Source organism: Lactuca sativa, chromosome 5, assembly GCF_002870075.4.
Source record: "Lactuca sativa cultivar Salinas chromosome 5, Lsat_Salinas_v11, whole genome shotgun sequence".
NCBI classification, from domain to species: domain Eukaryota; kingdom Viridiplantae; phylum Streptophyta; class Magnoliopsida; order Asterales; family Asteraceae; genus Lactuca; species Lactuca sativa.
Genome location: NC_056627.2, coordinates 357,317,210 through 357,427,953, shown reverse-complemented (window position 1 = coordinate 357,427,953; position 110,744 = coordinate 357,317,210). Strand labels below are relative to the sequence as shown.

At 36.8% G+C, this 110,744-nt stretch overlaps 6 protein-coding genes, 1 long non-coding RNA gene and 2 other non-coding genes across 13 annotated transcripts; 6 read left to right on the top strand and 3 right to left on the bottom strand.

Annotated features, from left to right (window-relative positions):
- The first annotated feature begins 49,228 nt into the window (after positions 1–49,228).
- Positions 49,229–55,028, top strand: LOC111912550 (uncharacterized). Of its 3 annotated transcripts, none has more exons than XR_008224178.1 (10): positions 49,229–50,330; positions 50,489–50,593; positions 50,664–50,729; positions 51,653–51,748; positions 51,867–51,923; positions 52,012–52,088; positions 52,244–52,501; positions 52,619–52,694; positions 52,987–53,495; positions 53,922–55,028. It is a non-coding gene; the product is annotated as an uncharacterized LOC111912550 (long non-coding RNA). The 3 variants fall into 3 exon arrangements; XR_008224177.1 differs by having other exon boundaries at positions 49,229–50,593; positions 52,987–53,309; positions 53,390–53,495; XR_008224176.1 differs by having other exon boundaries at positions 49,229–50,593.
- A 12,793-nt stretch (positions 55,029–67,821) lies between these two features.
- On the bottom strand, positions 67,822–70,657 carry LOC111912551 (mediator of RNA polymerase II transcription subunit 6). 2 transcript variants are annotated; one of them, XM_023908284.3, is made up of 6 exons: positions 70,503–70,657; positions 69,706–69,994; positions 69,455–69,629; positions 69,296–69,365; positions 69,084–69,190; positions 67,822–68,110 (listed from the first exon to the last, which is right to left on the bottom strand). In XM_023908284.3, the coding sequence occupies exons 2-6, from the start codon at positions 69,951–69,953 to the stop codon at positions 67,946–67,948; spliced, it is 765 nt and encodes a 254-aa protein (XP_023764052.1). In that variant the 5' UTR covers positions 69,954–69,994; positions 70,503–70,657; the 3' UTR covers positions 67,822–67,945. The 2 variants fall into 2 exon arrangements, with proteins under 2 accessions (XP_023764052.1, XP_023764053.1); XM_023908285.3 differs by lacking the exon at positions 70,503–70,657 and adding an exon at positions 70,337–70,485.
- On the top strand, positions 70,657–70,736 carry TRNAL-UAG (transfer RNA leucine (anticodon UAG)). The gene has a single exon. It is a non-coding gene; the product is annotated as a tRNA-Leu (tRNA).
- A 248-nt stretch (positions 70,737–70,984) lies between these two features.
- TRNAR-ACG (transfer RNA arginine (anticodon ACG)) lies at positions 70,985–71,057 on the top strand. The gene has a single exon. It is a non-coding gene; the product is annotated as a tRNA-Arg (tRNA).
- Positions 71,058–71,413: 356 nt separating this feature from the next.
- Positions 71,414–74,735, bottom strand: LOC111912552 (phenylacetaldehyde synthase). The gene is made up of 13 exons (XM_023908286.3): positions 74,570–74,735; positions 74,336–74,462; positions 74,186–74,258; positions 73,873–74,103; positions 73,618–73,781; positions 73,384–73,524; positions 73,111–73,170; positions 72,877–73,041; positions 72,640–72,696; positions 72,464–72,528; positions 72,178–72,301; positions 71,779–71,916; positions 71,414–71,672 (listed from the first exon to the last, which is right to left on the bottom strand). Coding segments are annotated over exons 1-13 (1,467 nt in total). The 5' UTR covers positions 74,572–74,735; the 3' UTR covers positions 71,414–71,552.
- An 11,702-nt stretch (positions 74,736–86,437) lies between these two features.
- LOC128126161 (uncharacterized) lies at positions 86,438–88,027 on the top strand. Its single transcript, XM_052763930.1, has 2 exons — positions 86,438–86,975; positions 87,087–88,027. Exons 1-2 carry the CDS (start codon positions 86,438–86,440, stop codon positions 88,025–88,027), a joined length of 1,479 nt encoding a protein of 492 aa, XP_052619890.1.
- A 2,673-nt stretch (positions 88,028–90,700) lies between these two features.
- On the top strand, positions 90,701–91,180 carry LOC128126160 (uncharacterized). The gene has a single exon (XM_052763929.1). It carries the CDS (start codon positions 90,701–90,703, stop codon positions 91,178–91,180), a length of 480 nt encoding a protein of 159 aa, XP_052619889.1.
- Positions 91,181–99,403: 8,223 nt separating this feature from the next.
- Positions 99,404–102,965, top strand: LOC111912553 (uncharacterized). Its single transcript, XM_023908287.3, has 8 exons — positions 99,404–100,006; positions 100,226–100,438; positions 100,843–101,043; positions 101,138–101,245; positions 101,336–101,473; positions 101,547–101,798; positions 101,890–102,210; positions 102,414–102,965. The coding sequence occupies exons 1-8, from the start codon at positions 99,497–99,499 to the stop codon at positions 102,579–102,581; spliced, it is 1,911 nt and encodes a 636-aa protein (XP_023764055.1). The 5' UTR covers positions 99,404–99,496; the 3' UTR covers positions 102,582–102,965.
- A 1,098-nt stretch (positions 102,966–104,063) lies between these two features.
- LOC111912533 (uncharacterized) lies at positions 104,064–109,850 on the bottom strand. Of its 2 annotated transcripts, none has more exons than XM_052763793.1 (19): positions 109,676–109,850; positions 108,830–109,467; positions 108,495–108,698; positions 108,312–108,395; positions 107,858–107,917; positions 107,674–107,718; positions 107,043–107,242; positions 106,508–106,954; positions 106,331–106,424; positions 106,080–106,253; positions 105,893–105,982; positions 105,697–105,759; positions 105,509–105,583; positions 105,384–105,434; positions 105,222–105,302; positions 104,993–105,127; positions 104,790–104,897; positions 104,622–104,711; positions 104,064–104,379 (listed from the first exon to the last, which is right to left on the bottom strand). In XM_052763793.1, the coding sequence occupies exons 2-19, from the start codon at positions 109,025–109,027 to the stop codon at positions 104,314–104,316; spliced, it is 2,265 nt and encodes a 754-aa protein (XP_052619753.1). In that variant the 5' UTR covers positions 109,028–109,467; positions 109,676–109,850; the 3' UTR covers positions 104,064–104,313. The 2 variants fall into 2 exon arrangements, with proteins under 2 accessions (XP_052619753.1, XP_023764036.1); XM_023908268.3 differs by having other exon boundaries at positions 104,622–104,687.
- Positions 109,851–110,744: the final 894 nt, after the last annotated feature.

Below are 110,744 nucleotides of genomic sequence, written 5' to 3'. Positions count from 1 at the left end.
AGCATACTCCATATCTGTTATCAATTGTATGGTGGCTATGGGGTCCTTCGCCCGAATTAAATCTGGTCCCCACATCCCCTAAAGTCTTTGAAAGAAAGAGTTTGGGCTCCGTACTGACCAGTAGCTTGCTCGTCTCTAAAGGCCCATAAATGCTCCTTTATCAACTCGATGATACCCTCATTGATTAACATGAACATGACCGGGGTCACATCAAGGACGTCTCTCGTAATCTCAAATGTGATGAACTCACATAGCCCCTCATCAATTGGTTCGATGCCCGTGCCCATGCCCTAACCCGATACAGATCCGAACCTCCTGCTCCGCCACGTGTCATTACCATGCTGAAACACAATACATAAAAAATTAGTACACGCACGAAGAGGTTCACACTCATAAAATTTCTCAAAATCATCAAGACCTTCCTTGTCTCGGGTATAGATCCTGTGTTTTTAATAGTACGAGCCCAATACTACCTTCCACACCTATCTATACCTCCCTCAGGGACTGTCTCAAATCCTCCGAGTCACTTCCCTACTATTAATTACTTCACTCACACTATAGAGTGCCCTATGTGCTAAGACATATCATAGGCTTTCCTAGGATTCTCTTTTCCCATCACCCTCCGCTATCAACTGCAGAAGAGAATCCGTCCAACATCTTCTAACTACCTCACGAATACAGTTACATGTTATCGACATCAGATAATTTTCGATTGCTAGATCCCACCTTATAGTGGTTGGACTCAAACATGAGCTGCACAATAGGGTTGAACCTAACCTTCGAGAATTATCTAATCCCCACAACATGTGATTTAACGTATTCACTTAATAATTAGCCGACACCAATGGAGTCCCTAAAAGCACAAAGCAAGTAACATCCAATCATTGACTTCTAAACTAGGCACTACCTAACTAGGCCACTATATCTAATCATTTGAAACCTATACTAGCAAGCAGTTCTAAAGGTTCATATAATGGGCATACAAATGAATCTCTCCTAGTATCCTACCATGCAATTATGAGCAGATCCTTATCCCAAGTCTAGCATGCTATACCCATACACATATGTTGAAACAATAATGTATGGGTATTTTGGGAAATACTTACTTGAGCTCGGCTGATTGCACGCATCGCACCCGTTTTCTTTATAAAGGTTTATTTAGAAAACTCGTTTCATGTCAAAAGATTATCAATTCCCTAGCTTGAGTTCAGACACACCCGTAAGTGTGCCCGAATCCCTTGAACCATGCTCTGATACCAACTTGTAATGTCCCAAAAATTACTATGTAAAAAATTCATTTTTAAACAGAAACATCATTCATTCATTTCAGAATCCATCAAAATTTGATAATGTATAAAATAGTTATCAAAGTACAAATCATGTCATAAAATGTGGAATGTTGTTGGATGCGGTGCGATCATGTCGGGCCCTTCCCTTTCGAACTGGAAGTACTTGAAACCATAAACATAAGACTGTAAGCACAAAACTTATTGAGTTTCCCAAAAAAAAAACCCATACCAAACATACATAACTACTCGAAACTAAAAATGGGTCTATTTCAACCCCTTCGGTATCTTTCAACCAGTACTGGGTCTATTTCACCCCTACAACTAAGCATAAAATAATATCAGCAAGAGTCACAAAGACAACAATCACATACAAGCATATCAACAAGTGTCACAAAAACAATTATCATCCTTCTAGCATAATCCAGTGGACTGACATTAGTGCATTCGACCTACAAGTACAGTGAAGGGATTCACCTAACAAACGATGATTAACTGCTACTACTTTTACTGTCGTGAATACAGATGCTACAAACCACCTTCAACCATATAAAGTACAAACCTTAGCTTCTCTTGCAAACTAGGGGTTTAACCAAAAGTCAATGCAAGTCAAAAGTCAAAGTCAACGGTCAAGGTCGACCCTCCATGTCGTGTCCATACTTGGCCACGTCGTGGCCTTCAAACGACAAAACATACGCGTTTTCCCTAGTTGCCACGTCGTGGCAACCTAGGCCACACCATGGGCACTGGGTTCAAAGTGTCTTAATGGGTTAAGCCGAATCCTCCAATCCCAGATGTTCCAAGGTCAATATTTGATCATAATTATGGTCTAAATGGATAAAGTTTACAACTTTATTCCTTGAGACCCACCAAGAGGTCCAGATCCCAAGTCTATAGTCTATAAAGCATAATTATGGTATGGACTTAATCAAGAAGCACTTAATCCCTTAAGTCTCAAGCCTATTTGCTCCAGGAGGGCTTATGACACTAAAACCATTCTAAAGATTGGTGCTTTTTATACATGCATGTCTAATGAATGTCTTGGACTCAACTTAGGTCAAAATGGGGGTTTATGGCCAAAATCTTATGCATGGCTCAAACAACCCACCAAACTTCAGATCCAAATCATGAACTACTCCAAATGATCCAGAGATTCATAAAGTTGCAACCTTTATGAAATCTCACCATATCATCTAACAAGATCAAGAAGAAAATGGGACAAAATACAAGATCTAGCATTCTATAATATAAAATGTGGAACCTTGAACACTTACAAGGGTCCATAATTGAGCTAGGAAGGGAGATAAGGACTCTCTTGTTGATCATTGGCTTACTTCTTCGTGCTTCTTCCTTCAAGACCTCTCAAAAGCACTCAAGAAAGCTTCAACAATGGATGAAAATGAGTTAGGGTTTCTTCTGAGTTTAAGAGGGTAATGGAGGCTGAGGTGAGCAAACCCTAGCCTCCTCATTCCTTTAAATAAGTGCAAAACCCAAAAAATTAGGGTTTAAGACGTCAGCAACGGCCATGTCGTGGCCCTCCTTGCCACGTCGTTGCGAGTCAAAAAGACCCACGACTGGAAAATGCCTCACCACGTCGTGGCCATCCTTCCCACGCCATGGTGACTCCCTAAAATCAAATCTTAAATTAAAATAAAACATACCTCAAAACCAAATGTTACATTGTGTTACACTATAGATAAACATATTGTTATATAATATGCTTGATATACAATATACATCACCAAACAATTTGTAAACTAAAGATATTATTGTTCAATCACTTATTAAAAAACTATTTGTAATTTTAAGTATACATTATCTGATTGAAGACCCGGTGAAGACAATATGCTTGCTATGCCCGTTACTTGTGTAATTGAGTAATGGCTCCACTTGATGAAATATCAACCATTGATTAAGTCTAAAAGATCGTGTTGCATGTTCTGCTTCCATTTGATATTACAAGGAAAACCATCTATGTTGTAGGCTACCTTATATAAATGATTAAATCATTTGAGACACACACTTCATTTCTATACAATGTCTCATACAATCAATGGGAGCAAAATTAATTTGAAGGTGATTATTAAAACAATGAAACACACAAACCCTAAAACACAAAGGGCGTGTTTGGCAAAAGTAGCTGTTAGCTGGAAGCGGGTAGCGGTAAGCCGATAGCGGGTAGCTAGTAGCGTGTAGCAGGTAGCTGGTAGCGGGAAACTATAATTTTTATTTTTCATATGAATGTTTGACAAAAGTAGCTGGAAACTTTTGAAATATATAAAATTACATAAAAGGACAATTGATTAAAAATAAATAAATATATAAATATATTTTTAAGGGTAATTATGGAAATTGATTTCAAAAGCTCATGAGCGTTTTGTTAAACGCTACATGAAGTAGCTTTTAGAATCAGAGCGTTTTGTTAAAACTAAAAGCTAAACGCTCGTACTGCCAAACGAAACTTTTTGTTTAAACTAGAGCGTTTTGTCAAAAGTTAAAAGCTAAAAGCTAAAAGCTCTCAAACGCTTTCAAAAGCTCCATGCCAAACACGCCCAAAATATTCTTAGGGAAGCGTTTTCTTTGTGATGAATGTTTAATGTCATTTTAACTTTTATAGGATCACATTGATGAAGAATGAAGTGTGTGTTATATAATAATACTGATCTTTTTTGGACATAACCTAAGTATTGTGCTGTGTACTTATTATGTAAATGTGTTCTTATTGATATATACAAATACCATGGAAAACTTATTTTGTTATCTTTCTAATCCCGTATTGCCGTCTGTGAGCTTGGTTGGTTGGGACGCCGACTTGCCGAGGCTGGTGTATACCATTTTTTAACGTTTAAAACTTCCACTTATTAAAAAGTGATAATTGTTATCATATTTAACTCAATATTCGGTTTTAGAAAACCTTAAAAATAGACCAAAATGTTAGTTTTTCGATTTGACCATTTATCAAATCCATCGATTTTGCCTAAACGGGCATGATTATTAATGAGTTGAAATTACATGTGTAGGCCTCGAACATTTATCTATACGCAACTACATCGTACCATAATATATATATATATATATATATATATATATATATATATATATATATATATATATATATATATATATATATATATATATATATATATATATATATATATAAACTAAGTAATTTACTAGTATATTATTGTAATACGTAGATTGTAATTAAAAAAATGTGACTTTAGGTTTGATAAAATATAATTGAATAGAAACATTATATGTTTAATAAATAAACAAATAATAAACTATAAATTAGCAGCTTTTGTGACAATTTATTCCATTACTTCTGGGGACCACGTGATGGCACGTGACAGTTTAATTATTATATCGTAACTTTAATTTATTCTTTTGTATTTTTTTTAATCTTATGTCACATGTGATATGTTTAGACATCAGTCATCAGGTAGGTTGGATATTATTCGTATATAACAGGATTTGGTAAATATACTTTTTGAGTATTTAAAAAAAATTATCTCTTTCCTGATATATATATATATATATATATATATATATATATATATATATATATATATATATATATATATATATATATATATATATATATATATTATTTTTCAATAAGTTAAATCATTAAAGCTTATACTTTAATGATTTATTTTATGTTTGTAAAAAAAACTTATGTAAAAATGACAGCAATTTTAAATCAATATGCTAATAGTTTTTTTAGATGACAAAATCTATTTACTCATGATTTTAATTTAATTAAGACGAAACTTAACTTTCGACCTATAGAAAAGATACATAGAAAAGATAAAAGATCACAAATATGAAACAAAAAATACTTAATATTCAAAGAATATCAATAAAAATGTAAAATACAAAGAAAAAAATATAATCATTTCGTCTTACGTTTGCTTGTTGATGAAGAATTAATGGTTGTGTAAATCTAAATTTATAAAACTTAGATTTGCTTGCTTCTCGTATCTTATTACCGCATAATTAATATATATTGGTCGGTTTTCTATATTTGTTAATTTACAGAAAGTTTGTTATGCACCAAAAGGGTGAGTTTGTTATTTTTATTTTTTCTATGATATATATCGTACATCACAAGTAACAAACTAATACATTTTGAGAGATATTCAAAGAAAACCACGTCTTTGTCTCTTTGGTAACAAGTAACAGCCAGAGAAAAGGTCCAAAATCTCCACTTAAACTTTATTTTAAATCAACTAATTAATAATATTACCTTTGCATTCTTTTGGAATGATGTGGAAACATTGATTTGTATTTAATGCAATTTTTATCATATTATCTGTTAATGGTATATGTACACAGTGAGGGTGTGATGTGTCACTGTGAAGGTGCGGTAAACACTACATCGATCAATATGTGATGGTGCGTTGAAGTATCTCGCGGAAGGAGAATACGATAAATAATAAACTATAAAATGGTTGACGACTTTTCTTAAAAAAAAATTCTTTTACACTATAAATATTGCACATTTTACACAATATTTCATACAAACTTTTCATCAATTTCTAACACTATTCAAACCTAATATATATTTAGTAAATTGAATCCAAACAACATTCCCACCAATCTCATCCAAGTTCTGGTCAAAACAAGTTCGTGTGGAAGTGGTCCAACAACACCGAAAGAGAGAAATTGACAAAGAAAGAAAATTCATGATATGAAATTTATATCGTAAAATGTCGATCATTTTTCGGGAGACAAACTTGTCATGGTTTCAAGGACAAATGGGAAAATTGTGAAAAAATATTTATAGTAGACTTATTTTTTATTTATTTAATTATCGTTTTTAGCTATGTAATGTTTTTTGTATTGAATCAATACAATATTCTTCTTTCATTTATTTTATTAAAAAAAATAAGAGGGAGTAAGAAGTCACCATTTCTTATTATAATGAGGTGAGGGGGAAATGACAATGAGGGTGTTGTGGCAGAGAAAAAAATAAGAGATAATAAGAAGCTACACCCCTTAGGCTAAAGGGAAACAAACAACAATTTGTAAATTTTATATATATATATATATATATATATATATATATATATATATATATATATATATATATATATATATATATATATATATATATAAAGCAACATATTAAATTAAAGTGATCACGACATGATATTTGATATATACCTACCATGCGTCTTATATATAAAGGTAATCAAAACAAAAGTATAACTTTTTAAAAGAACATATATACAATTTATTAATTGTAACATGAGTTTCTAATTTGGTAAACCTAATCTTTGGTAATTACTCTCACAAATAAAGACCAAAAAATGAATGCTACCAACCCCACATACATACTGGCCATTTATGTGTCCCAATCTTATATATGATTAATTTCTTTTTCGTACAAGGGCCAAAAGTTTCTGTCAGTCGAGTCTTTTTCAACTTCTTACACTACACGAGTTTTAATAAATTGCATATGCAATCCCTCAACTATGACTGGACGGACATTTAGTAATGCAGATTGTTAGTTCTATTCTATCATGTTGGCTTGTATTTAAACGGTGACACTAAACAAAGCAATAAACCATTATGGGAGTTGAGTGTTAAATTCTAGGGATGAAATTGATACGGTACCAATTCGTTTTTTTTTAAATCGTATACCGTGTCAGTTATAATTTGTATAAAAAAAATTCTACAGATACCGAACCAATTGTACTTGGTATCAATATATTTGACCACCAACAAGTTTGGTTGATACAAATTGATAATGGTATATCCCAACATCTTTTAATTTTGAGTAAATTACACCAATGGTCCCTATGGTTTAGGGTAATTTGCACGTTTGGTCCCTAACTTATTTTTTTAACTCCGAAGGTCCCTACAGTTTGTTTTTGTTACACATTTGGTCCCTTTTTTTTCCCTAAAAAGACTATTTTGCCATTGATTTCTTAATTTATTTAAATAAACACACCTCTAACTTCATTCCCTTCACCTTAGCTTACATATCCTACTATTTTTCCCTATTTAAATAATAGTCTTTTTAGGTAAGATAGAGACCAAACGCGTAACAAAAACAAATAGTAGGGACCAAACGCGTAATAAAAACAAACAGTAGGGACTTTCCGAGTTAAAAAATTAGTTAGGAACCAAACGCGTAAATTACCCCAAACCATAGGGACCATTCATGTAATTTACTCTTTAATTTTCTATTGTAACATTTTAAAATAAGCAAATATATCTGATAATTTGACTTTTAATGAAGAAACTAGTTACATATTTCTTTTAATTTACAAAAGAATTCTATTAAATAATAATAAAATAATAATAAAATAACGTTTTAATTTTGTATGCTTTAAACGTAGTAATAATTATTGACTAATGCAATCAAATAACTTATATTTCGTTCTTAATATTGTAAACACTAAGCACAATTCACGATTGAAATATAAGATTCGTTTATATATATATATATATATATATATATATATATATATATATATATATATATATATATATATATATATATATATATATATATATATATATATATATATATATATATATATATATATATATATATATATATGAATTGGTTGGGACGGTATTATCATGATATTCAAACTTTTGTATCATTACCATTCCAAAATGGTTATATATATATATATATATATATATATATATATATATATATATATATATATATATATATATATATGAATTGGTTGGTACGGTATTATCATGGTATTTAAACTTTTGTATCATTACCGTTCCAAGATTGTTTAATTGGTACGGTCCTACCAACCAAACATGTTGGCTACTAATAATATTGGCGGCCAGCTTTCTTGGTTCGGTTGGTAGCATGTTGGTTGGTTTTCTATGATACAATTTTGATAGCCCTACTAAATTCCTAATATATTTATATAAGAACTTAATAAACTAAATGTAACTCGTGAGTGCTATATTTTTTTGTAACCGGAAAATATTTTAAAAATAAAAGACCTACACTTAGCAAGAAACTAGACGATGGAAAAATTACACACCAATCAATCCAATTAAATGTACAAAGGAAAGTACACACGCACCAATCAATCCAATTAAATGTACAATTCGATCTCCTGTGTTTAATCCAAGTGTATACCAAGACCTTGATGTTATGAGCCACCTTCGTTGGTGATATGATCAACTTCTTGAACAACATACCAGACAACACCATAACAAATACTTATTAAAGTTTTCCACTTTTTGGATAGTTACCCCAAATTTGCAGCATAATTAATTATATCCTCCACCCTGTTAAATTGAAAAACTAGAATATTGAACCAACGAAAGATCCATTCCCAAACTATTTTTTGCAAAACAACACTTGTGTGACATCCCCATTTTTCACGGCCAGAAAAGACCGATTTTGTTTATGCTTTATAAAAATCAGAGTACTTCTTTTCATAAAAATGTTGCGGAATTTGTTCCCAGAAAAACATGATAAATACGTTATTAGAACACTTTCGAAGAAACGTATTTTATTCATTTTAAAACGTTTGGGATGTCATCGTTAATACAGAAACATAAGCATAAACAGAACTTACATTTGTTTACACTAGTGATCTACATCTCTTTAAATCTCTCAGTGTAATGTGACTTCATATCAACACCTGTGATATAAATAAACTGAGTGGGTCAGGTTGGGAAACGTGGTGAGTACATAGGGTTTTCAACCCACAATAATATAATTATTATGTTTAAACAATCAACCCAATTACCCATCCCCATTATCTTCTTTATTCTTAAGGATCTACCCTAAGAATAAGCTATTTCTCATCCATTCATTCCTAAGGATCATCCTAAGGAAACAACATGAAGTCCATTGTTGCCAATGACATATTGGTTAAGCGCAGCTGCTAATCTTGTCACTTAGGCGCAACTGCCAGAATTGAGACATTTTCTATGAGGTGCATCTGCCGGTATTGACCTTTAAATGCTACTGTCATGGTCATAAGGCTCCCTATTAGGCGCAGCTGTCGATACTATCCTTAGAGCGCAGCTGCTAGGACGTTTATCGTAGATCTAAAACATCTACGGGTTGTGGCGCAGCTGCCAGTGCTCATCTATAGGGTACTAGGTCCACTGCTGCCAATGTATATACCTATAGGGCACTAGGTCCATGCTACTAATGTTCCTCTATTTCAGCTTTTATCCCCCATCATTCATCTACCCATGTTAACCCAACACATTTTGTAGATATAAAATACATATACAGTTTAAATCATTGAAAACAGGTATAAAACGTTCATCCAACATAGAGAGCAAGTATACAGATAATATACACACACATCACGTAATTTATATAAAATACTTCATATCTATGTGTAAGTTGAAAGTAACTATGCACTCACTTGAAAGGTGGTGACTCAGCACTCGGACAACGCTTCGATGCTCTCAAAACGATTTTCCTTCGATAAAACCTAGTACCAATACCACTAGGGTTTAGTCTAACGATAACCGCGACAAATTAATTAGTCTGACTATTATTAAGCGTTAATAACACTCAATATAACTTATAATAATAGCCCAAATAATTATTTTAAGGACCTAATAACATTCCTATAATTATTTGAAAGCTATATAAAAAATTGCGTAAGCGTAGCACACTTACAGCGAATTTTATCGAAAATCGGAACTTAATTGGAGCAGCGTTTCGAAATCGAAAGGCTCTTTTTCTCGGGACTCCGGGAGCCTCGGGGCTTCCCTCGGGAGCTAGGGATTTTATCTAGGGCTTAGGAGTGGTTTGGAGCACTTAGAGAGAGGAAGTAGTGAGAGAAGTATAAGAAATGGTGTGAAAATGGAGGCAACCCTCACAACTATTTATAGGCGCGAGCCTCCTCGGATTACGTCGGGCGTCGGAGGAGCTACGTTGGGTATAGTCTCGGATATGGTTGCCAGCTCGCACCAGCTGGCTCGCACTCGGACTCGGAAGGGATAAGACCGGAGGTATGCGGGGCGTAATAGCGATTCTTTGTGGCATAATCCAAAGCGAGATCTGAGACCATCATCGGACGGTTGTGGTGCTGCCACGTCATCGACTTAGCAACAGACTTCGCAATTTCATGCTTCAACTTTAAAAATTCGTAACTTTCGCGTACGAGCTCCGTTTTCGACGTTCTTTATATCCACGCGAAGGTGGGAACGTACTCTACAACTTTCTTTTAGAATCCGTCGGCTAATTTTGGCTCGATTTTAAATTTTATATTATTAACAGGCCGGGACAGGATTGGTCCATTAAATCCTCATAACTTCTTCATCCGACGTCCGTTTTCGCCCATCTTTTTCTCGTTACGCTACTCTTATCGAGAACTTCGATTCTCATTTAGGTCGTGTTGGCTAAAAATCACTCGATCTAATATTCGAATTTCGGGTTGTACACTACTAACTCGAAACTTCGAAAAATCATAACTTCTTCATACGAAGTCAGATTTGGGCGTTCTTTTTATCGATGTTCTTAGTTTAACATATTCTACGACTTTCGTTTAGATCGCTAAGGCTAAATCTCGCTATATCATAAATTCACTATTTACGCTTTCCGGTATCGTGTCGGTTCTGTCGCGAAACTTCGACGGGTCATAACTTCTTCGTTATAACTCGGATTTCGGCATTCTTTATATGTACGGAAACCTTGTGACATATTCTACAACTTGGTTAAGATTATTTATTCTAAATAATCTTTTGTCGAAAAGTCGTTTTCGACCCCTATTGCCTCTAAATTGACTAGCCCGGATCTACGGGCGTTACAACTTGGATAGAATATGACCTGAATCCTCTTCTTTAATTATGTAAAACCGACACTGGATTCATTCAATATGGATTCCATGTTTAGAAAGAGCCACTCCAGAAGGCATATACTCCGAATTTACTTTCCATACAAAGCATGAGACTTTGATGGGGATGTCTCGGTTCAATCAATTAAAGCTTCTTCATAAGCTGAGAGGGGGCTATCAAATTTTTTCCTAAGAACATCAGTTGTATATACTATATTCGAAGAAATGTTACATGTCCAAGAATCAGATCTCAACTAGGGCTGAAAATATCCAATCAAGGATGAGAGGTTATGCAACTCGAGCCTTTGGTCAACTGTGTATGGTTGAGTGCACCAGTCCCAGGAAGGTCCACCGTCCACCAATCTGAATCCTTTCTAAATTTTAGCATCTTTTTTTTTCTCTCTAAGCTATATAGACTTGAAAATAGAGTTTTTAATGGGCTGGTTCCAAACCATTTATCCAGCCAAAAGAGGGTGTTATTGCCAACCTTTACTTTCTCTTTTTTATCACAACTTCTAAGGGAATTCCAATTTTACTCAAATCGTTCCTGATCCCTGCAAATTTTTCCAAACCTAATGAATTATTTTTTTAGATAAGCAGTCAATGGGTTTATATTTGTGAACGTGAAGCCCAAATATAACTCAACTCTACAATGAAGATTGGTCAAACCGCAAACGCCACCACCACTTTACCCAAAGGGATAAATCGAGTGCTCTTAATGACTCCACACTGTCAACCCCTACCGTTGGCAGAAACATCTAGGTTGCGACGCCAACGTTGGATCATAGTTAACAACACATTTTGAATAATACAAAGTTTTACATTAATATTACATACTTTCATAATTCTAGAGCTAAGAATTACATTTTTGACAATCCAAAAGGCGACCTTTATTATAAACAAGTTATGAAGAAGGTAAGTCAAAACGAAACAAAAAAGCCGAACATATAAGTCGGCCATTTAAAACATAGAAAGGCATTATTCCTTAACATACAAGGTGTGTCTTCCAGCTCCTAAGTTCTTGAAGATACATATGTTTAAAAACACATCAACACCAATGTTAGCGAGCTTTATAGTTTTTGACTTCGTATGTTTATATAATCAAAAGCATTTAGACTAATGCATCATAAAGTGAAAAATACAACATGTTTTACTGTAACATTCGTAATTTGGTGAGATTCCTTTTAGCCCCTTAATTTAAAATCCTTTTCATTTTGGTTCCTAGCTAGTACGCGGGGCATACTCTATGATTACGCTTAGCATACTAGCTCTTTTCTGGATGCAGGCTTCACCCACGTACGCGGGCGTACGTGGTGTAGGGGCAAACCCTAATTTTTAAAGTTTACACCCTGTTTAAACATCTTAAACCACCTTTAGACATTCTATTGATCAACCTCCATCAGTGTATACCCTAAAAACAAAACCCTAAGCGCATCTTGTGAGTTTTGAGCTTGAAAGTGAGATTTGGTGGTGTTTTAGTGAACGAAGAATAATAATAACTCTTGGTGGTTGTTTGGGAGTAGTTTGGGCCTGTAGAACCATATTCATCATCATCTTTGCAGGCTATTTGAGGTATAAATCTCTCATTATGATGGTACTTTGTGCTAGATCCATTTTATGGTGTTATCTAGGCATTTTTGGGTCTTTTAAGTCATATATGAAGTTATGGTCTACTCCAGAAGATGTAGATGTTAGATCTTTACTCATTTGAGGTCCCTTATCCATAAAAATGCAAACTTTATGAAAGATATTGGTCCATGTAAGTGTTAAGAGACTTATTAAGCCTATTTTTGAGTGTTGGGTCCCATTAAGGCATGCATGGGTGTAAAGTTGCCAACTTTACATATTAAGTCACTCTTTAGGATTAGATCTGAGAGTTTGGTTAGAGGTCTCAACTGATTAAGTGATTAATGGAGAGGATTGGTAGTCTGGGGAGTACATTACCCGTACTAGTCCCGGAAGGAGTACGCTAAGCGTACGAGCTGAGTACGCCCCGCATACTTAGCAGGTGGAATTTCGGTTTGGACCTTATCTTGGGGTTTTAGGGTATGGATCTTGAGGGGCCATTGGACTTCTGACTTTGGGCCATGGATAAACTATGAAATTCCTTTGGATTACATCCATGATGATTTTTGGGCCCAATTTGGAAGTTGGGCCTTATTGGGTCGAGTGGTGCCATTTAGGAATTTGGGTTTTTTAGAGAAAATGGGTAGGGCCTTGGTTTTAGGCCAAGTGAGAAAAAGGGTAAAATGGTCTTTTAGCTTGAATATGGGTCGAGATCCGATTATTAAGTGGATATTATTTGATAATGTTAGTGTGGGGATTTTTCGGATCAGCAGACCGAGATTTATTTGGGAGATTCAATAGCTAGAGGTGAGTTTCCTCACTGTTTTTAGCGGTTCAAAGGCACCAATGTCGACCCATGGGTTGATATGTTAGGATGCTAGTTGTCTGCGTGACTCTTGCATGTGTTATGTGTTTATATGTTTACCGGGCGGGGCCCAATGACTGTCATGTATGCTATTATGTTTGTGATTATTGCATGTGTTTGTATGGTTATATGTTTATATGTTTATATGTATACTGGGCGGGGATCGATACCAGGTGGGGCGTAATGATTGGCAGATCTGTTTATTGAGCGGGGATCGATGTCGGGTGGGGCCCATTATATGTTTTATATGTATGGTATGTGGTATTTTGGATAACTCACTAAGTTTGTGCTTAAGGTTTCAGTTTATGTTTCAGGTACTTCTGGTTCGAAGGGGAAGAGCCCGGGATGATTGCAGTGCACACACCATGTCGTTCCGCATGTTTATATCACTCTGATGTACTTGGATGTTATTGATACACTTTGATTCACTATGGTTTCTATGATGTTGTTTGGATAATGGTTTTACTTATTTTAAAAGTTGTAATTTTAGTCTTAATTTTTGGGACGTTTCAAGTTGGTATCAAAGCCTTAGTTTGAGGGATTCATTCATACTCTCAGTTGTATCTGAACTCAAACTGAGGGTTTGGTAGAATTTTTCAAAAAGAAATGTTTTATAGAAACGAGTTTTCTAATAAAAGAAAAAGGGCGTGGTACATGCAATCGACCAAACTCAAGTAAGTTTTCCCAAAATACCCACTCATGTTTTATGATATGCTTTGATTTGCGAATCTGTGAATCGCATGCTAGTTAGGGATAAGGATATGCTCAAGATTTGCATGATAGAATGCTAGGATAGATGCCTTTATATTCCTACTGTATAGGCTTGTAGACTTGCATGCTACTACTGATCAGTCAATGATAGGATGACTTTTTTAAGTTATGCTTGTTTCGATTACTCAATGTTGGAATGTTGATTGCTTTGTGAGTTTTAGGAGTTCCTAGTAGCTTCATCTAACTACTAAGAGAATATACTAAGTTACATGTTGTTGAGACTAAATAATTTTAGAAGGTTAGGTTTTAAATCTATTGCACAACTCTTGTCTGAGTCCAACCGTTGTAGTGTGAGACCTGTCATTCGAAGAATTATCTAGTGTCAACAATGGCTGGGAGAGTGTGGTGATTGCCATAGGAAAGCCTAGGAAGAGATTTACTGCGGGGAGCCTTGTCTGGTTGAGGATTATATGTATGGAAAGGAAGTGACTTGGAGGATTCAAGGCGGTCCCTGAGGAAAGTACATATAGATGTGAAAGGTAGTATGGGCCCAGACTACTAGAAGTAGAGAATCCGTACTTGAGTCAAGGAGAGTTGCGATGAAAGCAGGGAGCTTGTAGAGTGTGAGACTCCTCGATATTATTTATGCATTTTCTGATGGTTTGTATGGTCTATTTTCAGTATGGTGACTCTTCATGGCAGACCGGTTAGTGGCTCTGGTGTTGGTGATGGTTCATGCTTGGGTTCTAGAGTCGGGCAGTTGGATGATCAAACACGGGAGTTTATTTTGTCTAAGATTACCCGCATCATACTCAAGCAGACTCCTGTGATCTTTGTTATGGTCAAGGAGGGCATTCTGTAGATTTTGGATGAGCATTTGAGCGCTTTTCAGTCTGAGATGGTGGCATTGATGGGAGCTCACACGTTTACCTTCCGGGAGTTCCGAGCATGTGGGGCTCCGGAGTACTTCGAGGAGAAAGACCGATCACGAGCAGACTATGGTTAGAGGATGTTGCTAACACCTTCCGCACTAGCAGTTGTCCTGATGGGGCAAAGGTCATACTTACTTCCTGTCTTCTAAAAGACAGAGCTCGAGATTGATGGGAGGAGGTTGGGCGCTCCGTTGGTGATGAGACAGTCGATTCGATGACATGTGATGATTTTGTGACTAGATTTCGAGCTTAGTTTGCACTAGTGATTGTGGTGCAACAGTTGGTGAGGGAGTTCTAGGATCTTCACCAGGCTACTGAGACGGTGGCTGAGATCACCACAATGTTACATGAGAGGGCACTGTTAGTTCTGTAGTATGTGGCGGACGAGGATATGAAGAAGGCGAGATACCATTGTTGGATAAGGTGTCTAAGCCCATAACTATTTCTGGTATGTACTTGACCCGACCCGACATGGTCCATTTGGGTTGCATGGCATCATGCAATTGAATAAACTAAATGAGAGAAATAACACTTATGGTTTATTAATATATTATAAGTTCTAATATATTAATAATATTATTTAATTAGTTTTGATCAAGAATTAATTTAGAATTAATTAAGTGATCAAAAGATAACTAATTAGATATATGGGTAGATTATGTAAATCTTCCATATTTTATATAGTGGGCTAAGAGGCTCCATGGATTGTCAAGTTGGGTTCCACCCATAGGATGCTCCATGGAGTTAACCCATGGATCAAGAAATGAAGAGTCATGTTACATTAGGGTTTACCTAATGCAACACACTATATAAGCAATGTGTTTCTCCCCAAAATCGGCTACACTACGTAGAAGAAGAGGGCTTGGCCGATTTTGCAAGTGTTAGAGTTTTCTCTCAAGTTTGTTCATTGCATTTGGTGTTGTGTGAAGCATTTGAGGCATCACACTTAAGGTGCTAGGCTCACAAGGTTTTAAGGAACACTTTCAACAACAAGGTATGTAGTTCTATCTTTCATTCAAAGAAAAATTGTTCCCCATGTATGCTAGATATGAACATAACCTTGGAAATCAACTTTGCATGATAATTAGCCAAACATAGATCCAAGCTTATTAGGGTTGCATGTACACTTAGGAAGTGTTAGAATGCTCAAAACCCATCAGTGGTATCAGAGCCTAGTCTTGTTTGTTGATTATTTGTGCAAACTGCTTAAAAAATTTGATTTTCTGCTTTCTGCTCGTATGAACTCGCCGAGTCCATGGGGGGACTCGACGAGTCCATGACCAAATGCAAGCTACTCGTCGAGTTTGTTCTTGCACTCGGCGAGTAGAGGCTGCAGTTTTCAGAATTTCGACTTGTGTTGCTGGAAATGGACTAGAAATATTACCCTAAATTGTTTTGGTACTTGAAAACATGTTTTAGATGGTGTAATGTTTATGCTAATCCATTTACAATGACAATTATCAAAATTACAAGTTTTTAAGTGTAATTTTTAATTCTTGAAAGTGTTCATATTCATGTTCTTGTTCTTATGTTGTTTAGATGATCATATGAATTGTTTGTAACCTATGTGGTAGATTAATTCATGACCATTATGTGTTTTAATGGAGTCCATAACTTGTCCTCAAGTTATGGAAAACCAAAAGTCACTTTGTTAAAAACCATTAAAAGAACACATGAGTTATAAAAAATGAAGAGTCTTAATTTTTAATACTCTATTAACTCATAAGTTACAAGAAATGAAAAGTTTTGGAAGTTTACAAAACTTGCCATCAAGTTTTGGAACAAGTAAAGTCTTGATTAAAACTTTATTTCCAACCCTTAGAATTTTAAAAGTTAAAATTCAACCCTTATGCTTTATAATATTATAAGTTAATAATATATATATATATATATATATATATATATATATATATATATATATATATATATATATATGTATGTATAAGATCAAGTCGTCTTACCGCTAGTACACCTCATTCACGAAGCCGGTCTATAAGGGGGGGGGGGGGGTATAAGGTTGTTGCCTATAAAATGGCAACTTGATGGGTGTCCACTCTTACCCACCGCTTCCTTGATCGGTGGAGGGTCGTTAGCCGAACGGGTAGGACAAGGACTTATAAATTCTCATTAAAATTATGATGAATATATTAAAGTAACTAAATGCTTTTATTAAATTCCCAATATTAGTTACTTTAGGAAAAATGTGAATAAGGTGCTAATCCATGAAATTACACTTTACACTTTGTTTAAGTCGTTAGTGGAGTGTGTGTGGTTAACCGGCACATTAACTTGAACTTAACAAGGTAGGTAAATGGTGACTTAATGTTTATCATAGTATCGATGGAGCGTGTGTGGTTAACTGGCACATCGATTGAGGGGTAATACTTTAAGGTACCAAGTGATTTGCATGGTTACTTCACACCTCGTTTTGTGATCCTTGACATCCCAGTCATAAAACTTGGAGGGCACACTCGAGATTGAAACATGCCATTGAAAAGTTCAATGAATCTCAAAGAATCTAGGAATTTCTAAGAACCAATTAAAAAAACCTAATATCAATATTTCATTTTTCATGGTGGAAATTGGTGAATCGTCATTCACCTACCTTTCAAATATGTTATTACTTAGATTACGGCATACCTCTTCTAAGTATAATGTATTGTGATTGGGTCCTAGCCTTAATATTACATTTGGGTGTTTTATTATGGACTATCTCAATATCTAAACTAAACTTTTCTTTTTTTCAGATGTCTGCAAACACTGCTGCTTCTGGCTCTAATCCTAATGGCTCCTTTTCTCTAATGAAATTGTGTGGGAAAGTCACTTTTGATGGGTCCAACTTTATTGAATGGATCAGAAACATCTGAATGATTACCCGCTACGAGGACAAAGAATATGTTCTCAATAAGGAGCTTAAGGAGATTGATGAGACAGTTGCTACTCCTCAAGAGATCGTTGACTTTAGGGAACATGAAAGGGATGCCACCAAGGTGGCATGCATCATGATGGCTACTATGACAGCCGATCTCCAAAAGTCCTACGAGGACTTCTACCCTTTTGAAATGCACCAAGATTTGATGGAAAGATACCATCAAAGTGCAAGACAAGAGATCAAAGTGCAAGACAAGAGAGGTTTGAAATCATCTCCTCCATGATAACAACCCGAATGAAGGATGGTGAACCCATCACGGGCCACATGCAGAAAATGCAAAGATTTGTGGACCGGTTGCTGAAGCTCAATGTGAACTTCCCCGAGGAGCTTGCAATAGATACCATTTTGCACTCCTTACCACCGTGCTATGATCAATTCCGCATGACATATCACATGAAAAAGGAAGAGGTCACTCTCAGCAAACTTCAAGGACTCTTAAAGACCGCGGAAAGTAGTCTTAAGGGTAAGGCGGTTGTTACTACTCCTACTCCTACTAACTCTGCCCTTGTCTTGGAAATTGGGAAAGGACGAGGGAAGAAGATAAAGAGTTCTTCGAAGGGTACCAAGGCTAGGACCCTTGATGGCTCTTCTTCAAATGGAACCATGAAAGGTTTCTTCACTCCTTCTTATGACCCAAAAGAGGCTGAATGCTTCTATTGCCATGAAAAGGCACATTGGAAGCGGAACTACCCAAAGTACCAGCAAGATGTGAAGGATGGGAAAGTTAAACCCAACCATGCAGGTATTTACACTATCTTATCTAATAACTCACCCCATTCTAACTCATGGGTCCTTGATACCGGTTGTGGTATTCATATCTGTTCTGATTTGCAGGGACTAAGAAGAAGTGAGAATGTGGAGAAAGGAAGAATAAACTTGATCATGGGAAATAGGAAAGCTTCACCTGTCACCAAGATTGGAGTTTATACTTTATCGCTAAGTAGTGGGTTTAGTCTAGATTTGAATAAATGTTGTTATTCGCCAGAAATGGCAAGAAACATTATTCCCTTTCGTGCATTGTATAAACAAGGTTTCACCTTTTCATTTGATAATGAAGTTGGTTCGATTAATGCTTTCTTTAATAATGCTCTTTATTTTAAAGCAGTACCTTGTGATGGCGTGTATGAAACTGTATATGTGGTTGATAACTTAGGAAATAATGTATTGTGTATTGATTCTGTTAATAATAATAACTTGGATAAATCATCATTATGGCATTGTCGTCTTGGACATATAAGCAAGAAATGCATAGGCCAACTCCAAAAGGATGGAGTCTTGGAGTCATTTGACTTAAAGTCAGATGATAGTTCCGAATCATGCTTACTTGGAAAAATGACAGAGTCACCCTTCACAGGTTCTTGTGAGAAGGGTGAAGGTTTGTTGGATCTTATACACACGGATGTGTGTGGGCCCTTCAAACATGCCACAAGGGATGCTAATCGTTATTATTTGACTTTTACTGATGATTACAGTAGATATGGGTATGTCTACTTAATCAAGCATAAGTCAGAGACTTTCGAAAGGTTTAAAGAATTTAAACAGGAAGTCAAGAATCAATTGGGCAGGAACATTAAGATGCTTGGATCCGATCGAGGTGGCGAGTATCTTAGTTCAGAGTTCCTCGACTATCGTAGGGAATGTGGGATTGTCTCCCAATTGACACCTCCCAAAACACCGCAGTTGAATGGTGTGGCTGAGAGGCGTAATCGAACCTTGTTAGATATGGTTCATTCCATGATGAGTCGAGCTTCGCTACCAATCTCATTCTAGGGGTATGCCTTAGAGACTGCTGCCCATATCATTAATCTAGTCCTTACAAAGAAAGTTGCCAAAACTCCTCACAAGATGTGGACTGGTAAACTACCCAAACAAGACCACATCAAGATTTGGGGTTGTAAGGCTTTCTTGAGACGTGAGACTCATGATAAGATTGAACCCCGAAGCGAGAGGTGTATTTTCATCGGCTACCCACAAAAATCCTTTGGTTACCTCTTCTACAGACCCAGTGATAATGTGGTCTTTGTAGCAAGAAGAGGAGTCTTTCATGAGAGAGAATTTATAAGCCAAGGAGATAGTGGGAGGCAAATTGACCTTGAAGAACTTCAAGAGTCAAGTGGTGAAGGAACTTCAAACCCTAGCCCTCAACTTGAGGAGGAAACTCCTCTTGAACCAATTGACGAGTTTGTACCTCTGAGGCGTTCCACGCGAGTTAGGAATGCACCTGAGCATTACTATGGGTTCCATATTACTGCGGAAGGTGATACACTTATTAGTGATGAGACACTAGTAGGTCTGGATGAACCTAACAGTTACGTAGAAGCCATGGCAGGCCCCGAGTCTGCTAAATGGAAAGAGGCAATGGACAGCGAGATACAATCCATGTATGACAATCAAGTTTGGAACTTTGTTGAGAATGAACTAGGTCGTAAGACTGTAGGGTGCAAATGGATCTTCAAGAAGAAGACCGGCATGGATGGTAATGTACACACTTATAAGGCACGATTGGTTGCAAAGGGATTCTCTCAAACTCCAGGATTGGATTATGATGATACCTTTTCTCCAGTAGCCAAGATTAAGTCTATTAGGGTTATGTTAGCCATAGCTGCATTTCATGACTATGAAATATGGAAAATGGATGTCAAAACCGCTTTCCTTAATGGAAAGTTAACTGAAGATGTTTACATGAGTCAGCCAGAAGGTTTTGTCAGCAACGAGTACCCTAATAGAGTGTGTAAGCTTGAGAAATCCATTTATGGATTAAAGCAAGCACCTCGCAGATGGAATCTTTGCTTTGATGAGAAAGTCAAGGAATTTGGCTTTTCTAGGAGTGAAGATGAATCTTGTGTGTATGTCAAGGCTAGTGGGAGTATAGTTAGCTTTTTCGTATTGTATGTGGATGACATACTACTCATAGGAAATGACATCCCAACTCTGCAGGAAGTCAAGTCTTGGCTTGGGAAGTGTTTCTCTATGAAGGACCTAGGAGAAGCTGCCTATATTCTAGGGATAAGGATTTTGAGAAACCGGAGTAAAAGACTAATTGGACTTAGTCAAAGTACCTACTTGGACAAGGTGCTGAAGAGATTCAGCATGCAGAACTCCAAGAAATGAGAGTTACCTATCCAAAGTAATGCCATATTGAGTAAAGCTCAGAGCCCAAGTACTGAGGCTGAGATAGCATAAATGATTTAAGTACCTTATGCTTCGACTGTAGGATCGATCATGTATGCTATGACGTGTACTCGACCTGATGTAACCTTTTCCTTGAGCATGGTTAGCAGGTATCAGGGGAACCTTGGCAAGGCACACTGGACTGGTAAAGAATATCCTCAAGTACCTACGGAGGACTAAGGATTGGGTCCTTACCCTCGGCGGGAGTGATGACTTGAGATTTGTAGGGTATAGTGATGATGGCTTCCAAACTGATAGGGATAATTTCCCCTCTCAGTCGGGCTGGGTCTTTACCCTAAACGGAGGAGCAATCACTTGGAAAAGTTCTAAGCAGGAGACAGGGGCTGATTCCACTTGTGAATCAGAGTATATAGCAGCGAGCGAAGCAGCAAAGGAGGCAATATGGCTGAAGAACTTTATTGGAGACCTTGGAGTTGTACCAGCTATAAAGGAGTCTATGGAAATTTTCTGTGATAGTGAAAGTGCGGTTGCCTTAGCTAAGGAACCAAGGGATCACGGGAGATCCAGACACATCGACATAAAATATCATTTTATCAGACATCGCATAGAAGAAGGAATCCTCGTTGCAAAGAGGGTATCATCAGATGAGAACCCAACAGATCCCCTCACGAAGGGACTGAGTAGGGCTAAGCATCTTCAGCATGCTCGGAGCATAGGGCTAAAGGATGATAAAAGTTTTAGTAGTTAGATAAATTATGAAATTTGTAAAGTGTAATTGACATTTGATGATAAATAATAGTTGGTTGTTTATTTATGAGTAAAATGTTACTATCTTTTGTCAATCATTTACTATAATTTCTTTTGCATGTTTTGACTTCCAGAATATAATGTTGTGTTTCTACATATTATTCAAATATCCACAGTCAGTCATATGTTGGAAGTAGATATGAATTAAGACTGTCATGAAGTTGGTTGTAGGTGTCAAGGTTAAGGACAAAACTTCATGAGTACTCATAAGTTTTGAGTACTGGAATCAACCCACGCTCACTGGAATCACTTCATGGAATTTATCTCGAGTGATCGTGAGACGGTAATATCACATAAGTCTTCAAACCTAGAGATATGATTTGTTACTTATGAGTTGGTTATGCATTGATTGTACATAAACGCATTGGTAACTCGATGTTATAAAACGTGCTTTTGTGTATAATTCAATGAGTAGTAGAACAAACATATGAGTCGAAGTTTATCTGTTCCTTCTTGGATTAGAAGCTGATATTTGGGCCCCTCGATGATTTTGTTTTGACCTATGTACCGGGCCCGGTCAGAACTAAATTGATATGTTCAATTAAGTTCTTTGTCAAACAAATCGGAAATCGGTAAACAAACTGCTGGACAATAAGTAAGACATTATTCCATGTATTTGTCCGGCTGATATCTAGAACAGAGGATTATGTGATTACTTATCTTAAATGGTGTATCAATATTTTCTCAGTTCCGAGAAACCTTGAAAGAGCTACGATTGCTGATCGGTTCCTGAAGTATTACAGTTATAGTTATTAGACTTATCAAAGTGGGAGACTGTTGGATAAGGTGTCTAAGTCCATAACTATTTCTGGTATGTACTTGACCTGACCCGGCATGGTCCATTTGGGTTGCATGTCATCATGCAATTGAATAAAATAAATGAGAGAAATAACACTTATGGTTTATTAATATATTATAAGTTCTAATATATTAATAATATTATTTAATTAGTTTTGATCAAGAGTTAATTTAGAATTAATTAACTGATCAAAAGATAACTAATTAGATATATGGGTAGATTATGTAAATCTTCCATATCTTATATAGTGGGCTAAGAGGCTCCATGGATTGTCAAGTTGGGTTCCACCCGTAGGATGCTTTGTGGAGTTAACCCATGGATCAAGAAATGAAGAGTCATGTTACATTAGGGTTTACCTAATGCAACACACTATATAAGCAATGTGTTTCTCCCCAAAATCGGCTACACTAAGTAGAAGAAGAGGGCTTGGCCGATTTTGCAAGTGTTAGAGTTTTCTCTCAAGTTTGTTCATTGCATTTGGTGTTGTGTGTAGAATTTGAGGCATCACACTTGAGGTGCTAGGCTCACAAGGTTTTAAGGAACACTTTCAACAACAAGGTATGTAGTTCTATCTTTCATTCAAAGAAAAATTGTTCCCCATGTATGCTAGATAGGAACATAACCTTGGAAATCAACTTTGCATGATAATTAGACAAACATAGATCCAAGGTTATTAGGGTTGCATGTACACTTAGGAAGTGTTAGAATGCTCAAAACCCATCAACCATGAGTTACTGAGGAGTGATATTCAATAGTTTGTGAGGTGATCCGGTTGCAAGACACTGGAGGATATGATTGCAAGTGCTATATATATATATATATATATATATATATATATATATATATATATATATATATATAGAGAGAGAGAGAGAGAGAGAGAGATTGATTTGGAAATGGAGAAGAAGAGGAAGTCAGATCATGCTTAGGGTTCAGGGAGTACGGACAAGAGTTCCAAGGTACTTGATTCAAGATTGAGAGGCCAGCAGGGCTGAAGCCGCTGTGGAAAGTGCGACAAGACGCACGATTGGGCGTGTAGGGCGGGTGGTTCTGGTTGCTTCAAGTGCGGCCGAATGGGTCATATTATCAAGGATTGCACTGCTACTACTACCATCACCACCCAAATATCTAATATGATTTACTTCCACTGCAATCAGAAGGTCCATAAGAAGGCCCATTGTCCAAGATTGGAAGGAGCAGGACCGGTGGTAGCACCCCCTCCAACGACTCTACGGATCACTGATGGCCGCCAGGGCAAGGTGGATGCGTCTGTGGTGAAGAGCAGGGCTTTTCATTTGATGGACCAGGAGGCTCGCTTAGCACCTGATGTGGTGACATGTATGTATTTTCTCCTTATCTCTTTATTTATATTTAATTGTCAGCTTATATTTGTGTGTTTTATTTTAGGATCGTTCCTGTTGAACGACATTTTTTTCCTTCATATTGTTTGATTCAGGGGCTACCCGATCTTTTGTATCTCTTGCGCTTAGCAAGTGGTTTGTTGGAGCTCCGAGGGAGCTAGATTTTACATTAGAGGTTGAGATTGCAGATAATCAATTAGTTTGGGCATCGAGGGTTCATCGAGGTTGTAGTCTAGAGATATTCAATGAGTAGTTTCCGATCGACTTGGTTCCTATTCCTCTACGCGGGAAGAAAGTGATTGTAGAGATGGATTGGTTGAGCCCTAATGGGGTGGTGATCGATTGTGAGCATCAGTTAGTATGTATTTGGACCCCAAGTTGGGGAGAGTTAGTGGTTTAAGGAGAGAGATCTCAGCATGGGCCGATTCTATGTTCAACATCTAGGGCCATATTGTAATGCCTGTAGATCAGAGCTAGTTAATTTAGAGATGATAAGCGTCAAAAATGACTATTTAATAGAATATTATTTAGGATGAATAATCTTAACTCAGTTGTAGTATATGTTACAAGGATTCCGTACATATAAAGAACGCCTAAATTCGAGTTATAACAAAGAAGTTATGACATGTTGAAGTTTCGCGACAGAACCGGCACGACGCTGAATGACGTAAAAAGTGAATTTACGTTAGAGCTATATTTAGCCTTAGTGATCTAAACGAAAGTCGTAGAGTTTGTTAAACCGAGAGCGTGCATAAAAAGAACGCCCAAATCTGACTTCGTATGAGGAAGTTATGATTTTTCTAATTTTCAGCTTAGCAGTATGCAACCCGAAGTTCGATTTAAGATCGAGTAAGTATTAGTCGAAGTAATCCAAACGAGAATCGAAGATCTCGTCAATAGTAGTGCAACGGAAGAAACACAGATGAAAACGGACGTCGGATGAAGAAGTTATGGATTTTTAACGGACTTATCCTGTCCCGGCCTGTTAAAAATAATATAATAAAAATAAAATCAAAATTAGCCAACGGAGTCTAAATGAAAGTTGTAGAGTATAGTCTCACCTACGCGTGAATATAAAGAACGTCGAAAAAAAAGTTTGTATGAGAAAGATATGAATTTCAGAAGTTTTAAAAATAATAAAAATATATTAATTTTAATATTAGTTCGGATATTATCTGAAGGAGGGGGGAGTCATCGATCTGATTCGAACTACGCCCAGCGTAGTTGAGTACGCCCAACGTACCTGGAACCGTCTTAGCTACGTCACCTGACCGAACTCGAGTGCCATACGCATGCAGTGACGTTGCGCACACCCAACGTAAGGCTTAGTACGCCCGGCGTACCTGGATTTACGCCCAACGTAATCGAGGTTTCAGCACCCTATAAATAGATGTCGAAGGCTGATGATATCTTTTGTTCAAAATTTTCTCTCTCACTCGTTTTTACCCCGTTTTACATGCAAGAAATATCCCGAAGCCCCGGTATCATTCCCGAGCCCGGAAGCAAGTCCCGAAGCCCCGAAGATCCCGAGAAGTGCAATTCCCGAGCCGAAGCTCTGCCCACGAGAAGCCAATTTTTGTGAAGATCTTCTAGATCTACTGAAGAATACTACTTCTACAAGCCGTAGTGTTGTCCGATCATCTTCTGATCAAGTGAGTGTATAGTTACTTTCTTCTAACACATAAGTATGATGTATTTGCTATGAAATACATGCTATGTGTTTATATATTGTTGTTTATTTGAGATGTTGGTGGAATGGATGAACTATATAGGTTTATTTGAAAACCCTATATGCTCACCAAACTCCCAAGCTTGACCCACTCAGTTTTCTTTGTATCACAAGTATCAATACGAAGACATATTTCACTGGGAGATTAAAGGAGATGTAAATCACTAGTGTAAATAAATGTATGTTCTGTTTATGCAATGCATCTGTACCGGAACATGACATCCAAAGATTTTGTTATATAATGAAAATATATTTCTTTAAGAAATGCTTTGATAAATTCTTATCATATTTTTTCTTGGGAATAAATTTCGCAACTGTTTTCTTTGAAAGATTACTCTGATTTTATAAAACAAAGCATAAACAAATCGGTCTTTTATGGCCGTGAAAATGGGGATGTCACAGTTGGTATCAGAGCATTAGCTTATGCGAACTAGGAATTTGTAGGAAATTTCTAGACTTAAACTTAGAATGCTAAGTAATGATCGTGAGGAGTGTGTCTAAAATATGTTAGGTAGTACACCTAAATTGACACAAGCACTAGTTTATTTTAGGAATGATGCCTAAAATGCTTTTATGTGCTAAATGTTATATGTTGCCATATATGATATTATTTGTTCGGATCTATGGTCTGTTGCTGGCTGGATCAGGAAACCTTATGTGTTTAGGATTCTAAGCGTATGGTTACGATATTAGAACTAGCATGTAAACGTTTCGGGGTGATATGGGAGATCGTAATATCTATCACGAAGGAGGATCTAACTTCACCTTATTTGGTGTATAGATCGAAATGGGAAGAACAAGAAGCGGAGTTGGAAATGCAAACAAAAACAGGAATCAATAGCCTCAACCACCTGTGATTGAGCAATCACCTATTGTAGCAGTAGCACCAGAGCCAATGACGATGGTTGGGGTGCAAGCGATGATGCAGGTGATGTTGGATCGCCAAATGGAGGAGACAAGTTGATTACTCCAACAGAATCGTGAGGAAGTGTCACTTCAATTGGAAGAGCCCAAAGTGAACGGAGGGCATTCGGAAGGAGGTAACTACAGTGGGACTGTTGGACAAGCAGAACCCCCAGTGGCAGAAAGGAATGACCTGAAAAGGGAAATAAACAAGGATGGGCGTATGTATAATAATTTCTTGTGCGCCAAACTGCCAAGTCTTTCTGGGAGCCCAAAGGCTGTAGAGATTATGGATTGGATCTCCGAAATGGAGATGGTGTTTGAAAGTTGCGACTGTAGCAACAAACAGAAAACTGTCTTTGCAGTTAGACAACTGAAGACTGGAGTCTTGAGCTAGTGGAAGTTACTGGCAGATACGATGCCTCGAGGGGAAGCACTAAGTATGTCTTGGGAATCATTCCTGGAGCAGTTAAAGATGCAGTACTGCTCAAAGATAGATCTGATTGATGTGAACAATGAATTCCAGAACCTGAAGAAAGGTAAATTGAGCATTGATAATTATGCTACTGCATTTACCGAAAAGATGAAGTTATTTGCATACCTAGTGCCAACTGAACTCTAAAAAATTGAGAGGTTCACAAATGGACTGCCTGTCGAATTTGGCCCAACGGTCAAGATGACAACTACTTTGAAGACAACAGTCCGAGCAGCTAAAAATGTGGAGACCCATATAAAGGAAAGGGGTCTGGAGAGAATTGAGGTGGGCGAGAAAAGAAAGATTGAAGGATCCTCAAGGTCCGATGAGAAGATAAAATTTTTGAATTCTGATTCGAAGAAGTAGCACAATGGTGTGACAAGTGCAAAAGGAAGCACATTGGGGAATGCTCTAAAGAAATGACCTACTTAAAATGCGGGAAGACTGGTCATTACGCCAGCAAATGCCCAACCAAAAGAGAAGCCTCGTTTAAGTGTGGCGTAGAAGGGAACTTCAAGAAAAACTGCCCAAGAAGAGAAGAGGATACAAGGCCAAATGTACCACCAAAGCCAAGGGCATCTCACATGATCCTCGATGAAGCAGAAAACACTGCGAGGATTCAAGGATGAAGACTTCATATATGTATAAAGTTTGTATCAGGAAGTGTAGCCTACTAGAGCATAGTATAGGGTGAACTTGAGCCTTTGAGTAATCGTTTCAAGAAATAATATAAACCCTAGTTTTGCTAACTGATGTGTTGAATGATTGTGTGATTTTTCTTGTATGGTGACTTGGTCGACTGTGGGACAATACTTGAGACGAGTATGAGTAGGTGTGAAAGGTAGTAGATGCATATACTACCGGAAGCACAAGACTCGCACTTGGATCAGTGAAAGTCACAAGGTTACCAAGAAGCTAGTAATTGATTCTGTTTTATTCGAGTGTGTCATTACCTTGTTTCGATAATGACTAGTAGGATGATTGTTATTCCGACCCTAGTGGTCATATTCAGATTGAGTCTGACTACGGTGAGTATGTTACGGAGTTCAGAGAACCAGGTTCGATGTAACATCTGATGTGAGTCGGAAGATTGAAATCGATGCAATCAATTGTATCGCGCTCGTTATTAATGAAGTTTGCAGCTGGAAAAGCTACATGTTAAATGTGGATATATCGCATTAGAATATGATGGAATGTATATTCCATTTTTGGAATTTAACTCTAAAGGACCTGAGTCTAAGCGTTGCATCATGCGACGAGAGGTCATTAGAGCACGACCCATCGGTCTGTTGCAATAGATAAAGGAAAGTATTTATCCTAAGATGAGGAAGGAGTCCACAATAAGGATTTATTTGGTAACTCGAAGGTTACGATTGAAAATACAACATAGTATGATAAGCAGATGCAAGATTGGGCATCGTCTATGGTCAAGAAAGCCATAGAGTTAAATACTCTTTCGAGGAAACATAGAAGTTACGGTTATTACCTAGGATGAAGAAATAACGTGTGGAATCATTATGCAAGCCCTATTTCGTTGATGATTTCGGGACGTAATCATCCTAATGGGGAGATAATTGTAACGCACGTACATCAGGGCTAGTCAATTTAGAGATGATAAGCATTAAAAATGACTTTTTGATAGAAGATTATTTAGGATGAATAATCTTAACTATGTTGTAGTATATGCTACAAGGATTCTGTACATATAAAGAACGCCTAAATTCGAGTTATAACAAAGAAGTTATGACATGTCGAAGTTTCGCGACAGAACCGGCACGACGCTGAATGACGTAAAAATTGAATTTACGTTAGGGCTATATTTAGCCTTAGTGATATAAACTAAAGTCGTAGAGTTCGTTAAACCGAGAGCGTGCATAAAAAGAACGCCCAAATCTGACTTCGTATGAGGAAGTTATGATTTTTCTAAGTTTCAGCTTAGTAGTATGCAGCCCGAAGTTCGATTTAAGATCGAGTGAGTATTAGCCGAAGTAATCTAAACGAGAATCGAAGATCTCGTCAATAGTAGTGCAACGGAAGAAAGACAGATGAAAACGGACGTCGGATGAAGAAGTTATGGATTTTTAACGGACTTATCCTGTCCTGGCCTGTTAAAAATAATATAATAAAAATAAAATCAAAATTAACCAACGGAGTCTAAATGAAAGTTGTAGAGTATAGTCTCACCTACACGTGGATATAAAGAACGTCGAAAGTAGAGTTCGTGTGAGGAAGATATGAATTTCGGAAGTTTTATAAATAATTAAAATATATTAATTTTAATATTAGTTCGGATATTATCCGAAGGAGGGGGGGGGGGGAGTCATCAATCTAATCCGAACTACGCCCAGCGTACCCAGAACCGCCTCAGCTACATCACCTGACTGAACTCGAGTGTCATACGCATGCAGTGACGTTGCGTACGCCCAACATAAGGCTTAGTACGCCCAGCGTACCTGGATTTACGCCCAACGTAATCGAGGTTTCAGCACCCTATAAATAGATGTCGAAGGCTGCCGATTTCTTTTGTTCAAACTCTTCTCTCTCACTCGGGTTTACCTCGTTTTACGTGCAAGAAATATCCCGAAGCCTCGGTATCATTCCCGAGCCCCAAAGCAAGTCCCGAAGCCCCAAAGATCCCGAGAAGTGCAATTCCCGAGCCAAAGCTCTACCCACGAGAAGCCAATTTTTGTGAAGATCTTTCAGATCTACTGAAGAATACTACTTCTACAAGCCGTAGTGTTGTCCGTTCATCTTCTAATCAAGTGAGTGTATAGTTACTTTCTTCTAACACATAAGTATGAAGTATTTTCTATGAAATATGTGCTATGTGTTTATATATTGTTTTATTTGAGATGTTGGTGGAATGGATGAACTATATAGGTTTTAATGAGTTAAATTGTATATGTATTTTGTAACTACAAATATGTTGGGTAGGACATGGGTAGATGAGATCCGTGAGTATGGATCAGATCAAGAGGCTAGTTTTAGATCTGCGAATATGGATTAGACCAAGAGGTTAGTTTTAGATCCGGGAGTATGGATCAGGTAAAGAGATAAAACTTGTTATTAGTCTGGGAGTATGGATTAAGACTAAGTTAATTGTCCCTAGTCCGGGAGTATGGATTGGGCACAGTTAGTGATACGGGAGTGTGGATCAGATTAGGATTAAGGTATAGTTAATTGTCTCTATTTCGGGAGTATGGATTGGGTACAATTATTGATCCAGGAGTATGGATCAGATCAGGAGGATAGTTTTAGATCTGTGAGTATGGATCAGGTAGTTTTAGATCCGTAAGTATGGATCAGGGGAAAATGTTAGTTTTAGATCCGTGAGTATGGATCAGGTAAAAAGGTTAGTTTTAGATTCATGGGTATGGATCGGGTAAAGAGGATAGTATTAGATCCGTGAGTAGGGATCAGGTAAAGAGGAAAATTTTAGATATGAGAGTTTAGATCATGTTGTTGTGAGGATCGATGGGGTGGGATAAGAGTTGCCTTTATATGGTGAAATTGTACAAGTTTGAATGTTCTATATATATAAATATATGATATAACATTGTGGGATGAAGACCCTATATGCTCACCAGGCTCCCAAGCCCGACCCACTCAGTTTTCTTTGTATCATAGGTATCAATACAAAGACATATTTCACTGGGAGATTAAAGGAGATGTAAATCACTAGTGTAAATAAATGTATGTTCTTTTTATGCTTATGTGTCTGTATCAGAACATGACATCCCGAGATTTTGTTATATAATGAAAATACATTTCTTTAATAAATGCTTTGATAAATTCTTATCATATTTTGTCTTGGGAATAAATTCCGCAACCGTTTTCTTTGAAAGATTACTCTGATTTTATAAAACAAAACATAAACAAATCGGTATTTTCTGGCCGTGAAAATGAGGATGTCACAGTTGGTATCAGAGCATTAGTTTAAGCGAACTAGGAATTTGTAGGAAATTTCTAGACTTAAACTTAGAATGCTAAGTAATGATCGTGAGGAGTGTGTCAGCCATTGCACCTTCACTAGTTCCACAACCTTGTTCCTCAAGGTTTTCGTCTTCTGATCTAATATTTCCATTGGTCTCTCGACATAATTCAGGCGGTCATCCACCTGAATATCCTCCAAGGGTACAACTGCGGAATCATCCATCAAACACTTTTGCAGATGAGAGACATGAAATGTGCTATGAATCTGGCTGAGATCGGTTGAAAGATCTAGACGATACGCAATCTAACCCACCCAAGCCATAACCATGAAGGGACCGATATACCTGGGGCCCAACTTGCCCCGCTTCCTGAACTGGATGACACCTTTCCTAGGTGACACCTTCAGGAGAAGCATATCTCCCAAATGGAACTCCAAGTTTGACCGAAGCTTGTCGGAAAAGCTCTTCTGTGATTATAAGCTGTTTGGAGTCTGCTCTGAACCTGCTAAATCAGCTTAGTAGTCTTGAGTACCACATCAATACTCCCCATGACTCACTGACCGACCTCGCCCCAACCAACCGGGGTCCTGCATTTCCTCCCATAGTGCATCTAGAAAGGAGGTCGATCAATGCTAGTGTGATAAGTGTTGTTATATGAAAATTCTACTATCGAAAGATACGTATCCCAACTCCAACCAAAATCCAATACGCACACACGCAACATATCCTCAAGAGTCTAAATCGTCCGCTTACTCTGCCTATCGGTTTGCGGATGAAAATTTGTACTCAAACGGAGACGAGTGCCCATCTTGTCATGAAACCGCTTCCAAAATCTAGAAGTAAAACAAACATCCCGGTCTGAAACCACCAATACCAGCACCCGATGACGTGCCACCACCTCATGAACATAAATCTCAGCAATCGTCTCTTCATAGATAATCTCCTAGATCAGGATGAAGTGCACACTCTTGGTCAATTGATCCACGATGAACCAAATAGGATCCACTCCGCACGCAGTCCTTGGAAGCTTCGTGATAAAATCCATCGTGATGTCTTCCTATTTTCATACGGGAATCTCCAACGGCTGCATCTTGCCGTGAGGTTGCTGATGCTCTGCCTTGACTTTCTTGCAAGTCAAGCACCGCTCCACAAACCATGCTATATCTCGCTTCATGTAAGGCTACCAATAATTAGGTTGGAGATCCCTATACTTTGTTGTCACCCTTGGTTGATTGGAGAATCTCGACTTGTGAGCCTCCTCCATTAGAACTTGGCGAACCCTGCCCCAATACAGAATCCAAACCCTCCGATGTAGAGTCAACAGTCCGCGGCTATCATAATCGAAGAAAGCCACATAAACCACAACCCGCTCACACTTCTGGCGCTCTTCCTTCACAGCCTTAACCTGTGCCTCCTGAATCAGTTCCAACAATGGAGTAATCATTGTCATCCTCAAGCATAGATCTTGGATCAGAGCCTCGACCGCCTTATGGCTGAGAGCATCGGCCACCACATTTGCCTTCCTCGAGTGGTATAGGATATCACAATCACAATCCTCCACCACATCCAACCAACGCCGCCGCCTCATGTTCAGGTTCGGCTGATCCATCAAATGTATCAGGCTCTTGTGGTCCGTGTAAATAATACAACGAGCCCCATAGAGGTAATGTTGCCAAATATTGAGTTCCAAAACAACAACCCCCAGCTCTAAATCCTCTGGAACACATCTGGATAATCCCGCACGACCAGCACAACATCCACTGTCGCCTTACCCTTATCCCCGGTATCCACGACATAGGCGACAAAACCCGAAGAACCCTGATGAAGATAACATCTAGCCCTCGCTACAGAACACATAATCAGCCCATGTTGCGGTCTCTCACCCTGAATCACCAGCTCTCCCCCACAAGGGGTCCTAACAAGAACCAACTACTGCTCACAATTGATCACTAACCCATTAGGGCTCAACCAATCCGTGCCCACGATAACCTTGTTCCCACACAAAGGAATGGGAACTAGATCCACCAGATACTGCTTGTTGAATAACTGAAGAGTACAATCTCTATGAAACCTCACAACCCGAATAGATATATCGTCATCAATCTCAACGTCTAGAGGACAATCCAGCTCCCCCGGAGCTCCAACAAATTTCTTGCTAAGCGCAAGCGACACAAAAGATTGGGTAGCCCCCGAATCAAACAATACAAGAGCAGAGATACTGTTCACAAGGAACGATCCTAAAATAAAACACATAACATAAGCAATAAATCAATATAAATAAAGTGAAAAAGAGAAGATACATACCCGCCACGACATCAGGAGCTGCACACGCCTCCTCGACTGTCAGTTGGAAAGCCCTGCTCTTCGCCGTAAGCGCATCTGCTCGACCTTGACGGTCGTCAGTAATCCTTAATGTTGCAGGAGTAGGTGCTGACACCGGTACTGCTGTAGCCAAACTCGGACATTGGGCCCTCTTGTGGCCCCTTTTATTGCACTAAAAGTAAATCAGATTAGATATCGGGGTGATGGTGGTGGTAGCAATACAATCCCTGCTGACATGACCGGTCTGGCCGTACTTGAAGCAACCAGAATCACCCACCCTGCATGTCCCCTCGTGTGACCTTCCGCACTTGCTGTAACGACCTAGGCCCTGTTGGCCCTTCCCTCTCAAATCCACCACCTTGGGCCTCTTGCCATAACTATCAACACTGGACACATAATCTGGTTTCCTCTTCTTTTCCATCTCCAGATCAATCTCCCCCTCTCTAGTCCTCGCTCTCAAATCTTCCAGCGTCTTGCAACTGGATTGGCTAACAAACTGTCGAATATCGCTTCTCAGCATCTCATGGTACCGGGCTTTCTTCATCTCTTCGTCTGCCACATACTGCGGAACTATAAGTACCCTCTCCCTGAACATAGAGGTGATCTCAGTCACCGTCTCAGTAGTCTGATGGAGATCCTGGAACTCTCGTGCCAGCTGCTGCACCTCAATCACCGGTGCAAACTCGACTCGAAACCTGGTCGAGAAATCACTTCAGGTCATCAAATCAATAGCAGCATCATCTCCTATAACATGCCCTACCTCCTACCACCAATCACGTGCCCTATCCTTCAGGAGGCAAGATTCTAGTCTGACCTTGTCCCCCTCGGGACAACGGATGGTACGAAAATCATTGGCACCATCTGCCAACCACCTGCTGCTCGCAATGGGTCCTTATCCCCATGATAGTCTAGCGCTACACATGCCTGAAACTACCTGAAGATCAGAGAGTGCGTCCCGATCAAAGCCATAATTTCAACATGAAAGGCGCTCAATCTTTCATCAAGAATCTCTAGAATACCCTCCTTGACCGTGAAAAAGATCACAGGAGTCTGATCAAGGATACTGCACGTAATCTCAGACGAAATGAAATGCCTCATCAGGCCATCAAGTTGTCCAGCTCTAGAACCTGAGCCTGAACCCTCCTTAACACCGGAACTGCCCACTGGCCTACCTTGCAATACCACTATACTTAAAACATACGGTAAAACCATCAAAATAAGCATCAATGCGCATATCGGGGAAATCATAACTACACAAGCTCCTTAGCTTCATTGCAGCCCTCCTTGAATCGATTATGGATCCTTTACTTCCAATAGTACATGCCCATACTACCTTCCATATCTATCCATACTTTCCTTAAGAAGTGCCTTAACTCAGCCAAATTGCTATATAACCAACAGTTTCCTCACAACTAAGGCTCCCAGCACTAAATCTCATCTTAGGTTTTTCCTAGGGAAACCTCCACACCACTATCCGTCATCATTAGTAAAAGGAACTCAGGCTAACCTCCTTTAACTAGCTCACAAATACAATTACATATTACAAAAACTAGATAATTCTTCAAATGAGAGGTCTCTCACTACAATGGTTGGACTCATACAAGAGCTGTGCAATAGAGTTAAACCGAACCTTCTGAAATTATTTAGTTTTCATGATATGTAACTTAGCATATTTGCTTACTAACTAGCTAAAATTAGCAAGAACTCCTAAAAGCACAAAGAAAGCAGTATTCGAGCATCAAGTAATCGGAATAGAGCATAACCTAATCAGGCCATCCTATTACTGACCGATCAACACTAGCATGCAAATCTATAAGTTCAAAAAGCAGGCATACAAAGGCATCTCTCCTAGATCCTTTGCCATGATCTAGCATGAAATTCATAGATTCACAATTCAAAACATATCATAAACATGTATGGATATTTTAGGATAACTTACTTGAGCTTGGATGATTGCATGCACCACATCCTTTTTCTCTTTTAGAAAACCTTTTTATAAAAAAAAGTTTTTCTTTTGAAATTTTCCATCAAGTCCTTAGTTTGAGTTCAGACATACCTGAGCGTGTGCCCGAATCCCTCAAACCAAGGCTCTGATACCAACTTGTAACATCCAAAAATATGGTCCAAAAAATTTCATTTTTATTAATAGATAAAATAGTATTTTCCCAATATCATCCAAACATTCATATAAAACCAACGTATCAACTGCCATAAAATCAGAGTAAAACATCATACGCATAATCCCAATGGTGTGTGCGATGCAGTCATCATGAGCTCTTTTGTTTACAACCGAAAATACCTGAAACACAAACTGAAAAATGTAAGCACAAAGCTTAGTGAGTTCCACCAAATTACCACATACCATATATATCATGCGATAATGAGATACGTGCCCTGCCCACACTCAGATAATAGTGAGATACGGGCCCCGCCCATACACGGATAACAGGCCCCGTCCAATGAGATACGGGCCCTGCGCACACTCGGATAATAATGAGATATGACCCCCGCCCACACTCAGATAATAATGAGATACGGGCCCCGCCCACACTCGGATATGAATGAGATACGTGTCCCGCCCACACTCATATAACGGGCCCCTCCCAATAGACATACATATACAAGAACATATAAGTATCACACAGATAACAAGTATAATAACATAACCAAATGAGGGTCGGCCTTGGTGCCTTAGACCCGCTGAACCCAATGAGGAAACTCACCTCGAATACAAAACGATAACTGAACAGGTCTCGACTCTGAATATCGGCTCTTCTCAACCCCTAAAATAAACAAGCCCTTAAATACAACTCAAAATGACCCAAAGCCCCCTATAGTTCAAACTTGGTCATAGACTAAAGTCAAAAGTCAAAGTCAACAGCCCGACTTGACCCAAAACGTCGAGTTGTCCTTCAACTCGCCATGTTTCTCTATTAACTACAAGGTCAGGAAGAAACTGATCCAACTCGCCGAGTTTATCAATAAACACACTGAGTTCTCCAGAAACCCAACATCTTAATTCATTAAGCCAACATTATCGAATCTAAGAGCTACATAACTCAGATCTCAACTAAAATGGCATCTAGAGGGGTAAAGTTTCCAACTTTATGGAAACTTTACCCCTAGGAACCACCAAAATGGGTTCAAAACCCTAAACCCTAGGGTTAGAAGGGTGAGGGCTTAATCATTAAGCATTTAACCACCAAGGACATAGCCCAAGAATATAGATCTGGTACTTAAAGTTGAATGGCCACGTAAAGTTTCCAACACTACGCTCATGCATGACTAGGAGAGGCTCAAGTGCTCAAAAGAGGCCAAAATAAGGACTTAATGAATGCATGAAGCCCTTAAGACCATAAAGTCGGAACCTTTTTGCTAATAGAGCTCATACAGATCTTAGATCTGGAAGAATAATTATTTGGGGCATCCTAATCCCCAATCATCCACCCAACCATGGCTAATAGCATACAATCTAACCCAAGAAGAGATCTAAGCAACTACTAAGCAATGTGAGAACTTTATACCTCAAAAACTTGGAAAATGAGCTAGTGATTATGGATCCAAGACTTCTTCTTCAAGCCAAGCAACTACTAATTCACTAGCTCCTTCAATATTCACCAAAAATGAACACTCAAGGCTATCCCCAAGCTCATACACTCAACAATGGAAGATAATGCTCGATTTTAGGGTTTCTGGACAGAGGGGGCGGGTAAGGAGGCCAACAAAGGGACTTAAGGCCTTTAAATAGGGTGCAACATCCTAAAAATTAGGGTTTCCTTCCTAGCTGCCAACTCGCCGAGTTGACTAATTAAACTTCGCGGCCAAAAACAACTCGACACGCCGTGTTGAGGCTTCCTACACACCTAGTCCTCCAAGAAAATATAAATAATTGGAAAAGAATAGGTTCATACTAGAAAACAGGCGTTACAATTTCCTTGGGTTAGCAGGCTACTATCAGAGGTTCATTCATGATTTCTCCAAGATAGTGGTTCCCCTTACTCGATTGATGAAGAAGACGGTCACTTTTCACTGGGGGGTTGATCAGCAGGCAACTTTTGAGACACTGAGACAGAGACTATGTGCGGTGCTCATGTTGACCATTCCTGGGGATGTTGAAGATTTTGTGGTTTATTGTGATGCTTCATCTTGAGTTTCGGTGCAGTTCTGATGTAGGGGGTCACGTTATTGCTTACGCTTTGATGCAACCGAAGCCTTATGAGGCGAATTATCCAACGCATGATTTAGAGCTGGGGGTTGTAGTTTTCGCCTTCAAGATTTGGTGACATTACCTCTATGGGGTCCGCTATACTATTTACACAGATCACAGGAGCCTGAGGCATCCGATGGATCAACCCAATATGAACATGAAGCAACGATGATGGTTGGATGTGGTGAAGTGTTATGATTATGAGATCCTTTACCATCCAGGGAAGGCCAATATGGTGGTCGATGCTCTTAGCCACAAGGCGGTCGCGGCTCCGATCATAGATATTTATTTGAGGATGACCGTGATTACTCCACTTTTAGAGCGGATTCGATAGGCTCAGGTTGAGGATATGAAAGAAGAGCACCAGAAGAGTGAGTGCATAGTGGGTCAGGTGGCTTCCTTTGATTATGATAGCCGAGTATTATTGACTCTTCATCGAAGAGTGCGGGTTTCGTATCGGGGTGGTGTAAGTCAGGTTCTGATGGAAGAGGCACACAAATCGAGATTCTGCATTCACCCTGGGGGCGATGAAGATGTATATAGATATTCGTCCTGATTATTGGTGGCCCTGTATGAAGCAGGATATAGCTTGGTACATGGAAAGGTGATTGACTTACAGGAAACTCAAGGTCGAGTATTAGCGGCCTCACGAAAAGTTGTAGCCGTTAGATAACCCCGTTTGAAAATTAGGGGAGATTAACATGGATTTCATTAAGAAGTTTCCTCGGACTGCGCGCGGAGTGGATTCAATTTGGGTCATCGTGGATCGATTGACCAAGAGCACATATTTTATTTCGATTCAGGAGAGTATCTCTACGAAGAAGTTGGATGAGGTATACATCAGGGAAGTCGTGACACAACATGGGGTGTCGTTTCTGTGGTTTCGGAAAGGGATGAACGATTTACTTCTAGATTTTAGAAGTGGTTCCACGATGAGTTGGGTACTAGCCTTCATTTCAGTACGGCTTTCCACCCGCAGACTGACAGTCAGAGTGAGCAGACTATTCAAACCTTAGAGGATATGCTTCGGGCATATGTTTTGGATTTCGGTGGGAGTCAGGATATGTATCTCCCTTTGGCAGAGTTTTCGTATAACAACAGTTATCACGCCAACATTGGTCGAACTCCTTTTGAGATGCTCTATGGGAGGAATATAGGACCTCGATATGTTGGGGTGAGTTCGGTCAATGAGTCATGGGGAGTACCGAATTAGTACTCAAGATTGCCCAGTTCATTAATGAGGTTCGGAGTAGACTTCACACAGCTCAGAGTTGGTAGAAGAGCAGTGTCGACAAGCGCCAATCAAATCTAGAGTTCTAGGTTGGGGAAGCCCTAATTTTTAGGGTTTTCACCATATTTAAACGTCTTAAACCACCTTTGGACATTTTATTGATCAACCTCCATCACCCTATACCCTAAAAACGAAACCCTAAGTGCCTCTTGTGAGTTTTGAGCTTGAAAGTGAGATTTGGTGGTGTTTTAGTGAAAGAAGAAGAAGAATAAGAACTCTTGGTGGTTTCTTGGAAGTAGATTGGGCTTGTAGATCCAGATTCATTATCATATTTGCAAGCAACTTGAGGTACAAAGCTCTCATCTTGATGGTCCTTTGTGCTATATCCATTTTATGGTGTTATTTAGGCATTTTTGGGTCTTTTAAGTCATATATGAAGTTATGGTCCACTCTAGAAGTTATGGATGTTAGATATTTACTCATTTGAGGTCCTTTATCCATAAAAATGTAAATTTTATGAAAGATATTGGTCCATGCAAGTGTTAAGATCCTTTTAAGCTTATTTTTTAGTGTTGGGTTCCATTAAGTCATGCATGGGTGTAAAGTTGCCAACTTTACATATTAAGTCACCCTTTATGATCATATCTGAGAGTTTGGCTGGAGGTCTCAACCGATCAAGTGCTTAATGGAGTGGATTGGTAGTGTGGGGAGTACGTTGGGCGTACCCAGCTGGTACGTTATGCATACTAGCCCCGAAAGGAGTACGCTAAACGTACGAGCTGAGTATGCCTTGCGTACTCAGCAAGCGGACTTTTAGTTTGGGCCTTGAGGGGCAATTGGACTTCTGACTTTGGGCCATGGATAGAGTATGAAATTCCTTGGGATTAGGTCCATGATGATTTTTGTGCCCAAGTTGGAAGTTGGGCCTTATCGGGTCAAGTGGTTCCATTTAGGAATTTGGGCTTTTTAGAGCTAATGGGTAGGGCCTTGGTTTTAGGCCAAGTAAGAAAAAGGGTAAAATGGTCTTTTGTCCTGGATATCATACAAGTAGCTTAGACGCTTGAATATGGGTCGAGATCCGATTAGTAATTGGATATTATTTGATAATGTTAGTGTGGGTATTTTTCGGTCAGCAGGCCGAGATTTATTTGGGAGATTCAACAGCTATAGGTGAGTTTCCTCACTGTGTTTAGCGGGTTGAAGGCACCAATGCCGACCCATGGGTTGATATGTGAGGATTCTAGATGTTTGCGTGACTCTTGCATGTGTTATCTGTTTATATGTTTATCGTGCGGGGCCCGATGTTGGGTCCGACCCGATGACTATCCTGTATGCTATTATCTTTGTAATTATTGCATGTGTTTATATGATTATATGTTTATATGTTTATATGTATACTGGGCGGGTCCCGATGCCAGGGTGGCCTGATGACTGCCAGATCTGTTTACCGAGCGGGGTTCAATGTCGGGCGGAGCCTGATGATGGGCGGGGCCCATTATATGTTTTATATGTATGTTATGTGGTATTTTGGGGAACTCAATAATATTTGTTCTTACGGTTTTCAGTTTTTGTTTCAGGTGCTTCTGGTTCGAATGGGAAGAGCTCGGGATGATTGTAGAGCACACACCACGTCGTTTCGCATTTTTATATCACTTTTATGTACCTGGATGTTATTGATACACTTTGATTCACCATGGTTTCTATGATGTTGTTTGGATAATGGTTTAATTAATTTAAAAATCGAAATTTTTAGTCTTAACTTTTGGGACGTTTCAAGTACCCTTGTAAATCTATACAAATAAAAGAGATTTGTTTATGGTTCTAACTCAGTGTGTTTTTTTAATCAAAAGTGTGTTTAGAGTAATGAATTATAAAAGTGTAGAGTGTAATATGTTATACCCTTGTAAACCTATACAAGTAAAAAAGATTTGTTTATGGTTCTGACTCCATGTGTTTTTAAAATCAAAAGTGTGTTTAGATTAATGGATTATGAAAGTGTAAAGTGCAACATGTTCTACCCTTGTAAACCCATACAAGTAAATGATATTTGTTTATCATTCTGACTTTGTGTATTCTTATAATCAAAAGTGTGTTTAGATTAATAAATTATAAAAGTGTCAAATACAACAGGTTTTACACTTGTAATCCCATACAAGTAAAAGAGATTTGTTTATATACATAAATTATCAAATCTAAGTTATAATTCGATAAAAAGTCATGTTGAGCCTTTTTAAAGATTTATTTGTTCACTTAAATCCATATTTGACACCTAACCATTTGAATAAATCGTTCTCATTTTATTCTTGCGCATTCTAGAATGAATTTATGGGGTTTTATAATGAGCCTACTGTTAGTTCATGACAAATGATCCTTAGAAAATTTGAGATAACAAAGAATCCAAGATGATTGAAGATCTAAAGTTACTGCCTTCCGACGTTCTATAGATTTCGATATTGAAGACGACTTGTAATGTCCCGATTTTCAACCCAACATTTTTGAATGTGCGTGCATACAGTCGTGGCTTGCCTTTCTGATGAATCAATCAAGTGCTTGAAAGACATTTATAATCAATTGGGTAAACACGAAGCTTAATGAGTTCCCCAAACTATCATATACCACAACACATATACATGCATACAAACAATGGCTCACGACCATTTGCCGATCAATCAATTGGCTCACAGCCTTTCGCCGATATACCAATAATATGTTTATCTTAGAATTACAGATTTGAGATACCAATAATATGTTTATCTTAGACGTACATATTACCTGCCATTTCTTTTTCAACGCTCGGGTCTTCAGGCTACCGACCTGTCTCTGTTACATCGTCAACCCCTATTCAATCCTTTACAAATAATTCGAGTATAATAACATTTAATCACATAAAGGCTATACTTCGGCTCTTCTAGTACAGACAAATGGGAACTATCAGCTCTACTCTACTTGCTCTTATATCCTAACATTTATATATATATATATATATATATATATATATATATATATATATATATATGTGTGTGTGTGTGTGTGTGTGTATATATATATATATTATAACACACAGTCTAGTGAGATAACTCACCTGGACAATTATTTAGAATATTAACAGTTATCCTTCTGACAATCTAACCAGTAGGTAACACATCTATTAAATATTAACCTATAATATTATAGGTTATTATTACTCTCACACCCCCAAACCGGAACGGCGGAAACGTTCGGGGGTGGAGGACATCATGTACAGTATCACAACAGTTGTATAATAGTAATCAAAGCAGCAACAACCATTGTATTAATAGTATAATGTTTACATTGTATTTGAATCATATAAGACTGAATCCCAAAAGTAAATAGCAAAGTAAAGACTTGAAGCTACTATGCTTCGTCTTCTAGGAACCTATGCGTGTACCTGTCTACTAGTGTCCTAAGAATACAAGTGCTTTCGAAAGAGTGTCAACATTAAAGTTGGTGAGTTCACAAGCGTTTTGTTTTGGAAAACAGGTTCTTTGTTCTTTGTAAAACATGATGTGTTTCTCTAGAAAATCCTATATTTTCTGATGTAATAAATGTTAAGTAAAATGACTCGAACTAGTTCCTTCCATGGGTACTTACCGTATACAAGTTATAAACAATCCAGATCGAACAGACAATCGATTGCATGAATTTGCCCCAAGTCCACAACCAAACAAGGAATATGAAATGAGGCGGAAATCGTACATCCCAATGTTTTTTGGATCCTCATTGTATATAACCCTGGTGTACACACTAGGTACTTACAGAGTTACCCGTGATCGTCCTTTTTCATACGATGAAAGTGTTCCTTAAGAAAATCCTATATTTTCTTAATAAGAATGTGATAACACTAGTTTCTTCTATGAACACTTAGTTTATACTGGCTATATATAAACCAAGATCGAGCAGACAATTAATTATGTGGATTTGCCCTAAGCCCACAACCAAACAAGGAACAAGAAATGAGGCGGAACCCACACATTCCACTGCCTATCAGATATTCTTCATACATAACCTTGATGTATAAACTAAGGAATTATAGAATTAACAATGATTGTTCGTTAGTTGAATGGTAAACCGTTTGCTTGTAAAATAATGATGTTTATCCTGGAAAATCTTATATTTTCCATAATAGTGAGTTGTTGATTTAAATGTTCCAAAGCTAAAAAGTACAAGTATTTTCCCATACGTAATTTGTTAAAGTGTAGCTTTATTATTAAATAAAACTAGCCGAAAACGTGTTTGTTTTGTAAACTGGAAAGCCGAAAACGTGTTTGTTTTGTAAACTGGAAGTGATGTTAATACCCTCATGTGATCACTCAGTACATACGAGTTATAGAAATCTTGATCGAACAGACTGTCGATTGGGTGATTCTTCCCTAAGCCCACAACCAAACAAGGAAAAGGAAATGAGGTGGAAGTCACACATCCCGCTGCATTGTCACGCCCCCGAACCAGACGGCGGAAACGTCTGAGGTCTATTGTGACTCAATTGAATACCATCACAATGAATATACATGAAGCATAACATCATTCATCACCATGCATTGAAATATTACAACCGGTATTGCTTACATTTAGTACATTGTTTCAAAACATTACATTTCCAAAATGTAAATTGTTCGATGCTAATTAAACAAATAACATGACATCACTGGGTACATTTTTCCTTCGATTTACCTGTTACCTGAGAATACAAGTATTTTGGAAAAACGTCAACATATGAAATGTTGGTGAGTTCATAAGTAAGGTTTGAAAAGAAATGATTTGTATACTTTTGAAAACCACAGAAAATCCGAGCTTTTCTAAAAAGAAATGTTGTATATAAGAAAAAGTGTGAAGATCCGTAAGTATGCTTGTTGATTATTGTGAATGTGAATAATTGTTAAACTTTGTATATATCACATAGTTAAGAGCGTTGAATTTCCCAGGAAAACCCGATGTTTTCCCAATACATTAAATTACGTGGCTGAGTTAGTATTATTCCGATACGACGTTGTTCTTGATAATTCAAGGTGACATTGGATTAATTACGGGTTGTGAGTCGTTATAATCACGCATTAATGAAAATGACTAGTTACAACTATACAAACGATCCTGTAGGCGTCGTCCGTACTACTCACTTAATCCAACCACCCTGACTTCTCATAGCCCCACAACCGAGGAGAAAAGAGGGTGCGAAGCCCCCGTTATTTCCATAAGTCGTTTAAGGCTATCGTGAATGCGAAAGGCCCTTGGCCCGACTCGCATTTGACTTCTTGACTTTGCTAGCAGTACCAAAGGACCCTTGGGGCCCAACAGCACAATAAAGCTATTGAAAGTCCTTTTACACGGAACTAGGTCATATAAGGCCCAATAACATGTAAGCGCGTTCCCTTCGGGCCTAAAGATCATGTCATTGGGCTAGCTAGGCCCAACAAGCACGATTTGAAACTTTCGAGCCCAAAGTTGGTGTATTGACTTCTCGTAAATTTCCGCGTGTGTATTGAAGTATCATTGTTTATTGATTTTTGATTCGTTATTGATTCGAGACCGAATCAATTCGTTTGGTAACGTAGTACTAGTATTTTTATCTTAAGGGATTTGTTGTTTTAAGAATTAGAGTTTATCTTTTTAAGCCCTTTCTTGGATAAAATTTACACTTTTAACCCTTTGTGTATAAAAGAATTTCCAGTTTAGTCCTTAAACTATTTTTCTTGACACTTTAGTATCAAAACTTATTGGAAAGACATTTTTATCACGAATTTACTTAATAAACAGCTTAAGTCCTTCAAAAGTGAAATTTTCTCGGTTGAAACCTCTATTTTCGCAACTTTTATAATTTTGGCCCAAGATGGAAAATTTTTGCATCTTTGGTCCCTTTTTAAGTTGAAAAGCATTTTTGGCCCTTGAAATGGCTTTAGTACACAAGTAATCCCCTGATTTTCAGAAATGTGCAGTTTCAGCCCCTCCAATTCAAAATTTTCACAATTTGGGGCTTTATTGGGCCGAAAAGCCCATTTTGGCCCATTATGTTTAAAATTCACATTTTTTACCCTTCAAAAGTGTTGATATTTAGAAAATACATATTAGAAACTGTTTAGACTCATCTCAACCTTCAGAATCTATATTTTATCTTTTTGGGCCCCTTAGTTTTGTATTTTTAGCATTTTGAGCCCAAAAATGGGTTTTAAGTCCAAAAATGTTCATATTAGCCAACTAGATTATTTTTCTAGACTTGATTAGTGTGAAATGGTATAAGTTATACTTATTTCATTCTTCATATTGTAGATCTCGATTTTTAGGTTCTTTTTGGCTAGTATAAACATCACAATCACATAAAATCATACATATAAGCATAAAAATCACACAAGGCATACATTTACTCATAGATCTACACATTTGCTTGTATTCTCCCCCACAAAACTTATAAAAACCGAAAAAGAGGGGGTATGAAGCTCACCTTGGGTATGGTTTCGGTTTTGGAAGGAAAATGAGAAGAAAATTCGGCCATAGCAACCCTCATTGGAAGATCTCGAACTTAGATGCTTCTAAGGTGCTAAATCATAAGTTTGAATGGGTTAAGCGGTGATTCTTGAATGGAATGAAATAACTAGTTTATGGATCTAAGCAACATCTTACCTTAGATGATGATTTTTATGTAAGAATCCCCTTGAACACTTCTTAGATCTCGAAAATATAGAGGAAATATGAGAGATTTTCTTGAGAGATTTGTGAGAGAATTGTGTGTGTGTGTGCTTGGAATCATCTGAGAGTAAGAGAGAGGGAAAGAGAGAGATCTTGAAGTGATGTATGCATGGAAACATGGGATAAGATGCATGGAAGACCATAATGTAAAAATGAGGTGGCCATGAGAAGTCAACTCTCTCTTTTTACTTGGGCTTGGACCGAGAATTAGAGAGGGAGAGAAAAGAATTTGGGACTTGTATGCTTAAGCCTTTTTCATGGTTATGTTAAGTGATGTTTGGTCCAATTAACCATAAATATGATTCTTATGACCTATTAGGGCTACATTAGGTTAGTTATGGCCCAAAATGGTTCATATAATTAATTTATTTCATTCTAGGCCCAATATGGCCCAAAATATTGAAATAAATGGAAGTGGGTCCAATTAGAGCCCATTTATGAGTTCTAAGCCCAAGATGGTCAAATTGGAAGCTTATTGGTCCATTGAGCCCAATAAGAAATTCCTAGTCCAAAATGGACTTAAACAAGAACTCCTAGGGTTTCCAATTGCTTATTGACTACTTGAAATGCTTGCATGGGGTGTTTGTTTGAGATTTTGTTGTCATAGAGTATGCATCATACATGCTCTTATGTCTTTGATTCACAATTTGACTTAGTTGTTGTATTTTACAAGGCACAAAAATTTCTAGTTGTGACATGCATGTCGGATGTTAATTTCATATCGCTCTTATGTATATACTAAGTAATCACATAGTTATAAACCCTAGAGACTGTTTGTTAAGTAAACGAGTTGTTGTTTTATCCATGTGAGTTCTTATAACCATACTGATGTACGTTAAACCCTATGACGTACTTCGAACGTCGTAAATGTTAATGACGTTTGTCACCCAGAACGGCTGTAGCTAATAGTCAGGGCGCGGGATTGTCAGTCTGGTATAGATCTATACACAAACTCATGCTCTCCCTCTAGGAGACTCTGGTTCATAAGGTTAGACTTCCGTTGGTACTTAGGTAAGCACTCGAAGACGTGTCTCACAAATTGTTTCGCTCAAAAATTCATGAATAATACCATGAAAATCCTTTTCTATAAATAACATGTATCTTTGTAAAAGTAATTCGACCGTTCCATAAACTATACTTATAATAGTTTATAAGTTTGTTTCCGTGTTAAAATATGTGCTTGTAAAATAGTGGTGTCATAACATGTTTTGCATATCGTTTATAAGTCTAGTAGTCGCAATGTTTGCCGTATTTAATAAGTTTCACGTTCGAATGCATGCTAACGGTAAGAAAATATAATAAGCAAACTTATATTTTTAAACACAAGATTTCTTGTGTTTTACTTGTATTCCCCCCCTAAAAACATTGAAAAAGCTTGGAAAAATATGGGAGTATGAACTCACCTCTAGTGCGTGTGCTTGATCAGACTCGAAGTGATTGCAAATGTTCCTCGGGTTAGAATACGTGACGGAAGTCGTATCATAAAAATCATTATACCCGATGTCGTATTTAAATTAATAGGATATTAATTTAAATAATAATTTAATTATATAAGAAGGACTTACAATTAAATTGTAATTAATTGGAAATGTTGCTAAGTGTTTTGGTTGCAAAATATGGGTTACAGTTGGATAATTAGGTTCAGGTTGGATCTTGAAAATTATGAAGATTTCAAGATTTGTTTGAAGATTTCAATGTGGATATGAATGTTCTCAGGGAATTTGTCATAGATTTGAAGATTTTGGGCGTAAACACTTGAAGATTGAGAGAAAGAGGAGTTGTTCATGGATGCAGATTGAGAGGATTTTGGAAGTAGTTCACGATTGAGAAATGAGGAAATGAATTGATTCAGGGTGTAAACACATATATAGGGGTGTTTATGGTTGAAATGATATTGGGCTTTAGTGTTTACGTTTCATAAATGGACTTGAATTAGGGTTTTCAGCTCAATAAGAGGGTGTTCTCGGATTTAAGCCAACCGTGAACACCTTTGGAATTGAATACTAACCGTGAACCCTTTTGTGAATTACCATTCTAAACCGTGAACCTAGGGTTCTAGAAGCTTTAGGACCATGAACACATTGGCTTTATTTGTTTTGGCTGTGAACATCCTTGCTTTTACTTTTCTAAGTCGTGAACTCCTTGATCTTTTATTTCCTTAGGCCGTGAACTCCCTTTATGGAGGTTATTTATGGTTTAAACCTTAATCTTTTGCCAAGTTTTGGATTATACCCTCCTACCTTAGCCTAGGTTTCAACCCTTACTTCATTGTTAACTCTTTAAACAAGCCCTAAGGTTATAAAAGACACCATGCAACAAAGATGGCAATATATTTTACACTAGTACTTGGTTATGGTTTAGACCATGCCGGGTCTGAATTTAGGAATTGTGATGTCATCCCCCTGTTAGAGGGAATTTCGTCCCGAAATTCGAATCCTAAATGGGTACTCGGAGCTAGGAAAATAGGTGGGTACTTCGGTTCTATTTAATACTTGCGTTCTTCAGTGAATTTAGATCCTTGCTTGGTGTACCAGTGGATCTTCATTGTTGGGTCTGTTGTTTTGATTGGTAGAGAGTGTGTGGGTTTGACTTACTTATCTATGTGTATCTAACCGGTAGGGTGTCCACTCGTAGTTCTGGGCAACTTTTGTCCTAAAGTTTCATGGTAGGACTCATACCTGGTCCATCCATCATCGCCTCATGTATACAAGTCGTATATAATTAAGGTTTATAAGACGGTCGGATGGGTGAATCTGCCCTAGGTCCACAATCAAACAAGAAATAGGAGATAGGGCGGAAACACACATCCTAAGTCCATAGAATATTAATTATACACAACCCTCGCATATACACTTAACAGTGATAGGTTAACCATATTTGTCCCTAGCCTCTGTGCTTGAACTTGACTTGTTGCATAAGTGGGTTCTAGAAGCTTTAGGACCGTGAACACATTGGCTTTACTTGTTTTGGCCGTGAACATCCTTGCTTTTACTTTACTAGGCCGTGAACTCCTTGATCTTTTATTTCCTTAGGCCGTGAACTCCCTTTATGGAGGTGTTTTATGGTTTAAACCTTAATCTTTTGCCAATTGTTGGATTATACCCTCCTAACTTAGCCTACGTTTCAATCCCTACTTCACTGTTAACTCTTTAAACAAGCCCTAGGGTTATAAAAGAAACCATGGAACAAGGATGGCAATATAGTTTACACTAGTATTTGCTTATGGTTCAGACCACTACTAGAAAAACAGCCTTTTACGATGCACAATTAATGACACTCGCTAATAGAGGACACGCATTTGTGTGTGCCCTAACAATTGGTGTCAGTTTTCCAAAATATGAAGCATAGAGGACACGCATTTATGTGTGCCCTAAAATTAGCGTCCAACAAAAAAATTAAAAACACGGAGGGCACCTGCCATAAAAAAGTGTGTCGTGTAGAACTGTCGTTTTATAATCTTTTTTCACCAAAACGCGTTCTTCAACTTTTTAATTGCTAAGGGGGGAATGAAATACCAAAAAAATTGAAAACCCCACCTGATACTCTCCTCCTTCTTCTTCGTATTGTGAAATCCTCTTCGATCATAAGAAACCCTAAAAGCATTGTGTGGGTTCCTGATATGCGATTTTTAGTAAATCGATGATTGTCGTCCGCTCACAGGGCCAAGAAATTGAAATCAAAGGGTTAGGGTTGGTTCGTCTCCATCTCTCGTTCACTTCCATTTCTACTTTCTCTTCCATCTACAATCTCACTTCCATAACCCACTAAAAATGTCTCTTCGAATACTAGTTAGTAGTGGGAAAACCCTAGGTCCATTCTGACGATTACGCTTCGCATACGATTATGGCGCCGCCACAGGAGGATTTCTGCAGATACGGTATGGTTTCCGCCCTGCCGTTCGATCTGCTCTTTTTGGTGGTGTTCTGTTAGCCATTATTGAATGGTCTTGGAGCATGCTTAGTATGTTTATGAGCACTCAACTGCAGATTCCTGTGCTGATCGAAGAGGCGCCACAATCAGCTCCAAATATGAGTCCATGATTTGATTTTCCTAATCGCGCCTCGCAACCTGAGATAACGCCTTTATATTGGTATGGTCGCCTATTTCTGAATTACGCTGTTTCTAAATCTTCTAATTCTTCTAAACACAATTGATGCTTTATTTCTCTACACTACTGCTTGTGATTTTTGGTTGCTCTGTTACTACATAAGACAGCAACCTGGTAATCTTTGAATGATAAATCACTGCCTGTTTAGGGATAGTTTTTGGTGAACACCAACTGTTTGATAAAATGCCCCAATGAGCGACTCTTGTGTTTGCATGCTATATTATATATTTAGAGCAAGGAACTACACATGTTTTCATTAAACCTGAGATAAAATGAATTATTCTTATCTGTGAAAACACACACATACCTGTATATGTTGTATATAATTATATAAAAAGCATTGTAGCTTAAAGAGACAATTTCTTGAAAATCTTTGTTTGGTTCACACAGTATTGTTTATTGTTGATACATGTTTGGGTATGATTACCTTGGTGGCTATGAGCATGATATGGGTGGCAGGCCTGGCTATCCTGATGATAGGCCCCGTGGTAGGTATGGTGGGCGCTCATCTGGTGGGTACCAAGGTGGTCCATCAGGTAAGCACCAGTTGATCATCAAATATAATTGCTCAACAAAACATGTAGTTTGTTTTTGGGGAGAGGCTAAGTTAGATGACAACATTTAAGTTAAATACATAAGTATTATACATAACGTTTCCCTAAACTAAAATAATACATTCTGACTCTGTCTGAAGGCATAGAAACACTAGAATGGGACATATACTTGTTGGAGACTTCTTTTTCTGTAGGTATCAAGAATACAAATCAGAATATATATCAACTCTGAATATCCAACACAGGTTTGAATCTTGATCTTATTGTTTCATCCTATCTATATTGGCAAATCTAGATTATATGTTCTTGTTGCAGGGGCCACTGGCTCAACATACTACTGTTCACAGTCAAACTCTTCCCTCAACAGTTCCGTCTAATCAGGTTTAAAACATTTTATATTATCTCATTTTTAGTATCTCTAAGGGGCTTGAAAATGGTAATCCACTAATTTTCTGAAATTTAGAAAAATAAAAGTGAATTTTTTTGAATCACCTTAACATTAGTTAAAGGTGGGAGCCAATCGGGATTTTACAAATTATTTTTGACAAAATGGTAGGTTACTTATTTTTATCAGTTGTTTATAAAACAAAACAAATCCTTACAAAAAAAAGTGCATTTTTTTTCATTTATCATATATACATTCCATATCCCCTGACAAAATGGTGACTCAAGGTTGAAAGACAAGTATCACCCCACAAATTTGCTTGTTACTATTGAAAGGTGCCCCTTTTTGACTTTTGACTGATGGAATGGAATGGACCATTCTTGATGGAATGGGATTCCTTCCATTTTGTTAATTTCATTCCATATTCATGGGATATCTTTTTTTCATTCCATCACGGAATGGAATGAAAATCAGTATAAGCGACTTTTATGACACAATATTATTATATTACATATTTATTTTTGAAAATAACGAACAAATATTAATCTTACTTTAACTTATATGGGTTTTAACGAGTTTTATTATCTTTAAATAAAATTACTAAAGTTAAAATGAGTTTTATTATGTTTAATTTTCTTTATATGGGTTTTAACGAGTATAAACGACTTTTATCACACCTTTGAAGCAACCGCATGGAAGTAGAAAGAGCCACCAAAGATTTGATGCTGAATTCTTTGTTTTATGTATTATCATTTTGCATGAAGTGCTTCAGACTTGGAACTTTGCATTCTATAATGTCTCTAAGGTTAATAGACTATAAAATATCACCTGTAATACTAATGTTAGATATAAATCAGGAGGAAAATGGTCATTTTAAAAATCAAATGATTACCTCCAAATAACTTCTCGATTGATGCAGCAATAACTTTCATCACTCGGGTAGTTGGAATACTAAGAAGCTTGAAACAATCTTTAGCAATTAAAACTTTATTAGGCTGCACAAGTTTTTCATTAGGTAAATACAAAGAATAGGTGGTAACTTTACACTTTTTTATTTTTGGTTTATTGGATATATCTTCTGGGCCTAACTTGTATTGATTTATTTTTTTCTTCTTTATATCTCTATCTATCAGTTTCATGCCCACTCATATAGGGGAAATGAAAAAAATTATGGCTTGTATATTGTTCTGGTAAGACCCTATGCTTCTTAAAACCACCTAGATAATATTATTCATTTTCTGGATTAATATCTCATTGTGGCCACTTTGATTTTTTTAGTTGTTATTTCTTCTCTATTGGATGGTTAGAGTGGAATGGATAAAGAGCAAGCCAAGAATCATATATTGAGTTGTCAGGTATATGTTCAACTTCTCAAAGTTCCAAATACTTTTTGTAATTTCATTATTTTTTTATATTCAACAAATCACATCACATGTAAGGAAATATAGACAATGTGTTATGTTGTCTCACACTCTCACTCTCAGGTTATGATTGTTGATCTTTTTGACAGATGATTACTAATACATGTTAAGTGAAGAGAAAACTTTACCTAAAGGGAATCCACTCTTTCTTAACACAACACTCCAGAATGAGAATATCATTATAAAGGTTTTTTTCATATCTATTTTCATTAACATATAAACATTCATAGATTTGGAACTAAGGAAGATGAAATCAGTGAAAAAGTTGTGGCTAATTCCGTTGACACTAAGGAAGATGTAACCAATAAAGATGCATTGAACAACACTTTAGAACTAGAGAAACAAAGGTCCGTAGATCTTTGTGAAACAAGACATCCACAATATCTAAATTTTCTAATTTGGAATTCCCATGATGCTTGTAATCGTTATTTAATTCTCTTCTTTTTTGTTTTCAATAAAATCAGTGAAAAAAATGAGCTTGATCCTGTTGAAAGTAAGGAAGATGTAACAAATGGACACAAAGAAAGCCTTCCCAATCAGGTATCTATTGACTAGAAGGTCAACAACACCCAAAAAACACGACAAAATCTTAATAACAAAACACAAATCTTGCCCCACGTCAAAATTCTCATCTTTTGTCCCTGACAGATGTGGGAAAGATGGGATAGACACAAATTCTTGATCTCTCTCTCTCTCTCTCTCTTATGCGTTCTTGATCTCTTATGTGTGTAAATTACCATAATGCCCCTGGTTAAAATAAAATTATACCTTTAAACAAGAAGGTGTAAATGACCATAATGCCCTTGGTCAAAATTCTCATTTTTTGTCACAGCCAGACGTGGGAAAGATGGGATATGGTTGGAAGGATTCATGGGTAAGGAAACCAATGGTTTAATGAGGTCCCACAGTGTAGATCATGAATTAAGTAAGTCCTACAAATGTGATTTGATGAAATTAAAGGCGTGTAGTTGGGGTAGATGAGCAGTGGCAGCTGCTGCTAGGTTCTCCTAAATGAGGTTGATGGCAAGAAGCTTAAAATTTGTAAGTTCTATTGCTATAAAATATCATCTGTCATTTGTAAATGTTTACAGATGATATTCTGTTAAAAGGTTTTGATGCATGTTTTGGTATTATTCAAACGGATCCAAAAGCTATGTAAGTTTTTTTTATTGGTATTAAAAAAATTGCTTATTTGTGTTTTTTCTAATAATGTTTCCGGTTTTGCCCCTTTTCAGGCGGGAGGGATTAAAGATGGTGAAATGAAGAGGACTTTTAATACGGGAATCGGGATGGTTTTGGTTGTTAGCAAAGAGGCTGCTGAAAGGGTACTTAGGGAAGAAGGTGAGATGGTGTGCCTAAAAGGGGGAACCTTGTACTTAAAATTTGTATTGCTAGGTTCTACCAATGAAAAACCTAGTATTTTTTCATTTTTTCCAAAAAAACTATCAACCTTTTAACTGCTTCCAAATAAACCTTAAACATTTTTAGTTTTTCCCGAAAAGAATCTCGCATTTTACAAAAAAAAATTGCAAAATATCATGGGTTAATCTCATACAAGACCTTATATTTTGTGTTTATTTTTTGGAGTGATCCTCATTTATTTTTTGCTTGAAAAAGACCTTGTATTTTTTCATTTTTTCTGATCTGGCCCTTTTAGTTATTTTTTTCCAAAAAAGTTGAGGGACACATTCTTGATCTCTTATGTGTGTAAAAGACATAATTGTCCTCCAAAACACTCATTTTCGTTGTTTGACAAACTTTTTGTAGATATTTGAAAGTAAAGGTGAGTTGAGGATATTTTGCAACAAAAAACGACAAGTCACAATCCTCTCAAGAATTCCACTTTGCAATTGTACAATGTATATTCAGGAATCTGGCTGACTGGTTGGGAGTTGAGGAGATTGGTCTGTTCAATCTCAAACCAAGTGTACGGCCTATGCCTCTTGAAGTTCATACACAGGCAAGTCAAATTTCAAACCAAGTGTACGACCTGTACAATGTATATGTGAACAGAGTTGTGGAAGATTTTGATGATTGGACTAATTGGCTTATGTATAAAGGTGGAGTTGGAGTGAAAGGAGACAATAGTTGGGAATCCTGGTGGGATGAAGAGCAGGCACATATCCAGACAATCAGAGGGCGTGTACTTGAAACTATATTGTGCTTGAGGTTCTTCATATTTCAATTCGGGATAGTCTACAAGCTCCATCTCACTGGAAATAATACATCATTATTGGTACTTACTATTTTTATTTATTTCACTTTTTTTTCTACGTGAAATAGAAAAATGTTGTTTTTCTAGTAGTGTCCTCTTGGTGATCCATCAATGAAGTGGCCAACTTGCATCATGTAATAACATTTTAGGTGAAGATGTAGGTATATGTTTTTTAATGAATAATATCATATGTATGAATATGAAACAAAGTTTGTTATTTAGTATATGATAATCATGTATAGGGAAAAGTTTTCTATTGATTTGTTTTATCTTTCCATGGATCGATTATTTGTATAACATTAAATTTTATTCAATGGATTGTATTTTTTGTATATGGTATTTAATTTTTTTGTTATGAGACATTAAATGCAGATTTAATTTGAAAATTAGTAAATCTATAAATAATATATTTTTTAAACATTTAAAATTACGATACGCAAAAATGTGTGTCATCTTCATTTATGACATGGCCTTTCTTGACAAGGGCATCCTTGATACGCATTGCGTGTCATAAACACGCGCGTTGTAAGGTTACGACACGCAAATGCGTGACGTCTTCCTTTATGACAGGGCCTTCCTTGATACACATTGCGGATCATAAATGCGTGTCATAAATGTGTGTCGTAAATGCGCGTCGCAAATAGACGATGCGCAAAAGCGTGTCGTCTCTCTTTATAACAGGGCCTTTCTTGACACGCATTTGTGAGTTGTTTGAGCGTTTTACGACACGCATTGCGCGTCATAAAAGGTTGTTTTTCTAGTAGTGGACCCTGCCGGATTGCTAGGCGTGTGTCACGATTTAGTGATAGTCGTAATCAATGTAATTTCTATTTCGGTCATAATAGAAAATTTTATTTGTATTGTTAAATGTATGTTTAATAACTGTGATTACTGATTTACATCACGCACCTCGGCGTTTCCGGCGGCGGCCGAGGGCGTGACAAGTACCTATGGCAATCTGGTAATGAAGGCTAGATCTTTTCACTAATCCTAATGAATACCAACAGTTCTATAAAATAAGGATCAACCAGGCAGGATTCACTCACGGATTCCTTCATGTGGTTTAGGCCAGGGCGGGGTAGCCCGCGCGAAGGTGAGTAGGCCCCAGTATGATCGGATTTGGGAAATGGTAGGTCGTTGGAGACCAGGTGTGATGTAAGACTACAGTGGTTCTGGTAACATTCAATTTTCGTATTAGATTCGGTGGAGACGACTAGTTGGACTGATATGATCAGAGGATAAGAAGGAATAATGGAGCCATGAGTGGCAATATGGTTAGGGCAGATTTCGATAGCCGACGTTCTCTTCGGAAGTCGCAGGGAGCGACTGCAAGGTTGCTATTTGGCTCAGCAACCGGGTAGGAATCCGGTATTCCGAATAGCGGCAGTGATCTGGGATTTTGCGTAAAGTACCTTGTGGACAGGAAGACACTAATTCACTTGCAGTTGGATTAAATAATCTCAGAGTAATTGATTTGACCCTGTTGCACATCTCTTGTCCGAGTCTAACCGTTACAAGGATGAATCTTCTACTCGAAGGATTATCTAAGCCTTCTGTCGGGTATAAGTATTCTACAGCTGGTTATGGTCAGTGGCTTTGTTCTCATGGGTTGCAACAAGATATTCAGGGTTAGAAGCATTTTTGGTTGGTCAGTTATTCGATGATGTTATGTCATGATAATATTTCAGCGTGGGCAGTCTGTCGCGGAGACAGACCACTATAGATTTAAGATTTAAGATAGGCAGAGGTGGTTTTGCGGTAGTTTAAGGCTTGTTTTCTTCGGTTTGGAATTTTGGTTTGGGTTTGATTATCTCGGGAAGGTTGTCTTCTGCACAGAATCATCGATTGTATTCCTCAGATTGTTTGTTTTGATATGGGTGAAGGTAAGGATGGATTTTGAGGTATTAGCTGAGTTAGAACCCTTGAAGAATTGAGTTTGGGCTCATTTGGAGGTGGATGTGTAGTTTGGATGAACCAATTAATCGGTTTGTGCTTTGGAGCCCACGGGTATCGGTAAAGGTGTTGGTTTGAGCCTTTTATGAAATTTGGATTTAAGTTCAGTTTATTTTCAGGCTAAATAATGTTGATAGAAGTGTAGTATTTCTCGTTATCTTTATGTGGATATAAAGAGCGTAAAAATCGAAGTTATAACGAAGAAGTTATGACCATTTGAAGTTAGAGGGGATTTGGGCCAAACAGGGTACGCATAGCGTACCAAGTAGGAACGCATGGCGTTCAAAAGGAAAATGGACGCGGGTGCATATGGGAACGCCCTGTGTTCCCCAAGGGAACACGTTGCGTTTGTCTGGGCATATTAAACCCTAATTTTTGGGTCTTTGACCCTATTTAAACACCTTAAATCACCTCCAACCCTCATTTCCTTCAGCCTCCATCCTATCTAACCCTAAGAACAAAACCCTAAGCCTCTTGCATGCATTTGGAGCCTACCTTTTGCATCTTGGTGTTATTTGGGTGATATTGAAGAAGAAGGTGTTTAGAGAAGAAGCAAGGGATTGATGAGAGCTTGTAGATCCATAGGTTTTTCATCATTTCCAGCCTATTGAAGGTATAAAGCTCTCACCTTTGTGCTTCTACATTAAAAATCTAAGTTGGGACTTGAAGTATACATGTTATGATCTCTTGAGGCTCTTTGTGAGTTTGAGTCACTCCAAGAGCCTAAGATTTGTAGACCTTGCCTTTTCTGAGTTGGTTTTGATTTAAAGTTGGAGTCTTGATGCATTAAGTCCTCCCACGTTTGAGTTATTGGTCATTTTGTGAAGTCTGGGTGTTTGGAATCATGCTTGGGTCCTTTTGGACCATGCAAAGGTGCCAAGTGGTCGACTTTATGGTTTAAGACACTGATATGGACCTATTTGGAAGTTCTGGATGTTGGGCTTAAGCGATTAAGTCATTTGTGTATTTTTTGGTTTCTGGCCCGGAACATCGTGCTTAAGGTTGGGGAACACCGCGCGTTCCAGCCTGGTGTCCCGATGGATGGCTCGGTGACGAATGCACAACGCTCCACAAGGGAACACCCAATGTTCGTGTCGCCAGTGGACTTTTAGGCTTTTGGTCTTGGACTTGGTTTTGGGGTTTGGGCTTTCTAATTTGGGCCATGCGTAGACAAATCTGACTGAATTTCCCGGTCTAGGCCTAAGGATTTTGGGGTTAGGCTTTTGTGGGCTTAGTTTAGATGTGGGCCTTAGAGGGCCTAGTTGGTAGATAGGCCTTAGTGGGCCCAATGGGCTTGGGTTAATATTGGGCCTGATTAGTTGGACCGTTTATGGATTAATGGTTTTGGTTTGAAACTCAATTGTTAATTGGGAGTCGCTTGTTTGATAGCGTGAGGTTTCTAGCGAATTTGTAGTTAGAGATTATTCGAGGGATCAACTGTTGAGGTGAGTCTCCCCATTGTTTGTATGGGTCGAAGGAACCAATGCCGACCCATTGGGTTTATGTATGGTAGGAAGACCTGGGAGTTAGCCCTAGGCATTATGTATGAAAGATCAGGAGGTGGCTCCTGGCACACTGTATGCTATTATGTATTGTAGGAAGACCCGGGGGTTAGCCCTAGGCATTATGTATGAAAGACCAGGAGGTGCTCCTGGCACACTGTATGCTAATTGGCTAAGTAGAGTAGTATGTATGCTAGTTGTCTTTGTGATGCTTTCATGGAAGACCAAGAGGTAGCTCTTGGCACTTGTATGTAAGACCCAGGGGTGGCCCCCGACTTGGCAACAAATACCACGAGGCAGCTCGTGGCATAATGGCAAGACTATGTGTGGCACATAGCATCTTTATTGTTTATGATATATGTATGGATCACGGTTATGTATGGATCAGTTGATATGTATGGTATGTGGTATTTGGGGAACTCACTAAGCTTCATGCTTACGGTTTTCAGTTTTTGTTTCAGGTACCTCTAGTTTTCAAATAAAGGAGCTTGGGACGATCGCAACGCATACACCTATGTTTTTCCATAATATGTGATTTCTGGGAATAAACTCTGATAAATGCTTTATTTAAAATGCTTTTCAACGTGTGAACCAAGTTACAATCGTGTTCTAGTTATATTAAAAATGAAATTTTTGGCCTTGAATTTTGGGATGTTACAAAAAATACACGCGCAACCTACTAGAAAGATTTGGTATGACAAATAGCACAAAATTGAAAGTACCAATGGCTGTTGGAACACGCTTGAATCCTTCGTTGGAAAAGCAAGTTGTGGACCTCACTACATATCTAATCATGATAGGTTCTCTTTTATACTTAAATGCGAGTAGACATGATATCAGGCTATATTCACATTAGTCAAAGAGCTACCTTTCTCTTCTCATTTTGAGTAAATAGATTTCTGCAATGTCCATATCTTTCGCAGAGGTACAATGAGTTTCCTTACCCAATCTTTTTCACCAAAATCTTTCTTCACGATCACACACATCACTATATGTCCTCGACATCTCTAGTAGAAACCAACCATAATGTAGATATGGCACCAATCTGTGTTTATGATCCTGATTCATTTTTCCGTGATGATGGTGAAACCTAACAATCCCAACTTCTAGGGAATTGACGGTGAACATCTTGTTCAAGATTATAATGAAACATTTTTTTAGTACCACTTTTCGATATTCAAAATCATTTTCCTATCGTTATGCATGATCTTGACAAAATGCTCTTTAACCAAGACATTTTTGCCCAACAGGATCTAGATCTTATTTGTTTTGGAATATGATTTCCATCTGAATATATTTTTGAACTCCAGTCACTACGAAATATTACCCAACCTCGCACTTGTTCTTGACTACAATGGTCAAGTAATTTTTTTTCAATCAATTCACAATTATGTTAAGTTGTGGTATTGAGCAAAATTAAGCCTACCTTCGAAACCTATGCAAAAAGAAGTTCTTCAATACTCATTGAGGAGTATTCGATTGTATTTCACGGGAAACCACGTAAGAAGTTTGTCATCTCTCTTGATGTCGAATAAAGAGATCTTTACCCGGGATCCAACTGTTTTCGCATCAAATGTTATTTGATGTCACTATTCGCACATTATTTTATTTTAATTTCCGCTGTTTATTTGGCACACGTTTGCACTGGAATCCTTGAGGTTTTGGGTAATACCAATTCGAAACCTAGATTTCGCAAGTCTGGCGCGATTTACAATACCACAAGTGAATGAACCTAACCTCATAGCGAAGGCATGGTGTTCTCTTCATGAAAAAAAACATGGTGACAGTTCGAAACATATGATGGTTCTTATCGCATTGGGATCAACAAAACATCCGACGGAGGTGACAGTTCAGTCTTTCATGAGATTTTCGAAAATCATGTTAATCACTTTTTCTTATGTGTCGACTGGTTACATTAACCGACCCCATAACCAAGGCAACACATGGCCGAATCTGATTGGTTAACGGTTCAAATTCAAATTATTCTCCGATTATAAAAGGAATTCAAATTATACGTCTATCAAAATAATCTTCTCTCAAAAATGTTATTTATCTAAAATAATATTCTATCAAAAAGATTATTTACTTAATATTTTCCCACATGATGTGTACATAATAAATAATTATATAGTACGTAACGCGCATGATGAACGATTACCCTATTTTAGGATTTTAATTATTTATTATTATCTCTTAAATATCTAGTCCGAATTTGCGGGGGTTACAAGATGCACCAAAATCTAATATCCACAAGGTTGAAGGTATACCTGAAGTACTAGACGAAACTATACATGAGTAAGACATGGATGTTGACTTGGTAATATGATTTGAGGAAATGATATCTCTGAACTTTTCAACAACCTGAGGATCCAAAGCTGATGTCGGTGTAACAATTATTTCATCCTCTATCGAAGGTGCAGCTGCAGAAGTGAACCGTGTGATGGACAAAAATGTGTTAAAGAGGGGTGTGGCGAAAATTGTCCAGAAGATCAATTTTGCTGAGGATGTTGAGACTGTCCGGATGGTCTAGTTTATTGTTGTTGTTGTTGATTTCCCTTGATTAACAACAAAGGGCACTGAGATTTCCAATGGTTTTCCTTTTTGCATAAAGCACACTCATCAAATGCAACTTTAGGTCTATTCTAATTAGAGTTCTGAGGCCGTTGAGGAACAACAAAGACAACTAGAGTACTGACAGACTTAGATCCATTGTCAACATGTAACTTGATGTGAGTTTCTTCAGCAATTAACTAATGAACAACTAAATCAACAGTGGGTAGAGATGTGCGTTGCAAGATAGATCCATGTAAGCCATCAAAAACTAAACCATATTATGCTTATCCATTTTGGTAATGTAAGGCTGGAAGGCCTTTGGATTATCTGGTTCAGTAAGAGCCAATTGATCCCTTAAATCAGACATAGAAGCATAAACTCTTGAACACTCAAATTGCTCTGTTGGGGGGGGGGGGGGGGGCTCGGATATCAAACTTTAATTGATACTATTTTGCAAAATTAGATTGTGTGTACAGTCTAACCAAGTGATCCCAAACTAAATTTGTTGTGTCATATTTTGCCAACTGTCTACCAATAGACTGATGTAGCACCTATTCCAGGTATCATTTAATTTATTTAATTATTAGGGTTTTATGCTTGGACTCGGCGAGTTGGGGAGCTCCAACTCAACGAGTAGAGTCATTTATAAGGACGTGGGATTCAGATCCTACTCCACGAGCAAGCACTATAAAGGAAAACCCTAATTTTTAGGGTTTTCACCCTATTTAATGGACTTAATCCGCCTCTTGTGGCCTCCCTTACTATTTCACTACCCAAAGAAGAAACCATAACACTCAAAATGGAAATAAATATAGGCCCCAAACCCGGGGGTTTAGGGTTCCACTACACAGTACCTACTCGGCGAGTCGGTTCTCTGACTCGTCGAGTCCACTCATTAAACCCACGCATTCAACTCGACTCTACTCGATGATTTGGACTCACAACTCGCCGAGTCACTCAATAAACACACCATTAATATACCTAGGATTCCGGATGTTACATCTACATACTGGAAATACACTCTTAAGGGTAAAGTTTCCAACTTTACCCGTCCTTAGTCCCTCTTAATGGGTTTAACCTAAACCCTAACTTCTCTAAAGCATGAATCTTGGTCCATAAGCCATAACACCTTAAACCAAGGCAAAATATACTAGATCTTGACTTTTAACATCTGTTAGACACATAAAGTCCCAAGCTTTCCTTCCATGCATTGTCTTTTAGAGCTAAAAAGGCCATGAACTTGCTTATGAGCTTGCATGGGGCTTCCATGGTCATGAAGTTTGCACCTTTATGCCATGGAACCCTTCCTAGATCCTAGATCTGAGGTATAAGTCACTTGGGACGTCCCAATCCCAAGGGCCAAGGTTCTTGAACCAAAGCCTTCATAAAATGGGAACAAATAGATCTAAGAGAAGAATGATGAAGTTAAATACTTGATTACCAGAAAATATAGCAAGTGGAGTGTAGTTCCTGGATCTACTTCTTCCCCCCTTGAGCCTTCTATTTTCTTCTTCTTCCACAAGCTTTAAAGGCACAAATAACACTCAAAATGGCAATAAATAGCTCAAGATCACTCAAGGTGGATTAGGGTTTCAATATTAGGGTTTGGAGGTGATGGAGGTTGGGATGGAGGCCAGATATGATGCTTAAATAGGTTGAAAACCCTAAAGATTAGGGTTTCATCCATCCTATCCTACTCGTCGAGTCAGGACTGCGACTCGTCGAGTAGCTCACTTAAAACCCATGCATATAATGCCTTCTACTCGACGAGTTAGGGCCACCTACTCGTCGAGTAGCCCTTCCAAAATGAATAAATAAATAAATAAAGTGCATACCAGGAACCATGCGTTACAATATTCAGTTGTCCAAATTTGATATAATGATGCAAGACTTAAAAGTTGTCATTGACTACATATATGCCCTTCAATTGGACGTATTGAACCATTTTCTATGCCCTTTTGAATCCTTTTGCACTTTTACACTAATAAATGAAATGAGCAATGCAAATCGTAATTAAAACGAATAACAGTAAACAAATGTTAAAGTAACATTAGATTTGACCTTTAATAGCATACTAACATACTAATATCATGCCTAAATTTACCCTGTTAAGGTAAATGTATGAGAAAGAAAAAAAATGTCCATTTATATTTAACGGACATTGTAGACACTGTAAGGGAGAAAGAAAAAAAGACTACTAATAATTTCAAATTGTAATAACCAATCCCTTGGCATTCTTATGTTTACTTAAAATTCATGTTTACTTAAAATTCACTGTATAATGTTTTACTATCAGCAATAACCACCAACATCATCATTAAATAATGACCCATCATCATGGGTAAATTTTCAAAATCAGTGGAGAAACAAAATTATAATTCTAATTCTCAATTATAACCAATCTCCAACCAAATAACATATAAATTGACCATATCTAGTTTGCACCATAACCACCCATGTATTTGACATGTACCAAGGGACCACAAATAGTATGTAACTTCAGATTAAGATAAACTAAATTTTTTATTGCTTGATCACTAGAATCCATCAACATCGTCCAAAAAACATGACACCATCATCAAGAGCAAAATCGTCCGGATGGAAGGCAAAATGAAAATTGCAAATCTGAAATCCAGACAATGATCAATAGGGGTGTTCGTTTGGATGGATCGGTTTGATCTGATCCAATCAAGTTAATCCAAATTGATTTCGGTTTTCAAAATATGGATCCGAATAGTCCAAACCAAAAGTCAAATCCGATCCGATCCAATTACAATTCGGTTGGATCGGTTTTTATAACTCGGTTTTCAAAAACCGAAACATTTTAAAACGACATATAATTATAATATTTCACAAGCAGCAAAAACAAATTATTTAGTTGTCATTTGAAATTTATAAACAACTAATTAGAAGATATATTATAGTTAAATATTTTATAGGTAGAAAACTTTTGAGAGAAAATGCATATAATGTTTTTTTTATCGGGTGAAATGTTTTGAACTTATTTGAAAAAATAAATTACAAAATTAATAAATAACTATAGATATATATTATAAATAGACAAATAATAAATATTTATTCGGTTTTTTTGGACTATTCGGTTCTTATTTTATAAACCAAAACCAATCCGAAATCCAAAATAATAATTCGGTTTTATTGAAAACCAATCCAAAAATCCGAATATCCGAACCAAATAGTCCAATCCAAATTGTCCAATTGGATAATTCGGTTTTATCCGAATAATGAACAGCCCTAATGATCAATACTAAATCAAATTCAACTGGAGTGGCATACGTAACATCTCCTTTGGTAAACTCTAAAGCTATGCATACATAGAGCACGATACACAAGAAAAGGGTACAAACACGGAAACTTAACCAAACCTAATAAATGTATCATACCAACTGTCACCTTTCTACCATACCCCAAATCCCCAATCTTACAAGACCCCCACGTCCAAACTATGAATTAAAAAAAGTCAACTTCAATGTTACTTTTGGGTAAGCAGGATCAGTTGAATAGGATATGAAAAAGCAGGTTATGAATCAGCTATAATTGGATATAAAGAACCAGGTTAGGAATAGGCGACCAAAACTAACTATTAAAATGAAATGTAAAACTACATAACCATTTATAACTGTAATCAACCCATCAATCTGATTATGATTATTTGGCTGGAAATAATCCATTTAAAGATGATCGTCCAATCACCAACTTAAATTGCTAACTGTGCATCCTACTCACTTAACCTCCTTTCTTTAGGGTGTAGCTTCTCCTTGATACAAATGTTGCTCAAATTCATAAAAACATCGTTTTAACTAAATATATAAAAAATACTATTAACATGATAATAGTAGGATGTTATAAAGCGAATGAAAGTGATTACTTCTTGCAATGTAATATACTAAATCTACATGCGTCTACAAAAAAAAATGATATGTTGTTTCTGTTATACCAAGTCCATGTCTTTTTAACTAAATACTAAAAACTATGAAAGTCACCGGCAATACAACAAAGTCTAAAATTAAAGAATTTATAGTTAGAAAGTTCTAATATATATATATATATATATATATATATATATATATATATATATATATATATATATATAAAGCAAGTATGAACAATATAGGAATTAAACTAATGAATATAGAAATTTAATCAATAATTTAGTTGGGTGGAAATTTGGCATTAAAGAAAATGAAACTATATTACCAAGTACCAACTATAAATAAACAATAAACAAATTAAAAGAAACTAACATAGTTCTTACACCATCAATTTCATCATTAAATGATCTATGTGGTGTATATGTCCCTATACGATCTAAAAAATTATTGAACTAAACATAAATATCATCAATCATTTTAACCAGCCTTAAGATGTAGTGTCAGATATGTTATGACCTTATAAGCTGCAAAACCAGCAGGTTCCATGCTTATATCAAAGCTTAAAAGCAAAAAAACATATCATTATTTCTTCCCAAATGTGAAATAATAACCATAACTTTGATTTTTTTTTCAAATGAGTCTATATAATAACATATTTACCTACCTTACACTCTTAGAAACCCTTGGCAGTTGACACTAAGTAATACTTTCAAAACAGAATATTTCCATGAGCTAAATCAAAAATGAACTTCAAATTTAGTGACTATAAACCAACCATTAAAAAGAAAGAACCACTATTATATAATAATGCAATTTTACATCTAAAATTGAAGAATACCAAAACAATTAATATCGAAAAACATAATTTTACATTTTCTTACCCAACCCCTAAAATAACAGTGTTCGATAAGAAAAAAAAAGTTCTCATGACCATTTTTTCAATCACCTAGAGTGCAATGTATAGGGAGAAAATATAAACTTTGGCATACACACACACACAACAACAACAACAACACACTAACAACCACAACGACACACATACAAGCACAGTAGCACATACAGTCTCACGCATATAACACACTAATTCTTTATTCCTTGTTACTTTCTACTTGAACTAATTTTGATCTAATTCCAATTCAAAACTCTCGAATTTCATCTTACAAACACTATTAGGTTTCTGATGATCCTTATATGCATTCTAATTCAGAATCACTTACATAAAGACTGAAGTTGTGAACTTTAAACCTACAACTTGATTCTGAAAAGCATACACAACGATTATAACCAAACAAAATTGACATATACAAAAGTGGAATAGAGGAATACCTCGATGGCAGAAAAGCTAGAGGATGTGAAACCAGACCAAGCAACATACCATACATCATTAATGTTTGTGATTCAATGAAGCTTAAGAGCTAGAAATGAAAACAAAGAACCAGAAGAAGTTGATTGAAGAGTTTTAATCAAATGAAGAGTAGAAAAAATCAATATACACAAATTCGTTTGTTGAAGTTCCTGATTTATCGCTTTCAGTTTGGAATGTTGAACGTTAATTATGGAATAGATTAGCAATCGTATTTTCTATGTTCTTCCGTTTGAAAACCAAAATCTTGGTGAAATACTCTGGGGGTATATTTGGTAGGGATTTGATTTGACTAAATCGGAGCTAGAGAATTATTTTAGGCGAAATGGAAGAATGATTATGGAAATTACCTCAATACGGTATGTAATACAACTCACAAGAAGCAGGGGCAATTTTGGAAATTTAGTTAGATGATAGGAACGGGAAAATCGATTGGGGAAGCTAAGAGAATGCTACGTTGCAAAAATATACTTATTTGTTAGTTTAGGGGATATATGAAACTAATTAGGTTAAACCTAACTAAAGGGCTAACATAGGCCAAACCAAAAAAGAACCTAATAAACTTATTAGGCTACCATTACTCATTTTGCTTTGAGATTTAAGTGTTGTTTGTTTTTTCGAAGTGAAAATTCATGAAGTTTGCGGACCACCTTTGCAACCCTTGCAGCAGAAGAGGTGGACCAAACGGCTGCAGTCTATAATAATAAACATGTTTGTTTTTTAACATCTGCATACTGATGTAGTAAACTAAAATTTAAATAAACTAATTTTATAAACTGAAAATAGTTCTCAACCGAAATTTTAATAATTCTAGTCTTAAAATATTGAAAAAATAATACTAAAAAGAAGATGTAAAAAGTCAAGTGGAATTAGTCCACTTGGCAGAGATTTTTGCCTCTTAGATTGGAGGTTTCGAGTTCTAATCTTGACATTGATGGTTTCGTAATACTAATTGTTAACCACTAACTCCGCCGTTTAAAAAAAAACATGTTAAAAATATAAATATAAATTTTCTAAAAAAATCTAAAAAATGTAAAAGAGCTATCAATTTTATTCTAGAAAAAAAAATTTAAAAACACAAAAATGAAAATAAAAAAAATTAAGAAAATATTGCAAACAATGTCTACAAAGTTCGTAAAAAAATTGTACATGTTAAAAAAGATGCAACCGAAATTGAAAATATTATTATTACAATCGGTAAAGAAAAGTTAAAAAAATCAAAGTTTTTTTAAAAAATCATGTTATAAAAAATGATAGAAACAATAAAAAGAAATTATATCAAGTCAAGTGTTGTGCCGTGCAGAACATGCACAGAGGTTTTGTAATGTGAAGTTTTCCAAAAGATAAAATGCTGTGAGAGGACAAGTGTGTCGTGTGTATTGCGTGGCATAATAAAAAATGCTCTAAAGAGGTTTTTTTTTTTTTTAATAGAAACAGTACCTTCGTTAGTTGCTCTCGGCCCTATATGTTGTGGCTAAATTTCCAAAACGGATGTCCATTGATCAGCCTAATGTGTAGCGTGGTGTGTCATTAAGTGACATGTTTGGCATTGCAAGTCTGATAAAGATGCGGGTCCAATCAGGTTTACTTTTGAGTTTTTAAAAAGTTTTTGGTACTTGATAAAGGATGATGTTACAAAATTGACGTTTAGATTGTTCGGTTCCTATTCAGGCCAATTTTATAAAAGGTGCAATCCTACTTTCATTACTTTAGTCCCAAAAGTCAAGTGAAAGATGCCAAGTTTGTTAAAGATTTGTGACTATAAAATTCAAATAAAATAGTGAAAGATGCCAAGCTTGATAAAGATTTCCGACAAAAAAAATTCAAATAAAATATACACAAAAAGAAAGTTATTCCAACCTCACTTATTTTGATCAATATTAAAAAATTAAAGCTAATTACAAAAATGTACAATTTCCTTATTAATTTACTCAACATATTTTAGCCGTTATGATCTTAGATAAAACATTACATAAAATGGTAAATGTAAAAATCATTACATGGACTGTTAAAAAATAACAAGTTGGTTATATTAAACAGTAAAAACCATATCTTCTACATTATAGATTTATAATAACGATGCACGAAATGTAGAAATATATTGATAAACCCTAAACTCTATCTATTTTGATTCAAGCTCAACTAACCTCAATTTAACTAACGAGAAAAGTGTCATGCATGCATAGTTAAAAAAAATACTCAAACACCCATAAATAAATAAATAAATAATCTGTTGGGAGTAAATTTAAAAAAAAAAAAAAAAAAAAAAAAAAAAAAAAAAAAAAAAAAAAAGAGTCATATATATATAATTTGATTTAAGCGTATTTTTGTCGCTTGGAGGGACCTTGGTCAAGGATGGGGTCCACGAGAGGAAGTTTGGGGTCTGGTTGGTCAGTCTCAGGGGGGCCTTGTTCTCCTTCTGCAGTTGATGGCGGTGTGTAACCCTCCGGGAATGGCGGCGGTTGAGGGGCAGGTGGAAGCTGTAATCCAAGTGGTGTTAATTAAATACAAAAAATAACAACTTACTTTTCTTCATTTGTTTATTATTTATTATTATATCATGGCACCATACTTTCAATATATACTTATGAGTTATTACAACATCCTACTCTCAAAATCTACCCAATCAGACAATCATTTTATAGGCATAGCAATGTCATCCAAGAAATGTGGTAAGTTAATCCATTAAGTCACACATTTAATTTCCCCACATTTCCCTTTCCTTTTTTTTTTTTTTTTTGCTTTGTTTGAATAAATTTTTTAGTTTATAAAATCATGTTATTTTTCAATATATACATCTAATAAAATATCTTTAAATAGTCAACAGCTGCATCGAATTTTTATACTAAAATTGATAATATCATGAATAAAAAAGTAATTTATCAAAAAATAAGCAATTAATGAATATTATTAGACAATTTAGATCAGACTTTTATAAAAAGAAAAAAAAAAAAAAAGTGAACTAAGTACTATAATGGGTTTACACTGCTTTTGGGAAATTTCTTCAAGTTGCCAACAAATCCAAAAAATGTTATAAAGAGGAAACCAACTTTGGGTTTTTGTTTTTCCACCTGCTATACCAGGTTTAGAAGGTAATATTACACTTTTGTCCTAGGTTTTAAATTTTGTTACAATGTTGATCCAAACTTTAAATATTGTTACAAATATGGTTCCGATGTATCCTTATTTCATTCATGCTTTGATTTAGTGTGACTTTCTTAATTTTGTATGGTTCATTAGTATTTACCATCATTTCTAAACAAAAGGGAAAAATGGTCATATTCATACAAGATCATTCAGTCTAAAAAAGAAGCACTTTATCCATACATGATACATGACTTAATAGGGGAAAAAAGAAACAGCCCCTTATGAAAAAAAAACATGGCCTAAGTGGACACTATTAGAGAAGATATAGTTATGCAGAAAAATAAAGATAAAAAGAGTGTGGTTTACCTTGCGTTGCAATGAGGCTAGAATGTGATCTACTCGCTTGACTTCCTTAAAGTCAATAGTCTCCTTAGCAGCCTTCGGTTCAAGGGACACATTCTCATTCTCTGAGTCTGATACATCGTGATCATACACATTAGTTAGAAAATTATCAGAAAAAATATGGTAAAAAAAAATGCCTTAGAGAAGAAAATGTCTTATTTAAATTCTTAGCTTACCATGCCCAATCTTCTCCAACTTTGAGGCTGCAGTAGTAAAAGCCTTTGATATATGATACAAAGCTCTCCCCTGTATGTAAAAATGGGACACAGACATATTATTAAAGATTCATGTATTACAAAAAAATAAAATAAAAAAAGAGGGAGTTGAGAACATACAACTCGGGCTGCAAAGACATTGCATAGTTGTGGTGCTTGGTATATTGAACCATCAAGCACATAGTATGTAAGCATTGGAGTGACTTTTTCAGGACCATCTCTCTTCTGCTTACGCATCACAAATAGGTGGGGCTCCATAACTTCACTCACCATGAACTCGATTCCTGTCATTTTACTGTATGTAAAGACTCAATCATAATCTCATTCTATACAGATTAGAGATAGCAAACTGAATGGAAAGAAAAACTTACGAAAGATGAGAGATGTCTAAAGGATGAATTGAGCGCATCCTGAGTTGTTCATTGTTGCATGTGTAATCATAGAAAGGAGAAAGTGCAAAGTAATCAAAGACAAGATTGTGGTCAAGTGGGTATGTGTTCAGCCATAATTGATCCCTGAAGCATATTCCGGTCATGTCTGTCCCTGGTGGAAGCGGAGCTGCTGGAGCATTTCCATCTCCAGGTCCTAAGTTTGGTGGCAACATGGGTGTAGCCGCCATTTCAACTCCAAGCTTTATTAATGGACTTACAGTCTACTCTACTGCAAGAAGAACACAAAGAATATCAACACATATATGATAATTATTAACTTGAAAACCATTACACCCTAGAGCAAGAGCTCCAGACATATATGTTCAGTAAGATCATTTCAAGGAGGTAAACAAACATGTGAGAGAAGATATGACTATTAATCCTACCCCGAACAAACAGAACTACATATGGACAAAACATCAAACACCTTCTGGGCATTCCAGAAAAAATGTCGAAGCCAATCGAAACAAAACAAACTCGAAATAAATTCACAAGAATGACAATTTTTTCTTTAGTCAACAGACAGTTACATACAATGCAACTCAAATTGGGGAGACGGTTAGGGATTTACCCTGATTCAACAATCTTGTTATCTATAAGATAACCCTAATATTCAATGGCAGGACCAATCACGATCAACAAAATCCAAATCAGTTGACTGAGTTATAACACCATCAAGGAAAGACACAGATCATACATGACTAAATTCGTATGTGTCAGAGAAATTAGGGAATTACCTGGCTTCAACTATGTTAACGACACTACGAGATATCGTAAACCGTATGCGCTTTCAGTTTCAGGCTTCAAAAGACACCGAGGAAATCATATTTTGAAAAGTTTGGGTAATTAAGAGAAGATACTAATTATTTTTAAGCTACAATAAGGCATGAAGACAGTTTGGCCGAGTGGTCTAAGGCGCCAGATTTAGGCTCTGGTCCGAAAGGGCGTGGGTTCAAATCCCACAGCTGTCAATTATTTTTTCCTCGTCAAAATGATTATCTAAAACATCACTTGAAAAAACTTTTAAACCATACGCCGTGTAATCTCTTATACAAATTCAATAAACAAAACGATTAAAAATGTCGGCCTTTTTTTTAACGAAACCAAAAATACAAAGCATTGTATTATGACAGTTATCTATACGATTCTATCAATAGAAATAGATGTACGACATTAATTTGTAGTGAATTAAAATACTTGATAATAAGTAAACAACAAGGACTCTGTGGCCCAATGGATAAGGCGCTGGTCTACGGAACCAGAGATTCTGGGTTCGATCCCCAGCAGAGTCGAGTTCCTAATAACTTTTGTTGCTTTTTTCTCGGTGATGATTTTTGTTACTAATTACACATTTTGTTTTATTTGAGTTCGCAATCTTTTGATTGGTGGATTTTGATGTGCATGAGTATTTCACTAGTTACGCACTTACGCGTGTTTCATAATGCTCGATCTTTTGATTTGTAGCTTTAAGCGATGCACCAAATATTAGGGCCAATAAATTATCTGACCTTGTTAACACATTCAATCAATCTTATAATCATGCGATTTTTGGTGTGCAGAATATTTTTTTGAGTAAACGAGATTTATGTATAGAATCAGAAGAATACGAAGAAATGAGTGTTGATTATCCTCCAAACGAGTCACTGTATGAAAAAATAAACTTCCATATGATTTATATATCAGAACAAATTACACTTGTCAACAAGTTCATGAAGATATTTCTTCATAATCAATTGCTGCAGAAATCAAATGTTTTGAAGAATAATATTTATTTGTTTGGGAATGAATTAATTCTTTAAAAGAGTAGAGGCTGTTTCTTGAAAAAGCTTCCAAGCTTCAATAACATGCCTCTCTTCCGTCAATGGAGCTCCTACCACAAATCGTAAGACATATTTTCCCGATAGAACCTGCAAAAAAAAAAAAAAAACATCAATTTTTAATTTCATAAACAATTAATATGGTTGTCAAGTTAAATAAAACAATTTAAACAGCATGGCAGTCATATTGATATACCGTATGGGAGATGAAGATCTTTCCTGATGAGTTGACAGCATCCAAAAGTTCACGGTTGACTTTGTTCACATAATCTTCATTTTTGTTGGCAGGTACAACACGAAAGCAAACTAACGAAAATGTCCTTGTGGCAACCATCTAAAAAATGTGAAATGTTTTTTCATCGATTCATTTAGCCACTCAACTCAACTATTATTATAATAATTAATAATAATCATCATAAAAGATATGTTACTTAAGTTGTGTACGACTACCATTTCCAAAACTGGGTAATTAATATGGAGAAATGGTTTCTTTTTAACGTACAGAAAGTAGGGTTTTTTTTTTTTTTTTTTTTGTGTGTGTGTGTGTGTGTATTTCACCCAACGGAAAGGAAATCTAAGTGATTTACTGATTTACCTCAAAGCGTGGATCTTGAGAAACAAGATGTTCAAAATGCTTAGCCAAGTCAATATGGTTTCGTATATAAGACTGAAGATTTTCAACCCCATAAAGCCGTAACACCATCCACAATTTCAATGATCTTGCAGTTTCCAAATAACACACAAATTATATTCACACCAAAAAAAAAAAAAAAAAAAAAAAAAAAAAACTCGGTTTTGAATAAATGCCAGAACCAAAGATTCTTGCTTGTAGAGTGAATTAGACCCGACTTAAATTTACTCTTTTACCCTTGACATCATACCTGAATCTGCGTCCAAGAGGAATTTGCCAATCTTTGTAATCGACAACTGTACCACCTTGAGAAGCCTGATTGATTATTTTGAGAAAAATCAGAATCATAATTAGCTTTTCTTTTTTCTTCCAAAAACAGGTTATCAATTTTTTTTACCATGTCACTAAATTAAAACATGTTCTTACTTTGTTCTTTAAAAACTCAGGATTTGTTGATAAAGATTGAATCAGAGCATGTCGGTCCTGTTTAGACAAGAAAGGTAATAATCAAGAGCTGAATTAAACAGACTATACAACTTATATATAAAAAAGAGTAAGGGTATTTTAGATATTTGAAAATTTCCAGGTGTGGTGTTATTTTTATATTCTGACCTCTAACTAATTACTAATAATAGTTGAATAATTAAGGTCCCAAACCTTTACCTTTATCCATAGTGCTGAACAATCAAAGTTTGTTAAGAACCATTTATGGCAATTCATGTTAAATGAGTCGGCTTCTTCAATTCCATTCAAATGATGTCGATATTCTGGGCAAATACAAGCACTTCCAGCATAAGCAGCATCCACATGAAACCATATTCCATACCTCTGTCAAACAGTTAACGCATAAACAGCTTTATATTTTATAAAATGTAGAAGCAAATCTATATATTTTACCTTGGTAATCTTTCCAAGTGCTAGCAAAGGATCCACAGCTGTAGATGATGTAGTCCCTACCTGTGTACATAAGCCAGTGCATTTAGAAAGCTTGAAGTTACATGGATTATTTTGCTCCTATGGAATCCCGATATTCAAAAATGATATAGGATCAGACACATAACAAGCTTAATGCAAATAGGCTCAAGAGCATGACATTTTTAGCTGAAAAAACTATATCAGAAAACTAGCAGCAACAAAACAAATTAAAGCATACATATATACAAGTCTTACTGTAGCACAAAGGAAAAGAGGGATTAAACCAGAGGCAACGTCATGTGAGATTGAATCAGTGAGTGATTCAGGAGAAAGAGCATACTCATTGCAGATTTCTGTTCTTATCGGCTTACAATTCTCCGGGTAGATTCCTGCTATCTGAAAATATATTTATATAGGAAATATTTAAAAAAACATTTAATAATCATGAATAAGGATGATGAAATGAAACAGACAATCAGACATACTTACTTGGCATGCTTTCTGTAAAGAAGAATGAGTTTGATCAGAAGCATAAACCACAAGCCTTCCAAGTGCATCCTTACCAACCTCTCTTAAAACTTTATCACGAGCAGCCAAAAGCACAACAAGAAGAGCTTCACTTGCTGTCCCCTGAATTACACCACCACCTGCCCCTATAACACAATTTACAATTTGCAACCTATTTCTTCATAATTCTGCCCATATATTTTAGTTGCAACTGGAAATTGAAAGAAAATTGGGTACCTGTGGAAAGGAAATCATCAGGAAGTTTGAGCATATTAGCAAGCCAATCAAGAACGATCATTTCAAGTTCTGTAGCAGCTGGAGAAGTTATCCAACTAAACCCCACCATGTTAATTCCTGCACTCAGCATTTCTCCAAGAAACCCTGCAACACTGCTGTTAGAGGGGAAGTAGGCAAAATAGTCCGGACTTTGCCAGTGGGTGACCCCTGGCATTATCTTCGTTTGAACATCTGATTCCAATGAAATTGAAAACGTATTAGTGTTTTTCAGTCGAGGTAACATAATGCAAAACAATTGATGAAGATGCGACACCTTCAAGAACTGCTTGCAAGGATTCGGGCTGTACTGGTGCAGAATCGGGAAGAAGCTTCCGCAGATATCCTGGCTGATAAATTAACAGGTTCCTAAATACTTGCAAAGGGCGAACTATCATGAACGGAAAAGGTGCGAATAACGGCGTACCTCAACTTGGCTGAGAACAGGGAAACTCTCGATAGTTTTGTAGTAATCGGCAATGAAATCAACCATCTTGTGGCCATGTTCTCTTAGTTGATCTGCATCCATTGCCTTCAGATTCAACCCGTTCTCCCTGTCATATGATAACCAAACACGAAATACCATGTTCAATCAGTCAGACATATCATCAAACACCGTGTATGCATTCAAGAAGCATGAAAGATATACTGCAACGCTTACATTTTGCTGATGAATTCGTGAAACTCGCACAGCAAAAGATCAGTAATTGGAAGATTTTGGCTTTATAAGTGCGCAGTTCTGTAAAAATTAACTAATAATATATACGTGTAATCACACCGAGCCAAGTTTTGGCATCCACATATACACCACTTATCTGTATGTAGTCATGTGAATTGTCGCAAACTCTTAACCGTTTCTTTTGGAATAAATGCCTTTTTGTTTTTCTTTATTACTATTTCGTAGACTCTTTTATTATTTATTTGCGTAAGACTTATCTTTTATATGGGTTAATTAAAAAAGTTAAATATAAATATTTAAATATTTAATATCTTTAGATATATAAGAAAATAAAAAAATAATAAATTATTAAAATTGATTTTTTTATCTTTTAAATTTAAATAAATAAACAAAATAAACTAATAAGTTTTAATTTGAGAATTTTGAAATAAGAATATAAGTCCATTAATGAAATTGATATTCATTTATTACTACATTTATTAATTATTACATTAAAGTATCATATGAAATTTATTAAAATAGAAAAAACTCATAAAATAACATCTGGAAAAAAAAATTCAAAATAATCACAAAATGATATTTGGCAAAATGAATGAGAGTGTGACATGTGGCAAAAAAAACCTTTATTTATTATAGTAGATTTACTAGGTCACAACCCATAGAAACTACGGGTAAAAAATTTATAAAACATTTATAATTATTATTAAGTGTTAAGTTTTTTTAAAACTTTTTGTATTGATTATTTAAAATTTATATATATATATATATATATATATATATATATATATATATATATATATATATATATATATATATATATATATAAAATTGAGTATATTGTAAATGATTTATAAAACAAAATATAAATTTGAATAGAGCTCAAAGAAAAACACAATGAATAATATAAAACATAATATATATATATATATATATATATATATATATATATATATATATATATATATATATATATATAAAATTGAGTATATTGTAAATGATTTATAAAACAAAATATAAATTTGAATAGAGTTCAAAGAAAAACACAATGAATAATATAAATGACATTGATATATAAATATAAAAAATAAAATATAACCAAAATTTAATAAATAAAACACAATAATATAAGAATATTATATAATGTTAAACAATTGTATTTTAATAAACAAAAATTGGTTAACAATGTAAAAAAATATTGTTATTAGAATAGCAGATTTTGCCATCTCATCCATCAATTTCATCTCAATTGATTTTACTATAGTGGGGTTAACATCCGGAATTGATCTCCATAACCGGATGATAGACACTTTTAGTGTGTAATCATCCTTCATATTATCCAAGTCTTTAATCAAAGTGATGTTTCTCTCTGCCATTGTCACCGTAACAAAACATAAAAGAAGAAAATATTATGTATAATGTGAGTAGATAAAGTATATGTAAAAACACAACCAATAATGGAAATGACATTGATATACAAAAAGTTAAATATAACATTAATAAAAATAAATAAACAAAACACAATGGTGTGGGTTGATCTTTTGGAGGGTAGAGTTCAATTTATTAGAAAAAAATTAATGTTAGATAAAATTAATGTAATTAACATACCTGATGGTGTGGACTGATCTTCTTCTAATGATACTTTATGCATATTTTATAAATTTGTTTTTTTAAAGCATCATTTAAAAAAAACTAGAATATTTGCAGAAAATAAAGTATTCAAACTTATATAAAGGTACAATAGCTGAAAATCCAGCAATGCTGAAAGGGTAAATGCTCAACCAAAGTCATAAGTGAATGGTAGAGTATATCAAATTATAAAGGATAAATGATTACATACTCCACAACTATCAGTTAGGAAAAAAAATGGTATGAATAGAACATATATGTGTTGTTTTTTGTTTGTAACTTATTTTTTTTACTGCAAAGGTACCCGACCCAAGTTTTTTCAGAATTAAAAACAATAAAATGTTTATTTTACTTAACAAAGACATGTTTTTACTTTAATTCATAAAACATGATAAAACAATGTTGTAATACAAACAAATAAAGGTATTATGTTATAATAGAAATAATTGAAAGTAGTATTTCCTATTTGAGCATTGTTATTTGATAATGAATCGATTATTTTTTGCAATCACCTCTCCCTCCCCAACTCACTCACAAACCACTTATTATTCAAGTTTCTAGGTTCAATCACATCTTATGAACCCAAAGGAAAAAAGAAAATAGAATGGCTAAATTCACACACCCTCAGAACAAATAAAATATACAACCAAAGATGAAACCTTACATATCTAAAGACGAAATATTGTGTGTGTTATAATAGTTTGATATGCAAAATTGTTGACTTATCTGTTTATGCTAACAATTATACAATCAAAGATGAAACCTTACATACCCTCGGAACAAATAAAATATTGTATGTTTTTTCAATTTTCTTATAACCTTTTTATTATTATGGTTTATCAAGATGTTGTAGGGCAGCAGCAGGTGAAGGCAGTAACAACACCTGACTACGATGGTTAACCCAAAAAAAAAGGCATTGGCTCTAAGCCATTCACTAGATCAACAGAGGGCGTTAAGGTATTTTTTTAGTTGTCTTAAAACTACATTGATGTAATTGTAAACAAATAAATAGGATAGGAAACATATAAAATTACATAAATGGGTTGTTTAAGCTCTTTTCCAGATCATCTAAAAATCTAAAAAGAATATCAAAAAAGATCATTTTTTAAAGTGTGGTGCTATTAAACTTATCATTAGAGCAATCAAACGTAAAAATTGTAAAGTAAAAACTAAGACATATGGATACAGAAAAAGAAAAACGTATGAATTTTCTGCCTTTCCAATTACAACTTAGCATTTTATATTACATTAAGTGGTATTTAGATTAACAAATATCGATTATAGATCATGAAGAGAAAACATTACAACAGAGAAAACATTACAGATATAGAAAAAAATATATGAATTTTCTGCCTTTCCAATTACAAATTAGAATTTTATATTACCTTAAGTGGTATTTAGATTATCACAGAAAGATTACAGATGATGTAGAGAAAACATTACAGATAAGAGATACAGATTTAGAGATACATAATATATATATATATATATATATATATATATATATATATATATATATATATATATCGAAATCACAATGATTATATGAATGATATGGAGATTTTGATTGTATTAAATACTAACCTGATATTGGACAAGAATTACTTTGAAGCAGAGTGACCTTCTTTCTCAACGATGAAAAAGTCACTGGAATTACAAAATCGGTGTATATATACACAAAATTATGGTATGTATTTTAAAAATTAATTCGGAAGATATCAGTTTCCTTAAAATATTGAATATGAGGATAATTTGAAATTTGAAAAATTAATTGGCAAAACAAATAATTTCTAAAATCTTGGAGTTATTCAGTTAATTTTGGAATGAAATAGCGTTTGAAATAATTTCCGTAATTCATATCATATTCATTCATATTCGTATAATTTAAAAACATAAGGTCTTCATATGCTATATTTAAACGAAGGGCAGAAGGGTAATTTAACAATGGGTGAAAAATGCATTGAAATGAATGACATGTGGATTTTGTTTTCTTTTATTAAGAAGGGAGATTTATTTATTTAGGTACACCAATCGTGTCTAATATAAGTGTCAAAAACACGTTTAATCTTGTTTTCAAAAAGTAACTCATATCGTCCTTCAAACGGTGCATTGTTACGTCCCTCTCATAAATAAATGATTATCTTGTATTTTTCTTTTTCATTTTCTTTTTCATTTAATTTTCAATTGTTTACGGTTTATATACCAATTTTTGTTAAATTATAATTTTTAGGAAATATAATTTCCCCTTAAATTGGTTCCTACCACCTCGTTCATCAACCACCTCCGACCACCAGCCGTCTCCGGCTACCAGCCCCTCTTATATCATTCCATCTCACTATGTCTTCCAAAAACCTCAAAATCAAACCCCAAATCTTAAAATCAAATCACATCAAATCGGAAAATCAAAACCTCAAATCTAAAAACTCATTTATAGAAATCGAGCGTCGGTTATATATAAATCGAGCAGATCTATGAGTGAGGATGAGAGAGACTCGGAAAGAGGAACCATAAGTCGTCAGAAAAGAAGATCGAGATCAACCACTATTTATAAACGATGCTTTTATAAACTCTATACAATTCATTATGCCTAGTAACTTATCCAGATATAAGTCAGGGTTGAGAGCTATTCACATACCTTAGTTAAGGGCTTTTAATGAGATTATATTCATTAGCTAAGTCTAAACACTTAGCATACCCACACTACAATAACAATTAATATTTGGAGCGAGATACGTATAATGAAGCATTGTAGGGGGTACATTCAGTCACATAACTCAGTTATAGAGGTCGTTTGATAGTTGTTAACTGAGTTAGAGCTGACTGGGTTAGAAGATGATTAAGTTAGAAGTTCTTACTGAGTCCACATCTGACTGAGTTTATGTTGTTTGATAATTTTCTGACCGACTATGGTGAATGATGAAAAATGACTATATTACTCTTATGACCACATATGACTGAGTTTATGTTGTTTGATTCTTTTTTCATTTGTTTAGAATTGTCTTTATGATCGTAAGGAAGAATATGCAATATTGATAATTAAAACCAATTTATAAAATGTCTTAAAGAGTGGTTTCAAGAACTTTTTACGTTGTACAATTCAAGGAACATAACTATTTGTTCATGATAAACTTCTAAAAACGTAAACAATAAATAACCATAGTTAAAAAGAGCCAAATATAGTAGTGATTATAAACTTGCAATCCTTATCTAATCTACTCCCATGACAAAGCTCATAATAAGATAATGTAAACTAGCAAATCTTGTTCTTTCTTATACAATTTCAACATCACTTGCACATTTAGAGAAAGAACATTTTCCACCTTGAAAGCACCTTGTAACACCCTGAATTCAAAAGACCTAGAAAGGAGAGGAAAACCTCAAATCAGAAGGCAACTCATCGAGTAGGTGGGATGACTCAATGAGTAGGAGCATATTTTGGGTCGCAGGTTAAGTGACCTGCTTGACGAGTTGGGGGACCAACTCGGTGAGTTGGTCAGGGTTTGGGAAACCCTAAATTCGGGACTTGGTACCCTATTTAAGCATCTTATTCTACTTCTCTTGGTTACATTACCAGTCCCCATTCTCCAGAGCTTACCCCACAAAACCCTAGAGCATTTTGTGGGTGTGTGAGACATTCTTGAGTGTTTTATGTGTTCTTGGAGACTTGAGGAAGAAGGAGGAGCTTGAAGGTTCAATAAGAAGTTTGTAGATCCATCAACACCATCTCATTTCCATCATTTTCTGGTAATTAAGTCTTCATCTTGACTTATAGTTTCTAAGATCTCTTTATGACCAATTTATGAGATTTTTGGTCCATGGAGCTTGATCTATAGGACAAGGACGTCCCAAGAAAAGATCCTTTTAGATCTAGAGTCCCTAAGAGTGGTTAAGGCATAAAGGTGCAAGTTATATTGATATGCTTTGGTTTGGAGTAATGAAGGTTTTTGGACATAGAGATCTCTCAAGGAGCTAGGGTTTTGTCTAAACCCATTAAGAAGGATTATGAGTGGGTAAAGTTGGAAATTTTACCCTCATGAGGTCATTTCCAACATGTAGACGAAGTTTGGGGTTTGGATCTGAAGTGTAGGGGCTTAATATGTTAAGATGGCCCAAACAGACTGGGTACTCGGCAAGTCCAGAGAAGGACTCGACAAGTCGTAATGAGTTGTCCTGTTTCTGTTCATGCTAGAAGTCGGCGAGTATGAGGGTTGGCTCGATGAGTTGATTCGATAAATCGCGACCATGAGTAGCCAAGGAACTCGGCAAGTCAGGGGTGACTCGACGAGTTGAATTGCGATTTTAGAATTCTGATTTATGGGACTTGACAAGTTGGTGGAGCAACTCAGCGAGTTGAGTCAACTCGGAGTGTTGACTTTGACTTTGGCCAAGGTTGACCTAGTTTGACTTTGAGGACATTTTGGGGATAAGTGTCATTTTGTTATTGATAGCTCGGGGAGCCGAAGGAGCAGCAGTTCGGGGAATTGTCAGTTAGCAGCCTGAGGAGTATCAACAGGTCTTCAGCAGTGCAAGGTGAGTCCCCTCACTGTGTGCATGGGTCTAAGGCCACAATGTTGGTCTATTATGTTTGTATATGATAGGAAGACCTAGGGGTTATCCCTAGGCACTGTATGTTATATGTTCCGGATCACGATTCGATGTCGGGTGAGGCCGAGGAATGTTAGTATGCTAGAGGTCTTTGTGATTCTTTCATGTGTCGGTATGATAGGTTCTGGACCAAGGTACGATATCGGGGAAAACCTAATGTATGTTTTTATGGTAGTATATTCCGGACTGGATTCCGATGTCGAGGCAAGTCCAATGAAGATTTATATGTGCATGTTAGATTATACTTGTTGTCTTTGTGATACATGTATGTGCCTAGTAGGGAGGTGAGTGTGGGCGAGGCCCCGTATCTCACCAACTGATTATGGATAAGGTTCCATATCTCAATATTAGCATAGTAGGGGCGAGGCCCGTGATAGGAGATAAGTGATTGTGGGCAGGGGCACGTATCTCACTAACAGCAGGAGTGTGGATGGGGTTCCATAACTCATCAGTAGTAGACCAGGTGCGTAGCCCAAGTTAGGTGAGGCCTTAGAACAGGAGTACAGTAGAGTATGGTTTCTTTATGTGATAATATGTTATATGTTTGTATGTGTATAGCAAGTGAGGCCCAGAGACACGCGACGCCTAAGAAAGACATATTTGTATACCAAGCGGGGCTTGATGTCGGGCGGGACCTGATGCCGGGCGGGACCCAATGTCGAAGCAAGTCCGATGTCGGGCAAGTCCCGATGCAGCGGGCGGGGGCCCAGTATGTGGTTATGTGTATGGTATATGGTAGTATGGGGAACTCACTAAGCTTCATGCCTATAGTTTTCAGTTTTGGTTTCAGGTACTTCCGGTAGCGGAGGGAAGAGCTCGGGATGACTGCATCGCACACACCAAGAAGTTTAGCCTGCGATGTTTTACTCTGATAAAATAAGCATGTTTTGAATTAATACTCTTTTTTAGAAAACAACTTATGTTATGAAGGAAATGATTTGATAATGGTTTGTTTAATGATTTAAAAATGAAATTTTTGGTCTTGAGTTTTGGGATGTTTCATACCTCTTGGAAATCTTCCCCCACAATTGTCAACTTTATTGTGTTTTAAGCTTCAATAGCTTCATGAGTAAAAAAACTCTTTTCAATATTGAATTACAATGTTGGTTGCGTAATCAAAGAAAGTGATTCAATTTACATGAAAAAAGGTGTGTAAAAATATCATAAAATCAACCAATCTTCAAATTAAACAGAACCATAATCGAAATTGATAGAAATTAGCAAGCAACATACTCGAAATTTGAAGGTAAATAAGTAAGAAATAGGTATATAAACAAAATAACATTTTGAAATTTTTCTAGATAAATAAACAAGAAACAGGTAAAACTTACTTCTAAATGGGAATTGAATCTGACAATCATGAGTAGACATATATGACATAACAAACATTGAAGAACCCAAAGACATAATGTAAAAAAAAGGGTGAGATTTTACCTCTATTTATGTATAATGAGCAGCAAGGTATTCACGAATATACATTATATGAACATTAGTGAGTGGAAGAAGCAGAAGGTGCTCATTCAATACCTAATAACATATCAAGTTCCAAAAATCACTAATTGAAGCTTTTTTAAAGTGTCAAAGAACACAAGAATCAAAGAGATGAATCGGGAGTACCTTTATATTGGATTGTGAAACCTTAATTTCGATTGGAATGAGGCCACAAATACAACCACAATCAGTTGACGGCGATGACCTTCAGAGCTCTCCCTTCACACTTTAATTTATATTACCATACTGGAGCGGAGACGAAGAGAGAATGCACGAGCGGCGGAAGGAGGGATGGTGAATATCGTTCCTATTATTTCAGACAGGAGGAAGAAGCAAATGCGTGAATTCTATTTGGGAATAAAGGTGAAGGGAAAATACATAAAAGGTAAAAGAATGACCGAGTCAGCTTCATTTTGCTGGAGGACCAAATTAACATATAATTGGAGACAAAGTCCCTGATTTAGACCATGTCAAAGGATGCAAAAGGCAAAACAAACAGTTTGATTAGGGATTGAGGACCCAGTCCTAACTTTGGACCCAATTAGAAGGCTTATCAAACAAGCCCTAGCTCTCACCAACCTTGTGTTGACCCTCAAAACTACATGTATTCTCAGGAAATCAGTAATCAAGTTATTCAGACTGTAACATCCATAAATTTTACACCAATTTAAAACTTTTTCAACCATAAATGAAAGTCAAATAGCATTGTTTACAAAAACGTTTTCAAATCAATATTCATCAGAGTGTCTCAAAATCATAACATGAGGATGAGGAGCGGTATGGTCACGCCTTCGTCATTCCATGATCTCCTAAAGTACCATAAACTGAAAACTGTAAGCCTGAGGGCTTAGTGAGCTACCCCCAAAATACCAATACCACACTGACAAAACCATATCAGTAACAATGTATCAATCAATCAACATGCATACTGGCCATCGGCTTGACTGGACCGCCCTACTGGGCCTACAGTCTATTTGAATCTATCTCGAGCCTTCGGCATGACTGGTCTGCCTCGTGGGCCTGCAGTCTCCCTGGACCGCTCATAGGGTATGTTGGCCTTCAGCACAAAGCAGGACCGCCTCAACCCATCCAGTAAGCAAATAACTATGTGCGCATCACATACTGGCATATACAACATCAAACATATCTATCACACTGATCATCAACATACAATTCTCTCATAACTAACATACCGACCTAGCGGGTCACTAACATACTAATCCTTACGGATCATAAGAGCATAACATAATGTCTACCCTGATTCCAATCTAACAGATCATAACCACATGTAGCATACCATAACATCAACAACCAAAGGGTCGGCCTTGGTGTCGTAGACCCTATCGATATAGTGAGGATAACTCACTTTGCAAATGTCGACTCGGAAGATTGATAGATTATTTTATTTCCTTATTTTTATTAGTTGATTTCAGATTTTTAGATCTTTTTATCATTAATGCATTGCATTTTATTTATTTTTCTTTAGTATGGATCGTACCAGGTGCTTGTTATGTTGCATGAGATATTTTGTAGTTTTTTCGGTGCTTGTTGCGGTTGCGGGTTGATTAGAGACGGGCTTAGTGGGCTTCCGAGGCATTATTGAGCTTGGCGGAATCAAAGAGGAAGAATTGGGCTTTGAAAGTTATTGGCTTGGATTATTTGGGCTTGTGAAGATGGATCATAAAATTCAAATTTTGGGCTTGGAGCATCCATTTGGTGGCTAAATGATGATTGGTGCATTTCAAATTACATGGACAAGGAGGGGGACCAAAGGAATCTTTGGTAGTGGAAGGGTGGAGTGGCTTGGTGGACCAATAGCATTACAGCAACATTTACGCGGGTGGAATTTTCGCCGCGCGAGTACCCGCGCAACTGCCCAGTTTGGGCATTTTGGTCATTTGGCACACCATAACCCTTACGGATCAGATCTAGAGGCTCATTCACGATTTTTCACCATTGGAGACCTGCAAGAGGCGATTTTGGGAGCTAGAAATCATTTCCTTTCATCTTTCCAAAGCTAAGGTAGTTTCTTTATGCAATTAGATTATTGTTCTTGTTACTTTGTTGCCATGAGTGGCTAATACTCTCATTTGGTTGACTTTGGCTGAAAACCAATGAATGTTTGTGGGTTTTGAAGGATTTATGTTGATTATCAATTTATTCCATGTTTATGATTCTAGTTTGCAATTCTTATGCTTATTTGATGCTTTGATCATGAGCTTAGTATTTGATTGAGCAATAGTTGATTTATTTCATTGATTTTGCATTGGATCATTGAATTTATCTAGAACAAAGGCTTTATGATGGTAGAAATCATCTCTAGCTTATGAATCATATCTCCTTTATGGATGTGTAAGCATTTGACATCCTCTAGGAATTGGGGATTCCTTCATTCTTAAGGCTAATTGATTTCTTGGGATTAATTGCTTCAATTGACCCTTGATCTTAATTAAGAAGGTGTGTTGTGGGCTTCCCCAACCTCCATACTACCTATGAGGAATCTTGGCATATCATGCTTCATGATTGCTATAACCAATTTAGGATGAAGGATAAGCTTTGTATTAGATCCTAATGATAAACACACAAATGTTCATTGTGTGGAATTGCCTTAGTTAACCAATTATTCCCAACCTTTTAGCATCTCATCAACTTGCTTAATTGCAAGGTTTTTAGTTATTCAAGTATTTTAATTTTCAAGTAATAAAAAAAAAGTCCCTTTTAGTTTAATTGTAGTTAATCAGTTTAATTTCACTAGTTCTATTGAATTGCATTAGTGATTGAATACAACCATTTCCCCGAGGATTGATACCCCTTTTTACCATTATATTACGTTTATTTAGCAATCAAAGGGTGTAATTTGCTTGGTGGGCTTGACATCCCACCAAGTTTTGGCGCCGTTGCCTGGGAAATTGGTTATTGTTATTTGATTGTTTATGCCTAGGTCTACAAGAACCGGTGAACTACTCTATAATCCGGAAATTGAAAGAGAAGCAAAAAGGTTGAAAAAGTTAGCCAAACAAGCAAAGCAACAACAACTAGTTCAAGCTTCTTCCTCTTCTCCACTAATCAACATAGAAGATCAAGTTCATACTTCAAGTGATACCGACATCGAACCGAGTTCTCCAATTGTTGGTCATTCCTTTGAAGACATTCCGTTTAAAAACCACATAGCCATGAATCACACTCTACCTCACAATCCCAACCCAAACCCAATCAATCAAGACGCCAATACCCCACCCCCATCAACCAAGACAACAACCACAAGAACCTCCTATTGATATGTCACCTTGGAATCAAGCCCCTCCTCAAAACCAACCCAATTATCAACCACCACCACAACTACAAAACCAACACTTCCACCAAAACAACCAACCTCAAAACGAAGCTTTTCAAGTTCAACAAGTACATTACCCAAATCAACCCAATTACCAACACCCTCCAATGTACCAAAACCCAATGTACCCACAACAACAACCTCCTTACAACCAATACCCTAACTACCAACCTTATCTACCACCAATCTACAATCCCCAACAATACCCATATCCACCTTACCAACAACATCCCAATTACTTGCAACAATATCCCAATAACCTCAATCCACCCAACCCCCCTCAAGAGTTGACACTTAGACAAATGATGGAAACGGATGTTACTCATACACCTCTTGCTATTGTTTATCCCGCAAATCGCCGAGGGATTGAATTGAAGTCAAGTTTCATCCATCAACTTACCAAGTTCCATGGTTTGGATAGAGAAGACCCTCAAAAGCATTTGAAGTCCTTTCATATGATACGTGTTAGCATGTTGCCCGAAAATGTGACATTGGATGATTTCAAGCTAACCGCCTTCCCGCTCACCTTGGAAGATAAAGCTAGAGAGTGGTTATTCAACTTACCATCGGGATCTATTCACACATGGGAAGAGTTACTCAAGGCACTCAATAGCAAATCCTATCCCACCTCCCACATTTCAAGTCAAAGAAGTGACATTTTGGGGATTCGTCAAGGGGAAAATGAAACATTTCATGATTTTTGGGAGCGTTTCAACAACTTGTGTACAAGTTGTCCTCCACAATATACCCGAACTACTTCTTCAACAATTTTATGAGGGTATGATTTTCGGAGGATGATTGATGCTTCAAGTGGTGGTGACATCTTCAACAAAACCCCTCACGATATCCGATTACTTTTTGGTACCATTTCTCAAAATCAAAGGAATTTTGGGACTCGAAATGACATGAAGAGAAATTCTACACAAGTGGTTGGTGAAGTTAGCAACACTCAACACTTGGAATCAAAGCTCTTGGATTTGACTAATGTGTTAAGACAAATGGTGGTGGGAAGTGGTCAACAATTGATGGTGTGTGGTATTTGTGCAATGACGGGCCATTATACGGATAAGTGTCCCACACTTGGAAGTGAACCGGAAGATGTGAATGCAATGGGCGGATATCAAAGTCAACCAAGACCCATGGGATTTCAAAACAATTTCAACCCAAATTGGAGGAATAACCAAAACAAACCTTATCCACCAAAGCAAAATCCACCAAATCTTTTGATGGGACCCCAACATCCACAATACCAATCCCAAAAACCTCCATATCCACAAAATTCTTATAACCCTCCAAATTACCAACAACCTCCACAACAAGGCCAATCAAGTGGTACCTATCAAATGAGTCTTCAAGAACTTGTCACTTCTCTTGCTCAAAGCCAAACCCAATTTCAACAAGAAACCAAGAATACTTTCTCCAACATTCAAGCATAAATTGGAGACTTGGCAACCGCTCTCAACAAGATAGAACAAAAGGGTAAACTTCCATCACAAACTGAGAAGAACCCAAATGTGAGTGCCATCACCTTGCGAAGTGGGAAAACACTTAGAGAAAGTCAACCTAAAAGAGTTTCAAGAGAAGACAAAGATGAAGTGATCATTGTGGAACCTCCAAAAGTTGTAGTTCCTCCAAAGGAACCGGTTGTGCCAAATGTTGATAAACCCGATCCTTCCAATAAACCCATCAAACCATTGGTCATACCACCACCGTTTCCATCCCGGTTGGCTTACTCAAAGAAACAAGAAGAAGAGAAAGCGTTTCTTGAGACTTTCCGCAAGGTTCAACTCAACATTTCACTATTGGATGCCATTAAGCAAATCCCACGTTACGCCAAATTTCTTAAGGATTTTTGCACCAACAAGAGAAAATTCAAGACAAATGAGAAGATTCAAGTAAATGTAAATGTATCCGCGGTCATCCAAAAGAAGCTTCCACCCAAATGCAAGGACCCGGGAATGTTTGCTATACCTTGTACCATTGGTGATTTACATGTTAAAAGTGCCATGCTAGATCTTGGAGCCTCAATCAATGTCATGCCATACTCGGTTTTTCAATCTCTCAATGTTGGACCTTTGGAAGAAACCGGAGTCATTATTCAATTAGCGGACAAGTCAAGTGTATTTCCAAGAGGCATGTTGGAGGATGTACTCGTTCAAGTCAATCAACTAGTATTTCCTGCGGATTTCTATGTCATTGACCTTGAAGAAAAGACTCCTTCCAAGTCATCTATGATTCTCCTTGGAAGACCCTTCATGAATACCGCTCACACGATTATTGATGTCCATAATGGGAAGATCACCATGGATTTTGATGGAGAGACCATTCACTTCAACATCTTCGAAGCAATGAGATATCCTAGCAATATATCTCCATTGTATTGAGTTGATGTGATTGAGCCAATCACCCAACAATTATTCGAGTTATCAAATGGGGATCTTTTGAAGATGGTGCTTAACTTGATTCTTGAAGGTGAAAGTTTGAAGAATACCTTGGATATGTATACATTGGATTCCGAAGTCGAAAATATTGTGAAGGCTTTAGAAATTACTAATTCCACAAAGAGGGATGTTTCTCAAGTTGCCTTATCTCATTCTCCAATCAAGATGCCACCTTCCATAATCCAACCACCCACACTTGAATTGAAAGCTTTACCTAGCCATTTGAAATATGCTTATCTAGGTCAAGATGGGACTTTACCGGTGATTATCTCTTCTCAATTGAAAGACTTTGAAGAAAACCAATTGATTGAAGTCTTGAAAGAGCATAAAGAGGCCATGGGGTGGACCATAGCTGACATCAAGGGGATGAGTCCTAATGTATGCACTCACAAGATACTCATGGAAGATGATTGCAAGCCTAGGAGGGAAGCCCAAAGACGATTAAACCCTCCCATGATGGAAGTTGTCAAAAAGGAGATAATCAAGCTACTTGATGCGGATATGATTTACCCAATTTCCGACTCCAAATGGGTTAGTCCGGTGCAAGTGGTTCCCAAGAAAACGGGAATCACGGTTGTTGAGAATAACAAAGGCGTCATGGTACCCACTCGAGTTCAAAATGGATGGAGGGTATGCATTGATTATAGAAAGTTGAATTCAAGCACGCGGAAATATCACTTCCCTCTTCCTTTCATTAATCAAATGCTCGAGCGATTGGCAGGCAAACCGCATTATTGTTGCCTTGATGGATACTCGGGTTTTCACCAAATGCCCGTTGCCCCCGAAGATCAAGACAAAACGACTTTTACATGCCCCTTTGGCACATTTGCTTACAAGCGGATGCCATTTGGATTATGCAATGCTCCCGACACATTCCAAAGATGCATGGTGAGTATCTTCTCCGAGTATGTTGAAAATATAATCGAAGTGTTCATGGATGATTTCACCGTGTATGGCAATTCGTTTGATGAATGTTTGGGTAACCTTAAGAAGATTTTGTAAAGGTGCATAGAGAAAAAGTTGGTGTTAAACTTTGAGAAATGTCACTTCATGGTTAATCAAGGAATCATTTTGGGACACATTGTCTCCAAAAAGGGCATTGAAGTTGATAAAGCCAAAATTGATGTCATCCAAACCCTTCCTTACCCAACATGTGTTAGAGAAGTTAGATCTTTCTTGGGCCATGCGGGATTCTATAGAAGATTCATCAAAGATTTCTCCAAGATTACGCGACCAATGTGCCTTCTTCTTCAAAAAGATATCGATTTTGACTTCAATGTTGCATGCCAAGAAGCCTTTGACAAACTTAAAGACTTGCTCACTTCCGCACCAATAATCCAACCTCCAAATTGGGAGCTTCCATTTGAAATAATGTGTGACGCAAGCAATTTTGCTATTGGAGCAGTCTTAGGTCAAAAAGAGGGCAAAGCATCACAGGTCATCAACTATGCTTCTAAAACATTGGATAATGCTCAAGCCAACTATTCCACCACCGAGAAGGAACTTTTAGCCATTGTATTCGCCTTGGAAAAATTCCGGCAATACCTTCTTGGGACAAAAGTAATTGTATATTCCGACCATGCCGCATTAAAGTATCTCATGACCAAGAAAGATGCCAAACCACGGTTGATTCGTTGGATTCTTCTTTTACAAGAATTCGATCTTGAGATAAAGGATAAAAGTGGTGCCGAAAACCTAGTTGCGGATCACTTAAGTCGGTTGAATGTTGGCGATTCTTCTTCTCCTATCCTTGATGAATTCCCGGATGAGCACCTCTTCCATATCTCAAATTTCATTCCATGGTATGCGGATATTGTGAATTACTTGGTTACTAAAGAAATTCCTCACGCCTTTACCAAGCACCAAAAGGCCAAGTTGAAGAGTGATTCCAAATACTACATATGGGACGACCCTTATCTTTGGAAACATTGTTTGGATCAACTAATACGGAGGTGTGTTCATCAAAATGAGGTCGAGTCAATCTTGAAGTTTTGCCATGAATATGCATGCGGAGGACATTTTGGTCAAAACAAAACCATGCGAAAGGTGCTTGAATGCGGACTCTATTGGCCAACAATGTCAAGAGATACCTATCTATTTTGCAAGAGTTGTGATAGATGTCAAAGAACGGGTACCATATCCATGAGGCATGAGATGATTCAAAGCCCTATCCTTATTTGTAAAATCTTTTATGTGTGGGGAATCGACTTCATGGGTCCCTTCCCCGTTTCATTTGGTTATACTTATATACTCTTGGCGGTTGATTACGTTTCAAAGTGGGTTGAAGTAAAGGCTACACGACATGATGATTCAAAAACTGTAATTGACTTCTTGAAGTCAAACATTTTCGCAAGATATGGTGTACCGAGAGCCTTGGTGAGTGATAGGGGCACTCATTTTGGCAATAAAATGATGGAAGCAATGACAAAGAGATATGGTGTCACACACCGGATATCAGCCGCTTATCATCCACAAACAAATGGCCAAGCCGAAGTGTCAAATAGAGAAGTCAAACAAATTCTTGAAAAGACCGTCAACACTACCTGAAAAGATTGGAGCTTAAAGTTAGAAGATGCTTTATGGGCGTATCGGACCGCCTACAAAACTCCAATTGGTATGTATCCATTCCGCCTTGTCTATGGAAAATCTTGTCATTTACCGGTGGAATTGGAACACAAGGCATATTGGGCGGTTAAAAAGTGCAATTTCAATCTTGAAGAAAGTGGAAAGCACCGAAAAATGCAACTTCAAGAAATCGAGGAGTTGAGAAACGAGTCTTACGAAAACGCAAGCATCTACAAAGATAAGACAAAAGCGTTTCATGACAAGCACATCACTCGAAAACACTTTATTCCGGGCCAAAAAGTTCTTCATTATCATTCACGCTTAAAGCTATTCCCGGGAAAGTTGCGATCTCGATGGCATGGACCTTTTATTGTTATAAAAGTGTTTGATCATGGTGCGGTTGAAATTAAGAGTTTGGAAACAAATCAAATATTCAAAGTGAATGGGCACCGCTTGAAACCATTTTATGAAGGCTTTGATACGGGAGAATTCGACAACATAACATTGGAAATCCCAAATTACGAAGGTTGACGAAAGTGGGACTATGTCTTGGCAAAGATGTTAAATAAATGCAATGTAAATAAATAATGTCCGTTTGAAGTTTTGGGTGTTTCTACACTTGAAGTTGGCATAAAAATAAGCATATAGAAGCCTTCTAGTGATTTTGGTGAAGTTTGAAAATTTCCAAAAATTTAACTTTTGCGCGGGTACTCGCATAGTCTTTGCGCGACCAGCCCCAGCCGCGCAGGTCCCGAGTTCCAAATTACACAAAAAAGGGGTGCAAACTAATTGTTGCGCGCGGCCAATACCCACCCGCGCAAGACGTTTGCGCGGCCAAGAGCAAATCACCTTATTTATTGCGCGGCCACCTTATTTGTCCTATATTGCAAAAACTCACCCGGATACCCGCCCCATACCCACTATTTGAACCGGATTCGACCCAAAATTCTAACCCAGCCTTACCACCCCTAAACCCGTAGAAACAAACCCTTTTCCCCCTTATCTCTCCCGTCATCGACGCACACAGCGCCTCCATTGCTCCGCCAACACTGCTGCTGCTTCCGACGAACTTCGCTGCCACTGCCAGCCAAGCACCACCAACTGCCACTGCAATTTCCGCCATCACGTCGTCGTTACCCGATCTCTCTCTTCCACCCGCTATCAGCCGACGGTCGCACGCTCAAAACCCTCGCCGGAAAATCGCAAGTCGCCAGAATCCGCCTCAAAGTTGCTTGTTTCGCCGGCGCTCCACCACCACCACCTTCCCCACCTTATTCCGACCAAACCCCTGCCATTTAATCGCCGGTAAACTGCTCGGAGCGCCGACCCCCACCCTCGCCGGAAAATCGAAAATACACCCATTCCACCACCACATTTCATCAAATTTTAATTTTTCTTGGGGCATTCTTTACCAAACACTCCACCACACACCGATCTACTATTAATTTGGGAAAATCTTATCGCCGGAAAACCAAGCTCCGCCACCGGCCGCCGTCGCCACCGGCCGCCACCACCAATTTTGACCAAAAATTTCAAAATTTTTGTTTCTCACCGGAGATTCAAAAGACTTAATTTGTGGGCCAAAATTCAAGCTTGGGGTGCGGATTTTTGCGGATTTCTTTCGGACTTCAACACACGAAGTTGGTAATTCCTTTTAATTTATTGCATTCAATTTCTAACTTTACTAGACTTGTGCTACGCATTAGGTTAAATTGCATTGTGCCAAATTGCCAATTTGGAATATTGTCCGGTTTTAATTATTTGATTTGATTGGATTGGTGTGAGGCGAGTGTGAGGGATAATTTTGCCCAAGTTTTTGTCTTTGCTAGGTTTATTCACAAGTACAATGGCACGGGACAAGATCATTCACGCATCTCATGGTTCTTCTCGTGAAGCTCAATCCTCGGGGCCATCCAAGAAAATGTCCACCGACCATGTTGATCGTGATGGGAACCTTACCCTCACGAGTGCCCAAAGCCGAGAGTTCAAATCCAACCTTCAAAAGCATGTAATCCGCGCCATAAAATTTTACCACCAAGATTCTATGGATCAACTCGGCCTTGACCACCACTTGCGACAACTATTTTTCAACATTGGTTGGCACGAGTTTCTCGATCTTTCTGCACGTACCTACAAGCAGCCCACAATCGAATTCCTCTCCACCTATGCCCGCAATGACACAGCGAGGGTACTCACTTTCAAACTCCAGGGTCGGCAGCACCGACTCAAGTACAAAAAACTCAACAAGATCATGGGCACATATGACATCAACAACTCCGACATTTACAGCTACCAATGGTCTCAATTCAAAAGCTTGCCTAAAGTAGACTTTTGGACCCAAATCACGAGCCTGCCCAAGTTCAATCCCAGTCGCCAAAAAGACCCCTTTATCATCCATCCTTGTTGGAGAATTGCCCACCGGATCCTATCCACATCTATCTTTGCTCGTCACGAGCCGGGACAAATCAACACCGTTGAGTTGTATTTTCTCTATTGCATGTCGAGCCACCGTTGGTCTTTACCCGATTTCGCCACCTTCTTTTTAGACAAATGTGACAGCCTCAGGACGAAGACCACTGGTGACATTTGTAGTGGAGGTCTCATTACCCTCATTGGTTTGGGTATGGGCCTTCAATTTCCAGAATCTGAATATGTACCAGTGGATGATCCACCTCTTTACCTTCTCGGTTGCATTACTCTCATGCGGATGGAATTACTTTTACCTCATCCTAATATTCTTGGACATTTCTCTTAGCTAAACCATGTCAAGGACCCAATTTACATCTTACCCAATCCAAGTATCTCCACCTTCACCACCGATGACCCCGAAACATGGTTTTTGCCTCAAGACTTGCTAGACGATGATGATGCAGCCGCGGATGATGACATGCAGGTGGATCCTGACAATGCTGATAGCCCATTCGAGGCTGAAGACCATTATGATCTCCCAATCCGCCAGTTGCCTCCACCTCATCCAGGTCAAGCCTCCGGGTCACACTTTCAGCCCTCGAGAGAACACTCCCAGCCACAGCATGACTACCACTCATACCAGCAACCCAATGAGCCCGACCCTGCACACAAATTTCCTCTCGATATTTACAGCCAGCTTGCTTCCTTACGCCTCCAGGGCAATAGAAACACCGCAGCCATCCATCGCATAAAGGAACAACAAGCATGCACCCACACTTACATGGAGGACCTATGGTATCATTTTCGGCCCGGGGGCGGTTATCCTCCTCGCAGGCCTCCTCCACCTTGATCCTGGTATGATCCTTCCTTACTCTCATCCTAAGCATTGAGGACAATGCTTAATTTTAAGCTTGGGGTGAGGTAATCTAATCTTTTATTTTTATTGCATTTAGGTTGTATATAGTTGCATTTAGAGTTAGTCATTTAGGTCACTCATAAAATTGCATAAAAAATTCAAAAATATTGCATATTTTGTTTCTTTCTTTTCTAATTTTCATACTTTTTAGATGCATTCTAGTTTAAGTTCATGCATTTTTGTTCTCTCTTGTCTTCTCATCCCTACAAATTCCTGCGCCGAGTCATAAGTATTGAATCATAGATTGGTCCTGGGTCTTGATATGGAATTCCTTGTATTTGATAAATGGGACACATTTTGAGCCTCACAGACCACTTTGAGACCGCTTGTGTGGGGGTCAGATGCAGGTAGCTTGATTAGGTCTAGGTGCGGAGGGATGTGGTTGGTCATGCCAATGTGTGCGAGCAAAGACTAGCCCGATAAGGTATTTTGAAGACATTGAAGACTCGCATCTTTGTTTTGGGGGGAGTACCCCTTAGTACTCCCGAGTCTAGGGATGTCAACGGGGGCAAACGGGACGGGGATTGCATTCCCCGCCCCCGTCCCCAAAAAATTTCCGTTCCCCCGCCCCCGCCCCTAAATTCCCCTTCTGACCCCCGCCCCCGTTCCCCCGCCCCCAATTGATTTTGGGCTAACTTATTTGGGTTAAAATAAGTTCTTGTTTGGGTTAAAAGAAACTATTTTTTGGGTAACAAACAGATATTTATAACATAATTTTACATGTTACAAGCAACTTAAAAGCATGTTTTTTGTTGAATTTTTGTAGGTAAAAATCATTTTATTGTTTATTATACTTATATAATTAATATATGTCAATTTATATAATTTGTTAACGGGGCCCCCACGGGGGTTTCAAGACGGGACTACCAACCCCCGCCCCCGAAATTAAAACGGGGGTTAACCTTGCCCCCTCCCCCGCCCCCGTCCCCGATTTTTTTCAACAAATGCCCCCATACGGGACGGGGCCCCCCACGGGATCGGGGTCCCACGGGACTTTTTGACATCCCTACCCGAGTCTTGTCCGAGCCTTGCTTAGTTAGATTCTCACCACCTTTTTAGGATAGGTTATCATTTTTCTAGGGGTCTAGGGTAGATAGTTAGATAGATTTTGTTTATCACACCTTGCATTGAGGTGCTTGATGAACTTTGAAGTGGGTCCCCCAATTCACATCTTTTGGGACCAAGTCTTTTCGGTAACACCCATTTTTGAGTCATTCCCCACCCTTTTTAGTTGATCTTGGCACATTGTCAATGATCATTAGGTGTTCATATTAGCCTCTATCTATCACTCAATTTTGACTATTGGAGTCCTATGTTAGTTGGTGAAATTCCTTAGACCTTCCAAGAAGCAACACAAAGAATGAAGAAATTTGAAAAAGTGAAGACAGTAAGAGCCTATTAAAGATGATTCAAGAAAAGCAACAAAAGCAAAGAAGAAAACTGAAGAAAAAGAGCAACACAAAAAGAAGAACAAGAATCCAAGTTCAATACTTATGTTATATATCTAGTTTGCAAAAAAAAAAAGTGTCAAGCAGCGAATGTGACTGAAGACCCAATAATAGAAGTTCAAGATTGAAGATTTAGGTTGTTAGTTTTAGATTTAGGTTAAGTAGAGTTTTTATTATTTTATTTTATTTTTGATTTTTGGTGAGAAAAGGCCCCGACGATGAGACGGTAGACTGTAAAGGACAGTACAAGGGAGAAGCCTCTGAAACCGGATGTTTGCCCGGAGGCCGTGCTGCAAAACCCTATTTCGTTATTATACACTTTGGCCTGACAAATGTAGGAATCATAGTGTGTGAAGAGGCGCCTTTCCTTCGTGCACTATGGTCTACATTGGTGATTTAAAGTGCCCCCACTGGGCGCATCTCTGTTTCATTTGTCTTGCACACCGCGACCGCATCCAACCGTGATCTATTCGCCCATTAAGTGGTTGAGAATGTGGTTTATGGCTCTAAAGCGGGGAGCATTTTGAAGATACGTAGGGTCCATTGAAGGACTAATTCTGACCATGTTGACTAATGTTGACCAAGTTCTATGGTATCTTTCTTTTTCCTTTTTAGATAGTTCATCCCGAGCTCATTTTTAATCTTGTTCTAACTTGAGGACAAGTTAGGTTTAAGCTTGGGGTGATTTGGTAGATTATTTTATTTCCTTATTTTTATTAGTTTATTTCAGATTTTTAGATCTTTTTATCATTAATGCATTGCATTTTATTTATTTTTCTTTAGTATGGATCGTACCAGGTGCTTGTTATGTTGCATGAGATATTTTGTAGGTTTTTCGGTGCTTGTTGCGGTTGCGGGTTGATTAGAGACGGGCTTAGTGGGCTCCCGAGGCATTATTGGGCTTGGCGGAATCAAAGAGGAAGAATTGAGCTTTGAAAGTTATTGGCTTGGATTATTTGGGCTTGTGAAGATGGATCGTAAAATTCAAATTTTGGGCTTGGAGCATCCATTTGGTGGCTAGATGATGATTGGTGCATTTCAAATTACATGGACAAGGAGGGGGACCAAAGGAATCTTTGGTAGTGGAAGGGTGGAGTGGCTTGGTGGACCAATAGCATTACAACAACATTTGCGCAGGTGGAATTTTCGCCGTGCGGGTACCCGTGCAACTGCCCAGTTTGGGCATTTTGGTCATTTGGCACACCATAACCCTTGGGGATCAGATCTAGAGGCTCATTCACGATTTTCCACCATTGGAGACCTGTAAGAGGCGATTTTGGGAGCTAGAAATCATTTCCTTTCATCTTTCCAAATCTTAGGTAGTTTCTTTATGCAATTAGATTATTGTTCTTGTTACTTTGTTGCCATGAGTGGCTAATACTCTCATTTGGTTGACTTTGGCTGAAAACCAATGAATGTTTGTGGGTTTTGAAGGATTTATGTTGATTATCAATTTATTCCATGTTTATGATTCTAGTTTGCAATTCTTATGCTTATTTGATGCTTTGATCATGAGCTTAGTATTTGATTGAGCAATAGTTGATTTATTTCATTGATTTTGCATTGGATCATTGAATTTATCTATAACAAAGGCTTTATGATGGTAGAAATCATCTCTAGCTTATGAATCATATCTCCTTTATGGATGTGTAATCATTTGACATCCTCTAGGAATTGGGGATTCCTTCATTCTCAAGGCTAATTGATTTCTTGGGATTAATTGCTTCAATTGACCCTTGATCTTAATTAAGAAGGTGTGTTGTGGCTTCCCCAACCTCCATACTACCTATGAGGACTCTTGGCATATCATGCTTCATGATTGCTATAACCAAATTGGGATGAAGGATAAGCTTTGTATTAGATCCTAATGATAAACACACAAATGTTCATTGTGTTGAATTGCCTTAGTTAACCAATTATTCCCAACCTTTGAGCATCTCATCAACTTGCTTAATTGCAAGGTTTTTAGTTATTCAAGTATTTTAATTTTCAAGTAATAAAAAAAAACCCCTTTTAGTTTAATTGTAGTTAATTAGTTTAATTTCACTAGTTCTATTGAATTGCATTAGTAATTGAATACAACCATTTCCCCAAGGATCGATACCCCTTTTTACCATTATATTACGTTTATTTAGCAATCAAAGGGTGTAATTTGCTTGGCGGGCTTGACATCCAACCAAAGATACACTCCAACTCTTGGATCACCCAACACCGACTCCACCACCTATGATCATAGTACAATATACTCATAAGTCCTTAACCTTATAAGGTACCCCATAACCCACTAGTCAACCCCTAATCAAGGTTAAGGTCCTTAGTCAAGGTCAACTGTCCATGTTGACCTCGACTCGCCGAGTTCCCTGAAGTACATTCCAACTCGCCGAGTCATCGGAGTGACTCGTCGAGTTCCTTCGATTCTCAATCAAACTTTAAGGCCATCCGTCGAGTTCTCTCCTTGCAACTCGACGGATACACACTCATACATATCCAAGAGAAAACTCATCCTACTCGTCGAGTCTTATGACGGTCTTCATCGAACTCGCCGAGTTGTTCATCCAACTCGTCGAGTTCACGGCCAACTTCATGTGACTCGCCGAGTCAACTTTGCGACTCGCCGAGTCCATTCAGTCCTCTTTCCATACAGACTTGTTTTGAGCCATGCAGCGGCTCCAAATCACAGATCCAAGCTTCTAGGGCATGCTTATCACATAAAGTTGCAAACTTTACGTGCATGCATGGCCTTAAAGGCTCCAAATGCCAAATCTAAGTTCTTAATGGTGCTTTATGCCCAAGAGGGATCTCAATCACAACCAAAACTATCACTTTATGCTTCTAGAATCCAAGGAGGGTCCAGATCTGAAGTGACAACTTCAGATCTAGCCCATAGCTCATCATACCAACTTGAAAATCCATAAAAAGCCCTATAAACTCAACAAAAGGGAAAAAGGGAAGTAAGGATGACACTTTGATACCTCCAAAGGATGCTAGATGAGGTAAATCCTGCTTCCCACGCCTTCCTTGCTTCAATTCCTTTGCACTCTTAGCTTTCTTCCTCCAAGATTCTCTTTCCAAGCTTCAAACACCACACCAAGGCACCCACACACGTATAAGGACTCTCAGGACTCTCTAGAATTGTAAAGATTCAATGGTCCTATGATTAACTATCACGAAAGAAGTGTCAAGAAAAAGAAAATCAATTTTCTATAGACAAAAGGGTGTTCTAAGTTGGTGTACCCAACCGCAATATCGAATGCGAATGACAATAGACAAGCCTATTATGAGACATATTTTGATAGACTAATTGATTACTAAGACAAAGAAAATGACTAAGAAAAGCACAAATACCTAAAGTATTTGAAGTAGACTAAACCTTAAAAAGAGTTGATTGATCATCGATAACAAGACCCCACTACTAATTTTAAAGATCAATAGTTAAACTCGTTCTCTCAAATGTTTAGCCTATTGATATGACCTTATTTAATTATATATTTTTATATTTGAGTAAACATGTTATATTTTAAAATATATGATACTTGATATGCATTGATATGTCAAAGTACAATTAAAATAAGAGTTGAGATACAAAAAGAATAAAAAGAAGTCGAAAAAGACGTAACAATGATGTTACTGACATATTGACCTCTCTTTAGTGTTTTGGACTTATCTAATGACCGGCTATAACGGGTCATAATTGTCATGTATAAACAATTTCATCAAGTTTGTTACCTTGTACAAAAAAATTATTGAGATATGAATGAAATGAAAAAATAATTACCCTAATAAGTCAATTTTCCAATTTTATTTTTACAAGTTCAAAGACTTTTTATTACGAGTTTGATTTTAAGAAAACTTAAAAAAACGATGAAAAAAAAATGTACAAAAGATAAAATTATATGGTAAAACCAAACAAAAAAAAGTAATAAATAAATCTGAAAGTTTTATATCTATTTATCGATGTAAAATAATTAATAATTTTGAAGCGACCTAATTGCAAAACAGAATCCCCCGTCCGGACTGTGACACCAATATTTCTTTGAGAAAGAACGAAGTCACCACCTCTACACGCACAAATCAATGGAGGATGATGACGGAATTAGGGCTCATTTTCCCCTTTCTTTCGGCAAAAAATCCAAATCACAAACCCCAATCGAATCAATTCACAACGCCACACGCCGCCCCACCACCGGCATCGATGGCTCACAATCTTCTAGTTCTCTTCACACTAACAACAAGAACAAAGACACCCCTTTTCCTTCATTATCTTCATCCTCAAAGTCATGGTTAAATTCCCTCCAGAAAAACCCTAAACCCAGTACTGTATCTGACGATGATGTGGCAATTGGCCCGCCTCGACCTCCACCGTCTTATGATTCTGTTGATGGAGAAGATGACGCGATGATTGGGCCTCCTAGGCCGATGCCCGCTGAAGATGATGATGATGAAGACGACGACGACGAGCCAATCATTGGCCCACCGCGGCCTCCGTTGGGTTCGGATAGCGAGGAGGACTTTTCCGATGGTGAGCAAGAAGTTCAGCACCGTATACCTCTCAGTAATGAGATTGTTCTGAAGGGTCACACCAAGGTATCGTTTCTGATTTTGGTTACTGCAATTTCATGTTTTCAGAATCTTGTTGCTGAATTGATTAAGTAGAAGTAGGCTATCAAAATACTGAAAACCCTCATATATTCACTTTCAGAAAGCACAACCAAACACCCCATATCTAACATGACCTAATTGTTTAGGCAAAAGATGATTAGACGTACGCTGTAGTATTTCCATGTTGATATTTGGTGTATGCAGGTTGTTTCTGCTCTTGCAATTGACCATTCTGGATCCAGAGTACTTTCGGGAAGCTACGACTACTCAATTCGTATGTATGATTTCCAAGGAATGAACGCCCGTTTGGAATCATTCCGACAGCTTGAACCTTCTGAAGGACACCAAGTCCGTAGCTTAAGCTGGAGTCCTAGTGCTGATCGATTCTTGTGTGTCACTGGATCTGCTCAAGCCAAGGTAGGTACATCTTAAACACTAAACCCTAAAATACTTTCTTTACACCCCGCTCCCGAGTTCAACTTAAAGAGAGAAAAGAAAGGAAATGGGAGGAAATGAGAGGAAAGCAAGAGAGAATGGGGCTCCCGAGTTTCATTAAAGGAAGGAAGTGGAAGGAAATGGAAGGAAAACTTTCCCTCCTACCTTTCCTCCCGATTTGGGAGGATTTGAAAAGAAAGAACAAAATGTTTAACTTTCCTTCCATTTCTCTCCAACTCGGGAGCACAAATGACAATTTCTTTTTCCTTTATTTTCTCTTCTCTTCTTTTCTTTGCTATAAGTCGGGAGCGGGGTGTTAGGGTTTAGGATGGATTTCTTTTTCCTTTGTAATTATTTCCCTGATTTCCAATCCGAATTGTTTTTAGATATTTGATCGTGATGGATTGACACTGGGAGAGTTTGTGAAAGGTGATATGTATATTCGTGATCTAAAGAATACAAAAGGTCACATAACTGGATTGACATGTGGCGAATGGCATCCAAAGACGAAAGAGACCATTCTAACCTCATCAGAGGATGGTTCATTGCGAATATGGGATGTCAATGACTTCACATCCCAAAAACAGGTGCATCTTTCAACTTTCAATATTCATTATACTTTCTTTAAACTTCAACTCACAAAACAAATTAAATAATCATATTCTATTTCTATGAAAATAGGTCATAAAACCAAAACTTGTAAAGCACGGAAGGGTTCCAGTCAACACTTGTGCGTGGGACCGTGAAGGGAAGTCCATCGCAGGCGGTATTGGTGATGGATCTATACAGGTTCCAGTTTATTTTAAAACTTCATTTAAACAATAATATTATCATATTCATATATATTAAATAAGTTTATTGATATATAATATGATATAGATATGGGGCATCAAGCCTGGATGGGGAAGTCGACCCGACATTTATGTTCCCAATGCTCACTCGGATGAAATCACGGGTCTTAAATTTTCTAGTGATGGAAGGACTTTACTTTCAAGAAGTTTTGATTGTACATTAAAGGTATATATTTATTATTATTATAATTATTATTGAGTTTGGAGTTGCTGATGGTGATTTGGTTTGGTTGTTTGAGGTGTGGGATTTGAGGCAAATGAAAACGGTATTGAAGTCATTTGAGGATCTTCCGAATCACTATTCACAAACAAATGTCGCACTTAGCCCCGATGAGCAGCTGCTGTTGACAGGTACATCTGTTGAAAGGGACAGCACAACTGGTGGGTTGTTATGTTTGTTTGATAGAGAGAAACTTGAACTCGTATCAAAAGTCGGGATATCACCAACATGTAGTGTCGTGCAGTGTGGTTGGCACCCAAAACTAAATCAGGTTTGTTTTCACTTCACTTCACATAAAAAAAACGGGTTTAGATTCTTGAAAATATTTTTGTACTAAAATTTAGTTGTGTATGTTTTTGTAGATATTTGCAACTGCGGGGGATAAGCACCAAGGTGGGACCCACGTGTTATACGATCCTACACTGAGCACAAGGGGTGCCCTTGTGTGTGTTGCGCGTGCTCCGAGGAGGAAGTCTGTTGATGATTTCCAGGCGGAGCCGGTGATTCACAACCCGCACGCGCTTCCGTTGTTTAGAGACCAGCCGAGCCGCAAACGTCAGCGCGAGAAAATGTTGAAAGACCCGCTCAAGTCTCATAAGCCCGAAGCTCCAATGAACGGACCTGGTTTTGGTGGAAGGGTTGGTGTAACCAAGGGAAGCTTGTTGACACAGTACCTTCTCAAGGTAATCTACTCTTTTACACATTTTTTGCGTTTCTCTTTACTTTTATAAAAATGAGACTGATGTTATCATGTGTTTGGTTTTATTAAAATATTTGTTTTTTATTTTATGATTCTAAATAAAATATATATTAGATTAATAAATAAAACAGTAAAACTTATACATTCTTTACTCATAAAAGTATATGGTGTATTGGTATTTTGCAGCAAGGTGGGATGATTAAGGAAACATGGATGGATGAAGATCCACGAGAAGCTATCTTGAAGTATGCTGACGTGGCTAAAAAAGATCCAAAATTCATCGCTCCAGCTTATGCTGAGACCCAGCCCAATACCGTTTTTGCAGAGTCTGATTCCGAGGAAGAAGATAAGTAAAAGATATTTGGTGTGATTCATGCCTCGAAGATGAAGACCATGGTTTTCAAATGCTACTATTCCATGTCTTGTTACTTTTTATGTTTATCATTCAATCGGAACAAATGGAAATTGCTGCAAACTTTTCTTAAATGTAGCTTAGGAACACCCAGGCCAGAATATGATTAGATTATAGATTAGATGTACTTGAGTAATGTTATATGTAAACGGGCTTAATGAGGGTTTCAATGTTTGATCTAAGATTCTAATAGGAAAAGCATTGTATATGTATATGTTATTGGACATGAATGAATGTTTGTGTCATTTCATGTCATGGATTGGATGATTATCCTATTCAAACCAGGACTCTGCTGCATTATTGGATTGAAACCTACCATTCTTATATTGGTCTTCTTTTTCTGTTAAAGGTATATTTTAGAAACCTGTTTTTGATCAACTATTTAGTTTTTTTTTTTCTTCATAAACTGGTTGTGGTAAGGACCAGACCTTTTCGATTTATTTTTTCTTTCACATTTTGGTTCATGGTTTGGTTTTGTATTATTTGTTATTTTTTGGTTACCTACTTTGCTTGCTTAAAAGTTGAAAGTTGGTCTTGGCGGAGGTATTAAAATATGAATTTGCAAATAAGGAGGTTGGGAGTAAAGACCCAACGAACAACCTTTAGGCTTTTTTTCCCCTTCTGAAGTTCAGAATAGATAAATGGTTCTTAATAGATAAAGTATTACTGATGTTGATATCAGTGTTGCTGATATCAATAAATCATACTTAATGGATAAAGTGTTGCTCGTATTGATACTTAATGAATAATGATATGTGTAGATGAAGTGTTGCTAATATTAATGTGTTTTTTCTAACGGACTGAATTTGAATGAATGGCTATTTTATCATTTTATTTAGAATTGACAAATAACGAAGTTACAAATTAAAACTGTATCACATCTAGCCAAACAGATATGAATAGAGTTACAAATTGAAATTGCATCACATTAAGCCAAACAGAAAACAATATCACTTGTTTATTTTATTTTATTTATTATATTTTTTTTTGGGTGTGGTTTTATATACCACGTATACATTTGTTATGGTTTACTTTTAAAAACTATTGTCCTGTAGGGAAAACAAAATCCAAAATTGAGTGTACATGGTAAATAACATATTAGAAAAAAACTTTGTAGGTTGTTCTTTTGTAGATCAAAGAAAACTGAGTATATACATAAATCACCCCCCAAAAAAATATACACATCATTCTTGAACACAAAGACCATCAAAATAGTTATAATATGTTGTTGCCAAATGCATGATGCTCTATTTTATTTTATTAACGCTTTTGTTAAATAACGTAAAACATTTTATAGCCTCGTAACTAGCAATGAATCACTACACACCAAGCAATCACCGGATATTAAAATTAGGTTGTCTCTGGAAGAAGAAGATTACTGGATTGCAGAGGTAGCAGCAACATAAACAATTGGGAAAACAGTGTAAAAAGAAACAATTTAATTACAAAAGAATCATATATTATCAACTCTTATAATAACAATGAAATTTTTATGACAATATACACAAATTGTTTATAAAAGTAATAATAAAAAAAAGGTATCGGGAAAAGTATGATGAGCTAACCCTACCCGACCCTAAAGAGTGTCAAAAAAAATTGACCTGTTTTGACCACTACCCAACCCAACCCAAGAATAGATATCTGAGAAACAGAGGATTGGAATGGAATGGAATGTTAACCGACGTGTCTGGCTAATCGAATGTCTGATAGAACCGTGAACATTTGTGTATCTACAAACTCCTGCAAAATTAAAAGTATCGGATTATTTTCCTATATATATATATATATATATATATATATATATATATATATATATATATATATATATATATATATATATATATATATATATATATATATATATATATATATATATATATATATATATATATATATATATATATATATATATGTGTGTGTGTGTGTGTGTGTGATATGTGCATTTGTATAAAACAATAACATTGAGAAAGAGGTACCCTTACCCTGACAAATCGTTGGTCCCTATAGGCGAAGGAATCAATATAGCTTTCCTTGAGAAGTAGGTTAGCCTGCAACCAAAACATATAATAGGCCTGTCATCAAGTAATTAAGTGTAATAGATAATTAGATTAGATATAGATAGTTATAATAATAAAATTAAGTGATCTTACCGGGTCGGTCTCGCATTGTACATTAGGGACGATATGGGAGCTCAAGTTTGAACATAGCGACTCCAAGTGCTGCCTCATAGCGGCTAAGAAATGTGTTGCAGCTTCAATCTGTGATTGGTCACAACTTATTCTACTTCTTCACAAAATAATTTACTTTTTTTTTTAAAAAAAATATTTTTTGGTCCTAATGCTAAGAAAATCACCTGCCATTTGTTGCTCTTGTAAACCGGATACTTTTTAGCAGCAGTTTTGTCACATGATAGTCTACCATGAAGTGGCGCTAGTCTGGTCATCAATTCTTTGTGCCTAGGAAGTGCTGGCAAGGACGACATTTCCACCTGTATAGTATAACTCCATCATCAATTAATTACATCACAAACAAATTCAAATTACTTTTTCTTTACTTAAAACTCTTATTATAGTTATACCTACCTGATTTGTCTCCAAATCAACACGAACAAGGTTATTAGATGATTTCATCTTGTTATCACCTGGTTTATGCAGTATCCCCACCTGCACATGCACATGCACATCATCCACAAAATTTATAACCAACTAAATATCTCTTAAAACATTAGTATTTTAGATACTTACAACAAAAGGAACAGGGGCATCAAGGAAATCAAACATCTTCCCTGGAAGAACCTGTAAACAAAGACAAAACTTTTAACTTTGAAACATACGAATCAGGGGGGATTCATTGAATATGTATGACTCACAGGAAGGAAGAGGCTTTGCCATTCAAATGGAAGAATCATAGGAATAAGAGATAACACTGTGGCTGATAGGACACCCTACACATGTTACACTTAATAATTATGAAATGAAGGTCAACCAATTGCAAAACATGACATGTCATAATCATATTTAAAACCAAAAATGAATTTAGCAACTTTCAGTTTATTACCAGATTTGGGGATGTGATAATCACTTGTTTCTCCAACAGTACTGCTGAAAGCAATATTAGAACCTGAAATCGGTTTTATTATCATACTCTCATTACATAACCATAATTTCCATACATAGATAATTACAGTAAGCATGGAGATGAAAAACTCGTCCATTGGAAAGTTAAGAACCCAGAGTGAAAGAATTAGACTTACATTTTCAAGAGAAAGAGCTCTACAAAGTGTTATGGTTGTCCAATTTGATAGTGACACGGCTTCCTCGATTGCAGCAAGCTTGAACTTGACCTAATAAAACATTATATGTTAGCAAGGGCATTTGCACATACGAGGAATCTTAAGTGACTCGTGTTATCAAGGGCATTCACGTCTTTTGCCAATGTACCTTATCGGGAATCTCTGACATATCGACAGTTTGATCTCCAAAAGCAAAAGCAGTTCTATAATATTCAATAGCCGGTAGATGCTCGAGTGGCCTGAAACATATTTTACCTCCATATGATGGAACCCTCAAAGCATGATAGTTGCAAACAGTCTGTAGCAAGTCATTTTTGTTTTCCTATCATAAACAAAACTAGTTTAAGTTATATTTACTCCATAAAACTAACTTATTATAAGCAAACAAAATCAACACACCTTAGCCCATTCCATGATCGTTTTATTAGTAGCATCTCTATCACTACAAAAATGTACCCCGCCTTCATCCTCTGATAAGACGCCTTTCATCAAACTAAATTCCAAATAACAAAACATATATATATTAACCCAGAGTCAAATTCCACAAAAGTAGCAACAACTTTTTTTTTTTTTTACCTGAACAAGGGCCCAACGCTTCCATGTCGTTCAAGTGTCCGGTTCATGGGAATAACACACGCATCAACATCTGCCTTTCTGACACTATCATGATCACCATGCATTTTTCCTATACACTCCCATCGTTTTTCCATGGCATCATTATTGGAATCATCAACATAAGTCATCTCCTTTCTTGCAACACTAGGAGACCCGGTTTGAAACCATGAAGGCGAATTTAGCGTATCATCTATAATGCCTGTAGTTATAGCAGAAAGTGTTATGGTGGTGTCGACTGGTATTGCAGCATCCATCCATGAGCGATCAGGGGTTGGATCTTCTTCTTGACCAGTAGTTTCAGTTTCATCCACTTGGTCTTCATTTGGTGGGGGTGCTGGAAGGGAACGATCAGGGCCCACTTCACTTACAAACTGTGTGATTCGATTTTGGCGCTCCTGTGCTACAATACTGCATCATAGTAAGTAGTTTCAGTTAATTATGGAGTGATCGAGTGGTGTTTTGATTGAAGCGAATGAAGGAATGGTGATAGACTAGCCTGTTTAACATCTCGTAGTGGAGTTGAAAGAAGGGGACTCTTGTTAAGAGACAATAACAGCGAGGTGCTGTGACCAAAAAACGACTGCCTCTTCCGGATTTTTTTGAAAGGGGGGTTGCAGCGCCGAGCATTCCTGGTGGTCTCTGAACGAATTCTTGTGTGTGTAGGCACACACCGTACAGAGTTGCATTGTCTGCCACCTGTAAATTTACGAGTCTTACTAGTGTTAACAATCAATAATAATGATGCAATTGGAAATCGTTTTAAGATATGACAAATTACATAGAAAGGTAACCAATTTTGGTTTTAATTTCTCTTTCGTATGCAAGGGACATCCAAGAAAAATTGGGTTTCTTAGATTTAAATTTGTAACTAGAGTAATTAGAAAAATAAACAAAAATAAACTTACTGGTTGAATCAGTTAACAACTTAACAAATGATACCTAGTGAAGTGAAACATTTTGTATAAGTAAAACATTTAACAAGCATAGAAAACAATTTAGGATAACTGATAGAAAATTATTTAACACGTATGGAAATAGTAGGTGAAGGTTATCAAGAAAAAACTCAGACACAAGTAATTGAATAAAAGTAATATACAAATCAGAGATCAGAATTAGATACAACTTGCCTTGAGTGAAAATATAAATGCAGAGTCATCTCTGGTCAAATGATCCTGTTCATGAAAAAACAATAAAGAAGTTAAAATTATTTTTTAGGACCTAAAGGCGAGCTAACGCATGTGGTCAATGCGAGTCAAATAAGACCGTAGTAGAAAATAATTTAAAAAAAAAAGATTTTCCATGCCATCATACCTGCCCGTAAACGACTTGATTTAGCTCATTCAGTGATGGTGTCCTCTCCATCACACATGCCTATGAAAAAAGCACAAATCGCTATTTGCATGATTCGGACTATAGATAAATCGTTCTTTCTTTAATTTGTTTGGTATAACATCCTACTTTCATCGCCTTCTATTACAACAATGTACTTTGAAAAACAAAAAATCTACTCAATTATCGCATTGTAATGCATATTCAAACAAAATTTTGAATGCTATAATTGGGTAGATCTTGCAAAGTACAATACCTTAATAGCAAAAGAAACTGAAAGCACAATGTTGTAATAGAAAGAAATGAAAGTATATTGATATTTCTTGCATTTAGCCCAAAATAAAACCATCATATCTACTAATGAGGCCAAAATAAGTATAATATTTGGATGGAAGAATACATTGCTCCTATGAACTATAGCAAAGCAACACATCACCTTCACACCGGTAGGAAAGCAAAAGGATGCTAAATCTCCTAAGCGCATAGATAGCCTTTTCCCTGGAGGGTACTTGAAAAGTATCTGGAGGTAAAAATACAAAATGAGTAGTGGTTATAGGCAAACTTACTTATAAATTACAATATGGCATTAAACATTTTTAGCTACAAAAAGAGTAATTACCTGAGGTTCCATTGTGACACTTGGAGGTGATCGAAACTGCATAACTTTGAGATCCATTAGGTCTGTTTTGTCGGCTCTATCCTCCCATATCTTTCTATGAGCAAATGCATCCTCAACAGGCTCCAGATTTGCATTTGGATGGATACCCGCTATAAGAAAGTGTTCAAAAAGCGAGGATGGATCTTGGTACTTTGTGGTGGCATCCTACATCATCATCATCATCATCATCATCATCATCATCTTCACATAAGTTGTATGATATGCATGTATATATAATATATATGAACCAATCAGAAGGAAAATATGTTAAAATGAATTAGGGGTTTACATATTACCGAGGATGTTGAGTGAAACTGATTCCATTGACGTTTCTGATTAGCTAAAATCTCTTGGTTGAAATCCTGGCCACCACCCCAGTTTAAAGCTTTTTGCATTTGATTCTTCAATCGTTGAAAACCATTGCTTTGATTTTGAGTATTTAATGACGTCACTATTTCGCTTCTACAACGTCTATGGTTGCCTACTGTCGTCATTCTTGGAATATTATGCTTCACGGATTACTCTATTTGGCATTTGCTACCTCACAAACATTATATTATTTGTCGATGTTGGAAACACTTTTGCAAATTACCATCTCCTTTCCTTCCCTTCCATCTCACTAGCCTAGAAATATCTACCACGCTAATAATACTTAATCCTTGGAACAGATTCCAATCTTTCAACAATAAATTAAGACTATTTCTATTATATCAATCATTAATGACATGGAGATGTTGTATATCAATCACCAAATTCAACCAACTTAATGAAAAACTCTCTAACGATAATTCACATATAAATCAGGATGTTGATGTATAATCCTCTTTTGATCCTTGATTTATGCAAATACCACGACCTTAAACCCATCCAATAACGTGAATCATTAGAGACGTATTATCTCGTGTTGGGATGGTTTCTTCCACAAATCACAATCCTGAATATGCATTCAAATAAAAGAGTCAAAAACAATATATACAATATACATTTAAAGCAAATCAATATCTCGATTCGCCTAAAACTAAAAGATATAGGGAAAAGGTGGAAAAGAAACTGTAAGGTATGAAAACGCCAATGAATTCATATGAAACGACAACTTTTTATGAGAAAAGAAATGTAAAATCAAATGGATTAATCTTATGTACCTGTATAGACATGAACATGAACTGTGTTTGTGGAACTTCTTATTTGAAATTACTAGGGTTTTTTCGTTACGTTGAGAAATTTGGATTGATTAACATGCAAATGGATTGACGATGAACAAGAAATACGCTTGATAAAATTGGATGGTTGCGACAAAAATTGAACAAAGAATGTGTGAAGAACAAAATAGATCAAATTCTATATATGTACACACACGTACATATATATATATATATATATATATATATATATATATATATATATATATATATATATATATATATATATATATATATATATATATATATATATATTTATATTTATATATAAATATATTTATATAAATATAAATATATGTAACGATTTTCTTTTTAGAAATGCTTTTATTTGTAACAAAACTAGGTTTTAGTGTACTACACGCCACAAGTTTTAGTTTTTTTTTGGTAAAAATAGGCTTGTTTTGAAAAGTATTTGTAGAAGTTGGTTAGTTTAAAAAATAGTTGTATAAATAGGTTGATTTTGAGAGATTACCTTTTTTTTTTTTTTTTTTTTAAATCTTTTTACCTCTGATTTTTCTATTTAAATGTTACACATTCGGCCCCTAGATATTATAGAATTAGCCGTTCAACTTTTATATTTAATTTTACTTAAATCTTTTACTATTAGACTATTTAACTTTTTACCCTTGTCACATATTATACATAAATTAATTTAGTCCAAAATATATGATGATGTGTTATTTTTAACAACTTACACCATTAAATAGATTTCACAAATATCTTCAAATAAATATCAATATTGAATATATTAAAACGTTATGAAATTACAAGACCAATTAAAAACGATATGACAATACAACTTAAATATATTAGAATGTATTTGTAAGTGATATTTTTGTTGATATAATATTATAAGCGTATTTATGTCACTTTCATGATTCCACTGCAAAGGCTGGTCATGATTCCACTGCAAATGCTAACTTATCATACAGATAATTGTCACTATTTATGAAAACTCAGTAAAAGTAAGTGAGTGGATTGTCAAATCAATTCACTTTTTGTTATTATAAAT

Excerpts from the sequence above, each read along its gene's own strand:
- LOC111912551 (XM_023908284.3), bottom strand. The coding sequence starts at position 69,953 with ATGGCGGCTACACCCATGTTGCCACCAAACTTAGGACCTGGAGATGGA. Across the intron at positions 69,630-69,705 it reads TTAGACATCTCTCATCTTTC|TAAAATGACAGGAATCGAGT; the intron begins GTAAGTTTTTCT and ends CTTTACATACAG. Across the intron at positions 69,191-69,295 it reads GTTGGAGAAGATTGGGCATG|ACTCAGAGAATGAGAATGTG; the intron begins GTAAGCTAAGAA and ends ACGATGTATCAG.
- LOC111912552 (XM_023908286.3), bottom strand. Across the intron at positions 73,525-73,617 it reads CTTTACAGAAAGCATGCCAA|ATAGCAGGAATCTACCCGGA; the intron begins GTAAGTATGTCT and ends ATATATTTTCAG. Across the intron at positions 72,529-72,639 it reads CTGAGTTTTTAAAGAACAAA|GCTTCTCAAGGTGGTACAGT; the intron begins GTAAGAACATGT and ends ATAATCAATCAG.
- LOC128126161 (XM_052763930.1), top strand. The coding sequence starts at position 86,438 with ATGATTGATGCTTCAAGTGGTGGTGACATCTTCAACAAAACCCCTCAC. Across the intron at positions 86,976-87,086 it reads ACAACAAGGCCAATCAAGTG|ACTTGGCAACCGCTCTCAAC; the intron begins GTACCTATCAAA and ends CATAAATTGGAG.
- LOC128126160 (XM_052763929.1), top strand. The coding sequence starts at position 90,701 with ATGTATCCATTCCGCCTTGTCTATGGAAAATCTTGTCATTTACCGGTG.
- LOC111912553 (XM_023908287.3), top strand. The coding sequence starts at position 99,497 with ATGGAGGATGATGACGGAATTAGGGCTCATTTTCCCCTTTCTTTCGGC. Across the intron at positions 100,007-100,225 it reads TTCTGAAGGGTCACACCAAG|GTTGTTTCTGCTCTTGCAAT; the intron begins GTATCGTTTCTG and ends TGGTGTATGCAG. Across the intron at positions 101,246-101,335 it reads TTGGTGATGGATCTATACAG|ATATGGGGCATCAAGCCTGG; the intron begins GTTCCAGTTTAT and ends AATATGATATAG.
- LOC111912533 (XM_052763793.1), bottom strand. The coding sequence starts at position 109,027 with ATGACGACAGTAGGCAACCATAGACGTTGTAGAAGCGAAATAGTGACG. Across the intron at positions 106,425-106,507 it reads AGCGTTGGGCCCTTGTTCAG|TTTGATGAAAGGCGTCTTAT; the intron begins GTAAAAAAAAAA and ends TTTGGAATTTAG. Across the intron at positions 104,380-104,621 it reads GGGACCAACGATTTGTCAGG|GAGTTTGTAGATACACAAAT; the intron begins GTAAGGGTACCT and ends TTAATTTTGCAG.